Below are 121,896 nucleotides of genomic sequence, written 5' to 3'. Positions count from 1 at the left end.
CAGTTTTCTGAAGCAACCTCTAAAACATCTCCACATCTAATCAGAAGCACCCCTGGGCAAAAGCCGCACCCATCTTCTAAGAACATCTCAAGTTGGGGATCCCGAACTTAAGGTAGAAGTGCAAGCACCAGGTCATTCCTGACCCATGGGGTGACGTTCCACCCCGACATTTACTAGGCCTTCCCCCGTCTATACTTTACCCCCACCAAGCTGGGTACTCATTTTACCCACCTTGGAAGGACAGAAGGCTGAGTCAATCTTGAGTCTGCTACCCGAAACCGACTTCCCTCGGGATCAAACTCAGGTTGTGAGTAACGCTTGGACAGCAACTTATGCCTCTGTGCCATGGGGCTCTTATCCCTACCTTACAGGATCTAATTTCAGGCTCCTTGCCCCAAAGTGTGTTATGGAGCACTGGAACACATGGATATCAAGCCACTTGCTCTTAGGCAGACCGGGGTTCATCTCAGTCCCAGCACTTGTACTAAGAGCCCAAGGTCCAAAATCCATGTTGTAGACCTCACATGAGCAACACGGGGACTTGCGGCAGGAAACCAGCTGCAAGTTCCCTATAGGAACTCAACTCAGAAGTGCCACAGGGGCCTGATTTGGATTGGGGCTGCAGCATGGGTGGGAGGAGAGACTCCTGCATTCTTCCTTGTATAAAGTGTGCTCACGTCGCAGCCAACTAATGGTGACTTTTTGGGGTTTTCATGGCAAGAGACAGTGCCTTCCTCTGCATAGCAACCCTGGTATTCCTTGGTGGTCTCCCATCCAAATACTAACCAGGGATGACCCTGCTTAGCTTCTGAGATCTGACGAGATCAGGCTAGCCTGGGCCACCCAGATCAGGGCGCCTTCTTCCTTACTGCTCTCCTAACCCAGGAAGAGCCTTGAGGATAGTCGATTGCCCTCATGGTGGGGTATAGCAAATGCAGTGAATGCTTGCATGAGACCCCTCCCCCGGCCATTTCAGCAAAACAGCCCTGCTCCCAATCCAAGTCAGGCCCTCATAGTGCTTCTGGATTCATTTCCCACAAGGAACTTCTAACTGGCATCCAGCTGCAGCAGTCACATGGTATACCCCATATATAGTTTAGCCTGAGCTCATATACCTAGAATAGCTATAACATTAGACTTGCTAATACAGGTTGAATATCCCTTATCTGGACAGCCGATATTCGGACTGATCCAAAAACCAGACCTTTTGATCATGAACAGAGGAGCATGCCTATTATCTTAGGTGCTGTGGAACACAGGCAGGATGGTGCTGCTACAGTAGTCTTGTTTGGGGGCTTCCTAGAGGCACCTGGTTGGCCGCTGTGTGAAGAGACTGCTGGACTTGATGGGCCTTGGTCTGATCCAGCAGGGCTTTTCTTATGTTCTTATGAGCCGGCATGCAGGCATTACTCACAGGTCCTCAGCAGTGCCACTGATAGTTTTAAATTACATTCAGGCTACTTGTATAAAATATATATAAAACATAAATGAATTTCGTGTTTAGACTTGTGTCCCATTCCCAAGATCTCATTATGTATATGCAAAAATTCCAAAATATGGAAAGATCTGAAATACAGACCACCTGGTCCCAAGCATTCCGGATAAGGGATACTCAACCTGTACACTGGAGTTCTAAACTGCCTTTCTTCCTTGCAAACCAAGTACCCATCTAGAAAAAAAAAAGGGAGTTTGCCTCACAACCCTTCCCCCCGTCCCCCGCATTGCTTGTGAGTGACTGTGCGGAACCCACTGGGGATGCCTTAGCTCTTAACAAAGCACGAAGCAGTTATTACAAAAAGCTTTATTAAATATAAGAGTGGTTCATATGAATCACTTATACATATAGCTACCCGGTAGCCATTTAACTTTCATTGAAAGATTGACGGCATATCCAACTTGTGCCCTGCAAGAGAAGACAAATAACCACCAAGTTAAAATGTTGAAGACAGCAGCATTGAAGAATATTTTCCCCAGAACACACCACTGCAGTTTTACCAGCAACTTGGAAGTTCACTGACCAACTAGAAACACTGAAACCCTTTGGAGCCCACCCCAGCCCTTATAAGCACTGACCCAAGCTGTCTTGTGACTTCTCCGGTTTGTTTCAGTACGGCTATTTGAATAGCGTCCTTTCACTCTTCCTGAGATGTTGGTTTTACCTTTTTGAAAAAGGGAAGATCCAAAGACATCCCAGTCCCTGCAATGTGCTCGACGCTGACAGCTCCTTTTCCTATAAAAAGGAAGGCCCGTTAATTTTGCGTGACACAAGCTCTCCGCCTTTCAATAGCTGCCTCGCACAAGCCTCCCCGCTCCCACCACGAACATACTGCTGCATTAACAAGCAGCACAGCCAGCGCATTGAAATGCTAGGCTCAGCTGGCATGGCCGCCCACCCAAAGAGGGTGTTCAAATGAGGCGACGCATTCCTTAGGGAAATCTCACCAGCCACGTCACTCAAGGCCAGTGAGCGAATGTTTTTGATCTTCCAATCAGTATTATCGTTATCGTTCTACCCATCTAATGCTTATATATTACAGCACTGGGCAAGTTGAAAAGCAGTAGCTGAACTGACATTTACAAAACAAAACTCTCGGCCTCTGAGGAAGTTTAAGCAGGACAACAAAACTGTATATGACATAAGTAAAATCTGTTCTTACCTACCAGTACAGTAATATAACCTTTCCTTCCTTCTGCGTCTGACTGCTAGTCCTAAGAGCAAGGATCCTTACTCTTGTCTGCCTCCTTCCGGTGGTCACTGAGCACTCCCTTCTAGTCAGCAGAAGCCTGCACCTGGCTTATCTGTCCACTCGACTCAACACACGTGTCTACTCTCAGCTGTGGTAGCGTCTGAGCTGGAAGCCATTCGGAGCTATGCTTGCTAGCCGTTCCTAGTAGCTCAACCATCTGCATTGCCTCCTGGGTCTGCAAAGCTACTTAGTTTTCGGTTCCTGGCGAGCTCTCCTCTGTTGCGGTTACGCTACCATGCCAAAAACGAGCATTGCTCCATGAATCCTGAGGTCTTGTCTCCCTCAATAGAACAAGGGTCCACCTGCTATTGCAAACTCAGCCACATAAAACCCATCAGAGCTAATCATTTTGCAATCTAAATAAAGCCATTTACTAATCAGAAAAAGTTATTACATACACCACTGTAACTTTAAGCAGGTTTTAGCACATTTTAAGCACAAGTTCAAAGGGTCCTTGTTCATGAGAAATTCGATGGGCACTCACATCATACTGAAGGCCAACAGGACTGACAGTCCTCTCCACGCTATTTAAAGTTTTAGTTCTGTCACGGACAGAAGAAATAACTAGAAAAACTTCATTAGATGGAGCCAGAAAATGGCACCCAAAGATCCATTTCTACTGCACACAGGAAACATGAGCAGATTCCATTGTGGCTTTGAGGATTCAAAGAGAACACTAGTCGAGATGCTCTAATTCCTTCCCGCTTGGGAAAAATACAATTGTTGGAAGGAATACAAGCATTTACTGAGTGGCTATGACAGACTGGTGGCGCCAAAGCCCTAAGACTCATTTTATCAGTGCTTTATTACTCCAGTGAGAGGAGTGATAATTTTCCATTTGCTTTGGAATCTTGCTTCCTGGTAGGAAAGCATAATCTAATGCTGACAGTAACGAGCATATTATATAGTCTGTGGTGGCTTTTAAAGCTTTTACCCAATGCATCCATCTAACTCTGCTGCTTTCAGTACAGCCAGTCTCAGTTTTAATTGCTTTACGTTGTTCCCCACACTATACCTTAGTTTGGCTGCTCAATATGACCATTTTAGCAAGTGATGAGTACTTCAGGTCCACCCACAAACCATGCAACTAGAAACGAATGAAAGTTTGCTTTGCCAGAAATTATTCTGCTTCCTTCTTACTAGTTCTAGAAGGGAGATTGTCAGAATAACCCCTCCAAATCTGGCAATAGCTCCCAAAATAATGGAAACCCCACAACGCGTAGCAGACAGACCCTCTATAAAGCTTTAAGTCTTCTTCGGTAAGCCAGTGATATCGATAGAGCAGTTGCAACAATGCAAAAACTGGATTTGATGGCTTAGGGCTGTCTACACTAGCAAGAATAAAATCTGAATTAAGTAGCTATGTACCAGCTAAGAAGCCCTTGAGAACCGCTTCAGCTAAAAGAAATTTGGTAGCAGCCTGTATCTTACCATTCAGCTCACCAATGTTTGAAAATGTCCTCCAACTTAAATGGCACTTCTGAAGTCAATATGGGAGATAGGTCCCCATTTCTGCAGAGCAGAATGGTAGGATACAGGCCAGAGAGCCATACTGGCCGCTGTGCCAGCTTGCGAGTGTGGACAGCCCCTACCATATAGTATTTAACACAGTACATTAAAAGGACCCCACACCCCACCAAGGCATTGGCGCTCTTTCAAGCTAACCCTGCAGGCCAGCCGTGCCGCTAAAACCCACATACGTTAAGCTTACAGTAAACTAACTTTACACAGCATGTTTAAAAAAAGAGACACATTTATTCAGCGTCATGATCAGTCTATTACAGTTAGCAATCAACAGCATGGGTGTGGAAAAAAATAATCTACATAAAAACCCCTCGTTGGAATGCTTTGCACTTTCCACAGAACACAAAAAAAAACTAAAATATCCTGTTGTACAGTTAGTCACAAATACAGTCCTGATGTTTGCCAACAAGCGTTTTTGTCTAACACATGTCTTCATGAGGCAGCTCTACCCTGCCACAACTGTGTTTGGCTGAGTTCACAACTGTGGTAACCTGTAGCTTCCCTGTCACTTCTCTGGCTCTCCTCTCCTGCTAAGCTTTGTTTCCTGTTGAATAATACGGAATAAAGTTGTTAATCTAAACACATTTGAGACTCAAGGCTAACAATCCAATAGAAAGTTTGTTCCCACCGACTGCCAATCCATACATTAGCTTTTAAACAAATTAGTTCAAGTATGCTTAACTACTCAATAGCTTGCTCAGCTACATTAAGCATTACTGTTTACAGTACGTCGGTACTGCATAGTCAACTGGAAAGGGTTAAAGAGAAAATCCTTACCGAGGAATTAAAATCGCCTTCCGCCACCATAGCTACTGCCACTGCCAGAGCCGCCGTAGCCCCCTGAAAGAAAAAGAGGTTTCAGGCAGATGAAATAGGTAATGGGAGTAGCCCAGCAGAATGAGAAAGATACAGCCTTAATGGGGGGGAGGGGGAAGAAATGAATGATTAGAGTGAGATACATATATGGGGGTGGGAGATGTGAAATGATTACCAAAGGAAAGAAAAAAAGCACGATTGACCTGCCAAGTCTTTAACTGGTGGTCTCTAATGTGAAGCTAGATGAATACTAAGGGTATAACGAAGAAGAGTTGGTTTTTATATGCCGACATTCTCTACCACTTAAGGGAGACTCAAACCAGCTTACAATCACTTTCCCTTCCCCACAACAGACACCCTGTGAGGTAGATGGGGCTGAGAGAGCTCCAAGAGAGCTGTGACTAGCCCAAGGTCACCCAGCTGGCTTCGTGTGTAGGAGTGGGGAATCTAACTTGGTTCTCCAGATTAGAGTCCACCACTCCGAACCACTGCTCTTAACCACTACACCAAGCTGGCTTACGCATGCTTACTCAGGAATAACTCCACTGAATTTAGGAAGAACTTCTAAATGACAACGCACTGAGCCAAGCTGTAGATCTACGTCTAGGAATTAAGGAACAAGCCAGAGCGTGGCATAGTTCTCGCTTTTGTTCAGCAGCACTTACCACCACTTCCACCATATGGGCCTGAGCTCCTGCCTCCTCCAAAGTTTCCACCTTTTATGGGTCCAAAGTTTGAAGACTGGCTGTTGTAGCTGCCAAAATCATTATAGCTTCCACCTCCTCCAAAGCTGCTTCCTGAATAGAGGAACATTTTATGCAGTCTTATCACAGAAGAATCTTTTAAGTTTCAGTAATTTGAATCTATCCTTCTCCATTCTGTCCAATTAGCACATACTTATTTAAATCCAACAAGCAACTATCAATTGATCTTGACCCTCACTACATATTGTGCATTACCTCATCGTGGGCTTTTCCTAGGTGGCCGCAACATGTGGCCCAATATCTAGGTAAGGTTTTCATGAGTCAGAACAAGTCACCTCATCAAGATTATGGTTAGGTTTCTATCCTGTTACACCCTAAAACCTTAAAAAGATACGCAGCAAGGACTTTTGCTGGGCATCTGCTTCGAGCAAAGGTAGAAACAATATTCAGCTATGTAATATTTACAAAACATCAATTTGGTTTTTTCCCACACCAATACAGCCTATTCCAAAAGATATAAATATAAGTCTAGTCTTGATCCCTTCATTTAAAAAAATCCTCTGCAATGAGGAACATGTTTTCCAATATGCAAAAAGTGCCTCAGCTTAATAAGGATTCTTTTCCTTACATTTACTGCTCGAGATCCCAGTGGGCATTTGCTGTCCTGGATATGTGACAGTAGTCTCTTGAGACTTAGATCTGATTGTTTCCATATTGTTAAGAAACTGGGTCAGTAAGACAGCGAACTAAAAATCCATGCACTGACTCAACTAATTCTTGCCAATACACCCTGCCATGCCTTTCCTGCTGTGTCACTGTACATACCTCAATAAAGACCCCCCCCAAATTCCCAAAATGGACTCCAGGTCTCAAAAGATTATGCTATAAAATATTTGTTTTACGGTAGACAGAAAACTGGCGATACTTTACCTCCACTGCCACTGCCAAAGCCACCTCCTCCTCCTCCTCCATTGTTATAGCCATCGTAGCTGCCACTACTGCCATAACCCCTGCTTCCTCCAGAGTATCCAGGGCCACTGCCCCCATAACCTGTAGGAAGGTCAGACATGTTCTTGGATCCACTGGAAACTTCTGCTGGTGGAAGGGATTTGTCAGCAGAGGATGGCTTTCTCCTGCCCACCCTGCTGCAGCCCAAACCAGAGCTCCCAGGGACTCCCAAGAAAAGCATAGAAAGGGGGAACTGGCAAAAAAACCGAGCCCCCCCCCGCCATGGATACTCTTTCTTGGAACAAAACCAACAATGGCTTTTCTTCGCTGTCACGTCACAGCTGACTTCCGGCAACCCCGTAGGGTTTTCAAGGCAAGAGACATTCAAATGTGGTTTGCCATTGCCTGCCACTCCCCATATAAACTAAAGGTCCCCTGTGGAAGCACCGGGTCATTCCTAACCCATGGGGTGACGTCGCATCCCAACGTTTTCTAGGCAGACTTTGTTTACAGGGTGGTTTGCCAGTGCCTTCCCCAGTCATCTTCCCTTTACCTCCAGCATATACCCCATATAAACTAGGTGGTTGAAAAGTCATTTGAACTTACCATCGTTGCCAAAGCCATTATAGCCATCTCCGCTGCTTCCATAGCCACCTCCACTGCGACTACTGAAGCCACCTGAGAAGAACAGGTTCAGTCATTATCATCCATAGTCCTAATAGCTAACTGATATATTAGAATTTAAGCTCAGTGCAACAGGCAGAAAAAGAGACCCCCAGGAAGAAAAATCCCATTTTATGCCCCTTCCTATTGCCCCTCCACCCAACCTGACAGTCCCAGCTCACCTCTCCACCCCTTGTAGTCATCCTCTTCTGGTGGCCCCTGCCTTTTCCCATTAGCCATTGCTACGGCAACCTAAAAGCTACCTTGCCTCTGAAGGTTTTCCCCCTGCAGTGCTACACACACTCAGATGTCCCCATTTCACTCGGGGAAGGGGGAAGTTTACACCAGAATTAGCTTCATTCTCCAGCAAAAGCAGCATGGGGGAAAGGTTAGGAACCAGCCTGTAAGTGGTATACTCCTCTACCCTTGTCATGGGAAAGAGCCTTGGTCTGCGGATGCTAGCACTTGACCTCTCAAGTTGAGCAAAAGCATACTGGTGAGACTGCGACCATGACCAGTGAGTCAAGAATTCAAATCCCCAATCTTCCTGAAGCTCAGTAAGTAATCATGGGACACTCAATTGTGCAAAGGTCTAACAAATATGCCTGTCTACCCTTCTGCACACTTATATTAATACACGAAAAATAATTACCACGGCTACCAAAGCTGCTGCTACGGCTGAAGTTGTCACTGCTGCCAAATCCGCCTCCTCGGCCGCCACCAAAACTGCCGGAACTACTACGACCTAAGAACAGCAACAATTAGTGATTCTGAAGGCAACCAATGTCACAGTTTCCCCCAATAAACTGAAACTCACCTCTTTGGCTGGACGATGCACTGGCCATTTCCTGCTTTGACAAAGCTTTCCTGACTTCACAGTTGTGTCCATTCACAGTGTGGTATTTCTGAACTAAACACAAAAGATTAAATAGTGTCAGTTGCCGGCAGATGTTTAGCCAGAAAATGCAAAGTCGCTATGTGTTTATAGTACGCAAGGGGTACACTTACTGACTATTTTATCCACAGAGTCATGATCGTCAAAAGTAACAAACGCAAACCCCCTCTTTTTGCCGCTTCCACGGTCGGTCATTATCTCAATCACTTCAATTTTTCCATACTGTTCAAAGTAGTCCCTCAAGTGGTGTTCTTCTGTATCTTCTTTAATTCCTCCCACAAAGATTTTTTTCACTGTTAGGTGAGCTCCAGGCCTTTGAGAATCCTACAGCAAAGGGAGAACAAATACACTGTCAAGCTCACAACATGGAAGGCAAAAGAAGGCCTCTCTACAAGCAAGTCCCACTGAATTAATGGGAAATTCTAAGTAAAAATGTTTAGGATTAAGCCACAGCTACCCAATCCTAGGCATATTTATTCAGAAGCTGCTCAAATGGTGGATCAAGAAGCCAGATAAATGGGAAGGGTTTTTCAGGCCTTTAGCCTAGGTGAAAGCAGCATAGTAATTTACTCCCATCACATCCAAAATATGTTTTTAGATTTGAAGCAGAAAACAGATCTTACCTCTCTGGATACAGCCCGCTTTGGTTCAACAACTCTACCATCTACTTTGTGCGGCCTGGCATTCATGGCAGCGTCGACCTCTTCTACCGTGGAGTAAGTCACAAATCCAAAGCCCCTGGAACGCTTTGTGTTGGGGTCTCTCATCACCTAAGAGGGACAACAAAACCCATGAAATCACGATCACATGCTCAGTTTACTAGCCTTGAGGCCACATTTGCCACTCCCTTCGGGAAAATAAAGGCTACCAGGCATTTAGCCTGAACGCTTCACTTACCACGCAGTCTGTAAGCGCGCCCCATTGTTCAAAGTGATTACGAAGGCTTTCATCTGTTGTCTCAAAACTTAAGCCGCCAATAAACAGTTTGCGAAGTTGTTCTGGCTCTTTGGGGGACTGAAATAGAAATAGACAAAATGGAATCCGGAAGGCTGCCTATAAAGATATTCCCCACCGCCCATGGGAATTGGCAATATAGGGCAGAGCCAGAAAACTCTGCTGAGAACAAGTGAGTAGGTATCTAATCACGGCATGCTTTTGTTAAGAGCCTAAATAAAAGATTGGATTAAGAGAACTGTATTCTCCCAAGAATAGGAAGGGTATCATTCGGGCAGGAGAGCCTCCCACCCACCCCTACAGCACTTCAAACACCTACGGCCTTCTTTCTAGTTCTGCATTCTGCAAATATGAAGCAGCATTGAACCACCGACCCACTAGCTCTGTATAGTTTAGTTTCAATGACACAGTCTTAGGTAAAGAAAGATAATTCCCAATTGGTGAAGTAACTATATACGATGCACATAGTACAATAATATGATAACTAACCCTTGTTTCTATAACATTTATTATTTTGACTGGAAAGATGAATGCCAGTGAGTAACTAGCAAGCTATCAGAGGCTTGTTTGGTGGTTACTGTATTTCTAACTCTCCTTTCTTATCAAGACTGAAGGCAAATACAATCAATATAAGGAGAAATCGAAGCATTCTTGAGTATAGCCACGGCTATGTTTTGAAACTGTAAAGTCCCCGTTCGCAAAACCGGCATCCTCTGAGCAACAGCCATATTTGAACACCTCCCAAAAATTGTTACAAAGCTTCATGAAGGCTCATGGTTAGAAAAACGGCAGAGAATGGGGACGAAAATTAGTTATTACGTAGCTTCTATGTTCAGGTGCTATTACACACAGAACAACGACTTCATAACAACAATTAGTTTCTAATGCAAGAAGCCTTGAAGTCCTGCGCACACTTACTTGGGAGTGACCCCGCTGCCCCGTGCGTTTCGTTGCCATGCGACTACGCATTGCTCGAGACTCGCAAGAAAAGTCAAGTCGGGCAGAAGCGGCTGAGCGCAGCACGCAATTATTACACAAGAGAACGGGAGCGAAGACGCAAGACAATGCGAGCACGTGGCGCGCCCCAACCCCCACAAGGCTCCACCGGAAGTCAGGCGGAGGAAAGTGCGCAGGCGCCCATTAAACTCTCCCCACCCCCCATCGCGGAGGCGCCAGCGAAAGACGAGCCGGGAACGCCACGCAGTGTAAAGATGGCGCCTGCCCACTAGAAGCCAACGCGCATGCGTGGCCCGAAAATAACGACGGAAGGGCGGAAGAAGGCCCACGCAGCAAGGAAAAAAAGAAACCGGGAAATAAGCCGTTAAAGAGCGAGAAGAATATAAATATCAAGGGGGGGAAAGGGAAAACAGGCGTACTTTTCTATAAGCGGTACACCACACCGGTAACAGGATAATTAGCAAATGACCAAAAACACTGTACAAGCGGGGGGGGGAATTAAAAAGAGACATATAGAACGAGAAAACGACAGGGCCAAGGCCAGGTCCTTACTTCAGACTTCGACATGATGGTGGCAGTGAACAGGCGAGGCCTAGCCTGACTCCGAGACAAACGACGCTACCTCGCGCTACAGCCGGGTTAGAAAGGGAACGAGTCAGCCCGACGCCGTCGCCTCAACATCAACACCCGCCCCTTGCCCACTCGCATTGGCTGTTCGGCTCATCCTCGCCGCTTCTCATTGGACCAAGGCCAAGTAGCCCATCTCTCATTGGACAATAAGGCAGGCGACCGCGCCTGCTCGTCTCATTGTCCCCGCCTCTGTTCGCTTTCCATTGGTTAGTTATTTCTCACGCCCTTCGCCCCGGGGAGGGGTTTTCTGCCCTCTTCTTCTCCCGCTGCCAATCACAAGGCAATATCTTCCTCCGCCACATAGTTTCTCTGTGATTGAGTGGTTGGGCATGCGGGTTTAATTCACGATTGGCTGCCGCTACCACATATGGTCTGGGATTGGCTGATCTTTTCTTTATTAATTTTAGTCGATGCAGAAATGAAGTCCAACGTTTATCAACTTTAATGTATAGTGCTTCATTCACTTTCGAGGTAGCGGAAGTATAGAAGGGCGGAGGGGCAAAATACAACAGTAAAAACATGCTTCAGACCCTATAGAACACGGCGAGGCGTGACCCGCTGCTACGCGCATGCGTGGAAAAGCGTCGCGTGGGCGGGAGACAATTGCGCGCGCCTCACGGCAGCGCAGTGAGCCTGGGAAAGGGCGGAGGGGCTGGCGCGTGCGCACTGGGCGGCTATTTTGGCGGGCGTTGCGCAGAAGCGGCGGCTGCGAGAGGGTCCAACCCAGGGAAGGGGGAGTTGGTTCCGTCTCGAGTCCGTTACTTTCTCCAGGTGAGCGACCACGGGAAACGGTCTGGATGGGTCGCCCGTTACCGAGCGCTTGTAATTCTTGAGCGGAGGGGGCGTGGCCTCGGGGCTGGGACGCTGACCGAGTCGCGGGGAACCGTTGGAAAAGGGGGCGGGGACTGTCGCTGGGGCGGGGCCCTGGGATGTGACTGACGGCGCATCGGGTCGAAGGTTGAGGTAGTTGGAGGCGCGGGGCCACGCGTGGAGTGGCGGGCGTTTTCGCCAATGAAACAACGGCGCTTGCACGGGTGGGCGGTACAAGTCCGTTTGACAGACGCTCGAAGGAGCCAATGAATGAGCTCTCAGCCACTTGAGGCTTGGAGTGTGTAGCATTCCTCTAGGGGTGGAATTGAATGCAATATACTGGGGGGGGGGGCGGGTTGTAGGGTTTCCCGCCATGAGCCCCTGGAGGGACACGCCGCTGTTGTTCTTTTGCGCCTCCCCCTGTAACAAACAGATGCGGCTTGACATTTCTCCCTGTTAGTGGTTGCAAGCCCCTGGGCACTGTGGTCCACGTTACGTCTGTTGGATTTCGCTGGAGTAAAATGTAGTGGGAGCTTTGGGGTCTGCACAGTCGCCTTCGCCAGGGGGAGAGTCTTCATCTGTTACAAGCTTCCAGCCTTAGCACCCCGAGCCTAGTCCCACCTTTGCATGCTCCTCAACCCCCCACTTTTCTCTCTCATCTTTCCCCGCAAATCTCTCTCCCTTGCTGATCCCTTCCCATAAACCGTTTCCAATATGAATTGTATTCTCAGGCAGCCTCATAAAGTCCACCATCATGTACTGGGCGCTTTGGGGTTGCAAATCCAAACCTTAGAAGAGCGTCGGGGACTCTCATTGCCTTCAACTCCAAATGATATTTCCTAGCCTATGGTTGCTTGTCTTGTACGTGCTTACACACAAAGTTTGGTATTAGGCGGCTTTTTAAAAAAAACGAAAGACGCTTGTGTGGTAGAGGAAAGGCCTATTCAGTACAATGTAACACAAAATACATATTTGCACAACTTTGCAAGCTCTGGTATTGGACTTTGTTACTGTTATTACTTTGGTTAGCTATTGTTACAACTTTGGGAAACGGTTGTCCTGAAAACCGGATGAAAACATAAGAAACAATACTTGCAATTTGCTTTTTTATGGTCATATTTGCCCTTGTAACAACTCTGTGAGATAATCAAGCATTTTGTAAAGAGGTCCTTCTATGCTGAGGGAGTAAGGTTGTGGTACATTTTGTTATGGCAGTATCGATTATGGATCTCCTGAAGAAGACTGTCATTGACTTCAATTTTGTGGGAAAGTGTGTTCAAATTTCTCAAAGGTGGTGCTTTGGTTCTTGCATTTGTTCATTTAAAGAAACTTCTTTATTCAGCTGACAGGTTCTTGGATGTACTTAATGCACCTCTACTTTAATGTGTAAAATAGACATAGTGATGCTTCCATACAATTTCCCTTTCTTTTTTTACTTCTGCATTCTTTTGCTATAAGTTCAACAGTATTATCAACAATAGTAAAGGAATGAATGTTTCAGTATAAATAGCTTGCTGTTTTAAAAAGTCACCTTATTTAAAAAGGTAGAGTTTCAATTAAGCTTTGCGAAGTACTTCAAAGGAATGATTTTAGACCCAGCTGCCAATATAAAGTATCTAGTCCAATGATTCTCAATTAGGCTTGCCAACAACCTGGAGGGGGAAAGTGCCTCACCCCTTTAATTGGAGCTTAATGTGTGGAAATAAGCAGCTGAAGTGTGTCCATGGAATGGAGGTAAATAACATAACCTGGTAAATAATTGCCCAAAGCTCTATTAAAGGGAAAAGACAACCCCATTCTCAGCATAGTACTTTCAGAGGTGTTTTTTAGATCCGTTTTGCTTTATGTGTTTTGGGGATAAAATCCAAACGGTCATTCATGGAACATGCTTGTCATGTTTCCCTAGCAGCTGACTAACTAGTAAAATGCTGAGCTTATCTTGGGCAAGTATGTCACATCTGTGCATTCTTTGCTTGAGCATAAACATTCTTCTATCTTTGGCCTTGGAAATATCTCCCTGTGGCTGCACAGTGAGAAAATGTTCCAATTTCTTTGGAAACCAAGCATCCTCTCCTCCCCAAAGGAAAGAACAAGCCTGGATTTACCTCACTTACTTGGAGCAGGAGACTTTGGAAGAGACAAAGAGGAATCGCTGTTGCATCCATGTGGAGTGCCCCCTTTGGAAACCAACCACCTCCATTATAGGAGGACAATTGACTTGAAATCTCCCAACATTTTGATTAACCTTTTAATATTTTGTGATTGCAAGGCCATCCATAGCAGCCATTTTGTGGGCCTCTCACTACCCTCTCTAAAAATTCAGACAACTCCCATGGGCTTAGCAAGAGGGAGGACCATTAATCTAGTCCCATGAAGAAAGAGAGTGAAGAGTTTGTGTTGTGCCTAAAAGTATTTATGATCTGACACAAAGAGGGGGGCTACTACATCCTCCTCCACAGAACACCATGCTTTACCTTTTTACCCCTGGGGAGGAACAAGGGAGACCTGAAGGCATGGTTTGTTTGCACCAGTGTAGAACCAACATTGAGGCTTGCTTGCGCAAGTAGTGAAATAATATAATGCATGCCTTGTGGCATGTGCCTACTGTATTACCAAGAAAATGTGTAGAATTCCAAGATTCTAGCCGTTGGGATACTGAAAAGGTAGTAGCTTGCTCCCAACCACCATTTAGTAGAAGCTGGTTTAAAGGAGATGTTTGGTGCCTAAAAGTGCAGGATTTCATACATCTTGGTATCATACTTTAAAGTTTTTGATTCAGACTGTGCTCTTCTCTAGTGTGGTGTCTGCATGGCAGCTGTCTGGCTCAAATGGGATGGAAATGCTGAGTATATGGGGCTAACACTGTTCTGTTTGGACACTTACACTGGGTGTTTTTCTTGCTCAGTGTCTTACTGAATTAATTTATTCACATAAACCTTTAAAGTGCTTTTCTCTGCAATGTGGATCCAAAGCTGTTGATGGTTGTATGAAACACAAGATATCACTTCAACAGGTGTCAACTCTAGATGCTCCCACCCACCCCCTTTCTGGGTGGCTGGGACAGGATCCCCTCGCCTCCATAGCTACCAGCCCAACCACCAATCTGAGCCCTGAGAAGATAAGGGTTTATAAGGGTGAACAGGGCAATAGGCAATGAGCTACTTCTAAGAATCTTTGACTGGCTCTGGGCTTTCCCAGGTATCTGCAAAGAGGTGGGGCAGATGCTCAGCAGCTCTTTTCTATCTGCCCAACTTTCGAAACAGAATGGGGAAGAACTCCAAACAACAGTCTAGGGAGGGAGAAGTTTACTCGTCCTGATGTTAGGTGACCGTCTTCACAATACAGATGACTGGAAGGAAAAAGGATGTGTAGGCAGGGTATGAGGCCGGCAGGTAAACAGTAAATTGAATGGCAATGTTTACTGGTGGCTAAAAGGTAAGAAGCATTCAAGTCTGAAGGGAAGAGGTGGGGGTGCTGCAGGATCAGTCTTATTTCAAAACATTGATGTTGCTTACCAGGCAGACTTCTAAGAACCGCTGCCTTCAAAGCGGTCATAGGGGCTAGTGGATTCTAGCAGTGTGGAAAGCAGTGACATGGTGTTTGAAATCTAGAAAGCTGCCTGGTAATTAGTTCATACAGAGAAACTTTATTGATTGTTTTGGGACCGGATGGATTGGTTTAAATCAGTGGTTCCCAAACTTTTCGGGCCACCGTCCCCTTGTTTCCCCAAACTCAACCCCAGCACCTCCTACCCTATCCAACAACACAGTTGAAGGGCCCCACCTCTAGCGCCCCCCTGCTGCCCTGTTGCCTCTTAGTGCCCCCCTAGGTAATCCCCCCAGGGGGTGGTACTGCCCACTTTGGGAACCACTGGTTTAAATCATCAAGGAAAAAAGACCATTAAATGCAGTTTTCCATTTTTAAATAAATACATTTCTTGAACAAGCATGCATTTTAATGGTTGCTACACCAAATAAAACACACTAGTTTGCAATTAGAGCATTTACACAACCTAAGAGCATAATCCAAAATCTTCGGTCACGTGAGTTGCATGTTTTTTGCACTGCTGAAGTATTACTTCTTGGTTTTCTGTACACGTGGAAGGATACTAAGCAAGATTATTTGCTTCTTAATATGCAGAAGATTCTCTGACTCAGCCTTAAAGTAAGTTATCAGGACAATATTAGGCAGACACTATCTTTAAATAGGGTCATAGTATTGGATGATTAGCTCTTCCACTTTCGTTCAACTCCTCCCCTCCAAGAATACCCTCAGTAGTTGTGTGCATTGAGAACACAAATTGGGGGGGGGGATTTGGTGATGCTAACTTCAGAGAAAGGCCACATTCAACAAAAAGGAGCACTTTGCACGAACAGCCAAGGATGAGAACAAACATTTTTACAGTGTATTGCTAACACTTGTTTGTTCAGAACACTTGCAGGTATTTCCTCTTGGAACAATCTGGACCTTTACTCCTACAGCTGCAGATGCAAGGATAAAGCACCCTGCACAGGTAAGTAAGGGAGAGGGGTCTCCTGCTTCAAATATTGAGTACTGCAAATGTCTCCTTTTCTGCCCCCAAACATGTACCTACTATGTATTGGATCAGCAATCCTTTTTTTCCTCAAAGTTGCTGGTAGTAAGTGTGCACATTGCAGAAAGCCCTTCCCCTGGGATAGGCTAGCAGTACGTGACCACATTGTTGGTGTGACGTCATACCTGTGTAACTGCTTATGCAAGTGAGGAAAACAGGGAGCACAACTCCCAGCTACTCAGCCACGCTTACAGCTGGCCAAACAATTATAACCTCATTTATCTTACAGAATAAGAGCCCTAAGGAGCAGCCCAGACAAAAACTGCATGCAGAGTTCCAATGCAGTTCCCTGCAAAGAAGTACAGGCCCAGTCTCCCTCAACAAGGGAATCCCATTGGGTCAGAAACCGTGATCTGTCAGAAGAAGGTTCCGATGATTATGGATCTTCCCTGATTTCTCTTTCCTCAGCAGTCCTTTCTGACCCTGGAAATGTTTAGTCCTGGGTTTGTGGGTGAAGAGGCTGCAGTAGGGAAGGGACAGTGGATGAAATCATTCTCTTTGCCTCTTCTGTCAGTGGAGCTCCGCTGTCGGAAGAGGAAGAAGGGAGCAATTCACTTCCTCCTTACTTTGGTCCAATGGTCCATGTGGCTGTTAGTTCATTTGGGTCCTTGAACCCTAGGAATAAACTTTCTTACGGCTGGTAGGAATTGTTGGGGGAGAGGGGGAAGATCTGCTATTCTTGCACTGGATCAAGTCCGAAAGTGTGAGAATGCCACAGAGGTGGGGAGCTGGGAGCTGGAAGAGCACATGTGCAAAGTGCTTGAGCCCGCTGTCCGTTGCTGCTGTGGAACGTTACTGGCCTTTTGTCTCTTAGCTACTTGCAGGCAGCCTTCCAGTGGGGTAGACGCCAGGATCGATCCTGTTCACTTTGCAGTGTCAACCACCTGCTGAGCCAGCAACATGATTGACATCTGAAGTGACAGCTCCTGACTGTCCTGCTGTGGGGTTGACAACTGTCTTGTTCCAGCTTGGCTCCTGCAACAGTAGAAGCTGCTTGACAGGCAATGGATCAATGCGATTATCAATGACAGCATGGGCATACAGTGATAAGGCCAGACTGTGATTCTGCAGTCTGTACAGCTTTTGACGTTATGCTAATTTGGCAACTTCTTTTATTGGACTGACATTCAGAACTGTGTTCCTGATATTGGTCAATGAATTCTTGGTAGTGATCAAATCCTATCCCATGATTAGCCCCAATCTACACCCAGTTCCTTCTTTTAGTAATCTTGGCTACCTTCACCATGAGACTCACAATGATGGAGGGCCAAGAGGTTCCTCTACTACTTGTATGTCTGCACAGTTGTGGTTTGACAAGTCAGAGGCAGGCTTTGTGGGAAGTTGCTGAGCAAAACGGAGTCTGGAGCAGCCTGTCAGTATAGTCTTCCAACTCTCTGTTATGTGTGGCAAAACCACAGACATGCTAAGTCAGCTCACAGTGGTCTGTCTTTCTTGTTAGTATTTCCTGGTTTGGTATATAGTTCTGTTTTTGGTGCTAGGCCAATAGAAGATTCCAAGTGTCTCTTGATTTGTATCTATTGTCTCTGTGTGTTTTTGTTTAGATGATTGATCTGCAGTGTGTGAGGCGTGAGTTCTAGTTCTGCCTTCTTCTGTTTTGCTGCAGGCTAAAGAGTGAGTTTTGCCTTACTGCCATCTTTTCCCTTGGTGGGGTTGAACCCCATTACTCCTGGTTTTCACGTGGATGTTTTTCTCCAGTGAGGTATGGGGGAAATGGCAGAATAATTGTGAATGGTGTAGATGCTCATGTCACTTCTTAGCATCTGTCCTCTTGTCTTGCCAAAGGCTGTTTGCCAGGGCATTCTTCCCTCCTAGGACCGTACCCCTTGAGAGTGGCCACTGCCTTTCTGAGAGGGTTCCCTCTGCAAAGTGAGCAGGAGAGGCAAAATTGGAACTATGCTTCCTTCCCTATGCATCCACTGTTCAAAAGAAAACATGTTTGCGGAGTAGAACTCATTCACCATCTTGCAGAAACCAGAGGGTGTTAGTTACCAGGACTCTTATTGGGCCTGCTATAGTCCTCTTTACAGCAGTGGACATTGTTTCCTACATCACTTCCCAGCTGTGCTCTTTGTGTGCGTGTGGGCAGGGTGATCTAAGGGAGGTGTGCCAGCATTGCCACACATTTGTTCGCCTGCTTCTGTTTGTGGCTGTTATAGAACCATCGTTAGCATTCTGCTCTGTGATTGGTGAGTGTGGGCAGTATCATTGTAGATTTTTATGCAGCTCTGCCTTTTCTGGAGTTGGATCCTTTTGCCATTTCCTTAAAGGATGCTAGCTACCCGTATGGTGCTGGACCAGCATTGGCAATGTGCCGGTGTATGTGGTGTATGTTTACGCTGTAAGTGATCTAATTCCTTAGACAAATCCTATGCTTCAGTGATTCTCTATCTGTGCAGCACAACCGTTGTGAAAATGATCAAACATTTGACTACTACCTAGGCTTTATCTAATTACATTTAATATTTGTTCATACAAACATCCTGATTTTATAATTATGCACATTAAAATAGAAGCCAATTAGACCAGCAAATTGGCAACTATCATTTACCCATGTATTTTTCCTTACATTGCAACTTTTATCTAGTTAATGTATATTGTCTTCCTCAGCATGCTGCGTGAACACTTCCTGAACCAACAGACAGATCTTCTTATTAACTGTCCAGAGCTAATTTGAAATATGTAACAAAATGTTTGTATTCCTGATTTGCTGTGCTAATAAAACCCTTTTCATATCCTAAAAGAAGTATTTCAGTAATTTAAATGACTGAGCTAAAAATGACTAGTGATATTACTATATCTGTCAAAAAAAATGAGTAAGTGTTTAGGAACTTAAGCATTTTCTTGTTTTGTAGGCTAGTTTACATTTTGCTTTTAAGTTGAATGCTTAAATTTTATACAAGGCTTGAACATCAGTGTTGCTTCTCAGCAAGATGGCTGATACTGATTTCAGGATCAGAAATGGCCACGTTTGAATACAATTTTTGGTGCTTGGCATGGTCAGTGAGAGCATACAAAATGTAGACGTTAACTTGCATTCATCGTTTTGAGATAAAAGTATTTGCATCTGTGCTTTTGCAAAAAAAAAAAAAAAAATTACAGGAGATTCCAGGATGGCTGAAACATACAGGAAAAACCGAGAAGGCAGCTTTCTAGAAGACTGTCCTTTGTTCTTGGTGAATATTCAGGTTAATTTGTGGGGGAGGAAATAACTCTATCAACTTGAAATTAATTTTTAATGTGTTCACACGTAATTTGTGAACATCCATGCTATTTCATACACAAATATATATCTGTGGTTGAATACTTGTGTAGGCATTTGCTCATCTATTTGTATAATGGGTGGAATGATCTGTAGTATCTCTCTGACCCAGTAAAGATTTCCCTCTGTTTCTTCCTGAAGAGGCTTTCCATCTTGTTTGAAAATGTGCTAACTAACGTTCATAGTTAAGTAATGCAATAAATCAGAAGCATTTTGATCTACCCAAAAAATTAAATTTTACATAATTGTTTCTGAAAGATAGAGTGTAAACAAACCATCATTTTTCTTGTGACTTGTATATGGCTATTAAAAACAAAGGATACTGTTGTCAAAGCGCCTCTGAAAATCAGGTTTGTTTGTCAAGCTTGAATTGATTTGAAAGCAACCCAGGTAGTTCTGCTACACGTATTTCTCATTTTACTTTGTCTCCAATTAAAAACTTAAAGGAAAATGTAATGGCCTGGGTCTAGACAGCCCCATACATCAGCAGAGTACACTCCTACGTTTAGGGGAAAAGACCACCACTTATGTTACATCTAATTCTGCACAGGAGCAGTTCTGGGAGGCATGAAGGGGAGCTATTGGAAGGGGGAGCTGGAAGAACTTTGCACACATGGAACTTGACATTCGGGGTCTTTTGGATTTTGACCCCCATTTTGATGAACCCTAAAAGAATAACCTCTATGAAAGTATTGTAGAAGAATATTAATAAAATACGTACATAATATTATGCCCTTGAAAACTGCTTTATAGGATTTATTAACCAAAACTACATTCGGCACACCTCACATCTGTAGCATTGCATCTTGTGTTCAAAAATCACACCCAAATACTTAAAAGCCTGCTCAGGTGTTCTTCCTCCTTAGGCATATATTGGGAGGAATAGAGAGCAGAGTGAAGAGTTGTGTGGTATTGAAAATGCAACTTAAATTGTGACTTTTGTCTTGAAAAACTGTGTTTTGCACTGGGAGACCTGTCCTCCCTATGTACTGCGACTGGTATTGTATTCAGGAAATCAAAGGATACAAAAGTACTTGCAAACGAGCCACCATAGGATGAAGATTTTCTACGAGATTCTTAGGTTTCCTTTTGCTCATGACCCTTGCTAGGCTGTGTGATGAGTGAATGTTCTCTTGTACGCTCTGCTGAAGTATAATGTGCATGCCTTTCCTTCAGCGGCTTTTCATCCCAGGTTGGTGTATGTTGGCTGCAGGTTCTAAGGCCTTTGCTTCCTTAGAAGATAGAGAACTTCAGCAGTCAGTGATGACCAGTTCAAGTTGGGCAGGCAAAGAGGGAAGGAGAAGGAGTGTGATAGGGTGACAGGGTTAGAGTGCAGCACATTCCTGTTGTTACAGTGTGAAGAGATCAGTTGAATGGCGCTCATTGTGGTGAGTGGTGCACCCGTCTTTCTCCAGCTAGGGTTCATTCTGCAGAGATGAAAATATACCATTAACACTGGACAGAGAACAATGTGCTGGGGCTGTACTCTTTCTGAGACAGCTGCATTGTGTTCGTAAAACATACACAATATGCTGGTGATAAATTAGAGATGTGAAGATGCAGGAGGACAAACGAGGTTGGGAAAAAGTGTTTTCAGGTTTTTCTTCTTCTGAAGATCCCCCCCCCCCATTTTTCTGACAGGAAATTTAGGGCAGTTCTAAAAAACATCTATGAAATATGTTCTCTGTTGGGATGATTGAAAAGCTTTGTAAGACAAAGTTTTACTCCCTCAGAATGTATAGTATGTAGTGTGACATTTTTGTGTAAAACAGTCCACAATATTTGATAATGATTTCTATGTGTACTGTGGACACATAGTTTCAAAATATAGGTTTAAATGTGAACAAATTTGTTAACAATATGCTATAATGTATTTCATGATGCTACGTTATAAGGAAGTCAGTGTTTTCAATGTTGTAAAATTTAATTTGGTATCCATGTATGCTGGTAGTCCTATTATTGATCGTATGAGACTGTTTCTGTTCAAGCAATACTTGCTTTTGTTCACATTTTCTACTTTCAACGTTTACTTTTTCCTACTTCTCAGGTGGCAAAAGGTAAGGTGCTTGTGCTAAAGGCAGCATAGAGTGTAGCAGTTTGCAGCTATCTTTCAACTATTGGGTAAATTTGCAGTTTTGCTTCTAGAAAAATAACAGGGCTATCATTAGCAGAGTTACTCCTTTCTGAGCCCATTTGCTTCAGTAGACTTAGAAGGGTGTAACTCTGTTTAGGATTGCACTGTAAGGAGCTTCTACATTCTGTAAATAAAGCAAACAGTACAATTTTATATGCTAAATTCTAAATGGTGTATGTTATGTTTGTTAAAGGAGTTACAAGAAAATAGGGGTGGGGTGAGGTCCATGGCCTCAGAATATTCAGAAATTTTACATCTCTGGGATGAATGTTGCCTTTGTGCTTTCTGAAGGATTTTCTGGACGTGTTTCCCACCTGTTCGTTTTAATCTTCCTTCATAAGACCCACATTGGTCTCAGAGAGAACTTTATATTTGAAGCAGTTTCCTCTTTATGTAAACCTGTGCCTGTTCTGAAGACCATAAAATACTTCATGGACTGAAGAACCTGGATTTATTTCTGGAATTGTAGTAATAAGAATGATTTAATCTGTTACAGCCTCAGAATATGAACCTCAACAGCATTTCTGCAACTATATGCTAAGTCACCTTCACATTTTAGAAACTGTGTACTTTTAGTGTGACTATCTAAACTTCACAGGTGTGTCATTTCTTATCTATGCCCTTGGCGGGGGTTAAGCACTTTAAGAAACAATCTACACTATGATCTATGTTATACTATGTATGTTTACTCTAGAAATAAATTCTATTGGCATGTATGCTACCACTTCACTGAATGAAGCTTGGAACCGTCCATAGAAGGAAGAGCCACTTAATGGGGAAACTCCTTAGGCTCAAGGGGAACTATAGGATATGTGCCATTGTGTTCAATGTGACTTGTTTTCAAGTAGACTTGGACAGGATTGCTATGCACAGTGGAGCCTACTCTTACACAATAACGGATCCAAGTGGACTGGGAATGCAGTCAGACATCACAGCAGTCAGGGGGGCAGGTGACAAAAACTGCTGGTAGCTGTGCTTGCATATCCATCTCTCTTTCCCTCCCATTCCTGGGCTTTGGAAGCCGTGTATCATGATCCAGTTCATTGTGGTATCTTGAACGCTGGCTCCTGGCATGTTTGAGATTATCTTTTCTAGTCCCCCCAGTTTTAAACTGGGATTCATTTGATTTAGAATCCTGTAGGAGTTGGATAGCCCAGGCTAGCCTGATCTCATCAGATCTCAGAAGCTAAGCAGGGTCAGCCCTGGTTAGTATTTGGATGGGAGACCACCAAGGAATACCAGGGTTGCTGTGCAGAGGAAGGCACTGGCAAACCACCTCTGTTAGTCTCTTGCCATGAAAACCCCAAAAGGGGTCGCCATAAGTCAGCTGCGACTTGAAGGCACTTTACACACACACACACACACACACACACACACACACACACACACGGGTTGCAAACTCCTTCCTGTCTAGGTGACTGCATTTAGATGTCTGAGTGAACTGGCTGAATTGATTCAAAGCTCCTGAAACCTGGAATCCTTCAGTTGTGTTCCCCACATCGTGGGAGGCAAAGGCCAGAGAAATGACTCAGGTGTGTTTGTGCCTGTCAGGGAAAACCTGCGTTTTAAGTATTTTCCTGACCATTGAAAAGCAAGGCTGTGTTCTGCTTAAATCCTGACACATGTTTCATGGGGAGCCAGCATGGTGTAGTGGTTAAGAGCGGTGGTTTGGAGCGGTGGACTCTGATCCGGAGAATCTGGGTTTGATTCCCCCACTCCTCCACATGAGTGGCAGAGGCTAATCTGGTGAACTGGATTTGTTTCCCCACTCCTACACAGGAAGCCAACTGGGTGACCTTTGGCTAGTCACAGCTCTCTTAGAGCTCTCTCAGTCCATCCTACCTCACAGGGTGTCTGTTGGAGGGAGGGGAAGGGAAGGTGATTGTAAGCCAGTTTGATTCTCCCTTAAGTGGTAGGGAAAGTCGGCATATAAAAACCAACTCTTCTTCTCTTCTAGACTGCTGCATTGGAATCCTGCTAGGTGTTTCACGTAGACTGTAAATTTTTTACTCCTGCAGTGGTAAAAGAAAGGAATTCAGCATGATGAACATGGGGGGGGGGTCCACAACCACTCAGAGAGGTGCTTTGACATGGAGTTAGCAGTTCATGGTCACCCAGGGAACTTCACAACTGGAATTTGAATAGGGGATTCTCAGAATTTGAATAGGGGATTCCTTTACACCACAGTAGTTCTATGGTGGACTTAAAAGGGCCAATATGACTTTCAGCACATTCTAGTGGGAAAGACTATGGAGCTGCTAACACTCATTCTCTGTGCTGCAATGCACTGTTGGTTTTGATTTTATTCAGTGTGAAAACATGGTATTTTAATTGGATATGGCTAGAGAGAAAGGTAGGAGCCCCGTGGCGCAGAGGGGTAAACTGCAGTAGTGCAGTCCAAGCTCTGCTCATGACCTGAGTTCGATCCCAACGGAAGTCGGTTTCAGGTAGCTGGCTCAAGGTTGACTCAGCCTTCCATCCTTCTGAGGTCAGTAAAACGAGTACCCAGTTTACTGTACTGTGTTCAGTGTAGACGACTGGGGAAGGCACTGGCAAACCACCCCGCAAACAAAGTCTGCCTAGTAAACGTCGGGATGTGACATCACCCCATGGGTCAGGAATGACCTGGTGCTTGCACAGGCCTTTATCTTTAGAGAGAAAGGTAATGCCTGTGCTTCAGTATCAGTGAAATGGTCATGTGTTCTTCTAGAGGGGAAACATAACAAGGCCAGAGATAGATCTGAACGACTCCTTGTTTTTATATATTCTGAAAGAAAGTAGCCATTGCATCTTTGCCTCAGTAGCCTTTGGTACAACTTGAGTTCTTTTTTGTGCTTAGCATTCATCCTCTGCTCCATCTTAAAATTGCTACAGTCTGCAGAGTTTGACTTCTGTCATGCTTAACAACATGACCCCTCCAAATACCTAATAAAGGTGATCATGATGACATTACCCCTTTGCTTAACGTCCAGCCTGAAGAAGAGTTTGGTTGAGTTTAGAAGTTTGCTTGCTATTTAGTGCTGTTTTAGTTGGTCTTCCTCGATACCGCCTGACTGTTGCTCTTGGATCTTAAGGCACAGTGTGCAAGTGATCTGCCATTATGCTCCAACTTCAAAACATGTCTGAGGTTGAGTTTTCCCCCATGAATGCTATCTTGCTGTGTTTGAATGTTTTACTGGTTTTGAATTTAAACTTACGGTGTTTAAGGAATAATCTTAACTTGAAATTATGTTTTAGAGGATCTGTGCCAGTAAGCTTAGAAACTGAAGATTACAAAGCAACATGGAAGCTAGCTGCAGATAACCTATAAATGAAGAGTGAAGACTTACATTATTGACACTGAGTCTTCAGCGTTGTCATTAGAGCATGTATTCTGGCCTCTATAAAGAAATGGCTATATCACAAAAAGAAAATGAGGCATAAGGAAAATGCATAATACCTGGCATGCATTCATTAAAACCTGTTGGGGACAGAATTTATTGACCCATTTAAAGGTATGTATTTGATGTTAATAGTGTTTTAAAAAAACAACAAACAAGCCATAATTCATATTGTAGCTCTCTTCATGCATCAAGGTCTGCTTTCACAACTTAAAATTCATCCCCTGGTCCAGTTAAAGGCACAAGCTTGCTGAAGCAGGCTTCTGGGTGCATATCAAAGCACTTGTATGGATTGGTGTTGCACATGTGGTCTTTTGATCCGGCCTCCAGGAACGTGCATGCACATCTCCCTTCAGGTCATTGGTGGGGGCCACTGATTATTTGAGAGGCTGGGAAGCCAGAAACTTGGGGCCATTAAATATAGTGAAAACATAATTTTTGATGCCAAGCTAGGGCAGTTTGCATACACCATATATTAGATCACGTTCTTTTGTTGTGCTTTATATTGAAACAAGTTGCTGTTTGTTTAACCATGGATATATTTTTTAAAGTTTTAGATTTTAAAATGCAGAGCGCATGAAGCTGCCTTATACTGAATCAGACCCTTGGTCCATCAAAGTCAGTATTGTCTACTCAGACTGGCAGCCGCTCTCCAGGGTCTCCAGATGAATGCTAACACAGTACATTGACGACGAATGTTCTGCAGTGAAAAGCAACGTGGAGAGAGGCCTTTGAGAGAAGCATATTTGTTTGAGATGAACACGTAGTCTTTAGTGTATTGTGAAATATGTTAATGCATGATCTCAATAAATGTGTCTTATATTACTGAAAAGAAACTGGATTGGATCTTATGAAGAACAGAGGGCAGGAGTTCACAGAACAGACCTCCTTCCCCCTCCTCATGACAAAACATTTGTCTACAGGTCTGTACATTCCGAACAAATAAGTGGCATTTTCTGTCTAAAAAAGTGGGGATTGTGAAGCCAAAATACATTGTTTACACAAGTTTGTTTATTTATTTATTTATTTTTGCAGGTGATGCTTGTAAGCAAATCAGTCATTGAGGAACCAGAGAGCAGCAGCAACTAACACAGCTTTAGTCAGCTTGGGACATCTGTGGTCAGAATAGCTAGTACCTCGAGAGAATAGGTAATGATCCCATTTTCTCTCAAGGAAGCAACAATTCTTCATCTTCTTGAGAAATCAACTTCACAAGTCTGGCTGACTTTAGATCTGTATCCAATCTTCCTCTTTTTCTTTTTCTCTTTTGCAGAACATTGATACAACCTGTACTGGTAGAGCAGTTCTCAGTATTTCTGAATGATCCCATCCTATCTTGATTCAACCAGTTTGGCTTCTGGCCTATTCATGGTACAGTGATGGCTCCGCTGCTCTGACAGAAGATCTTTTGTCAAGGGATGGGTACAGGGGTAGCACATTTCTTTTTTTTCATTGAATTTGCCGGCAGCTCTTGACACTAAGGACGTCTCTATAACGTATCCAATATTCTTTTGGGGAATTGGCTCTCTGCCAATTTCATTTTCTTTTTGTTAATGTTGATATAGAAGGTGGCTGTTGAGGGTACCACCTTGACCCTTTGGGAGTTGGATGGTGGTGTGACGTTTCTGGGAGAGATATTTTTGGACTGAGGTGCCATTACTATCAGATGATACCCAGCTCTATATTTCTCTTTCTGAAAGTCCAGAAGAGCTGTCATTTCTGCTCTGAACCAGTGCCTGGAGGCTGTGGTTTGATGGATGAAGGAAAGCAAACTGAAACGGAAAGTTTCAAGTCAGAGGTCTTCCAATTCATGCTACTACCTGCGATTGATGGGGTTACAGTTTCTCCATCAGTAGAAGTATGGAATCTGGGAGTTCTGTTTGACCTGGTTCAGCTTTATTTATTTATTCATCTTTATAATAAGCATGTGGCTATCTCAGCGAGAAAATTTTTTTTTATCAGCTCCACCAAAAATACCTCTTGTAGCCATCAGATTTAATATATGGAGTCCACCTCCGCAGGTGATGTGGAAGTTTATTGTAAATGTTTCCTTTGCCACCTTTCTAAAGTTCAAGGTGGCTTGCAAAAATATAACACAGTACTTAAAAAGGTAAAAACAATCAGCACACCCTCAAGAATAGCACTGCTTCTTTCAACAAATAATACAATTAAGAAATTAGCCATAACAAAGTCAGTGATGAAAATATAACCCAGTACTTGAAATCAGTCAACTTGAAAAACAGTACTTGAAAAACAGTCAACACACCCTTCAAGAATAACTTCTTCTTTAAATAGATAATACAGTTAAGAAATTAGACATGACAAACTCGGTGAAAAAGACAGAGCTACACTTCTAAAAAAGAATGAAGAAGATAAACCATAACCTTCACAGTGGAGTGTCCCCCTTTTAATTTGGCTGAACTGTTCAGCAGCTTTTGATACCATCAACCATATGGTATCCTTCTGGATTTGCACTATTTAGCTGAGATATAGGGATCAGGGAACCATGCTCCCGTGGTTCTGGTCCTACCTAGCTGAATATTTCCAGAAGGTGAGGCTTGAGGGAATATTGTTCTGTTACATGGGAGTTGGGTCATGGTGTTCCGCAAGACACTTGTGTTTTTTCTGATGCTATTTACATGAACTACTGTGAGAAATAATCTAGAGTAATGGAGTGAAATGTCCTCAACATGTACATGACACAGCATTTTCTTCTTCCCATCTAATTCAAGAGGATGTTCTGGACCATTGCCTGGATGCTATGATTCAATGATTCATTTACTTTATTCTCCCCGATGGGAACCCAAAGTAGCTCACATCATTCTCCTCTCTTCCGTTTTGTCCTCATAAGAACCCTGTGAAGCAGGTGAGGTTGAATGTGTGACTGGCCCAAGGTCACCCAGCAAACTGCCATGGCAGAGTGGGAGTTGAACCTGGTCTCCCACATCTTAATCGGACACAGTAACCGCTATACCACGCTGGCTGGAAGCTTCAAATGGTCCAGAATGCAGTGCAGAGTTGCTAGCTTGCATGGATTATAGGCAGCATATCATTCCGCTTCACATTTCTGGTCCAGTTCAGTGTGCAGGTTCTTGCCTATAAAGCTCTATAGACCCTAGGGCCTGGGTATTTAAGGGACCACCTGCTCCCATATAGTTCTGCCCAAACACTAAGCCCTTCATCCCTCCTTTGTGACTGCCCCCACTTTCTGGCGTTGACAGCCATGAGGGATGGGGCCTTTGTCTTGGAAATGTATTAATTGTGTAATGTAAAAAAAATGGAAATGATTCTCAGTGAAAGTATTATTAAACATATTGTTTAAACTACTTACAATTATTTTTAATGTTTGAAATAGTCTAATGGAGAATTTTGTATTTGATTTGCCTAATGTTGGGTATTTTGCCTCAGTATGCCTCTGTACCTTGTTCTTCTAGCATGAGCTGTGATCTATGTCTCTCTTTCCTTTGCTCTGATAATGACAAGATCCTCATCAGGCTTAGGTATTGCAAACAACTAAAAAAACCTTCCAACAAATTTGTAGCTACATGTTTGCAATACGTATGAGTTTATGTTCAGAGAAAATTCTGTTAATCACAGTTCAGCCATGTGAAAAAAAACCTGCCATACGTTTTTGCTAGCATGTGGTAGTGGTTAAGAGCGGCAAACTCTAATCTGGAGAACCGGATTTGATTCCCCACTCCTCCACATGAAGGCTGCTGGGTGACCTTGGGCTAGTCACAGTTCTCTCAGAACTCTCTCAGCCCCACCTACTTCGCAAGGTGCCTGTCGTGGGGAGAGGAAGGGAAGGCAATTATAAGCTGCTTTGAGACTCCTTAAAGGTAGAGAAAAGCAGGGTATAAAAAACCAACTCTTCTTCTAAACTAGGAGTTCAATTCAAGGTGTGAAAATCTTGGTGGGGGTTTTCTTCTTGAAAAATTGGGAAATTTGGGGATCACTGGAAAAACTATGAAATAATATTTTTCCTCTAGGAATGTGCTAAAATAGCATAAGGTAAGCCATTTGCAGCAATTTGTTGCTTTAGTATTGGGTATATTTGTAATTTTGCTTCTAGACTTCAAAGACACTCTTTTATTTTTCATAAATATGTCAATTAACACAGTTGTAAATGCTAATTAAATTATGCTTGATCCATTTTATGTTAAAGTAGCAAAATGGGTTTAGAATTGATAGGAAAGTAAGTGTTGTATGTGTTTCATTTTCCCCTTTCTCTCATTTTCTAACAAGATTATATTTTTTGTACAGTAAAGGACAAATGCAGAAGACTTTTTTCTTTAGTCGCAGTTTGATGTGAATATGAAGTGATCCTTTCAGAAATTGGACCACTTATATGAGAGTTTTGTGCCTGCCCTGTTTTTCCGTTCCTTTTTCTGACATGTTCTCTCATTGTATTTTCTCCATTTTTGTATTTTTATTTTTTACTCCCATTGTCATTTTTCCCTTCAATGTACATTAAGTAATTTTCTGCTTCTAACACATAATTATGCATGTTTGCTTTCTTACAAACGTAATACCACATGCACATATACAACAACTGTATGTACTCCTCCTCTGCAGTTTCATCTATTTTCCGACCTACACTATGCGCTCATCCTCTCTTTTGCATGGATTTCTGTGCAAACTTGTTATGTGGGGAGCATTATTAGAGAGCCAAAAGAAATCTGCTATACTATCCAGAGTTCATACACCTGCACACCATGCAAAGGTGTTATGTCACCAACTGGCAGCTGTTCCTGTCTATTTTTTGCATAGAATGGGCTGTTTTTACATAACAAAACGATGAACCGACAGAAGCTGAACCCTAGAATTGGCACTGTGAACCAGCCGGTGGGTGAGCATGGCAATCTTCCTGACTCCAAGGACATGATGCCCGTATGAAAGATATTTAGGAAGCAGCAGAGGGAAGGCTGCTGAACTAGAGTTTGTTGGTAGACTGGTTTGACCTATATTGATAAAATTACTGTAGAATGCTTACAGTGTATTTTTTTTACAGCGTGGTATAGTGGTTAAGAGTGGTCGTTTGGAGTGGTGGACTCATCTGGAGAACTGGGTTTGATTCCCCACTCCTCTACTTGAGCTGCGGAGGCTAATGTGGTGAACTGGATTTGTTTTCCCACTCCTACACATGAAGCCAGCTGGGTGATCTTGGGCCAGTCACACACTCTCAGCCCCACCTACCTCACAAGGTGTCTGTTGTGGGGAAGGGAAGGTGATTGTAAGCCAGTTTGATTCTTAAGTGGTAGAGAAAGTTGGCATAGAATAACCAACTCTTCTAAAAAGATGCAAAAACCAATAAAAATAACAGCACGATAAAACCTACCCAAAAAGTATCTATAGTAAATCCAACGTTACCACACTTCTAATAATTAGAAAAAAATATTGACACAAATTGTCTAAAATAAACATATTGTAAATAAAATTTGGTCAGAACTCTCTCAGTCCCACCTACCTCACAGGGTATCTGTTGTGGGGAGGGGAAGGGAAGGTGATTGTAAGCTGGTTTGAGACTCCCTTAAATGGTAGAGAAAGTCGTCTTATAAAAACTAACTCTTCTTTTCAAAACCATTCCTAACTGGCTTCTCCCATTTTCACAGTTTATACACCATCATCAGCTACTCATTTATATATACACACACACCTTTAACACGCACGCACACACACAGTTCATTCTCTCAACAAATACTGACTGAAAGAAGGTTTTGATGAGCTTTTACATGAAGCCTGCTGGGTGACCTTGGGCCAGTTACAGTTCTCTCAGAACTCTCTTAGCCCACCTACCTCACAAGGTGCTTGTTATGGGGAGGTTAATGGAAGGCAATTGTAAGCCGGTTTGATTCTCCTTAAAAGGTAGAGAAAATCGACATATAAAAAGCAACGCTTCTTTTATGCAACTAGCTGTCTTGTGCACTGGACCGCCCCCGGGCTTGGGCCCACAGGATGGATTCTTCCTGCTTGCTAGCTTCTATTACTAAGGTGTGATTTCTGTCTGCCCAGCTGCTGGAAGAGTATAGAAACAGTGGAGAAACATGGCCATCTCCTTAATAACTCCTGTATTCCTAGATGCAAACATCCACTCCCCCAGAGCAGTGTTAAAAAGGAAGTCAGGCAAGAATTCATTGAGCAACTCTGGTATTCCCAGTATGTTTCCCTTCCCCTCCCCACAACAGACACCTTGTGAGGTAGGTGGGGCTGAGAGAGTCCAGAGAGAACTGCGACTAGCCCAAGGTCACCCAGCTAGCTTCATGTAGCTCATCAAGACCTTTCAATCAGTATTCCCAGTTCCCAATGCGTTTGCTGTCTGATGTGGAGCTACTTCTGGTTATCGCAGACAAGCAGTTCTGTGAAATATAGGGGACTAGGTTGGTTTGGACGAAGCTTCTGGACAAAAAAGATCACCTTTTGTGTCTGGTATTTATAGCTGTATGCATGGAAATTGCATCAAAACCAGGTATAAATTTCCCTTATTTATCTCAATACAGTGTTAATGGGAAGGCCTAGTTGTCACAATTTAAATGCTAATGCTTCTAAGACAGTGGCCCATCTTGAGTCACTAGAATGGGACTGTAAATCATCCGATGCAGACTTTGCTGTGAACTTTTGAAACTGATAGATGTTTAAGCTTAGGGGTGTACATGAAGGTGATATTCCACTGAGGTTCTTGCAGTTCTTGTCTTGTTTGAAAATCACAGGGGTTTGGTCTGAGCTTGATACATTTCCCCCCTCCTCTGGAGTTAAAGCCTGGACTATGTTAGTCCTTATAAAGCAAAACTGCCAAATTAAAGTTAATCTTAAGAGTTCATTCTGTCTTGTGGGCAACCTTTCAGAGTGCCTGTATGGGATGAACGCTAAAACTATATTCTTGTCCATTAATAAGCTTTCCAAGGGCTTGATTTGTTATATAAACACATGCTAGGGGTGTCCATTGTTGAAACTAGTGTGGCACTTGTGTGTGTATGTTTTGTTGAAAATGTGTGGCTATCACTATGGTCTAACTTGTACGACAATGGGAAATTTAAGGGTTCCTCTGTGATTTGTTCACATTAGTTGTAGATAAGATTTCTGTTTATGACAACAGGATATGTTTGAAATGTGTGTGTTGTGTGTGTGTGTGGGGTTTATGGTAGAAGTTCCTCCAAGGTACATGGCTGTTCTCTAAATTGTGAGGTTTGGTTCAATACCACTTATTGAGGTGCCGAACGCTGCAGAAGAATGATTGTGTTTTAACATGAAACTAAAATAGTTTGTAATCAACTGTAAAATGAATTCTATAAATAGACTTATACAATCCATATTACACCGTTTGGAAAGAAACTATAATTCTCAGATCGAGGTCTGTTGGGTTTTGTGTTTGTGAATCAGGTGAACAATACCAGGGAGAGGGGAAAAAACCATTTGTATCAATTCTCTAAATTAAGTAACTGAAATTTCTATTTCAGAGCAGCAAGGTTATAAGAGAGCTTTCTCTTTCTGTAAGTAGTAGCTGCTACTTCTTTGGAGCTGGATTTTTTGGGTGCCATTTAAATAACAATATATCTGCAACACTGAGCACATTTTATGATATTGTGGCACAATAATTCACACTTAAATGTCAATAGAGACACTTGAGAGAACCTACAAGGTTCAATAACTTCTGGTGTGGTTTGTTTCTCCTGTCATCGGCCATTATATTTTTTACAGCTTTTAAATTGCTACAGAGAGAAATTGCTTTGGATTATAATGGATGGTTAAGAGGCTGCCAAGGGTACCCTTGCACGGGGTGGATGAAAGTTCAGTACTATTTTGGTTTTATGTGTCTAAGTTCTAGGCTATATAGCTTAAATATAATTTGTTTGACAAATGCATTGAAGTGATTCGAGAGTGCAATACTATACCGTGCATTAAAAGAGGTGCTGCCAAAACCCTTCATCAATTTTTTGGGGAGAAGATTAAACTTCAGCTGTTATCTTAGTTTTGTGGAAATGTGCTTGGAATGTCTCCAGGCCTTGGCAAATACATGAACGTTCTTACTGGCTTCACTGGAAGAGCCAGGTCCAAGTGGAACTTCTACTAGTTTCTCTGTGCTATGTTGACAATGGTGAATGGTGCAGCCACAATCCCGTTCTGAATTGGGTAGGTTGATAGCCAACACCAAACCCAATGAGTGTATCAGGTTCTTCAAGAGAATTATTAGTTTAACAATCATATAGCATTCGTGTCGTTTATTATTAGAGATGTGAAAGTCTGGGAGAAAAATAAACAAATTGGGGAGGGGAAACATTTTTGATGCCTTTTTCAGTTATTTTCTGGGAAATTTGGGGGAGCATGGGGGGGAACCCTTCGAAATATTTTCTCTTTGTGTGCGACAAACTTTTTCTTACAAATCAATTGCCTCGTTCCAAATGTACAGCATGAAAACTTGGGAAACATAAAAATTTCTGTGATTAAAAAAAACGTAAATAATTTTGACAACAATATGCTATGTGTTTAATAATATCACATAAAGTGCTCATTATTTTAAATGTTTCCAAGTACAGCTGGTGGTCTTACCTACTGTGTCTCCCTGAGAGAGTCTGTCCAGGTAAAAACGTTTATTATTTAGCACAGAATTTTTCTACCTTCAGCTTCCAGTTTTGCCAGGGGAGAGGTCTGAAAAATAAAAGATCCATGTGCTACAGATATAAAGACATACAATGCAATCCTATGAAGAATTACTCCAGTCTAAGCTAAAAATGTAATTCCTGCTCTACGTTAATTCTTGCCAGAAATGGCAAGTCTAAATAGAGAGTACCGCTTCCTCAGATATGTGCAAGCTTCTACCCCTAAAGTCTGCCAAACCCAAGAAGAAAACGGGGACTCCACATTTCTTTCTCTACATTTGTTTAAAGAAATTTTCCCAGGTGCCATGTGGAGGAAAATCTTCAAGACAACATTAGCTTATTAATGCAGTTGAATTAGTATGGGTGGGCTTTTTGACTCAGAGTGATTCGATTACATTCACTTCAGTGCGCTGAATTGTGTACAGTATTTCTGCTTTCGGAGGATGTGTTCCTGTGTCATTTAATTTCACCTTCTAAACAGATTATTCCCCCTCCCACTTCTTGCACGTGTGTTCACCTTTAATATCTATGTCATGCAACTGATGAAGTAGTGTTCTGTGAAAGCTCCTGCTTTATTTATATTTATCTATAAGGTACCGTAGGACCTTTATTTAGATTTATCTATAAGGTACCGTAGGACCTTGTTTTGTTTCAGCTTGATCCTAAGCACAGTAAATTCCTTTGAGTCCAATAGGAATTGTTCTGTAGGAAGCTTGATTAGAATTGCACCTTTAGTTTGTTAAGATTATACATTTATTCTTTTTTTAAGTGTTTTTATTAAACAATCATCACAAATTACAGCTCATGGGGTGGGGGAAATAGTCAACCTTTCATGCTTGTAAAAGAATTCCAGGAGTCAGTCTTTTTCTGTTAAGAATAGACAATTCCTAGATTAAGGATGCAATTTTAAAGGCAGTTTCCTGGGAGCAAGCCCTATTGTTAGCATAAAATTAAAAGTTTAAATTTTAATTTCCACCTTGTTATGTGGAAAGCAACACCTACACAATGCCATCGTATATGAAAGCAGTCTGCACGGTCCATCAAATCACTTTTCATCTAAAAAAAGTGCCTAATTGCGCAACACAGATGTGATTCAAAATGTAGTCTGGTACTAGTAATATGATACAGTCTAGCAATGGATTAGAGGAGTTTAGGCTATAAGAACTTGGTGTTTGGACTACTTGAATGGACTCTCAAGTTGTTGGTGTCCTGTCTAGATCACAGGGCCTGCCAACGGACAGCTTCAGTTGACTGGCTCGCACTCATTCCACAACCTCTCAGAGGTGGAAGCTAAATGCTCTTAAAAATTGCCTTCCTGTGTTAAAGTCACACACAGGACTTCAGAAGCTTAACTTTTCCACTGTTTGATTTTATAGGATGTTGATCATCATACGGGTACAGTGTACTGAAATATTTAATCACTAGGTTTAATAAATATTAGGCGCAGAGTATATTTTGATTATTTTGCATGTGTAGGGTTGCCAACCTCCAGGTACTAGCTGGAGTTCAGGAATCTAGAGGACACGTACTTGCTGGCGTCTGTTTGGGGCACTCATGCACATATCTCTCCTTAGGATTTGTTACCATGGATGAACTTTGGAACATAATACAGGAACTTCAGAACTACGGTCTTTGGTTTGGACCTTGCTATTAGGGCTCAGTTATTTCCTGTTAAAGATGGACTGTCATTATTATTTTCTCACAGGTTGTTATGCAATTTATTTTGATCGTTTGGACTATATGTTCAATATAGGTAAGTGTTGCTGAAAAAAATTACCATGTTATTGAAAATATAGAGCTTACGTGCTGTTTCTTTAAATAGTAACTTGGTTTTTACAGCATAGGGTCTCCATTTTTGGTGTTTAACCTCCAGGTACTAGTGCAGAGGGGTAAACTGCAGTACTGCAGTCCAAGCTCTGCTCATGACCTGAGTTCAATCCCAACGGAAGTTGGTTTCAGGTAGCCGGCTCAAGGTTGACTCAGCCTTCCATTCTTCCGAGGTCGGTAAAATGAGTACTCAGATTGCTGGGGGTAAAGTGTGGACGACTGGGGAAGGCACTAGCAAACCACCCTGTAAACAAAGTCTGCCTAGGAAACATCGGGATGTCACCCCATGGGTCAGGAATGATCCGGTGCTTGCACAGGGGACCTTTACCTTTACTAGCTGGAGATCTCCTGCTATTTCAACTGATCTCCTGCCGATAGGGATCAGTTCACCTGGAGAAAATGGCCACTTTGGCAATTGGATGCTATGGCATTGAAGTCCCTCCCCAAACCCTGCCCTCCTCAGGCTCCACCCCAAAAAACTCCCACCAGTGGCGAAGAGGGACCTGGCAACCCTATACATGTGTATTTCTGATTTTTGAAGTAAGCCTCCTTAAAGATAGATAGTGCTGATTTTTCTTCTTCTGTTCATTATTGCTAGCTTCAGGTGCTGAACAGTGTTTGTTCCTGCACAACTATTCAGCAGGCATAGACTTCTTAAACAAGTTAGTGATTCACACCACAAGGCTAGTTACGTTCAGCTCTCAAGTCCCAAGTGGCTGAGGTGTGTTTTAATAGATGATTTCAGCCATGCCTGTAATATCTGCCCAGCATGATATCTGATGATAAAGTGACTGCGACCCCTTCCCCTAATAATGAAAGTAGCAAAGGCTACTTGCTGTGGGACTCAACAGGTATGTAGGAAAATATAACTTGGTAAATTAATGAAAAATACTCAGAAATGTCCTGGAGGATTGAATATATAACTAAGTCAGTTTGGGTGTAAGTGTGTGTGAGGAATTAGCTTCTCAAGAGGCGGGGACTTTTTAGTACCGTGCAGGTGAAAACCGGGGAGGAGTGGGTTGGAATTTAAAAAGTGTTGTCCCTTCTGTGATTTCTTAGGGGCCCCAGCTATTTATGTCTGGTTTGCAGCATCCGGTCGATTTGGTGGTCAGTCTCTGTAGTTAGTGAGCAGTATTAGAAGAAAAAAGAGGGAAATGAACCCCAACCTAGAAAACAGAAGCTGGGTACCCAAGGTTGGGTGGGATAAATAAAATTTATAGATAATGAAAATATAATTTAGTTAACGCACTATGTCAAGATAAAAATTATTTTAAAAACGTTAAAACAGCACAATGGCATTTCCTAAGGTTGATATCTATAACCACGTGCCAGATGCGTTTCGGCCCGTTTGGCCTTCCTCTGTGGTTAGTTGAAACCCATGTAAAACATATACACATTTACAGATACAGATACAAATACAGACAATCTATCAGACCAGGCATGTATATAGGTTGTATAGTATATTACCAATTATACAAACATCTGCTAAGATTGTCTCAAGTTGTTATGCTGGGCTGTATATGTCTCCCATATAAAATGTGTGCACTTATCAACCTGGTCATACAATCCCCCCCCCATTTGTGTTGGTTCCTTCCTCCAGTTGCAGCCCCCTTTGCCTTATCTCTTCATGCTATCCCAGAGCATGAGCAACTTTGACCCTCAGCAACTTTTGTTTCTTTTTCTGGGGGGGGGGGGTAATTAAGGATGTCCCTGGAAAGAGAAGGCAGGGAAGCTCCACCACACCTGTGGTCCTATAGATGTTTGTCAAGATTCCCCCACCTCTTTAATTTGACCATAGCTTGGTGATCAGATTCCCAGGGGTCCCGTGGTACAGAGTGGTAAGCTGCGGTACTGCAGTCCAAGCTCTGCTCACGACCTGAGTTCAATCCTGACGGAAGTCAATTTTAGGTAGCCGGCTCAAGGTTGACTTAGCCTTCCATCCTTCCAAGGTGGGTAAAATGAGTACCCAGCTTGCTGGGGGTAAAGGGAAGATGACTGGGCAAGGCACTGGCAAACCACCCCGTAAACAAAGTCTGCCTAGAAAATGTCGGGATGTGACATTACCCCATGGGTCTGGAATGACCCGGTGCTTGCACAGGGGACCTTTATTTTATGGTGGCAAGATGTTTTCAGTCAGGAGATTTCCAACAGCAAACAGTACGAAACTCAAAGATTAGTGCTGTACTGCACTGCAACAATGAGGTCGTAAAAGGACTGAGGATCTTTTGTGGCTCGCTTACTGTTCATTTGGACCACCACGTTTAAAGTTTGCTGATTATTAAATAAAAATAGTGATTTAAATGCCATCAGTCCTTTGTCCATCTGTTCCCCTGGCAACATTTAATGGATCATAATCAACTGGAGTTACGCCAGTGGGATCTTTTCGGTGGAGGTGCTTAATCCTTTGGGTTTGCAAGATAATAAAGATCCATTCAAACAAGGTGTAAAGCACAGCCGTGATTGTCTACAACATTATCTCAGTTGGTTTTAACAGTATTTACCACTGTCAAATGCAAATGTTTTCTATTGTAGAGGCACAGAGTGGCTAACAGCGGGTTGTTAACATTGCTGTAAAATGATAGTGTGATCCCATCTGTTGGTGGTGGTTTTGCTTGTGTCAGATGGGGAGGTGACCTCCATTTGTTCCTGCCCTAGAGCTTTAATGCCAGCAAAGCATCATCAGGAACGAGGAGCATAATTCTGCACACTGCATGAGAAGGCTGTGCAAGTAGAAACTTGCTGAGTTTATGCCGCTGTCTTGAACAGAAAAGTGAAACCTCAAAATGTAATAACATTTTTAATGCTGTCTTATCACCTTATGATGATTTTTTTTCTACCTACATCAGATACCAGTTTAGTGGAATAGGTAAATAATGACATCCCTACCAGTGGCATTTGGATCATCCCTTTGCATCAGTGGTAGAGCATCTGCTTGGCATGCAGAATGTCCCAGGTTCAGTTCCCCGTTATCTCCAGCCAAAAGGTTCTGGTAGAAGATGTGCCCGAAAGCCCGGAGAGCTATTGTCAGTCTTAGATAATACTGACCTTGTTGGACCAAGGGTCTGATTAGTATAGATGAGCTACACAGGTTCTTCACATGAATGCTTGCTCGTCCAGGGACAAAGGTGCCCTAAAATGGCACTACTAGCTTCCTCTGTTGCTGAGCAGGCTGTGTTGGTTACTAGGTTGGCTTTTGCCCTGGGACAGGCTACCAGGCTCCTATAAGCAATGTTATAAATGTCTAACATTCTTCAAAAAGCTATCTGACCTAAACTGACACAAGTCACGAAATTCCAGTTAAGAAATAAGAGCTTGCTGAAATGTGGTGTTTCCTGATTTTTTGTCAAAATAACTCTCCTCGTTGTTGTGTTTTTATAATTTCTTTTAAAAATGCAATTAACAGTCTTATAGAAACACTCATTTTCCAGGGAACTTGTAATGTGTCTCCACTTGGGAAATTATTACGAACTCCCATTTATAAGCCTCATACTGCGTTTCATTCAAGTCTGCAACACCCAATTTCACTTGTGCCTGTGGAATGTGCAATTGTGATGGGTGGGGGGGTTAGGTGTGTGTTCCACAATGGCAAAGGTCTCCTGTAAGGGTGGGGGGCAGCAGGGTGCAATCTGTAAATAAAAGCTGAATAAAATTTCTGTGCCAAGTGCAGCTGGACCACACAGTGTTTATGGACTAATGATTTGCCAAATTCTGACTTGTTAAAATTGGAAGCTGTGTAATTTATAAGAGCACAAAGCAACTATAACAACTTTTTTAGTCTTGTAACTCAAATGGCGTAATTGATTTATCTTCCACACGCACATATTCTTTTTTTGGAGGGGAGGGGGTATTAAACTTCACTCAGGGTCTGAGACCTCATAAGCCCGTATTTCAAGCTGCAGTGAATTTTTATGGCCAAGTTATAAATCCCTGAAAAAATATGCCATTTTATAACTAGCTGTGACAGAACTTTAACCACTGATCCATGAATACCAGCAGGGCTAGAGTCCGCTTTATTGCAGTCATAGTAAGTCTGCTGAAAGAATCAATCCATTTTAAATTTCAGCTCTGCTTTTGAGTCAAGCTTTTTTCCGTGTTTGCGTGTGGTTTCTTTTGTGCTTAGATAATATATCAGACTGCTAATAACTCACTTTGCACTTTCCAGTTAAAGACTGCATATTCCAGAAGCAGTTCTGTATGAAACTATCCTGTTGGTGGTAGAAATAAATAATATCTTGATTGGGGGAGGGAGATGCAACTGCTTAGAATAATAGGGTCAGATTTTTTACAAATTCAAAAGTACTACAGCGTCTCAATAAGTAATTTCAACAGAATAAAAAATGAAGGATTCACCTTTGGTTGTGTGGTAAGAGTCTTTCTTGCTTTTTTCACCCATTCCTTTACCCTTCCAAAAGATAGTTGTATTCAGTTTTAAGGAAATTGCTTGCATTTTGGGTTACTGTAAGAACAAAATTAATGAATTTGAATATCCATGGTGGTTTTTGACAAATAATTTGTTAGGGAGCATGGATGCTAGTAGTTGCCCAGTTATAGAGAACAAAATGGAGCATTTTCCTTTATTTGTTTTTTTTTTTTTACAAAGCTGTATCTTTTCTTTTTCAAAGTATTTTAGATATTTTCAAAATATCTAATGCTAATGCCATCAAAACCTCATCTTTGTGATAAACAGCAGATAGGCACCTTCAGCCCCACCAAAACCAACACAAAAAGTTACCACCCCACAAAGTGTTAAAACATGTGAGTTTTTATTTGTCACTTTGGAACTAGTTCACGAAATAGGGCAGGTTTATGTTATCTGTTTCTTCTGGCCCAGGAAACTTTAACCAGACCTTCAGTAGCTTGTCTTTTAAACTGCAGTATGGCCATGCTGATGGTCTCTGCCTTTCTTCCCCTCACATCTGGCGACAGAAAAAGTTAACCGACTGTGCATTCCTTAGGATAGTTACTAAGCCCATTGAAATGAATGGGCTTAGACTGGAGTAACTCTCCTTAGGAATGTACTGCTAATGTCTTCCGAATACTAGGCTGGGCAGGTTCACCTCCTTTTGGTCAAGTTGTAGAGTACAGCTGCTGTTATGCTCCAAGTAAGCATGTTATGCCTGTGGCCTGTTTACTCAAAAGTAAGTGCCATTATATTCAGTGGAACTCGTACTCCACTAGAACAAGTGTCTTTAGGATTTCTGCAAGCCCAACCTGTCCATGTGTATGTTATGTCTGCCTGTGCACATCTGTTAAGAGCGTGGGGTCTACTTTTACTTTCTGCATGTGGTGGGGCTCAACTAGCTTATATTATGAATTATTAGGCGTTGTATAATTTGGAATAACGGAGCTGTTCTTTTCAGTGTCGTATGCAGTATGTCAGATGTTGAGCCTGGGTCCAGATCTTTACTGAGCTCATGTACTTCCTACAGAGCTTCGTTCTGCCTTTTAGACTCCAATCCCAATCTATTGTGAGAAGCTTGAACAACCTTACAGGGGCATTTTAAAGAATTTTGTACATAATTTTCCTTATTAGAAGCACCAGGGTTAACAATAAATTTAAATGTAGGCAAGTAGATGAGCAGCTTCTTTTTCAGAGGTTACTGCCTAAAGTATTGGGGGGTGGGAAATTGCATATCGATGTAATTTCATGTTCATGATAAGCAGCCAGACAATTCTTCAGCCTTGCTGTGCTGGTATTTAAACTGAAAATAATCTTTTCTCCATTCTTCGGTTTTCTCTGCGGTAAATACAGCCCCCCTTTCTTGTGATGCTTGGTAACAATTAGTTCAGATGGGACAGTGCTTAATTGTACAAGCACAGTTCATGTTCAGCTGAATATAGGCACACTGGATCCTGTGTATAGCTTCACGGAGTACCAAATTTGGATCAAGGTCCATTTAAAAAATTGCTGATGGAACCTGGAGTAAAAGGCCTGATGCATATTTCATTTGTATGATTTATAGTTGCCTCTTCTGCCTTCAGACCTCTGTGTTTAGGCTTTGAATGTTAGCAAAGCAGTGAAACCTCTGAGAAGTGACATCTGGGTGGGTGAGATTCTGGGAAGAGGAGCCCATTTCAGTACCACCGATTAACATTTCACTTCCGATTTGCAGGAATTGGGTAGCCTTGGTGCGTTAGGTGCAACTTCCGCGCTATGGGCAAGAGAAACAAGAGGACAGCAGATAGTTCGTCCTCTGAAGAGGAGGAGGAATATGTTGTGGAGAAGGTTCTAGACAGGCGTGTTGTGAAGGGTCAAGTGGAGTATCTTCTCAAGTGGAAAGGATTCTCTGAGTAAGTCCAACTTTCCTTCTGACATGGGCTTTGAGCTTCCTTGTTAACAGAGCTCCAGGCGGCGTTTCAAATTTAACCTCCATTGCCCTCCTCCAAGCTTTCCTAAAAGCCTTCATGGGTGGGAGCTTGCTTTTCCTCACTCCAGACAGAGTGGCGTGCATCCATTTAAATTAGTGGGTCACGAGGCGAGGGCCTGGGACCTTTAAGGGTGTTTTGGAAATACTGGCATCTGCGTTTCCCTCTCTCACTTCACCGAGTTGGTAGTTCCACTTGAGTTATTCACCAGCACTATCGTCTGGATAGTCTTCCTCTTTGTCTGGGTTTCAGGTGCCTTAGGATTTTGGGTTAAATGATACCATGCTTGTGACCCTTTGGATTGTTGTGAACTGCTGCTTGGGGAAAAGGATCTTCATCCTGTTCCCTCCACACAGGGCTGTGTGAACTCTGCAAGCACAGCATTTGGGACTAGATGCTGGATTCAATATCCTGAGAATCTCTGCTTTTATATTGTTTTCATTTTTTAAAAAAGACCCTAGCCCTTAAGGCTGTTGCAGTAAGCTCTGGAAGTAGGCGGGCAGCGCTTGGTTGAAATCTCAGAAGCCAAAAATGGGCTGAATTTCCAGTGACCCAAGATTTGAGGCTGCAGCGGCCTGCACACTTTGCCCTTCCCCACAATTAATAACAGTTTATGCGAGACAGATGCATACAGATTTGCACAGTTTATACAGGATGCAGAATCAGGGTGAACTTGATGCAGTATTTTGATTTTTTTTAAAAAAGCATACCCAGCCCTTTGTCCTCACCTGTCCCAATACAAAAGAGCTGCTCTCAAAGCAGTGCTTCTATGTTTGTCTGTCTCTGTAAGTCTTGCCTTCTGGCAAAGTGCTTTAACAAATCCATAAAGTGTGGCCAGGGGTTTTGTTTTTCATCTATAGGGTTCATATTTGAGGCACAGGTGTTTAAATGGATGCACACTACTTGGTCCAGGAAATGCAGGTTAGCAAGCAAACAATGAACATTGCTTTCATCAGCCCCTCCACAGCGGTGGGGGGGATCTTTCTCCAGTGATTCAGTTAATCAAATGGTTTCCATGTCCCTGCTAATCAGGGAACACTCTCTGTTGGAAACCATTTACTTTTTTTTATTTCTAAAGGGAGAGTACCATTGTTGCTTTCCCCCCAGTCGACCTTGATGCAATGTTTGATGCTTTTGGGCACAAACTAACCTAATTTAGTTTGGTAAAGAGCTTTGGACTGCCTTGAGCCCTAAAGGAAAGGCAGTCTGCAAATTGCAAATGGCTTTAAATGACTGAGCTTTTGAAGCCACGCCCTTAAGACTTTAACATATTGTAGGTGAAGCTTCTGCCAAGCCCTCTATAAGCATCACCTTTGTCTCCCTGAATACCCACCTTTTTTGGGGTGGGGGTTAGCACCAAGCTTGAGAGAACTAAAGTTAGCTCAGTGCTTGGTGATTTTTTTAAAGCTGGTCCAACTCCTAATAAAGGTAACATTTAAAGCGATGTTTTTAATAACATTTCCAAACTCTTGATATATCACTGGGAATACCTAGTGTGGTAACAGCCAAAGTACTGTCGCTATGGAACAATATTTAGTTATTTGTGCACTCTTGTATGTTCAAGGATGTTGTATTGGGGTAGGAGGAAGGGTCCCCTAAACATATGTGAATGTATGATAATTCACTTTATTACTTAATCCGTTATACCTAATGTCCCTTTGGAAAATCCCTCTAGCACAGGGGTCCCCAACGTGGTGCCTGTGGGTACATGGCGCCCGCTGGCACCTTTCCTGGCACCTGCCAAGTGTTTTTAGAAAGTGGGCAGGACCAGCTTCTGATTGTCCATTAAAATTTTTTTGGCTACGCAGATTTTTTTTAAAAAAAAACTTCATATGGGCAGCAGCTGCCATCACATCACAAGGAATTTTGCTGCGTGACTGAAGGTAAGCTTGTGGCAGCCGTTTTGTGGCTGCCCCCACTACGCTGTCAGAATTTCAGAGGTGCCCGCAAGCTCAAAAAGGTTGGGGACCCCTGCTCTAGCATGTATAACACTTCAGTCAGAAATGCATTTTATTACAAGGCCCGGGAAAATGCTTTAAATACAGACTCTCATTTTTAGACGCCAGCTGTGTGCTGGAATTATTTGGGCAGGGGTGTAATTTATCTTAATAATTAGATCTTAAGGCCCCAGGGCAACCATGTGATTTGCATTCTTCTAGCTGGGGCCAGAAACACCCTCAATTTGCAACAGAACCAAGTTTAAATACAAGGAGGTTAATGCAAAATCTTTATTGGATTAATAATCATGAGAACCAAGTCTGCTGTACTGGTTTTCTAAATGTCCAGTAGGAAAGTAGGGGAAACTTCCAGGCACAGGTGTTCACAAATGGTGGTTCTCCCCTCAGTTATCAATTGATGCCTGTTAATTGGATGGGAGCCCTTATGCTTTTCTTCTGTTTTTACCTTTCCTCCTCCCCCACCTTTCCCTTCTTTTTTCCCACGTCAGGGAGCATAATACTTGGGAGCCTGAGAAGAACCTAGACTGCCCTGAACTGATTTCTGAGTTTATGAAAAAATATAAAAAAATGAAAGAAGGTGAAAACAAACCCCGGGAGAAATCGGAGAGTGCCAAGCGAAAATCGAGTCTCGCCAATAATACTGAGGACCTCAAAGCCAAAAAGAAGAGGGAGGTAAGTTGAGTGTTCTCCCCCCCCCCACTGTGGCTTTACTCTGCCACACAGATGTTTCTGTATCCAAGCCTTTTTTTGGACAGTGAATCTATTCTTTGGATCAGTTTGAGTCAAAGGGACGCTGTGTTGGTCTGCAGTTGAGCAGCTAGAAGATGCAAGTCCAGTAGATTCAGATATTTATTAATATGGCAAATGCCATTAAAATCATTCATATCAATTACAGAATTAAAATTGGAGAATATACAGTAACTAAAACTTTAAGATTTACGATTCCTAGACAGTTGATATAATTTAAACAGACCGCGAATTAATAAGACATTCTCCATTTTAAGTTAAGTTACCAAGCCCCAGCTTTGTCTGACGATCTTATACTGCGGCACAGAATTTAGCTACTTGCTTCACCCTCTGGTCTGATCTTTCCCATTGAAGACTCCTCAGTCTCCCTTCCTCAGAGCTGTCCTTTATTAGATTAAGGAGAGGGGAAATTAGCTTGTATTGGACTTCCTGATAGAAAGAGCACCTGAAAAAGGCAAGTCCAGTAACACCTTAGATACCAACAAGATTTTCAGGGTATGGGTTTTTAAGAATCAACGCCTTCTTTGTCAGATGAAGGGAGCTCTGATTCTCAAATGATCATACCCTGAAAATCTCAGCTGCTACTGGACATGTATCTAGCTGCTGTGTTGTTGTTTTTTAATGGCATGGATAAAACTATTGGTTTTTAAGTTCACTACTTGGAGTTGAGAGGGCATCTTTTTTCCCCCAAGCAAAACCTCAGACTGACTGTGTTTCATTGTGCCAGATTTTCACACCACTCCCGGGGAAAACTATCCTGTAAAACAGGATGATCTAATTGCCACCACTCATTGTAAAGAAAAGAACCGCTAAAATAATTACGGCCTTTAAAATATAATAAAGATTAACAATCAAGCAGGGAACCACTCCGTACTCTCTCCAGCAGATTAAGATTCGAGAAATGCAATTTACTGTTTGAAAGCCTGGCTAAAGCAGGATTCCTTTTTAAAGCACTCTTATAATTGTGACAATAAACAAGCCTGTGTCAAGACTAGTATTCCCCATACATTTATACCCCAAGCCACTTTTGTTGGAATTGTTTTTGGCTGTCACCTTTTTTCTGTGTGAGAAGTAGAGCTAAAAGCAATAAGTCTCTGTAGTTCAGAGATCCTCTGCTAAGAATGTACTGCTCAGATACCATATCTCTAGTCCCTTGGTATTGTAATGTCATAATGATTAGAGCAGCGGTGCTATGTCAGGGAGAAAGAGATTAAAAACAGATAAAATGAAGTATGTCTTCACATAATGTATCGTTAAATTGTGGAACTCCCTGCCCCAGGATGTGGTGATGGCTGCCAACTTGGAATACTTTAAAAGGTGACATGTTCATGGAGGACAGGGCTATCCATGGCTACTAGTCAAAATGAATACTAGTCGTGATGCAAACCTATACTCTACCGTATCAGAGGAGCATGCCTGTTATATTAGGTGCTGTGGAACACAGGCAGGATGCTGCTGCAGTCATCTTGTTTGCGGGCTTCCTAGAGGCACCCGGTTGGCCACTGTATGAACAGACTGCTGGACTTGATGGGCCTTGGTCTGATCCAGCATGGCTCTTCCTATGACTTTACGTTCTTATGAGAATGGAGAAAGCTTGATGCTGATAACTTTAGTTGGGGTTCTGAACCCGCATGGCATGAGGTGGCGTGGATTTTTCACGGTGGCTGTGGCCTTCAAGAAGCAAAGCCACCCCTTTCATTTGTGATGACTGCGGAGGAACATTGGACCCTTCTCTAAGAAACTGTTCTCTTCTTTTCCTCCCCTCTGGCTGCATATGCCACAAGTATGCTGAATTCTGGTTTTCATTAATCTGCGGCAGAGATTACTGTGATATAGGTGACTGGAAACTGACTGGCAAGGATATTGTGAATTGAGTGCATGTCTAGATGGTGGGTCAGTATGAAGACTAATGTGCATTCGAGGCAAAACCATCAATCCATGTATGACAGGGCTGTGAGCTTATGATGGTCCCTCGCCCAGTACTTGTCTATTCACAGAGCAGCTGTGAGGAACATGTAAGGCCCATGTAGTTGCAGCAATTGAGGTGGCTCCTGTGAAGACTCAAATAGTGCAAGAAAAGTACTGCTCTTGTTTCTTTGGCAGCTTTAGTTCTAGCTAAGTGTACAGTAGTGAAAGCAGGAAGTCTGGGTTGCTACCATCTGAATGAGCCCTTAAATGGATGTTATAAAGTTCTGTTCAGGAGTATAGTGAGAGAAAACTTTTCTTGAGGTTGGGAAGGGATATTGAGTCTTTTTCCAGGAGTGGGTAACTCCATATGTCAAATAATCGTATACAAGTTTTAGCCAGGTGAGTCATGTCAGATGAAAAAGACCTCATGGTAAATTTTTGTGATTCACTTTGAAAAAGCAGACCACCTCAGTTTTATGATCTTTCCTTTGCTTAGAAAAGTCAGGGCTGTGCCAATAAAAATGAATTTTGTGACCTGTCTGAATGAAAATATTTTTGCATAATTTATTATACTTATTCTGAAAGTTAAAGAGCTATTCAGGGCATTGAAGTTCTGCCCCCCCCCTTGTGAGATTTTGTAAGGAATTTCCCCTCTCTTGCACTAGAAACGTTTAACAAAACATCACCACTAAGTCTTAGGATGCTGAATTTTATGCCCAAGTACAGGTTGGTATAGGAGCCCCGTGGTGCAGAGTGGTAAACTGCAGTACTGCAGTCCAAGCTCTGTTCATTACCTGAGTTTGATCCCAATGGAAGTTGGTTTCAGGTAGCCGGCTCAAGGTTGACTCAGTCTTCCATCCTTCCGAGGTCGGTAAAATGAGTACCCAGCTTGCTGGGGGTAAAGGGAAGATGACTGGGGAAGGCACTGGCAAACCACCCCATAAACAAAGTCTGCCTAGTAAACGTTGGGATGTGACGACACCCTCTCACATAATATTAGAATGCGAGGTCAACTGTTGAAGCTGGAGGGTGACAGATTCAAAACAGATAAAGGAAGTATTTTTTCACACAACGCATAGTTAAATTGTGGAACTCCCTGCCCCAGGATGTGGTGATGGCTGCCAACTTGGAAGGCTTTAAGAGGGGAGTAGACATATTCATGGAGGAAAGGGGTATTCATGGCTATTAGTTAAAATGGATACTAGTCATGCTGCATACCTATTCCCGCTCTGAAGGAAGGGCATCTTGATCTTTGGGTGTTTCTCGCCCATTGCTAGGGGTAGGCAGGACTAAACTAACAACTTCCTGTCTCCTGGCGAGGAACACCTCCCCTTCCAGTTCTTCTCCTGCCTTCATTGGGGTGAGAGCGTTGCAGCCATAGCTGCTGCCTAGGTCTAGTGAAATTAGGTTAGAATAGATTCTTTTTCTTACCTTGCCATATCCAATTGTTTTCCCTCCCTACCCTCCCTCTCGTTTGAGTACGTTTGTTTTTTTAAATTTAAGCTCCCTGCTCTGTCGACCATCAGCTGAGCCGCGGGAGAAACAGCTAAGCCGCGGGAAAGACGCGGCAAACAAAATGGCTGCCGGAGAAGCTGCATCGGGGGACATTGAGCTCCTTTCTGATGCAGATCAAGAATTGGCCTTAAAATCGGCTCCCGCCGTTAGCTGCCCTGGAGAGGGAGACCAGAAAGTCGCCGCCGCCATCTACTTCAGCTGGAAAATCGCTGAAGAAAAACAAGTCTAATGGCGGGGAGAAAGGCGGCAGCCGCAACCGCCAGCTTAAGCAGAGTTTAAGAACTCCCCATTGTTCAAGAACAGCAGCCTCGGCTGTTCTGTTCTGGTGATTTCCAGCCTCTTTTGGTCAAGGCACTTTTTGCTTTAGACCTATCTGATGAAGCTAAAGCTCCTGAGGAATCTAAGCCTAAATCCAGACGTAAAGGTTCCAAGGAATATTTCCCACAATAGCCCAGACTATTAAGGTCCCCTTACCAGAATACTTTGAGAAAGTTATTAGAGCTGAATGGGACAAACCCCTACATAATAAACAGTTCTCTGGCAATGCCTCATATGCAATGGATATGTTGGAATTGCCTGTGGTAGATGCTCCTATCTCTGCCCTTCAATCCTCTGACTTCCTGGTAGAGGATGGAGTGGGTTTTATTAAAGATCAGCTCAATATGAAAATGGCATTTCTTTCCAGAAAGGTGCAGGAGGCAGCTGCAATGTCTATTCAGGCCAATACCACAATAGCACTGATGGCTAGGGCTTCAAATGCCTGGATAAAGAAGCTCACTCAGCTTCTACCCACCGCAGATAAAAAAATAGCTGAGGGCCTGTCTCGAGTGCTAAAGGCGTCCTCCTTTATGGCAGATGCCTCCTTGGACGCAGTGATCTTCGCTACTAGAGTGGTCGCCTCCAATACAGCCATTTGCAGGGCCCTATGGGTAAGGCCATGGTCGGCTGAGTACAGGTCCAAGACCATGTTAATGGGTCACCCATACAAGGGTGGAAAGTTATTTGGAGAGAGACTAGATAAGATGCTCTCCGAAATTAAGGATAAAAATAAGGCGATCATTAAATCCCATTAAAAGGAACTCCGTCCTACCATACCTTATCTAGGTTCAGGCAGGATCAGAGACACCCACACTGGGCCCTCAGAGAGGGTCCTTTTGACGTTTCAACAGATTCAACTGCCCCTCACAACCACAGTCCTTTAGGGTGGACAAACCTGACAAATTCTTCAAAGGAAATAAGCAGTGACGCCAGGGATCCAATGGTGGGGGGAAGGTTACAACTTTTCCTTCCACAGTGGCGCCACTCCCAGACGGATGACTGTGTACTACGAATAATTCAGCAGGGATATCTAATAGAATTTCATCACAAGCCTCTAGATCGCTTTGTCGCATCGCCATGCTACCGCAGTGCTGTAAAACATCAGAGAACGATGGAAGCCATTTCTCACTTGATCTGGATCGGGGCCATAGAGGAAGTACCTATTCAGGAACATCTCCAGGGAGTTTACGCCATATTTTTCACAGTCCCCAAAAAGAATGGGGACTGGAGGGCTATCCTGGATCTCATATTTCTCAATCGATTCGTCCAGGCCAAACATTTTTGCATGGAGACACTGCGAACCATCATAGAGGCACTGCTTCCAAACACCTTCATGACATCCATAGATCTCACAGAGGCTTATATGCATATCCCCATCCATCAGTCCCACCGGCGCTTTTTGAGATTCAACTATGTGAACTTTCATTTTCAGGTCAGGGCACTACCATTTGGGTTGACATCTGCCCCCCGAGTTTTTTCCAAAGTGATGGTGGCTATTGTGGCGATGTTACAGAAGGAAGGAATCCAAGTACATCCCTACCTAGATGACCTACTCATATGCACCCCCTCATACAACCTGGCACTTCAGCACACCACTCGAGTCATCACGACACTTGAAACGCACGGCTTTCTTATAAACAAAGCCAAAAGCTTGCTAAGCTTGTCACAGAGGATCCTACATCTGGTCACAGATTCCACCACCAATTCAATATTCCTCCGAACAGACAAGGCCTGCAAAATTGCGGCGGTGGCCAAGTCCACAGTAAAGTCGTTACGACATCGACTGATGGCTCTGACAAGGCTCCTAGGCCTCATGGTATCATGTCTAGGCCTGATTCCTTGGGCTCACATCCACTCCCAACCACTTCAAGCAGCGCTGCATCCAGCTGTTCATAACACACAAGATAGACAAGACCCTCTCCCTCAGTCTGGTGGCCAGGACGAGCCTCTTATGGTGGACCAAAGTCAACAATTTAACAGTCGGACAACCGTATCTACACGAACAGCCAGTCCAGGTGTTTACAGACGCCAGCCTCGAGGGATGGGGAGCCACGGTGGCAGACTCCTTTGCTCAGGGCGTATGGAGCCAGTCAGAAACATCTCTCCACATCAATCTCCTCGAATTCAGGGCAGTATGCCTAGCTCTCATCAAATTCCACGACCTTGTCAGAAACAAACATGTGCTAATCAGGACCGACAATGTGGCGACCAAGGTCCACATCAACAAGCAGGGTGGGTCTCGCTCCTCTCGCCTGCACCAGGACTCGTCAGCCATCATGATCTGGGCAGAAAAACACCTTTTGTCTCTGAGGGCAGAACATGTACATCCACAACACTCAGGCAGATTGGTTAAGCCTTCAGACCCTCCAGGAAGGGGAACGGATGCTGAATACTCAGGTCTTTCAAGCCATCACCAGCTGGTTTGGAATGTTCACGGTGGATCTGTTCGCCTCAGTCCAGAATCGTCAGGTGGAAAGATTCTTCTCCCAGTTCTACCATCCAGAAGCAGAGCAAATGGACGCTCTTCTGACTCAGTGGCCTCCAGGTCTCCTAGACGCCTTTCCATCACTGCCTATCCTTCCGAAAGTCATCAGGAAGATAAGGGCGGAGAGAGTGGAAGTCATCCTGATCGCTCCCAATTGGCCATGCCGGCCGTGGTTTCCGGCACTCATGGAGCTCTCCACCAGGGCACCTTGGCAGATTCCGACATCCTCGGATCTCTCATCCAGATCCTGGATGGTTTCAATTGACCGCTTGGAGGTTGAAAGGGCAAGGCTCTTAGCCCTTGGGCTTTCAGTGGAGGTGGTGGGGACCATCCTTAAAGCCAGATGTCCTTCTACTACAAGGATATATCAATACACCTGGAAAGCCTTCTCCAGGTGGTATCACTGGAAGACGATCAACCCTATCTCTCTTAAGCTACCTCAGTTACTGGACTTTTTACAGAACGGTGCGCAGCAAGGCCTTAGAGCGGCAACCTTACGAAAGCAAGTGTCTGCTATTGCCTCAGTCTGTCCAGATATTGATGGGATTCCTCTGTCATCACACCCTCAGGTTAAGGCTTTTATTAAAGGAGTAGCTCAATCTACCCCTCCGGTGACTCACCGCTTCCCTACCTGGGGACTGAACACTGTACTTTCTGCTCTAACCATTTTCCATTTATTTTTTTCCATTTATTTACTAGCTCCTTTGACTAAAGGTCTTGAGCTTAACCATAACAATAATACATAATTCTGCTCTAACCCAAAGTCCCTTCGAACGTATGAGAGAAGTTCCCTTACGATTAGTAAGAATGAAGTTGCCATAACCTCTGCCAGTAGGGTTTCAGAATTGGGTGCCCTCTCTATTCGCAAAGACTTATGTATCTTTCACAAAGATAAAGTCGTGCTACGTACTGATCCCTCGTTCACCCCCAAAGTGGGTTCCCGGTTTCATCAGTCTCAGGAACTTCACCTCCCTTCCTTTTGTCCTAATCCTTCTACTCCCAGAGAGCGGAGTTGGCACACCTTGGACCTGCGTAGAGCTATTTATATTTGTATATCTAGAACTGAATCCATTAGGAGAATGGAATTTATGTTTATCTCCATTTCTGCACCCGACAAGGGACTTCGCATGTCCCGACATTCTATCAGCCCATCCATTAGACAATGCATCAGAGAAGCCTACCTAGCCAGTGGTCTCCAAGTTCCGAATGAGATCACAGCCCATTCACTGCGAAGCACAGCCACATCAGCCGCACTTTTCAAACAAGCCTCGACTGAAGAGATCTGTAAAGCGGCTACTTGGTACAACGTGACTACCTTCATTAGACATTATCGAATCAATACTATGGCATCCGCCGAAGCAGACGTATTTTACAGCACATGGTGGAAGATGATGGGGACTGAGTTCCCACCTGTTATTTCATTGCTCTTGGAGATCCCAAAGATCAAGATGCCCTTCCTTCAGAGCGGGAAAGGTACATTGTTTACTCACCAAGAAGGTCCTTTCCGCTCTGAAGTAGAAGGGCATCTTGCCCACCCAGAGGTGGCAACATCATCTTACAAGGGTGGACTGAAGCACACCAGACTGGCCTACGGATTCGATCGGCCTAATAATATTGTAGCAATACATATAGAATGGTTCTGAGTTTATCATTCAGTTTATTGTTGTTTGTACTCCTTGTTTGTGAGTGCCTTTCCCTGTCTCTTGAGCTTGCTGTAGAATAACTGGAAGGGGAGGTGTTCCTCTCCAGGAGACAGGAAGTTGTTAGTTTAGTCCTGCCTACCCCTAGCAATGGGCGAGAAACACCCAAAGATCAAGATGCGCTTCTACTTCAGAGCAGAAAGGACCTTCTTGGTGAGTAAACAATGTACCTTTCTCTCTAGTATCAGAGGAGCATGCCTATTATTTTGGGTGCGGTGGAACACAGGCAGAATGGTGCTGCTGCAGCCGTCTTGTTTGTGGCTTCCTAGAGGCACCTGGTTGGCCACTGTGTGAACAGACTGCTGGACTTGGTGGGCCTTGGTCTGATCCAGCAGGGCCTTTCTTATGTTCACCCCATGGGTCAGGAATGACCCGGTGCTTACACAGGGGACCTTCACCATTACAGGTTGGTATGGTGAATGGAGGAATATAACATGGTCAGAGCTTTGACTAGAGTCAGTGGCAAGGTTCTTACTTATTAGTAAATCATGGTTTGCCTCTTTATAAACAAGCCTTGGGGATCTTTGCCATTTAATTAATGAACTATTTCACTTTTGTGGCAGTAATAGTTTACGGTTCATTTCAAACCACCAAACGATTGCTTGCGCCTTCAAACCAAGATTCCAAGCCATGGTTTAATATTGGTTTAGAATCTGATTTTCGGATACAATACAAATCAAACGTTTGTTTATTTAAACAAGGTGGCAAACAACAAAACATTGTGTGTGTGTGTGTGTGTGTGTGTGAAGTGCTGTCAAGTCGCTTCTGACTCATGGCAACCCTATGAATGAAAGTCCTCCAAAGTGTCCTATCTTTGACAGCCTTAGAACATTAGAAGCATCTTAAAATCATTAAACAATTCAATAACATGTATAAGAAAAACACACACAATACAACCAGGGAGGGAGGGCAAATAGCAGTTTGGTCCCAACATAATCGCAAGCTGTGGTCTGCCTCAAAAGTAGAACTAATTCAGTAGCTTGCTGAGAACAGAGAGGAAAGGCGCACACAAACCCAAGGATTCCCCAGAATTATTCACATAGTGACAAACTGGTTTCCCTGTGGCTCTTGGCAACACAGTTTATGGATGTTGCAAAATACTATGAAGGTCAAATGTATCACCTTGCTTAAGATTTGCCCCCTTTACTTTAAAATTTGCCACATTCACTGGCTAATGTATGAGGAGGTATGAGAACATGGGTTATTAAAACAGATCTTTATGGGGGAATGTGAACATATGAAATTCTGTATAAATGAGGATCTGTTGAGTGGCATTTTATGTCTTGTCTTTCCTTTCCTGGAGGAGAAAAATCTCCTGCAGTTCTATGTGTTCGTTATTTTTTTATAACCTTATTTGAAGAAATGCCCTGCCCTTTACAGCTGTGTCTGTACAAAATTATGGCTAAGTCACTAGAGATTCAAACCTGCACCGCTACTGTCGGCCCTTAATGAAATCATAAGGGGTAATAAGGTCATATATTTCATATCCAGCAGGTTATCCTTAGTGCGTTTGGATTACAGTTTTATAACCCATTATGTATTCTCCTTAAAGTTTTGGAGGTAAAACTGTCCACTGTGAAAATAAGTGGTTTGGTTGCTGTTGAAGCATCCTGTCTTCTCATAGAGCATTTTTACGTGGCATAATTCCCCATGGAGCTGGTGCCTCAGGTTGGTCTGGGCTTGTCCATTAGGGCCTACTGCAGGCATTATATTTAACCGTGTTTGGCAGAAGCTGTGGTTGAGAATCTTAAGTGTGGTGAAAATTTGAAATCTACAGTCAGTTTAACTTGCCAAGCAGGCTCATGTCTTAGAATCATAGAGTTGGAAGGGCTCACCAAAGTCATCTAGTCCAACCCCCTTCACAGTGCAGGAAATTCACAACTACCTCCCCCCCCACACACACCCCCAGTGACCCCTACTCCACACCCAAAAGATAGCCAAGTTGCCCGCCCTCTCATCATCTGCTGAAGGTCATAGAATCAGCATGCTGACAGATGGCCATCTAACCTCTTCTTAAAAACCTCCCTAGAAGGAGAGCTTACCACCTCCCGAGGAAGCCTGTTCCACTGAGGAACCACTCTAACTGTTAGAAAATTCTTCCTAATGTCTAGACGGAAACACTTTTGATTTAATTTCAACCCGTTGGTTCTGGTCCGACCTTCTGGGGCAACAGAAAACAGCTCGGCACCATCCTCTGTATGACAGCCCTTCAAGTACTCGAAGATAGTTATCACATCCCCTCTCAGTCTTCTCCTCTTCAGGCTAAACATACCCAGCTCCTTCAGCCTTTCCTCATATGGTCTCCAGACCCCTCACCATCTTTGTTGCCCGCCTGTTGCCATCTTTATGAGCTTTTGTGCAAATGAGGTTAGATCCTACCAGCTTTTCGGGCATTGTCAGCCGCTTGCCCCTCTCGGGTGGACCAGCTGCCATGATGGTGTTGCTGCGGAAAGAATGGGGAGGGGAAATAGGCCCCGAGTTAGCTGTCCAGCCCAGTTCTGAGGGAGCGGCTGCCCTGCTGCCCTCAAGCAGGCAGCAAATCTTGTTACTACAGCACGGCTCTGACTTCCTTAAGTACTTGAAGCTCTTGATCCTGTAATGGCTTCTAGCCTGGGCTGGCTGTCAGGCTGGTTGCGCCTCAGGGTTCAGCACATCACTTCTCGGCAACCTTTTGACTAGTTTGAATCTCTTGCTATCTTTCCCCCACTGCCAGTTCACATGTCAGTCTCTGGAACTACTGATGCTCACCTCCAGATTTACCTCAATTTCTGCGTTTTTAAACTCCCCTAACCTCAGAGACAGCCACTTGAGCAATGACATTTAGAATTACATATGCCTCAGCTCTGAGGCCCCCCTCCCACTTTTCCTTCACACAACACATGAAGCTGCCTTACACTGAATCAGACCCTTGGTTCATCGAAGACAGAATTGTCTACTCAGACTGGCAGCGGCTCTCCGGGGTCTCAGGCAGGGGTCTTTCACATCACCTACTTGCCCAGTCCCTTTAATTGGAGATGCCTGGGATTGAACCTGGGACCTTCTGCATGCCAAGCAGATGCTCTACCACTGAGCCATAGCCCTAATGTGCTTCCTTTCAGAATGTGCTTCCTTTCAGGAGGAGTTTGGATTCATTTCTAGGATTAGAGAAACAGTTCTTCTGATAAGTTCCCTTTGAAGAGTACCACCTGTGGCCATATCCCTGCATTTGTAGCGGTGCTTCAGTTCTGGAATATTGTGCAAGCCGCAACCAGGCTTCCTGTCCAGTTCCTAAATGAAGGCAGCTGTGCTTTCTAGAAGAGGGAATGTGGTTTTTCTCCCTTTCCTCCCTATCACTGAACCATCTTTTCGACAGCCGACAGTTTGGCCAGCTGTGCTGCTGTTGACCCAGCTGGAAGAAAGCAACCTGCTTAAAAATCCAGGCATTTGTTAAAGGCACAGGGACGCGCTCGGCAACATCATTGGCTATCTCATCCTTCTGGCTGGTGTTGCTGCGTCTTCCCACTGTTCTCTCACCCCCTCCCCACTGAACTCCAGCAAAAGCAGGTTTGCTTCTGGTGCACTTGTACATTCGCCAGCAGTTGTGCAGTGTGTTGGGTTTCTGAAACTTGAGGCTGAACTATACCCTTACCTAAAATTTTTGTGTTCAGAATACCTTCCCTTTCCTCTTGCTGTAAAACCTCTCCTTCTCTGGAGGTTTTAAAGCTCGATGACCATCTGTCAGCAATGCTGATTCTATGACCTTTGGCAGGTAATGAGAGAGAGGGCAGGAAGGTTTACATCAGTGTTTGGCTCTCCTGGCCCTTTCTTGCATGCCCAGGGTAGTGCTGATCGCCACTTTGGGGTCAGGAAGCAATTTTCCTTCAGGCCAGATTGGCCAGGGATGTTGTTGTTGTTGTTGTTGTTGTTGTTTTTGGCCATCTTCTGGGCATGGAGTAGGGGTCACTGGGGATGTGGGGGGGAGGTAATTGTGAATTTCCTTCATTGTGCAGGGGGTTGGACTAGATGACCCTGGAAGTCCCTTCCAACTCTATGATTCCCCATTGTGGTTCATCTCACCTAATATCATGGAGTCAGCTCTAGTGGGGTGTAGGGGGGAGTACCTCCCACAGCCTGAATCTCTGTTAAATGTAGAGCAGTGGTTCCCAAAGTGGGCAGTACCACCCCCTGGGGAGCAGTGGGATTACCTACGGGGCACTAAGAGGCAAAGGGTGCAGCAAGGGGCACTAGAGGTGGGCCCCTTCAACTGTGTTGTTGGATAGGGTAGGGGGCGCTGGGGTTGAGTTTGTGGAACCAAGGGGGCCGTGGTCCGAAACGTTTGGGAACCACTGGTGTAGAGCATGGAGTGGTAGACTTGGGGATTAAGGTGGGGTCTGGAAGGTGAGTCACTGAGGGGCTTGGCTGGAGGCAGGACAGTCCTGAATGGACTGACAGTATTTGGCAGGGCATAGAAATGTAAATGGCTTATCTTGATCTTCTTCAGAGACCCTGCAAACATTCCTTTCCAGGGAGGGTATGGTTCACGTTTTGCTATACTGACCCTGTCATTTCATTTTACAGTCACCTTTCCTTCCCCTCCCCACAACAGACACCCTGTGAGGTAGGTGGGGCCGAGAGCCACGTTCACAATTCCTATCGACCAAAAGAGCCATATTGACTTCTGTCCCATACATGGGGCCTGCATCTCAGAGAGCCAGCATGGTGTAGTGGTTAAGAATGGTGGTTTGGAGCGGTGGACTCTGGAGGAATGTATGTATGTATGTATGTATGTATGTATGTATGTATGTATGTAACAGCCTTGTGATGTTGGTTGGGCTGAGTGTGCAGCTGCAATCCAGTGGCCCTTAGTCCTCGGACAAATGGACTCCTGTCTCTATGCTGTAGTGGCCTTTTGAGCTTTTTTTTTTTTTTTTTTTTTGCTTTCAAGTCACATCTGACTTATGGCAACCCTGTAGGGTATTCAAGGCAAGAGATGTTGGGAAGTAGATTGCCATTGAACACATGAAGCTGCCTTATACTGAATCAGACCCTTGGTCCATCAAAGTCAGTATTGGCTACTCAGACCGGCACCTGCCAAGCAGGTGCTCTACCACTGAGCCATGACCCCTTCCCAAAAGGGGAGGCATTGCCTACCTCCGCGTCATGACCTTGGTATTCCTTGGGAGTCTCCCATCCAAATACTGGTCATGGTCATGGCTGTGTATGTGTGTGACTGTCCCAAGGCCACCCAGCAAGCTTCCATGGCGCGAGTGGGGATTTGAACCTGGGTTTCCCAGGTCCTATACTGGCACCTTATCCACTACACCACACTAGCTCTTTGTTGAGCTAGTTCCACGTATAAAGTTCAGCCCTTCAGAATCAGATGATGCTCAGTTCCTCAATGCTGAGGGAGAGTTCTGCCTCTCTGTGCATGCCTTGAAGGGCAATGGAAAGCATCTTCCTGCTCAGTTCTCTCTGTGTATCGGGGAGGGGCTGTGGTTCGGTGGAAGAGCTTCTGCTTTGCATGCAGAAGGTCCCAGGTTCGATCCAGTTAAAAGGACCAGGCTGTAGGTGATGTGAAAGACCTCTAGCCTGAGACCCTGGAGAGGCGCTGCCGGTCTGAGTAGGCAGTACTGACTTTGATGGACCAAGGGTCTGATACATTATAAGGCAGCTTCATGTATTCTTGTGTACTTTTGCGTTAACAGCAACTCTGTTCAGGGTCCCGTCCCCCCACCCAGAGCATCTCCATCAGCTCTAGCATTCTTTAGTTTCTTAATTGTATCTAGTTAGATCGGGGTTCTCAACTTTTTTGAGGCTGCGAGCACATTTGGAATTCTGACATGGCCTGCTGGGCGCAGCAACAAAATGGCTGCCGCAGGAAGTGGAACCAGCCACAAAATGGCTGCCACAGCTTAACTTCAGTAACATAGCGCAGATCCTTGTACTCCAGTGGCAGTTTCTACCAAAGCAACATTTTTAAAAATCCGCTCAGCCAATCAGAAGCCTGGCTGGGCAAAAGTCCTACCCGATCCCGACTTCCTAAAAACACTTGGGTGCCAGAAAAGGTGTTGGTGGGCACTCACGTTGGGGACCCCTGGGTTAGATTAATATTGTCCTTGTTCTTATTTCTCACAGGTTTTTTTCTTTCCCTTTTGCTCATGCACCCCTGCGGCACAACAGTCAGCGTGGTGTAGTGGATAAGAGCGGTGGTTTGGAGCTGTGGAGTCTGATCTGGAGAATTGGGCTTGATTCCCCACTCCTCCACATGAGTGGTGAAGGCTAATCTGGTGAACTGGATTTGTTTCCCTACTGCTCCACATGAAGACAGCTGGGTGATCTTGGGCTGGTCGCGGCTCTCTTAGAGCTCTCTCAGCCCCACCTACCTCTCAGGGTGTCCGTTGTGAGGAGGGGAAGGGGATTGTAAGCCAGTTTGATTCTTCCTTAAGTGGTAGAGAAAGTCGGCATATAAAAACCAACTCTTCTTCTTAAATATTGCTGTGCTTGCTAATACAAATGTCCTTTCTCTGAAGGGCACAACCTGTGTTGCCTTTGCCTGACTGAGGAATAAGAAGATTAATCGTGGCTTCACATTCTTGTTTGCTGAGGATCACAAACTGTGGTTAGGCAATTTGGACCTGACGTTTTACCATGGATGAAGTATCATTTCTGTACTGGTTCTGGAAGAGGCACTCTTGAGCAATTTCAGTGAGCTTTTCACAGAATGAACAAAGAAAAGGGAGATAAGAGACTTTAATTGGCAGGGCATCCTTGCCGCCCAGATCTAGGCACAATATTTATTTAGCATAGTTATATGCTGCATTTCTCCTTAAACAAGTACTAAGAGCGGCTCACAAACGATAAAGGGATCAAAAATCTAAGATGAGTAATATGATTTAAAAATCTAATATATCAAAGCATATCTTGCGCACACCCCTATAACTACAAAATTCAAAATTGGAGAAAAAAATTGGTGAAAAGGGGGGAAATACTGTACCAGCAAGAAACCGCCTACAGAGACAGAAATCAGTGATGAAATACAAAAATAAAGAATAGGGGGAAACAATAGGGGCAGCCTCTTCCTTCCCTGTCCAGGTCTTTCTATCAACTCTAGGCAGGGGCCAGAGCTGCAGCTCTACAGGTGGATGGGGGGGGGGGGGGGAGGGAATCTGCAGGCTTAAGTGGTCAGCAGCCTCCAGGTTTTTCTGTCAACTCTAGGTAGGGAGCGGAGCTGCAGCTCTGCAGGTGGAATGAGGAGAGGGCAACCTGCAGGCCTCAATGGTCAGCAGCCTCTCCCTTCCCTGGCCAGGTTTTCCTGTCAACCCCTAGGCAGGGGGCGGAGCTGCAGCTCTGCAGGTGGAATTGAGGAGGGGGGCGGAGCTCAAGCTCTGCAGTTGGAATTGAGGAGCTGGCAGCCTGCAGGCCAAGATGGTAAGCAGCTATGGTGTTGTGGATGGGAGTACTTGTACGAACGTGTGAAGCTGCATTACACTGAGTCAGACAGTTTGTCCAACAAGGTTAGTGTTGTCTGCTCTGACCGGCAGCGGCTTTCCAAGGTCTCAGGCAGAGGTATTTCACAAAACCTATTACCTGATTCTTCTGACCGGCGCTGCTGCTGATTGAACCTGGGGCCTTCTGCATGCCAAGCAGGTGTACTACCACTGAACCACAGGAGTACCAGGGTTCACGTTTTCTGCTCAGCCATGAAGCTCACAGGGTAGTCTTGGGTGTGCTGCCAGGTCCAATATGCCTCATAGACTTACTGCGATAGTAACTGGGGTGTGTGTCACTTTTTATATATTGCTTTGAGATACTTGAAGGAAGGGTAGTAATACCAATGAGGGTGATAAATAATAACCAACTGTGATTAAAGGAAAGGGAAATGCTGAGATGCTCCTACCTATAGGTTTGGGGTTGGTGACAGGTAAAACATAGATATACATAAAAGGTTATAAATAAATGTATATTAGTGGGGCGGGGGGGAGAGATTTCCGACCACAACCCTATACCAGCTTGGCTCAGCCACTAAAAGCAAGCTACAATAGAAAGGTATAAATGCCAGTTGCAAGATGTCACAGCCAGTCTTTCTGTGTTCCACGATAATGAAACTATACATTGTATAGGCAGTGTGGTGTAGTGGTTAACTTTGGACTAGGATCTGGGAGACTTTGATTCAGATGCCAACTTTACCACGGAGCTTGTTGTGTGACCTTGAGCCTGTCACACACACACAGCCTAGTGTTGCCTCATGGGTTTATTGTGAGGACAAAATGGTAAGGGAGAACCATGTGTTCCACATGTGGAGGAAGGGCGTGATAAAACCATGCTAGATCGGGCAACAAAATTACCCGGTTTTCCCCTGCGTGTGTTCTTGTTGGCCGTACCTGGTGCAGAGATTGCATTCTTCATTTTCCGGAGGTTACATACGAGCCTGTAGGGCTGTGTTAAGGGAGAAGAACACAGGGAAGCAAAAGGTCTATGAGCAGATGCACATTTGTCTTCTAAGGGACTCGGCATCTCAGGCCAAGGCTGCAATGAGCGGTATACTATACAGCATGTGCAGCATCTGCAGTGTGGGGAAAGCAGTGTGCTGATTGTGCTTGGCAGGGGTCAGGAAAGGAGCTTCGACTTGTGCTGAGTTATTTGCATCTCATTAGGGTCAGCCTTCATCAGCGTTTGAGAAACTGTGGACCCCAAGATTAATCTGCTTATTCTCTTATGGGAAGCTACAATTTTACCTTCCTGAATGCTTGTCAGGCAGGCAGAGGAAGAGGGTACTTTAACTTCCACTCACCTCCATAAGAAAATCCACTCACTTCGGCACACAGTACAGCTTCTGAGGTGGGCTACTTTCTGCCAGTTGGTAGGTGAGCATGAACAGCAGGGGGTAGGTTGGGAGAGGGGACTCTGTAGGGGAAGGTTGCTCTGCACCCCAACTTTCCCTGTCTCACGCATGCATGCGCTCCTGTCTCATGATCCATACTGAGTCTAAGGTAGTTCATTATCTGCCTTGCCCTCTTAGGTGGCTATGCACACATTGTTCATGGTTTCCATGCCTGCGTTGGATTTGGAGCATCCTACATTTTGCGTATGCAGGGGTGGGGGAAAGGAGCAGTTCTTTGCATGGAGCGTACAAACTCATCACCAGTTCATTGCTTCTGGCATCCAGTATGCTCAAACACAGCAAAGAGGTGGAAGTGAGGGAGATTTTTAAATATCTGATACTAACCAAGTATCAGAGAATTGGCTCCTTCTCTTGTGAAGTGTATGAAATTCTCTCCAGCAAGATGGAGACTTAGTAGACAAACACTCAACCCTACTGTCCTCAAATAAATTACTGGGCAGGTGGAGCAAAGTGAGAATGAGTGTTCGTTTTGATTCCAGTGGAAGGGGGAATGACGTTTAGTTGGTTGTGATAACTGTAAGCTGTTTCTTGTGTTTCTTGTGCCCTTAGGGAAAAACTTTTAACGTCTTTAAACAGGGTGTGATGTAAAGCATCTTTTGCCATTTCTTCCCAAGCAAGACCCGTCTTTCACAATAAGAGGCTTACCATGTGGGGGAAATGACTTTTGTGATTGGTTGAGGGGTGGGGATAGGGAATGGCAGACAGGGGATCTGTGCAGGTTTTCACACATGTGAGAGACGTGTTATTTGTGTAACTACTTGAGTAACTCACTTTGTTCCAGAGACTTTCAACCAGGGTTCCATGTGCATTCCCTGTACCTTCCCTGTACCTTTTAGACATTAGGAAGAATTTTCTAACAATTAGAGTGGTTCCTCAGTGGAACAGGCTTCCTCGGGAGGTGGTAAGCTCTCCTTCCCTGGAGGTTTTTAAGCAGAGGCTAGATGGCCATCTGTCAGCAATGCTGATTCTATAACCTTAATCAGATGATGAGAGGGAATGCATCTTGGTCATCTTCTGGGCATGTAATGGGGGTCACTGGGGGTGTGGGGGGGAGGTAGTTTTAAATTTCCTGCATTGTACAGGGGGTTGGACTAGATGACCCTGGTGGTCCCTTCCAACTCTGTGATTCTATGATTCCCCTTTCCTGTGAGTTCCACAACATTTTTGGCTTTCTACCTCAAGCACTTCGCTTTCTCCAAGTTATAATTATTGATAGACAAATTTTTGTCTTTCAATTTTATGACAGATTCCTTGGTATTGGATTTTACTTCTTAAATTTTCTTTTATAAAAAAACTTTTGCATGAAGGGCAGGGAGGAGGGCTTGGGGATTTCCTTGGGTGCTGTGACATGATACAGAGATTTCTCAATCAAAACATTGGTTGGAAAGCTGCTATTTTATTCTCATGAGAGATAGTTTTAGAAATAGCAACAAACACAACAGTTGCTGAAGACGTAATATTTCAAAAAGATAGCTAGTATTTTTGGCTAGCCCATAATTCCATTATTGCACTATATCTCCGAAATCTCTTTTATGCAACAAATCTTTGCTTTAAAACACTGTTATCCTGTTCTAATAGTCTGAAAGGAAACAATAGCTATAGATCTTTGTATGTTATACTTACCCGCCATGAGAACTTCTGGGAGGGAAACATTTAAAATGCCCACCACCCCTCCTGAACTTAATAAATCTCACCGAATAAAGCGGCTGCACTCAGCCAGTAAGTTTTCAGAACCAAGGGCCACTTACTTCATATCTTATGAAAAAGATCAAAATCCATGTGAGACCTTTTATTGGACCAATCAGATTAGCACAAAGCAATGTGAAGTGTGCTAATTTGGTTGTTCCACTATAAGATAATACATGGATTTTGTTCTTGGGGTGTTTTTTGGGGGGGGCGGGGATTTTGGGTGGACTAAATATGGCCGTACAACTTTTTCATATCTTACTGTTTTCCCCAATTATCACTTTGTGGGAAATTGTAACTTAGGAAGTGGTCCAGAGGTGCTGCTCATTCTGGCCGTTTTATGCATTCATTGAAAAATATTTTTGGTTCAAGCCAGAGGTGAAGCTAAGCCTGAGCCACCTTCAACTAGGAGTTTGGGTTGGACGTTAAGAAACGCAAGAGCAAAGTAAAGTATTGTCCTGACTTTCTTTTGTATCGTGTTACATGATTTGTGAATTCACTAATTCCCACTGGATCCCCCCCCCCCCCCCCCGTCACTGAGCCAGCTAGCTCAGTTCTGCTGCAGACTTGTGTTCTCCTAGTTTATCCTTGGCTAAATATATATTCCCCCCTTTCCCCCCCCCTTCTACCTCTTCATTTGGCAGTCGGTTTTAGTGCCTCCAAAAAAGCCAAGCTCTCTGTCTGTGTCTCTCTCAGTCTGTCTCTCTCTGTCTTTTGTTAACCGCTCGGTCCGCATAGCCGCATCTGCTAGTCAGAGTATGTGTAAGCAACAAATGTGTGGGTCTCCAGCAGAATAGCGTGCTGCTGCTGCTTCTCCTGCAGCAAAGCAGGGAGGACGCGCGCTCGCTCCAGGCTTGCGGCGCCTGAAAGCTGTTGCCAGCCTTCAGATGGTACGTGCGGAGGGAGCTGACCGACCCTTGTCTGGGGCCCCGGCGGTTTGAGCTCTCGGTCGCAAATACAAAAAAAAAAAAAGGCCTCCCCACCCCCCAACCAACGCATGAATGGGACACACCCATTGACGGCACACCGGCACAAAGACCTCGAGGACCGCGTGAGCCCGTAGAGGTGGTGCGCTCTGGAGCGGGGGAGGCGTAGCAGGGATGGGGAGCTGTGGAAAGAACGAATGGCTGCTGCTGCTGCCGCAGCCGCAAAGGCAAGATGACTTAATTCCCTTGGTCTGCCCGTTGACGCCTGTCTAGCCCCCTAAATGGCGACTCATAGATGTGATTTTGTTTTTTAAAAAAAGATTTCTTTTTCTTCCTCTTGCTGCTTCCTCTCCCTCCAACGTTTAATAAAGAAGAGGTTTTTGGGGGATGGGGAATAGAACCAAAAATATTAAGGCCTCTTCTGTCCCTCCCCATCTGTTAATTAGCATTAAGCCATGTACAGCATCTGTTTATCACCTGGGTTCTCGCGCCCTTTGAAGCCCCCATGCTTCATGGTTGAGGGAGAGGGACAAATGGCCGAGGGAACAGGAGGCAGGAAGGATTTCTTAACTCTTTCTTTTTCTCTCTCTGTCTCTCTCCCAGAGCACCGATATCGCCAGGGGCTTTGAAAGAGGATTGGAGCCGGAAAAGATCATCGGAGCCACAGACTCCTGTGGCGATTTAATGTTCCTCATGAAATGGTGAGTGCGCTTACACTTTTTAATTTTTTTTAATGGCTGTTTTTATTTTTCGACTGTCTGCTCCTCGGAACAGCCGGAGAACGGACCACGGTGTCGGGTGAGATGGCTGGGCAAAAAAACGGGCCAGGGGCCGTTCATTCTTTCGGTGCCTGCGGCTTTGTTCTCTCCCCGGAGTGGGTGTCCAACCTCTGCTCGGTAAATACAGTTCACGAGGAGCTGGCGCCTTATGCGTGGCTTCCTTGCCCGTCTCCCAAATCCCCCCTTCTCCATGCCCCCAAATGGTGAGAAAGCGCAGGAAATCCTTCTGGAAAGGTTTTTGACTTGTCTCTTGTTTTTGCTTCTGGGCTTATCTCGGCGGGAAGCCTCTCCCAGCGGGCAGCCGTGTGCGCGCTACATATGCAGTGGCTGCCCCTCCCCCACTGAGACAAAGGATCCTGAGCTTATCTGCCTGGCAGAGGTTATAGCACAGCTGTGTTCAAGGGAGTTTGCCTGTGCTTCCCCAATCTCTTCTTCCTCCCCCGCCCCCCGCCCGCCCTGCTCCACCAGGTTTCCTTGCTGGGGGAGGGGGGGAGAGTTCCCTGTGGCAATGCAGCAGAGAATAAGCCTCTTGTCTTGCTTCGCTTTCTCCGACACTGGCTGGGCTGAGATGGATGGGGCCGCTTTGCAGTGCGGCGTGGGGGGAGGGGACCCAGCTGCGCACAGCTCTTTGGGGGAAGGGGGGGAAATGCAGGGACACGAGGATGCTCCACGCCACCCCCACTCATTCGCTGTGCAACCAAACGCCACGGGTAATCAATGAACAGCACGAGGTGTGCTTTCTGGCACATTTTGGCCCCTCAAAATGCACTGTCGTGCACGTGGTCTCAGCCTGGAGCGAACTTCCTTTGTGGTGTCTCACCTGTGCTGCGATTGCTGTTTAAAAAAAGGCTGTGCGTAAGAGGCCTGGTCCCAGGTGATGCATCAGAGGGAGGACGGGTTTGTGCAATGATTGATTGTCTCTCCAGAAACCGGCCTGCCGTTTCCATCTATCCTGGATGCAGAAGGGCAGGGAACCTGCTCCATAAAACCAGTGCTCTTAGGGAGAAAATATTTTATCTGGGTTTTTAGTAATTGCTTATTTTGTATTTATAATGTATATAATGTATATTTGTTTTCTTTTGCTGGCAATCGCTGTAATAAACTGACTGACTGATTCACTAAAACCAGTGCTCTGCAAGTTGCAATGATGATTCAAAAATATATTTTGAGCATGCAGGGTTCTTCACCATATTACCACAGATCGCATTGAAAATTCTGAAGGGGCAAGCCGCTGTTGTCATTTCACAGATGGGAACTGAGGCCAGGAATATGCAGCATGTCCGAGACTGAGAGGATCTGAACCCAGGGCTTGTAGGTTTACTGTCCTTTTGGCCACAATGAGCCTGAGTAAATTAACCACTTCAAAATAATTTATTTCCTTCCTAGATATTGGGGGGGGGGGGGCTGGGAAATAACCCCACCGCAGAAAGATTGGAAAGTTTGCGCTCGTTTTTGATTTGTCTGCATCACGTGTTGCGTCACCTTTTTAATCTTACCTTTGCAGCTGGCAACACACATCATCCGTTTATAAAATATATGACTTTTCTGGCTTTTTAAACCAAATCACTTAAAATTTTGAGGATCCCAGACAAAAGGACAATTGCCTGCCATTTAACGAACGATGGCTTGCCTTGGTGGAAGGAAGAGCCGCCTTTTAAATAGTTTATTTTTCCATTAGTTGTAGGAATACGGAATATTTTCCAATATGCCCAAGCCCTCATGGCTTAAACTCATCTAGCCATCCTGGCTTAAAGGATTTATTTGTGCTGATTTTTCAATCAGCACTATCAGCATCCATTGCCTGTTGTAGTAATGAGTGCAAATAAAATTTCACCCTGGAAAGCAACAGCGGTCTGCTAATGTTGGATATAAACATGGAAGGGGGGTAAATCCGTTTATAAGGTTTCCGTTGTTCAGGATGGAGCCAGCAAGCATGAGGTCTGCAGAGTGGCAAGCCATGGTTGAGTTCTTACTCCAGAAGCCTTACTTGTGGCAGGGTCTCATTAATCGCATGTGCGGAGGGGGCTGTTAATTGACTGTGCCAATTAACGTTTGATGCCCTGGTGTGTTGCGGGGTAGCTGCTATCTGTTATTACTGTGGGGTGGGTCACGTTTTGTGGTAGGGGCTATAGGGGTAGGTAGTTCGCCCACAAATGGACCTTGAGTTTGTTTGGAGGTTCTAGCAGGGGAGCCTAGCTATTGTGTATACCCTTGACTGAAGAGGAGCCCCGTGGCGCAGGGTGGTAAGCGGCAGTACTGCAATCGAAAGCTCTGCTCACGACCTGAGTTAGATCCTGACGGAAGTTGGTTTCAGGTAGCCGGCTCAAGATTGACTCAGCCTTCCTACCTTCCGAGGTTGGTAAAATGAGTATCCAGCTTGCTGGCAGTAAAGGGAAGATGACTGGGGAAGGCACTGGCAAACCACCCCGCAAACAAAGTCTGCCTAATAAACGTTGGGATGTGACATCACCCCATGGGTCAGGAATGACCCAGTGCTTGCACAGGGGACCTTTACCTTTTTGACCAAAGAACGGTACATTCCTATCTGGATGTGAGGGTGATCTGGCTGCAACATCTGTCACTCCATTGATCGCCAGGGTTGATTCGGCTGATCTGGCTGGCTGGGCGGGTGTCCCCTACCTCCCTCAGCGATCCGTGCGCATCCTTCCCAAAGCTGCGCGCTCAGTGGAAGAGGACAGCCATCCCAGATAGAAGGAGTGTATCATTCTTCAATCAAGGGGAAGTAGTTAGATGGGTGGATTGGTCTCCACTGTGTAGGACACACAGACAGAACCGAAGAGGTAGCCAACGGCTTGTCTTCATTAGTAGGATCAGCAGAGGGCTTTGGGGTGTTTTTTAGGTGCGATGTTAATATCAGTAGAAGTACACCTGAAGCAGGGGGAAGGTGTGTGGAGGTGGGACTTAGCCTGGATGTCTGTCTCTGTTCTCTTTGTGCCGCGCTGGCTGAGCTGGTTTGCCATCACACCCATTTTTAACCTCCTCTTATTTTTGGTCACCCCTCTTTTTTGTAACAGAAAAAGGGGGTCTGGTTGTAAGGCTGGATTTTCTTTGCACTTGTGCCTATCTCAGCGTGATTTCTCGATCCGCTGTTTGTGGGTATTTGCAGCTCACCTTAAGATTTAAAGTACGTCTTAAAATGTGGTTCTGCTAGAGAAATGAACAGCCCCCCCCAACCTTTCAGAAGAACGTGGCACGGGGGAAGGGGAGGAAATAGCCAGCATTGTAACCGCTGGGCCTGTTTATATGGCACCGGCCACTTTTTAAAGCAGGTGACCGAGTAAGGAAGGCCGTGCAAGTCCTGTAGAGCCACACTTTACAAGTAGCTCTGCGATCGGTTATAAAGTGGACACTTGGCAGGGGCCCAAAACCTGTGCTGTCAGAGAGCAAGGCAATTTCCCTCGGAGCTCTCTCTGCACAAAGAATGAAGGAACGTGGAGTGTCTCCCCTCTCCCATCTCTCCGGAAATCCCAGGGCTCCTGGGAAGGCTGTGTGGGAGATGCTTCTTTGTGCTCTCTCCCCCCCCCCATTTTTCCTGATCTTCGATGGGAGGAGAAGAGCAGAGAGCCCCTCCCTCTTGCAGTTCATCCTAATCCCGAGACTCCATTTTAGAGATGGAGAGGAGCTGTGCGGAGGGGTGCTTGCTTGCGCTTCACCAGTCAGGGTGTGTATGTGTGTAGTGTGTTCCTTTTTGTATGAGAAGTGCAATCAGGACCCCGTGAATGTAGGACTGGGCATCTTGGGAGGCCCAGGAGCCAGATCAGGTCTCCGGAGAGCTAACGACCTGACCCCAAGGTTGCTAGCCCAGTGGAGAACGAGAGGCCGGGAAAGAGCTAGTCTGGCAAAAACGTCCACCCTAAAACCAACGCTGCTGGCAGGCAGTTTTAGAGGGGATTATTGCACCTAGCCCCCTTGTCACAGTATGTCCCCCCAATTCCAGGATGAGTAATTGCTGATCAGGGTGGTACTAGTGTACCTGCAGCTATCCATCAGTTAAAAATCGATTGATTAATCATTCAACTTTTGACCAGTTAATTGATTTGATATTGGTGGAAATGTAAGATAATTTAATAAGCAACCAAGCCCGGGGAGTCTTGGATACCATAATTATTAAAGCATAAGTGTCCCTGGACCAGAAGCCATTTAATAACCAAATGCTTCTACTCACTCTTAGGAGGAAAGGCTACTTTTTATACTTTCTTTTCCTGATACAGTAACCCTCATACACCGAAACCTAAGTAGCCTTAAATATCGACAAGCTACACTGGCATGGTGTAGTGATTAAGAGCAGTGGTTTGGCGTGGTGGACTCTGATCTGGAGAACTGGCTTTGATTCTCCACTCCTCCACATGAGCGGCGGACACTAATCTGGTGAACTGGATTTGTTTCCCCACTCCTACACATGAAGCCAGCTGGGTGACCTTGGGCTAGTCACAGTTCTCTTAGAGCTCTCAGCCCCACCTACCTCAAAGGGTGTCTGTTGCGGGGAGTGGGAGGGAAGGTGATTGTAAGCTGGTTTGAGTCTTCCTTAAGTGGTAGAGAAAGTCGACATATAAAAACCAACTCTTCTTACTCTTCTTCCTCCTCTTCTTCCTCTTCCTCCTCCATCGCGCTGATCAAAACTGGTCTCTGCAAGTCAATCAGCTAACATTTTGATCTACCACGTAAAGCTCGCCGCCCTAATTCAAAGTCCCGTGGGGTGCAAATTAGCCCATGGTGTCGTCATTTCTCCGCACGCCCCATGCTGTCGGGGTGAGATGCCGCTGCTCAATAACGCTAACAGACGGTTCTTTTGTTCTTGCTCACTTTATCCAGGAAAGACACGGATGAGGCTGACCTGGTCCTTGCCAAAGAAGCCAATGTGAAGTGCCCTCAGATCGTGATAGCGTTTTATGAAGAGAGATTGACCTGGCACGCGTACCCGGAAGACGCCGAGAACAAAGAGCGGGAGGCGGTGAAGAGCTAAAGTGACCGGGGATCTTCTGTCCATCCATAGTTGTACATATTCCACCCCCCTCTCTTCCCCCTCAGCCCAAACGCATCCATGAAAATGTGCTTATTACTGTGCTCCGCAGGCGAAACGTAGATATTGGTTGGTTTAGTCATAACATAAATGGTGTTGTCGCGTTCGTTTTTTGCTCCAAGAGATCGACATGCTGTGTGTGCGCGCGTGTGTGTGTTCCTCCCTCCCATCATGTCGCAATCCAAAACCCGGTTCTCACTTTGAAAGCCCTCTTTAGAGCCTGCAGATCCTTTTTTTCCTGCCTGGTGGTTAACTCCTGCAGCATGTTTTTTCATTGCGGGTCATTCCATACTGTTGCTCTAAGAGAGGGCTATAAAAGTGACGAGAGCTACCTGTATTGGGGAAAGACACCCCCTGACTCCGTACGACGTTTGGATCCTGAGATTATCCCCCCTTCCAAAAAAACCTTTCACCCACCCCATTAGTCAAGGCAGGTCTCCTTGGGGCTGCCTTATGAATGGCTTAAGAACAAGCTGACATCTTGCTGAGTTGAAATCCAGAAGGCTGGATTGCAGTTCTCACCCCAATGCCAGCTTCACTTGCACCAACCCCCCATCCCTTCCTATCTAGTGCCCGTTTTCTGGCTGCTAGGCCGGAATGAGTAACCTGGAAAGGGAATCACCAGAAAACGGTTCACTAAAAAAAGACAACTCTTCTTCCTTCTACCCTCCCCAGCCTTTTCCATCTTCCGTTTCCTCTGACCATGTGCAGCATCCTCGTCTTCCATTTTTCTTTTCATGCGGTAACTGTGTTACGTAGGTGTGAGCGTTATGTGCCATACTTAGATAATCTTTGCTGCCTGTGGCCGTTCCTGCAGGGCCAAATGCTGCATTTCTAAAATTTGATCAGTTTCCTGGGCTTCTGTCACCATGAGAATGGGCCAGAAAATGGGCTCTTTTGAATATTGCAGGCTTTCCCGACATGATAATCTCTGGTTGACAGAGCTGTTTCTGGCTGGGTTCTGAGCCTGCCATTATCTCTCAGAAACAGTTCACCCTGGCTACATTTTCCACATTGTTTTTTTAAAAGCAAAATAACTCAAGAAGGAGAAGCCTCCTGTGAGCACACTGCAGGCGCTTGCCTCATCTAGGGCATCTGTCTAGAAGTGGCTCAGCAGGCACAAGAGCTGTTCAGGCCTGGCGTTTGTTTTCGTTCAGCTGCCATCTGAAACGTGATTCCTCCACACTAGTGCCCTGGCCATTGAACAGTTTCTAGGTTTAGAATTTTGGGACCACTGGCGTTAAGACGTTATTTCTGCAGGTGCTTCCCCCCCCCTCTCTTTCAACAGGGGGAAAGGGCCAGAGGAGCAGGTCACAGAAAGCAGGTAGTTGAATCCCCTCCGTAATTGCCTCTTTCCCATGACAATTCCCATGCATGTTTTTTTTTTAAATTTCACATGACATGTCTGCATTGTGTAGTGTAGGTGGGGCACCGGGGCCCTTCAGAGTTTCAGTAGCTCATTAATAGATTTCAAGTTCGCTTTCCCTCTTTGCAGACAGACTTGCTTTAACTCTCCACAGTAAAAGGCAAAAGTTTGACAGTATTAATTTGGTGCCAGCTTGGGTTGATAACGGCCATGCGTACTGATGATAGACTTCATGGGAGCAAGCAGAAGTGTTGATTTTTTTTTAAGTGGGCTAGATTCTCTGCTGTGGAATAGAAATGTGGCTTGTTCTCCACATTTCCATCAGTTATTTTTCTGGGTCTGACTTCTCGTCCTCTTTTTGCCCACGCCCTTTCCCCAGTCATTTTTTCTTTTTTGTTTTTAGAGTTAGAAGGGCAAAGGGCATTTCTTAAAAAACCTTGCTAGCAAAATCCCTGTTCTGTACAGTTGCTCAGTCCTGTTTTTGTATTATGAAGTTCAGCTTCCTCTGTCTTCCTATCGCTGACAGTCCAGGTGGTTATTCCATTCTGTGCCTCTGAGTCCCGATTCTGTCAGTAATTGCTCCTTATCGGAGGTTTGGATATGTTAACCTCCATAGAGTTTCTGCTCAGGCACCAGCGAAAAACATTCTCCTCCTCAGCATACTTTCCCTGATTTCTACTACATTCATTTCCCAGAGCAAGAACAACTTTTCAAGGTTTTCTTTGTCTTAGTCCCTGGATGTAGCCACCCCATTTACATTGGGAGAGAAAGCAGTTTGTGTTGTCTCTAGATAGATCCTCCAAATTGGCGCTGGGCACGTCATTTGGGAGCACATTAAATTCCACTTGTCAGAGCTTTAGATGAATTTATGCCTGACCCCAGGACATGTGTTACCCAGGGGTCAACGGTAGGTCTGAAAACATAATTGTCTACTGCCTGCTTCCCTAATGCATAAGGAGAATACCCTGGTATCCTTTGGGTGTTTAAACAGGGCGGCTGAGCCAACGCTGGTGGTGATCTTTCTAGTTTGATAGCGGGATTCTGTGGAAGGAGATGGAGGGAAACACAAACCTTGAAGTGTTTCAATTTTGGAGTCCTTTACTGGCACGAATGGTCATCTGTGAAAGAGTCAAATTCCTAGAGATCGTCTGAGGGCCCAAAGGCAGCCCAACACTTTTGGTGCTTGACCGAATGCTGCCGTATGCAGACGGAAGCACAACAGAGAGAAGAGGAAGTGCTGCGCCCTCTGGCTCTCTAAGATTCCCTGCCCCCATTTGCACAGCGTTGGACGCCACACATGAGTCTGTCTCTTCTGGCAGCCCCATTGATGTGTGGATGTGGTGGGCTCTTCTGAACTCTGAGTGAGCTATTCCTTCCGCGCTAATATCTTTCCCCCCACTTTCTCTCCCTGTGCACACCGACTGAGCTGGGAGACTGCACTGAACAGGATTTGTGAGGCAAGGTGATTTAATATTCTCAAATGGTGTCATTCAGTCATTTTAAGGGGTTTGGAGCTCTGGTTTTTACATGTAGCCCTCTTAAAGGGAGAAGTCCCCCATCCCATTCTGCCCCTGAAACAAACAAACACACATGCACTCACACTTTGGGTTCTTATCTGGAAAGAGCAAATGTCTAGGGTCTCTTAGAGTTTTCCCCACCCATCCTCGTTTTCCTTTCATTAGCCACCTATTTGGGGAGAAGAAACCAGGAAGAGAAAATAAAGCCCTGGGATTCTCCCGAGGCTCTTGAGACTTCATTCATTCCACTGGGCAATAGGGAGAAGAGGTGGTAACTCATCATCGCTTCTGGTCATAAAACAACGGGGCGTTTTCCATTGTCTTCTATTTTAGCTAGTAGGGGGTGGGTTTTTTTGGGGGGGGGGAGACCCAGATTTTGTAGTGTAGGATGCAGAAAATACAGCCTGTGAAACAGGGAAAGGCAAGAAGATGGAGAGGATTCTGCCCTCCAGAGGCAAGCCCCAGCCTGAGCCTGTCTTTCATGTCTGCCTCTGCCTGGCCTTGAAGTCTTAGAAATGCGCTGGGGGCTTCCCTTTGTTTGCCCTGAGTCCTCTCTAATCTCAGTATTGTCTGGAATGTGGGGGAAGCAGGAAGCGAAGGCCCAGAGGGCGCGTGGGAGTCTGCCGCAAGGTCTGTGGGGCTTTGGATGATTAGCGGCCTGCCCTAGGAAGCCTCTTGCCTGTGTTCTGGCCCCGCAGAATGAAGCCTGGCTTAGACTTGGTTGTTTCCCTGTCGCCACCAGCTTGTTTCTCTTGCCGGCTCAGCAGCAGCGGACGAACAAAAGCAAAAAAACAGCACGATGGCTCAATATCAAGGATACAATAATACAAATGCCAGAGTAACCAATTGCTAACAAAAATACAATACTAATATCCCGCAGATGGATCATCTGCGGGATATTAGTATTGTGTTTTTGTTAGCAATTGGCTACTTTGGCATTTGTATTATTGTATTCTTGATATTGAGCCATCGTTCTGTTTTTTGCTTGTTCATTACCTATCACTCAGCACAGGTCATTTTTGTTTTTTTCATTAGGCGCAGCAGCAGCAGCAGCAGCAAGCATTGCCTCCAGGGCAGACCAGGGTCAGGTTGATACCTGGCGTGGGGGAGGCTTGGTGATGTTCCTAAAAGAGACCGTTTCCTTCCTCGCATCAGTGAGGAACTAACTCCCAGACCCTCTCTGTAAAAAAACAACAACAGAAAACAACCAGTCCTTATGAGCTCTAACCATCCTCTGGTGCTGTTACTGTAAGTTAAGTAGGGTTAGGAGAACAGAGGGCCGAGTGCACGTTTTCTCCTTTTTATTCCCTCCCCATCCTGTTCCCGGCTCAAACGCTATCTGTCTCGCAAGCTGCCGATAATACCGTTGCACCTTTCGAGCGCTGGGCAGGATGGATTCCTGTGCTCAAAAGCAGTTGCGTGTCTGCTTAAAACACGGCCCAGGCGAAAGCGATCAGAAAGGAGTAGATTGTTTGGTAACACTGCTGTCCAAGGTGAGAGAGGCTTTTAAAATCATCCTTGGCAAAGCTCACTGGCAATTTCCTTCCTCTGCAAGTATTTGTGCTATCATTTCTTGGAGGGGGGGTATGCATGTGTTTTTAACCTGTCCACTAATAATCTGCTCGCGTCCTGTCCAGGTCTCCCTTGCGCGCTCATGTGTGTAAGTGTGTGATACTTCACCAGGCAGAGGAAATTGTTAGGATAGCTAGCAAGTCATATCCACCCCACCCACCTTTAAAAAAAAAATTTGGGAGGGGAGGGATGCCCCATGAGTCTGAAATGTCCCACACAGCCCTTCTCAGCTGGTCAAGTTTGACAGAAGCCTGGAGGTGCTCAGAGCTCTTTGCCAAGCTGAACGCACCCGCAAAAACACATCAGCCGGGCACCCGAAAGGGCCGCTTACCTGGCCAAGTTGGAGAAATGGAAAATGCCTTTCCAATAAGCAAAATGTAGGGAAATAAAAAGCACTGAGCAAGTTTCTCACAAGGTTACTTGATAGTGTTCATGCAGGGCCTGCTGCCCCCTCCCATTGCAGAAAGACTGTTTCTAAGAGAGGACTTGTTCTCTTAAGGCTATCCAAATGGCCAGATGCCTGTGTACCAGAAAAGGGGAAATCTTTTTCTTTGCTTCTCTCTCCCCTCCCCCCAAGTTTCCTCCCTTCAGCCGAAGGACCCCCTAAATTGTGTGGTTTCTTAGCGCAGTAGAACTAGCCAGCTGATTCAAAACATCCAGGATTTCTAAGCCATTCATGCTGCATTTAGGTGGCTTCTGAACGGATCCCACCTCCTCACCCTTTGGCTCCTGGTCTCAGTGTTTCAATGGCAAGCCAGAAACATATAGGTGTTTTAGCTTTTTTGATGTCTTATATTTTGAGGCTGTGGGCTGTATGTGTTTGGGGAGAGGTTTGAATCTCAGATTCGGAGTATTCGCCAGAGGTTTGTAACTTGGGTGGGAATTTTTTTTTACAAAAAATTGTTTAGGTCTCTTTCCCTCCCCTCCCGAGTACCAGTTTTCTTTTTAATTGAGTACTTCCTCTCTGAATTCATCACGGACCAAGTTCATGGTGAGACATTCAATTTGCAGGTGCAGCCTTCTGATGCCGCCCGTTCATAGCACGCTGTCAAAAAAAATGAATTGTTGCCCGGTGTCGCCTAGGAGAAATAAAATACAGAGAGGAAGAATTAATTTTGTTTTAATTAAACTCATTAATTTTTTGATTAACGGTCTGCTTTTTACCTGGGGTGGCATCTAAATCTTTTCTCGGCTGTATGAACTGTAACGGCACTCTGTCTCCTCCCATCAATTGGAACAGTGGGAAAGGGGAGGGGAGGGGAGGAAGGGGAGACAGTGGATCCATCCAACAGAATTTGAATTTTCTGAGATCCTATCTGTTAAGATGCCTTTTGTGGGAAGCACACCCTCACCACAGCTGTAGGGTTCCCACCTAAAACTGAACATTAGGCCGCGTTATGGGTGTCAGGATTCTCGTTCTCCAATTTTTGTTTTTAAGGAGTTGTTTAAAATGGCACCATAACCCTTTTGGAGGCAGATTAACATTGGGAGCTGTTTGATCTTGTGTTTCGAAGAGGCAAAAAGACACAGTTCACCAGTAGTGTCTCAGCTTAAGTAAATTTGAGCCACGCAACACCCCCCTCCCTCAAAAGAAAAAAGAAAAGATGAGCTGTCTTTCTCTATCACTCGGAAAGCAAAAGCCCAGATTTTGTACCTTCTGAGAGCTGGTCATGGCCAGGTGCTTTGTTTTTTTCTCCCTGCCCGGAAACCAGCTGTGCTTTGTCCAGACAGCTAAACCGATCTGTCTCTAACATACCGAAGTCGCCCTTCTCCAGGCCGAAGGGTCGCAGCAGCATCTAACACTGCTTTTTGCTTATGCCGAACAGTTCAGACAACCCACGAGCGCTTGGCTGGATCCGGGCAAGAGGGCAAACCACGAGAAGCAGCTCTGAGAGAGACAGCAGCTGAGATCCTGGGGATGGGCAGGGGAGACAGGTGCAGGTTCAATTTCAGCAGCTTTAAAACACTGTCTTGCGTGAAAAGGGACTTTTCTTGGGAGGGGGGATGTGTCTGCTCCCCCCCCCAAAGATGCTGCCATCCACAGCAGATTGCCAGTTATCATGTCAGTTTATCATACGTGTGTGTGTGAGAGAGAGAGTGAGCATGAGACTTCCTTTTTGGTGACATTTTAGCCAAGACCTCTGACCCCCCACCCCCCTTAGCTATATTATGCTGATTTTTAAAACGTGTACAATGTTTTTAAAACAAGAAGCTGTTTGTCGTACAGTTTGACATGTTACAAACAAACCTCTCTCCTCTTCCCTGTATCCCTCGTCCCACACTTTCATACTTCTTGTATTGGTTCTAATAAATGGTTACTTTTCAATATGGGGTCTTGTCCTTTTTTCCCTTCTGTGTATGCGTTTGAGTCACATTAGCTGCACAGTCCAGGAATTTGCCAGTGGCAGAAGCAAAAAACCAACTTCCTCCATCTCAGCCCACACATTGCAATTTCAGCTTTTCCAGAGCTGGAATCATCTTGATCACCAAACCTGTATTTTTTAACCTTTTCACTCTTACTACAATACTGTGCTGCTTCCATCTTGTAGCCTATCTAAGATTTTTTCATTTATCTGCCTAGCACCTTTTTATGCTGCCCTTCCTCTAAGGAGCTCAGAGCAGCATATGCAATTATCCCATACTCATTTTGTCTACAACAATCCTGCAAGGTGGGGTGTTCGTTTAGAAAATGTGTATCTGTGTATAAACAGGTAGGCTAGGCTGAGAGAGTTGTGAGGGGGATGAACATGCAATGAACTCCCCCCACCAATAAAAAGGTTGAGGGAAAACAATCCTATTTAGAAACCAGTAAGATCTAAACTAAGGGAGAGCGAGCATGGTGTGGTTGTTAAGAGCGGTGGACTCCAGTCTGGAGAACTGGGTTGGTTCCCCCACTGTTCCACATGAAACCCGCTGGGTGACCTTGGGCTAGTCACAGTTCTCTCTGAACTCTCTCAGCCCCACCTACCTCACAAGGTGTTCTTTTTTTAATCTCAAGAAAAATATTACCCAAGTTAAAAGGTATCCTGTCTATAGCATAATCAGTCTTCTTAGATGGTCAGGGTATTATCACAGGACACCAAAAAAGGCAAAATCTCTTCGCAAAAGGTATTTGCCATTATGTTAAAAGCCTAATAATGTTTCTGCTGTAAAAGTGTATGTGCTCAGATACTTGGATCCTGTCGATAACCCAGAGTTAAATTCTGTGCATTTGAAAGCAGAAAAGCCTTTGACAAGCAGAGCCTGTAACTTCCCAGCCCTTACATAGCACTTAGGTTTGCAAATCCTGGCCTTTATAGCTCAGAGGGGTAGCCATGATAAGTCTACTTAAGCAAAATTAAAATCCAGGGGCACCTTAAAGAAGAAAACACATGTCCCAGCATGAGCTTTTGTGAGTAAGAGTGCACTTCTTCAGATGCTGTAAAGAAGGCATATTCCACATTTTTATAGAAAATTACCAAAGCAGGGAAGAGGGGCTTGGTACAAATCCCACCATCAATCAGGGGTGATTCTCTTGCCATACCAACATCCTTTTAGTTTGCCAGGACATTGTACAGCATACATGACCCCCTTGGTTCTGCAGTTCACAATAAGCTTGAGACAAAGATCTTGTCTTCATGGAGCAACTTGATTTCTTCAGCCCACAAAGAGCTTAGTCGCTGTTCATCACTGTGGTTGCCGCAGTCCTCCATGGGAACTGCACCTGTGCAGGCCAAACGGAAAATTCTAGAAATGAAAGGTGGGAGGGTGGGGGAGACTTGAGCGATTCTTAATGGCCAGGATTGTCAGGGCACTGGGCAAGGACTGCCTCCTTGATGGCATCCTCGAGGCTTTTCTCCCATCCTAGTATTTGTCATTCCTAAGAGGAAAAAACGGTGCTGCATTTGGAGAAGCATTGAAAGCAAAACCTGCCCCCCTCCTGTGGCAGGGAGAGACCTCATCCACAACGACAGGCCCTCAATGATGGGAGGTCAATCTGCAGGTTGTGTGCCAATGCCAACAGCCAGCATCTTTTGCAAGATACAAATTTGCCTACCTATGCACCAGGCGGTGTAGTGGTTAGCGTGTCAAACTGGCATCTCATAGAATAGAACCATAGAATCCTAGAGCTGGAAGGGACCACCAGGGTCATCTAGTCCAACTCCCTGCACAATGCAGGAAATTAACAACTACTTCCCCCCACACACACACCCAGTGACCCCTACTCCATGCCCAGAAGATGGCCAAGATGCCCTCCCTCTCATGATCTGCCTAAGGTCATAGAATCAGCATTGCTGACAGATGGCCATCTAGCCTCTGCTTTAAACCTCCAGGGAAGGAGAGCCCACCACCTCCTGAGGAAGCCTGTTCCACTGGGGAACTGCTCTGTTAGAAAGTTCTTCCTAATGTTTAGACGGAAACTCTTTTGATTTAATTTAATCTGGGAGGCCTGTGTTTGAAGGAAGCTCACTGAGTCCTGGAACCTTGCCGAGTGACCTTGGAATCAGTCAGTCTCAGCCTAGTATATCTCACAGGGCTCTTGTCATGAGGATGAAATGGATGTGTAAGCCACTTTGGGTCCCCATTGGGGAGAAAAGTGGGATATAAATATAAAAAGAAAAGAAAGCATTTCCTAAATAGCATTTGTACATAGAGTGCCCACAGGTGTGGAGAAAAAAATGGCCTGCTCCTTTAACAGAAGCCTAATGGCATGTTATTTTGCCTCCACATCTTGAAGAGCTTCAGCTACCCATTTCCCCATATTATGCCTCTGTCAAAGGGACATGACATTTTGCTCCAGGCTTGTAGCAATCCTATTTGTAACGTAGATTGGCAGGATCACCTTGTTGCAAGAGGGGGACTGATGCTGAAAGGCAGTAGCTTTTCTGGGGAAACTAACTGAAATTTGACCGGATTTCCTGGATCAGCTCTCTCTCTCTCTCTCTCTCTTAGATCAGAATGAAGGAGGCAAAGCCCCAGAGGTAAAGACGGTCTGTGCAGCTGCGTCAGTTTTGGTGACCATCGCTTTCTGTTGCTCTGTTTCCTGTACCACCTTAACTCAATGCATTGGTAATGTCTATCTCGGTGGGTTTTTTTTGCTTTTTGCTTTGGTTCTTATAAAGAATTGGGAGCAAGCCCCAGAAGGCTTTGTATTCCAGGAGCCAGGCATGGGTACCATCCTCTGTACCAGGTGGTTCTTTGAGCTTTTCCTTTACTGCCACCTGGTGGCCGAAGTGCTATTCTGCAATGCAGATACATAATTGGCCATGGCAGTAGCCAGTTCTAGAAAAGCAATTTATGCTTAGGGTTGCCAGCTCTGGGTTGGGAAATACCTGGAGATTTGGGGGGGGGGGTGGAGCCTGAGTAGGGCAGGGTTTGGGGAGGGGAGGGACTTCAAAAAGGATATAATGCCACAGAGGCCACCTTCCAAAGCAGCCATTTTCTCCAGGGGAACTGATCTCTATCGGCTGGAGATCAGTTGCAATAGCGGGAGATCTCCAGCCACCACCTGGAGGTTGGCAGCCCTGTTAGCACTACTGCAATCATGAAGAGAGGTGTTATGCAATATAAAGATGCTTTTTGCAAGGATACAGTTGGATACTTGCACTGTGTCCTAAAACATTTTTGTAAGATTTATATCCTGTTCTTCGCAAAACTTACAATGGTAATAAAAGAACATAAAATAAACAAAAATAATAATCAATTAATTATTAAATTACTAAAGCAATACAAACTGGAATGAAATGGCAGCCATTAAAATCCCTTTCACAGCACATCCAAGGCTAGCATTATATCTATAGAACCACCAGCAGCCATAAAAAGATGCAAAAACCATTAAAAAACAGCACTGATAAAACCTACCAAAAACGTATATATAGTAAATCTAACGTTATCACATCTCGAATAATTAGAAGAAAAATATTGGCACAAATTGTCTGAAATAAACATATCGTAAATAAAACTTGGCAGGATTTTTATGATTAATAGGTGAATAGTTGTGAAGTCTGAAATTCAATGGTAGAGAATTTGATTTGTCTGTTTGGTGACTCGTATCTAGAATCTCCAGTTAAAGGACCTTGGAACAAGAGGCTTGGAAACCATGAGAGGGGCTGTGGCTCAGTGGTAGAGCATCTGCTTGGCATGCAGAAAGTCCCAGGTTCAATCCTTGGCACCTTCAGTTAAAGTAGGTGATGTGAAAGACCTCTGCCTGAGACCCTGGAGAGCTGCTGCTGGTCTGAGTAGATAATACTGACTTGGATGGACCAAGGGTCAGATTCAGTAGAAGGCAGCTTCATGTGTTCATCTTGCTGAGACTGGCAATACTCACTTGGGTAACAAATGCATATTTGATAGGGTTGCCAGCTCTGGGTTGGGAAATACCTGGAGATTTTGGGGGTGAGGGCTGGGTTTGGTGAAGCGTGGGACTTAAGTGGGGTATAATGCCATAGATTCCACCTTCCAAAGTGGCCATTTTCTCCAGGTGAACTGATCTCTCACCTGGAGATGAGTTGTGCCAGAGTGGTGTAGTGGTTAAGAGCAGTGGTGTGGAGCAGCGGACTCTGATCTGGAGAACTGGGTTTGATTCCCCACTCCTCCACATGCCCTCTTCAAGTGGTCTTTGGGGTTCTCTTCTTTTTGACGGCTGGGAGACCCACGCGTTCTGACAATTCACGATGTCCTGAAACGGATGCCATTTGTAGGACGCAGAAGCAGTGCTGGGAAACGCTGCATCGGTGGCATTTCCGCCTGTGTCAAACTGCTGTTAAAGCATTAAGCAGTGGTCTCAGTAGGATAACCCTCCCGTGGCTATTAGTTAAAATGGATACTAGTCATGATGCACACCTATTCTCTCCAGGATCAGAGGAGCATACCCATTATATTAGGTGCTGTGGAACACAGGCAGGACAGTGCTGCTGCAGTCGTCTTGTTTGCGGGCTTCCTAAAGGCACCTGGTTGGCCACTTTGTAGACAGACCACTGGACTTGATGGGCCTTGGTCTGATCCAGCAGGGCCTTTCTTATGTTCTTATGTTATGTTCTTATGCTTCTGTCTCAAGGCAGGAGTCCTGAGGACCATTAAAGAATAACTGGACTCCTATTTTGCTTTGCGCTTCCCCGCATTTTGCCTGCTTTTTCAAATTCAAGATAAAACGTGGGCGAAACACATGGAAATGCAGGGGGAGCCGCGAGGCGACCTCTGACAGTCGGAAACGGCATGCATAATCAACACAAAGACCCGAAGTTGTCGGAGGGGTGACAGCAAGGGAAACAGCCAGGCATAAAAGACCAAACAAAAGTGGTTTGCCATTTCCTGATTATGCATAGGATTGCCAACTTCCAGGTGGTAGCTGGAGATCTCCTGCTATTACAACTGATCTCCAGCCGATTGAAATCAGTTCACCTGGAGAAAATGGCTGCTTTGGCAATTGGACTCTATGGTATCGAAGTCCCTCCCCTCACTAAACCCCACCCTCCTCAGGCTCCACCCCAAAAACCTCCCACCAGTGGCAAAGAGGGACCTGGCAACCCTAATTATGCATCACATCCCCAAACAGGCTTACCAGGTCTCTTTGCTCCACCGGCGGGAGCTCCTCAGCAGCACACGACCTGCGCAATGTGCACATGTGACCTGCGAGACGCGCCTACATCACTTCTGGTTTTACTCGGAAGCAACGCGGATGCTCTATCAATCTCAGCTGAAACTCTATGGTTTCCATAGAGTTTCGGTGGAGGCTGCTAGAGCACCCGCGTCACTTCCCGCGCATGCCCGTGTTGCCCGCCGGCTCTCAGGTGGTCAGCAGGCAGCTCGGTGGATTGGCGGGATTTTACCCGCCACCACTGGGCACTTGGCAACCAGAGGATCTCTCATCCAAATACTAACCAAGGTCGATCCTGCTTACCTTCCAAAACCCAACAAGATCCGGCTAGCCTGGGCCACCAAGGTCAGATTGAATATAACTACCCATTTAGAATTATATTCTACAATAGTGTCTTGTCTTTTGTGTTTAACCTCTGGGACCTTGTAAACAGACCCCCCAACAAACCGATCTGGAAGCCAGCGATGGCCTAGGGCTGCAAATCTGCAATCCTGTGTGCCCTTACTCAGACGTAAATTGCACTGAACACAATGGGACTTGCTTCCAAGGAAGCAGACCCAGCAGCATTAAGCTGCAACTGTCACATTCTTTCATTTGCTTTGAGGTTGGAATGATTTTATTAATTTTAAAAAAACAAGTATTAATCTTCATTTAAAAAAAAAACCCATAAAGGCATTCAACGTTACTCAGATCTCTTGGAAGCTGGGTGTAATTCACTCTATTCAGTTATACAACAGAATAAAAAAATAATGTGATGAAAAAAGAAAGCAGGAAATATAATTAGACTATAACGAACTCTTTTATTATCGGTGATACTTTATACTCTCTGTTTTTATATGCTATTAATCTACCCCATAGATGCCTGGAATTTACTGCTATTTTATAGCACCCGGCAAACTTTATGAATTTACCGTGCATATTTATTAATCGTCAGAGATTAATCAATCTGACGTGGCTTTGTAAACACATTGTGCTTGCTGCGCTCCAAATGGCCACCAGGTGGCGAGTCTGCCTGCCTGGAAGACACCGAAGGGGTTTCCCAAGTGCCGGGTGGCGCTGGATGCTTTGCTCTGCCCCCCTAGGGAAAAAGGGTCTCTCATTAGAGCTTTTCAGCCTCATCCCTTGTGAAGCTGTCAGTCAAAACCGCACCTAGCTAACCCTGTTGTCTCTCCACCGTTGGGACACTCTGAGAAAGAAGCAGCCCAGACCAGAGAGGGCACAAGCAAGACCAATTGTATACTCAACAGATCAATCCCAGAAGCTGGACAGGGAAACAAGGGGGTCTGCTATCTTAGACTTGATTCTCACCAACAGGGAAGAACTGGTCGATGAGGTTAAAGTAGTAGGCACCCTGGGTAGTAGTGACCACGTACTCTTGGAATTTACAATCTTGGGGAAAGGAAAACCTGTACGTAGTCAGACATGTAGGTTGGACTTTAAAAGAGCAAATTTTAACAAATTTAACCTTATGCTAGGTAGAATCCCACGGTCGGAAAGGAGAAGGAGAAGGGAGTTCAAGAAGGGTGGGCGTTTCTTAAAAATGAAATACTGAAGGCGCAATCCCAAACCATTCCTATGAGAAAGAAAAATGGGAGGAGCCTAAAGAGGCCAGGGTGGCTCCATAAACAGCTTTTTAAAGAGTTGAGGAATAAAAAAGACTCATTTAGGAAGTGGAAGGAGGGCCTTATAACCAAAGAGGAATATAAGCAAATAACTAGTGCTTGTAGGGAGAGTGTTAGGAAAGCTAAAGCTCAGTATGAACTTAGGCTAGCGAGAGATGCTAAACGCAACAAAAAAGGGTTCTTTTCCTATGTACAGAGTAGGAGTAAGAACAAGATATGCCCATTGCATGGACCAGAAAGTGAAATTGTAACAGGAGATGAAGAGAGGGCAGAATTTCTCAGTTCCTACTTTTCCTCAGTCTTTTCTCGTGAGGGAAGTGGTACTCAACATGGCATAAACAGAACATGTGATGAGGGAAGGGATTTGCAGCCTAGCATTGGCATTGGGGTAGTGTACAAACACCTGGTTTCTTTAAATGAAACAAAATCCTCTGGGCCAGATGAATTGCACTCAAGGGTACTCAAAGAACTTGCAGATGTAATTTCTGAACCTCTGTCCATTATTTTTGAAAAGTCTTGGCAAACTGGTGAGGTGCCAGAAGATTGGAGGTGGGCAAATGTTGTCCCCATCTTCAAGAAGGGGAAAAAGGAGGATCCGGGTAACTACCGACCCATCAGCTTGACTTCTATACCAGGAAAAGTGTTCGAACAAATCATCAAACAGTCAATCCTTGAGCATTTAGAAAGGATGGATCTGATCACTAAGAACCAGCACGGGTTTCTCAAGAATAAGTCATGTCAGACTAATCTTATGTCCTTTTTTGAGAAAGTTACTACCTTGCTAGATCAGGGGAATGCTGTAGACAGTTTATCTAGATTTCAGTAAGGCTTTTGATAAGGTTCCACATAGTATTCTAGTTGACAAATTGGGAAAATGTGGTTTAGATCCTATTATTGTTAGGTGGAACTGCAACCGGTTGACAGATCGTACCCAAAGAGTGCTAGTTAATGGTTCCTCGTCCACTTGGAGAGAAGTGACTAGTGGATTTCCTCAGGGATCTGTGCTGGGCCCTGTGTTGTTCAACATCTTTATAAATGATTTGGATGAAGCAATAGAGGGGATGCTTATTAAATTTGCAGATGATACTAAATTGGGAGGAGCAGCAAATACGGTAGAAGAGAGAGCCAATATGCAGGATGATCTTGACAGGCTGGAGAAGTGGGCTAGAACTAATAAAATGCACTTCAACAAAGACAAATGTAAAGTTCTGCATTTAGGTAGGAAAAATCCAATGCATAATTATAGGATGGGGAAGACTTGTGTGAGCAGTAGTGTGTGTGAAAAGGATCTTGGGGTCTTAGTAGACCAAACACTGAACATGAGTCAGCAGTGTGATGCGGTAGCTAAACAGGCAAATGCAATCTTGGGCTGCGTCAACAGAAGTATAGTGTCCAGATCACGCGAAGTGATGATATTGCTTTACTCCGCTCTGGTTAGACCTCAACTAGAGTACTGTGTTCAGTTTTGGGCACCACAATTTAAGAAAGATGTAGACAAGCTGGAACGTGTCCAGAGGAGGGCAACAAAGATGGTGAGGGGTCTGGAGACCAAGTCCTATGAGGAAAGGTTGAAGGAGCTGGGTATGTTTAGCCTGCAGAGAAGACTGAGAGGGGATATGATAACCATGTTCAAGTACTTGAGGGGCTGTAATATTGAGGAGGGTGTTTTCTGTTGCCCAAGAAGGTCGGACCAGAACCAACGGGTTGAAATTAAATCAAAAGAGTTTCCGTCTAGATATTAGGAAGAATTTTCTAACAGAGCGGTTCCTCAGTGGAACAGGCTTCCTTGGGAGGTGAAAAGCTCTCCTTCCCTGGAGGTTTTAAAGAAGAGGTTAGATGGCCATCTGTCAGCAATGCTGATTCTGTGGCCTTAGGCAGATGATGAGAGGGAGGGCATCTTGGCCATCTTCTGGCCACTAGGTGTGGGGGGGAGGTAGTTGTGAATTTCCTGCATTGTGCAGGGGGTTGGACTTGATGACCCTGGTGGTCCCTTCCAACTCTATGATTCTATTATTCTACTTCCACAAATACCCATTTTTTTAAAAAAAAAACCTCATCTGATAACAGTATTTGTTTATGCCTTTACTTTAAATAGGTATTGGTTACTATTCCAGCATCCAAAGCAGTGGACACTTCTTAATAATGAGCTCATAAAACAAAACAACATATAATAGTGATAATTAGGGTTGCCAACCTCCAGGTGGTTATAGCAAAAATAACACAATTCAGGCTAACATTCACATCAAACAGGAAAATTATATTCACATCAAAGATATTATGTTCACATCAAAGAATCCAGTCATTGTATATTACAACATGTATTTCTCTTAACTTTGTCATTCAAATTAAATCTATATATACCTATCTAATGCTCTATAACCAATACGGTTATACTGTATAGTTATACACACACACACACACATATATACACACACATACTGTATAGTTTTATATATATAGTTATATATACAGTTATACTGTATAGTATACATACCTATAGTTATATATACCTATAGATAGTTATATATACCTATCTAATGCTCTATCTATAACCAATACAGGCAACCAGGCAACAGAGATCCGTTCCCCTGGAGAAAATGGCCGCTGTGGCAATTGGACTCTATGGCACTGAAGTCTCTCCCCTCCCCAAACCCTGCCCTCCTCAGGCTTCACTCCCGAAATCTCCAGATGTTTCCCAACCCAGAGCTGGCAACCCTGAAAATGGTTCTTCAACCAATGTCTGCCAGGCCTAGGGTTGCCAGCTCCAGGTTGGGGAATACCTGGAGATTTGGGGGGCAGAGCCCGAGGAGGCCAGGGTTTGGGGAGGGACTTCAATGGTTGGCAACCCTAGTCAGGCCCCACCAGCAGTTTGGCAACCCTAAAGCAGGTCAGTTCTTTCCTGTCCAAGGAGGCCACTGTAATAAAGGTCCTGCATCTTCTAAGCTCACGATAAGGGCATATGAAGCAAGGAGCCTGAATATTCTCCGTGCAACCAGCATATAGGCTGATCTTGGCACATGTGGCTGTGAGTATAGCTTGAAGTGAGCCCTCAAGAACTGGTTCCTGTTTCCCTCAGGTTGCCAACCTCCAGGTGGTAGCTGGAGATCTCCTGCTATTACAACTAATCTCCAGCTGATACAGATGAGTTCACCTGGAGAAAATGGCCCCTTTGGCAATTGGACTCTATGGCATTGAAGTCCCTCCCCTCCCCAAACCCCAGCCTCCTCAGGCTCCACTCCCAAAATCTCCAGGTATTTCCCAACTTGGAGCTGGCAACCCTATGTGTCCCCCTCAAGTCCTGTGTAGGAGGGGCCTCACATAGGCCTTGCGTTTTGGAGTTGTGATTGTAGTTTCTTGGTGGCGTCCATTAGTAAGTGTTCTCACCCATTTGAAAAGAATGAAGCGACCAGTTGATGAAGTTACCGCTAGAGCAGAGCTGAACCCTGAACTGGAAGCAGAAGAGATAAAGTAGGGTTACCAATCTCCAGGTAGAGCCTGGAATATAGATATCAGTCCCCCTGAAGGAAACTGCAGCTTCAGAGAGTGGACTCTACGGTATTCCATAAAGTTGAAGAGAAGTAGATGGCCTAGAGGGGCATTATATAACCACAGAGCTCCCTTCTCCCCCTAAACTGTGTCCTCCCCTGGCACCTCCCCCAAGTCTCCAGGAATTTCCCAAGCCAGAGCTGGCAGCCCTCAATTAAGCTCACCACCATACCTCGGAGGATACTGCTACAGACAAGAGGAAAAGCCAAATGTGTGTCTCAGGGTTAAGAAAGCAACGCTATTATTTCTTGAGGCCCTAACCACCATTCCCATCCCCAACCAAAACTGGAAAAAAGGGTTCTTCTTCTGCTAGGGTTTCCAGCCTCCAGGTGGGACCTGGGGATCCCCTGGAATTCTCATCTCCAGACAACAGAGATCAGTTCCTTTGGAGAAAACGGATGCCTTGGAGGATGGACTCTGTGGCATTGTAACCCACTGAGGTCCCTGTCCTCCTCAGGCTCCATCCCCAAATCGCTAGGGGTTTCCCAATCTGGATCTGGCAACCCGACATCCCCCCATCCCCCGCTGGTGGCCAGGCGGGAGGCGGCAACCTTAGCTCCTGCTAAGATGTTTGAATCAGGAGTACCCCAACATTTGACATTTCAAATATGAGTTTTATATCCCCCCCTTTTTTTGCCATCAAGTCATAGCGGAGTTATGGCGACCCTGCTTTCAAGGAAAAGACATCCAGAGGTGGTTTGCCATTGCCTGCCTCTGCGTCACGACCCTGGTATTCCTTGGAGGTCTCCCATCCAAATACTAGTCAGTGCTGAGAGTGTGTGGCTGGCCCAAGGTCCCTCAGCAAGCTTCCATGGTGCGAGTGGGGATTTGAACCTGGGTTTCCCAGATCATAGTCCAACACCTTAACCACTACACAGTGCTGGCTATATCCTATAACACATCCAAAGCGGCCATTTTCTCCAGGTGAACTTTTCTGTCGCCTGGAGATCAATTGTAATGGCAGGAGGTCTCAAGGCCTCACCTGAAGGCTGGCAACCCTACCTTAGGCAGATCTATTCCCCTGAGATCCTTCAACCTGGGGGCTTTATTTTGCAAGCATGCTGCACTCCACCCCTGAGCTGTGGGCTGTTTCTTGTAGTGGTTAAGAGCGGCGGTTTGGAGCGCTGGACTCTGATCTGCAGAACCGGGTTTGATTCCTCACTCCTCCACATGAGAAGCGGAGGCTAATCTGTTGAACTGGATTTGTTTCCCAACTCCTACACATGAAGCTAGTTGGGTGACCTTGGGCTAGTCACACTTTCTCAGCCTCACCTACCTCACAGGGTGTCTGTTGTGGGGAGGGGAAGGGAAGGGGATTGTAGGCCGGTTTGATTCTTTCTTAAGTGGTAGAGAAAGTCGGCATGTAAAAACCAACTCTTCTTCTTCTTCTCTTCATCCCACACCTGCCAGTTGGTATCACAGGCGGCGGGAGCCAAACCTGGGAGGCAAACACCAGGACAGCCTGCGCCATCTAAGCAGAAATCATGCTTCGAAAGGGACCGCTTCATGCGGGTCTCGATCTGCAGACTTGTGAGAAATGGCTGCAGGTGAGAGTCAATGTTGGAAGGGAGAGCTGAGGTGTCGGGAAGCGGCAACTGGATGCCCCCCCTTTCTCCAGGCTCCCTAAAACCTGGCCTTTCTCTCCTTCCAGCTGTAGGCTCCCCCCTCAAACTTCGGCTCCCGCTTGCCATCCCCCTGCCTTCTTGCCGCTCTCATGCTCCCAGTTGAATTATGGGTAACGCCGCGCATGGCCTCGTAAAATATTATGAAGACATCTGTAGCACTGCCTGGGTTTATGATACGTGACCCTTGGTTGCTCGCTGTAAACGCGCCGGCTGTGGTGGGGCGGCGGCATCTGGGAGCTGTCAGCTGGGTGGCTTCAGGCGAATTCCTCAGGTGTTGGTCAGAAAGGCAGAGATTTCCTTTTTTTTTTTAGTGTAATTTTTCTTATTTTTATAATATCAAACAAAACAAACAAATACAATAATAACAAAAAACAAAAAAAAGAAAATACAAAAGAGTATCAATTATAATTATACAAAGTTATAAAGTTCAACAAAGCAAAAATACCCTTTTGACCCTCCACCCACCTTAAAAAAGTGACCCATCACCTGACTTCTGCAGAAGTGTCTAAACAGTTTTGAAAATTATTAATAGTAATAATGGAAAAGTAAATACACTTGTTTCTATAACTCACTAACTAAAATAGTAAAACAAATTTTTGCCAGTTTGGCCCAAGAAAGGCAGAGATTTCCCCACCTCCAGGGATTGTTCGATTTAGGGGAGAAAATGCTGGCACAGCCATTTTGGCCACCTGTCTGTCATTTGAATCGTTTTGTTTCTTCGTAGGTGATCAGAACTCAACCGGAGAGGGAGAGATTTGCTCAGATATGACTGTGGCAAGCTTACTTGTACCAAGAGGCGGTGTGGTGTAGTGGTTAGAGGGTTGGGCTAGGACCTGGGACAACTATGTTTGACTCCCCACTCTGCCAGAGAAGTTCGCTGGGTAGGGTTGCCAACCTCCAGGTACTAGCTGGAGATCTCCCGCTATTACAACTGATCTCCAGCCGATAGAGATCAGTCCACCTGGAGAAAATGGCTGCTTTGGCTATCGGACTCTATGGCATTGAAGTCCCTCCCCTCCCCAAACCCCGCCCTCCTCAGGCTCTGCCCCCAAAATCTCCCGCCGGTGGAGAAGAGGGACCTGGCAACCTTATCGCTGCGTGACCCTGGGCCTGCCACAATCTCTCAGCCTAACCTACCTCACAAGGTGGTTGTTGTGGGGATTGAGTGGAGGAGGGAAGAACGAGGTGATAGGCTTTGGGTCTTGACTAGGGAGAAAAGCGGGATATGAATAAAATAAGCCCCAGGAATGATCCACCAGGCTTGTTTTCCATGCCAGCATTCAGCTCTGGAACACTGAACAGAACAATAGAGCATGTGCAGAATGCCTTTCCCAACCTCAGCCTGCAGCAAGGGACCGTGGTTCAGAGGTAGTACACCCACTTTGTTCAGCTTTTATAGCCAGTTACAGTGGAAGGGTCTTTTCTGTGCTTGCCCCAGGCTCTAGAATGATCGTCCCTGTAAGTTTTAGAACTGCTCTTTCCCTCTGGCATGCTGCAAGGGGTGAAGAAGGCAGCTGTTCCAGAGGGAGCTTGGGTCTTGGCTGACTTTTATGCTGATTTTTTTGTACCAGAGACTTATATAGTTTTACTTTGTTTGGCTTTTAGTTCTTTGTTTTTTTTTAAATATCCCACTCTTCCTCCAAGCCCTTAAGGGCAGCATACATGGTCTCCCCCATCCATTTCTACCCTTACAACAACCTTATGGGATAGGTTAGAATAAAAAAGGGAAGAGTTGGTTTTTATATGCCGACTTTATCTACCACTTAAGGAAGAATCAAACCATATATATGGATTGTTGCAAACCAAGGAGGGAGGGAGGGACTGAGAGAGTGACTCTCCCATGGCCACCAAGACTTACTTATCTGAGTAAGATTCGAATCCAGCAGCACCTCAAAGGCCAACAAGATTTCCAAGGTATAAGCTGTTGAGAGTCAAAACTCCCTCCATCAGATATCTGATGCAGGGAGCTTTGCCTCTGGAAAGCTTATACCTTGGAAATCTTGTTGGCCTGTGAGGCGCGGCTGGATTCGAATCTTGCTCTTCTAACTGCAGACAACATGGCTGGCTACCCACCTGAAATTATCCGAGGAATATTTCGTTTTTAACCCCCCCAATTCTTGTTAGAAAAGGAATTCCATACAAATATCAGAAGAGGGGAACCCAATATTGTGTTCACCAAGCTACACTGCTGTGGCCGGCTTGGCCTCTGGTCAGGACAAAAGGAATGGTAATGTGTGCGAATGAGTGCAGATAGTTACAGAGGGTTGGTCTGCAGTAGAACAGTTGGATTTGAGTACTTAGAACCCACCAAGAGTTTCAGGTAGGGATGCCAGATCCCTCTTCCCCACCGGCGGGAGGTTTTGGGGCGGAGCCTGAGGAGGGCGGGGTTTGGGAATTTTCTCCAGGTGAACTGATCTCTATCAGCTGGAGATCAGTTGTATCAGCAGGAAATCTTCTGCCAGTACCTGGAGGTTGTGCAACCGAAACAAAAGCTAGTGCCCTAAAAGTGACTACTGGAATACTCAAGCACTTATGGCAAAACAGACAGAATTATGCTGATTAGTCAATCACTATATTGTGCATACAAACACAAAATGCAAAACAGTGTTATACACAAATCAATTCCAAAGAAGAAAGTTCAACAGCCCGTATAATTTAAGGTCCTTGCAGCTTGTAAAGGAGTCCTTGCAGCTGTGTAGGTGAACTCCAAGTTTGTAAAGGAGTCCTTGCAGCTGTGTAGGTGAACGCCAAAACAGGTTTCCGGTAAAAGTCCTTTTTCGCAAAACTGCTTTTTCATCATTGGCAGTCCACTATAACATTATCCACAGAACGTATGTTCTGGCTGAACAAGCTCTTAGCTCATTTGTAAGGTGGATGGCTAATCAGCATAATTCTGTCTGTTTTGCCATAAGTGCTTGAGTATTCCAGTAGTACCTGGAGGTTGGCAACCCTAGTTTCAGGGTATAAGCTTTTTAAGAGTCGAAGCTCCCTTCGTCAGACATGAGCAGGAATGGAGATCTCCGAGACTTTATATCCCAGTCGGAAGGTGGGAGGGGTATTGTAAAGAATGCTTGTTAAGGATGCAAAGGTACCATAGCTATTGTAATCTGCTTGATGAGAACAGATGGGAAATGCTTGGGGGAGTGGGGGGGCTGGTTTGTACGCAATAAGGTGTCTGGCCGGTCTCCTGGTGGCCACAAGATGGCGCTGCTCATTGAAGTGGAAAGCTCAGGAAGGACAAAGAGATGATTTTTTTTTTGCAGCTGGACAGTTTATGGAGCAGCCAGAAAGAGGATATAGTGGGGTTTAGACAATAATTCCAACTTACGGTCTCTCAGTGCCTGGAATACAGCAAGCGTTAAGCAGCCTTTTAATGGAGCCAAAGTCTTGCAAGTGGGGCTCAGTCTGAGAATCTGTTATCAGTGTGAAGGGCGTAATCACCGAACCCTTAAAAGCACAGTATAGGACAGAGTATCTCTGAGCATACGGAGGATGCATTCCCCACACCACCAAATAACAATCAGAGGTGCACCTCTGGATCCATATAATCTAGCTCAGCATTCTGTTTTCAGCTAGACAACATCTGTGGCAGGGCAGCTCACCAAAAGGACTGCTACATGACAACTTTTCTTTCTTTCTCTCTCTCTCCAGCATCTGGTAATTCAGAGGTATACTGCTACTGTACAGGGAGGTTCTATTGGCTATGATAATCAATGGACCCATGAGTTTGTGCAGTCCTTTTTTAAAAAAGCCTTGATCTAGAGACCCTCACCCTCCTTGTAGCAGTGAATTTCATATGACGCACTGGGGACTTCTTTTTTGGCAGCTTGGACCTACAGCTAATTGATTTCAGTGGCTAACAGGTCTGTGATCCTAGTACAATGAGAATAGAAGTAAAGTCAAGCTGCTCCCGGCCCCCAGTATTTGGTATTAGGTTTTACAAGTTTGAACTGCAGAGTCTCTCTTTTGAAATGGAGATCAGGAACAAGATCTAATTTATACATAACACGAACCACATGGGCAGAAGAAGACTTGGTTTTTATAGCCTGATTTTCTCTCCCTTTTAAGGAGTCTCAGAGCTGCTTGCAATTGCTTCCCCTGCCCCTCCCCACACCAGACACCATGTGAGGTAGGTGAGGCTGAGAGAGTTTGGAGAGAACTGTGACTAGCCCAAGGTCACCCAGCAGGCTTCATGTGTAGGAGTGAGGAATCAAAACCAGTTCTCCAGATCAGAGTCCACTGCTCTTAACCACTACACCACACTGGGTAACATTCGTAACCCAGGTAAGCATTCCGCAGGTTGAATGTTATGGTTGAATGGGCACATGGACTCCTTTGCATTAGCTTTCCAGGCGCACACTTCCCTATAACTGGTGTGTTGCTGCATGAAAATGGACCAGCACACACGACAGATGCGTTTCACTGCAATGGGATCTACGTGGAACATTGGAAAGGGTAAGCAATTTACCCGTGGCCCGTCTCACACGTCTTAGGTCATCTGAGGGAATTCCATGTGCAGTATTGCTGCTACCAACCTAGTTCTGTGAACCGTTCAAAATCTGCTGGCCAGCTTTTTCTCCCCTTCCCCCACAACGAGGAATCTGCTGAGTCATCTTATCCCTCAACACATGGATACATCGCTGCCCCCCATCCCCATCTGTTGGTTGCTTAATGCAAATCTGTTGGTTGCTTAATTGCACCCAAGGGTACTCAGTTGGTGCTGAGTTGTTTTCTGTTGCCCCAGAAGGTCGGACCAGAACCAACGGGTTGAAATTAAATCAAAAGAGTTTCCGTCTAGACATTAGGAAGAATTTTCTAACAGTTAGAGCGGTTCCTCAGTGGAACAGGCTTCCTCGGAGGGGGTGGTGGTGGTAAGCTCTCCTTCCCTGGAGGTTTTTAAGAAGAGTTTAGATGGCCATCTGTCAGCAATGCTGATTCTGTGACCTTAGGCAGATGATGAGAGGGAGGGCATGTTGGCCATCTTCTGGTCACTTGGGGTGTGTGGGGGGGATGTAGTTGTGAATTTCCTGCATTGTGCAGGGGGTTGGACTTGATGGCCCTGGTGGTCCCTTCCAACTCTATGATTCTATGAAATTTGCTTGGGAGCATGTCAGATTGCAGGATGCTAAATTCTGTATCCCAGTACCAAATCTTGCACGGAGGGAGGTGGGAGCTAATAGGCAGACTGTTCGATAGAGTACTTACATGCCGCTGCATTCAGGGGCTTAAATGTTGTGCAAAAACTCACTCAGAGAAGGGAGAGCAAGCCAGGGCTATATACTGTCATATACTGTAGCCTGGTCAAGGTTTTTGCCATGCTCTAATGTCACATCAAGGTGCAGTTCTCTTACAAAGGGATTTCAAAGGGAGATTAGAAAGAGAGACTGCTGAATGACAACTAATAATGAAGCTCAAGACAATGCATTCTCCTGGATTGAATAGAGATCTGGAATTCCAGTCTTATTACCAATGCTAATTTCTCCCTCTGCATATCACTCCTAATCCAGTCATGCCTGCTGATGTCATTTACTTGCTTTTGACATTTACATTGCCATCGTGAGTCTAATTCATTCTTCTCTCCTTAAGGATAGATGGAATCACATTCTAGCTGTATCTGAAGAAGTGAGCTGTGGCTCACGAAAGCTCATACCCTGCCAGAAATTGTGTTAGTCTTTAAGGTGCTAATGGACTCTTGCTCTTTTCTACTGCTATTAACAGACTAACACGGCTACTCATCACAATACATCAAGATGCAGTATCCAAGCAGTGGGGGTCGTACATAGGGCTGGCTCAGTTCTCAGTGACCTCCCTATAAGGATTTGGATGCACATTATTCTTGGCAGGTGCAAAGTAGCCACATTCTGGAGTCCTAAAGACAGAGAAAGCGGAGAGGGGTCAGAGGCAAACATCCAAGGAAAGGGAGCTGCTGCCCTTTCTTTCTGGTTCTCTCTCTCTGCTTGATGGCTAATTTCCCCTGCTCTGTTCCCTCCCAGCTCTGGGGGAAAATGAGCTGTCAGACAGCATCAGAGATAAACAAGAGTGGGAGGTATGCACTGACTCCAGGTTGCTTGTGTTTTTACCTGTGATCTCCTCCAGCTTTCTCTGCCTAAGGGACTCTTGATAATCTACGACAGGCTGCCCTGGTGACTTATGATCCAATAAGCAGGATGGGTTGCATCCCAGCATCGTTTCTCACTAGGGTTGCCAAGCTCCAGGTGGGGGCTGGAGATCTCCTGCTATTACAACTGATCTCCAGACAACAGAGATCAGTTCCCCTGGAGAAAACGTCTGCTTTGACAACTGGACTCTACGGCATTAAAGTCCTCACTCTCCAAACCCCGCCCTTTTCAGACTCCACCCCCCAAATCTCCAGGTATTTCTGAACCTGGAGCTGGCAACTCTATTTCCCACTAATGAAAGGCACTTCTGTCAGTTGAACGAAACTTTCTTGCCTCTCCCCTCCTGCTGAGCTCCCTCAAATGCTAGTCTTGGTTGACAGGAGACCCTCAGGAATGACATGAAGGACAAGGCAGGGATCTGCAGTGGGAAACAGGGCTGCCAGCTCCAGGTTCAGAAATACCTGGAGATTTGGGGGGTGGATCCTGAGGAGGGCGGGGTTTGGGGAGGGGAGTGACTTCAATGGGGTATAAAACCATAGAGTCCACCTTCCAAAGCAGCCATTTTCTTCAGGTGAACTGATCTCTGTGGCCTGGAGATCAGTTGTGTTCTGACTGTGAAATGGTTTTAAGTTCCAATGACCATAACACAGGAAGAGGTTGATAATTTAAAACAGTTTGTTTATTAAGCTTAATAATACATACCCGGTGGGAGCTTCCCAAAAGCGGAGGACAGCTCGCACCCCGAACAAAGGATTGCAACCCCAATTATAACTTCTGGTTAGGGATGTTCCAATTACGTAGACTTACTAGACGTTGGTTATCTATCTTACTTTAATTAACATAGTGTATAGAGATTGGTAGAAGCTGTCTCTAAGCAAACACTTGGTCTTGTGATTCACATTCCTAACGGTGAAGGTAAGACACTGTTTGTCTCTACAGGGGAAAGCCTGTACCAGGCAACGTGTTCTATTGGCCTCTTATAGTTATGGATGCCAACGTTCCCAAAGTTTCCATGTGTGCGGTATGAATACACAGTATTCCAAACCTGCTTTTATACTTTAGGCCTAGCTTTTCCAGAAGAGCAATTATGCAAACTGAACACATAAGCATACGATAATGATTACAGACATTACAGTTGCAATAGCTGGAGATCTCCAGCCACCACCTGGAGGTTATAGCAAAACAATTCACAGTGCGATACTAGTTGGCTATGCAAAAATAATCAACACTAGGCTCAGTTCTACACATATATTCAAAAGGAGACAGTCAATACAAAAAGTAGTGCAAGCAATATCTACAAGCGAGCAATAGTCAAACAAGGGAACACAGTACAAGTATCAAAGAACAAAGTCAAAGAACAGTATATACAAGAAATCTATGTCTAATGTTTCCCTTTGAGTCCTTAAGACTTTCCCATTATGATATCAGTCTTTGTAAGAGGTGGTCCAGGAAGTGGAAAAAATTCCTGTAGATTTTTATAGGGTCCGTGTCGGGAATCAGATTCTTTAATCCGCTGGCCGTGTGCTGCGGGAAATTCAAACAAGGACCAAGTTGGCCCTTAATGTCAAATGGAAACGTCTTCCAGGAAACAGACGCTTTCACCAATAATGGCTTCTTCAGTCTTGTTACTTTGTTAATGCTACATAGTAGTTTGCGAGTTGATTCTTGCCTGTGTAATGGTCGCTTGCGCATTCATAGAGTCCACCTTCCATAGTGGCCATTTTCTTCAGGTGAACTGATCGCTGTAATAGTTGGAGATCTCCAGCCACCACCTGGAGGTTGGCAACCCTAAGAAGGAGGGGGAATCGGCCAAAATGCCCCCCCATTACATGGGTAGAAAGTTCCATCACAATCCAAACCATAGCGCAATATGGAACAAAATGAATGGGTTACAACTTGGGTGTCCTTCCATTGAGGTACACTTGTTCTTTGCTGCAGCCCACTGGACTGCATTCAGTCTTATGATAAAAAAATAATGTGCACTTGGGGGTGTTGTGTTATAGGGGGAGCAAAACTTGCCTATCATCCCAGAGAGCGGGTGCCCTGGCCTCCATTGACAGAGAAACCCTGTTTGTACTGCACATGCACCAGGGGTGCTATACTATGTAGCGTTTCCTTCTATTCACACCCTGCTGGTCTTAAAAGACCAACCTTTTCCTAGAATAATATAACTGTGTGTGTTAAGTGCTGTCAAATTGCAGCTGACTTATGGCAACCCAGTAGGGTTTTCGAGGCAAGGGACTAAGAAGAAGAGTTAGTTTTTATATGCCGACTTTCTCTCCCTTTTAAGGAGAGTCAAACCGGCTTACAATCTCCTTCCCTTCCTCTCCCTATAACAGACACCTTGTGAGGTAGGTGGGGCTGAGATAGCTTTAAGAGAACGGTGACTAGCCCACAGTCACCCAGCTGGCTTCATGTGGAGGAGTGGGGAAATCAACCCGGTCCACCAGATTAGAGTCTGCTGCTCTTAACCACTACACCACACTGGTTCTCAGAAGTGGCTTGCCATTGCCTTCCTCTGCATAGAGACCCTGGTACTCCTTAGTGGTTCAAGTACTAGCCATGTGTTCAGTGCCATGGTTAGGGTTGCCAACCTCCAGGTAGTAGCTGGAGATCTCCTGCTATTACAACGGATCTCCAGCCAATAGAGATCAGTTCCCCTGGAGAAAATGGCCACTGTGGCAATTGGACTCTATGGCATCGAAGTCCCTCCCCACCCCAAACCCCGCCCTCCTCAGGCTCTGCCCAAAAAATCTCCAGGTATTTCCCAACCCAGAGCTGGCAACCCTACTCTTAATTAATATACTTCAAGGAATGCCCATCTGTGCCTGTGGGCACCCTTGGAATTTTTACACAGTGTGGTGGGCTTTGCCACAAAATGGCTACAGCATGGCTGCCACAGCTTAACTTCAGTCACACCGTGAAGATGGTTGTGATGTGCTGTGGTGGCAGCTGCTGCCCAAACAATTTTTTAAAAAAGCAGCACAGGCAATCAAATCTCCAATGACCACTCAGAAGCCTTGCTGGGCAAAACCCCTCCTGGCACCGCCGACTTTCTAAGAACACTTGGCGAGTGCCAAGGGGCATCATGGTGCCCAAGGTGGTGGAAAGCGCTGCCGAGTCACAGCTGACTGTTGGAGCTAGATTGCGTGGAATCATAATCAAAATAAAGTACCTCTGAGCATGAACAGAGTACATAATCTAGACACATCTGTGGTTAGGGGCCAGAGTTTGTGAGTTAGTGGGAATAATTTAGTGAGTTAGTGCAGCTATTTTATACCTCTCCTTTCTGAAATCAAAATCGCCCACCATCCGAACTTAATTCCCTTCTGGAAGGGTGCATAATGGGCTGGGTTAGCGTTGCCGACTTTTGATTTTAGAAATACTGACAACACCCCCCTAACCCTGACAGAAGGACCTACGGCACAGCCACAATATCCGTGACTTAACACAATTCCACTGATTGAGCTAGCAAAATATTGGCAGGCTGGCAACCCTGCTCGAAAATCTGGACCTCTGCTGAAGCGCTCAAAAGACCGACTCCATTAAGGAGCTGACCTGTGTCAGCTTCCCAAAGAAACAGCGGTGTGAAGTGGTTCTGGTTCCCAGGCGCCGGCGGAAAGCAAGTGGCGGGGGGCGTCCCTCTGTCAGGCATCTGTCGCATCCCGTGTTGCCTTTGGACAGGCAGGCAAGAAGCCGGCAGGGCCCCCGCCTTGTTTACGAGATGCCGCTCTTTTAAAGGGCCTGTTTAAAGCCTTGGGATGTCTTGGGGCAGGGTGCCGGCCAAAGACACCAGGGAGCTTTAACTGGACGCAGCAAAGAGATCGGCTTGGGGTGGGGGGAAGCTGTGGCAGTGGAGCTTAGACCACTCATAGTTTCCTCGGCAACACCCATTTGGGTTAAAAAGCGATAGGAGGTTCCTGAACGAACACCGCTGCAGCTTCCTTTGGGGACTGGCGCATGAACAACAACCAGCCCAGATGGAGGGAGATAGACACATGAGCGTAGGGTTGTCAGGTTCCCCCTAGCCACCGGCGGGGGATGGGGGTAGGGTTACCAGATCAAGGTTGGGAAACTCCTGGAGATTTGGGGATGGACCCTGGGGAGGTCAGGGACCTCAGTGGGGTACAATGCCATAGAGTCCACCCTCCAAAGTATTAATTTTCTCCAGGAAAACTGATCTCTATGGTCTGGAGATGAGCTGTAATTCCAGGGGATCCCCAGTTCCCACCTGGAGGCTGGCATCCCTAGGTGAGCAGATGGGCATTTTTTTTTGATGGCCCTGTTCTTGTGTCTTTCACGACCACCCGACACAAAGACATTTTTGCTGGCGAGGCTGTTCCCAGTATCTCCAGGAAAAGCTTCTCTCTTTGATTTCTACCTGTTACATTGCTGCAAGTCTATGGAAAGGCTTTGGGGGGGGGGGCTGCCAACTAGCCAGGAGAAAAATACCCTGTCCTTTTAAATAGAGGCTTTGGGCCCATCACGCACTGTCAGCCTGACCTTGTTGTGATGATAAATCAGAGGGGAGGTTAGTGATAGAAGCTGCATTGGTAGGGTTGCCAACCTCCAGGTTGTAGCTGGAGATCTCCCTCTATTACAACTGATCTCCAGGCGACAGAGATCATTTCCCCTGGAGAAAACGGCCGCTTTGGCAATTGGACTCTATGGCATTGAAGTCCCTCCCCTCCCCAAACCCCGCCCTCTTCAGGCTCCACCCCCAAAATCTCCAGGTATTTCCCAACCTGGAGCTGGCAATCCTAGTCTGACTGTCTGCATGGGGACCATTTCGCTATGGCTTAATTAGGTTATCTCAAACCAGGAGCGAAAGTTGGTTGTGTGTATTAAGTGCCGTCAAGTCGCTTCCGACTCATGGCGACCCTATGAATCAAAGTCCTCCAAAATGTCCTATCTTTGACAGCCTTGCTCAGATCTTGCAAACTGAGGGCTGTGGCTTCCTTTATTGAGTCAATCCATCTCTTGTTGGGTCTTCCTCTTTTCCGGCTGCCCTCCACTTTTCCTAGCATGACTGTCTTTTCCAGTGACTCTTGTCGTCTCATGACATGACCAAAATACGATAGCCTCAGTTTAGTCATTTTAGCTTCTAGGGTCAGTTCAGGCTTGATTTGATCTAGAACCCACTGATTTGGTTTTTTTTTGGCAGTCCATGGAATCCGTAACACTCTCCTCCAACAAAAGTTGGTTAATGAACTGTTAGTCCCAGATATGGTTTTGTATGTTGTATGAATGCAGGCATCCTTGCTTGATCCTGGCTGGTTCCTTGTGATCCTGTAACATTTTTAGTCAGCCAGCGAATGCGCCTTTCAATTGTGTATGTCTAAGCATGGGTGTGTCCAGCTAGCTGTTTCTCTTTCCCTGATGCTCCATCTTTGCCTATTTCACGTTACCCTTTCGCATCAGTAGCTTAGATTTGTTGGGGAGTCAGGGAGCAAGTTGCAGCCTATAGAATTTGTTGGGGTTTGTGCTTCAGGCCTGTCTCTGGGGCTCGCCAGCTAAAAAGCCCGGTGATATTTTTTTTAGGATGGCAGATGTTGCCATGGCAACACTGTGGGTATGGTGCTTCGGAAGTGTGCCCACAAATCCTCGTCCTTTCATCACTAAGTCTTTCAAGACTGCCTATCCCAGAGCACATTAGGATGGGAGAGGACTTCTCTGGCTTGCACTGTGCCTGGAGCTGGAAAGTTTAGCTGATATTATGCTCCTTCCTACATTGGCAGACAGTTACTTTGCAAGACCCTTCATGCTCTTTTTCTTATTCACTATCAGGATACTAGAAGGGTATCCACCAACCTTTCAGGCCTGAAAAAGGGATATTTGTAATAGGGTTGCCAGGTCCCTCTTCGCCCCGGTGGGAGGTTTTGGGGGCAGAGCCTAAGAAGGGCGGGGTTTGGGGAGGGGAGGGACTTCAATGCCATAGAGTCCAATTGCCAAAGCGGCCGTTTTCTCCAGGGGAACTGATCTCTCTTGGCTGGAGATCAGTTGTAATAGCAGGAAATCTCCAGCTAGTACCTGGAGGTTGGCAACCCTGATTTGTAATATCCCTAGGCTGTCATCCCAGCAGCTTTTCCACTAGTGAAAAAAAGAGGAGGGGGTCCCCTTTGACCACCCAAAAAGGCTTTGCTGGGTACCATTGTGGTACCTTTGCAGAAAAAGCCATGTGGGATAGAGGCTGTAGTAGGGTGGAGAACTGGGCAAGGCTGACCGAAAAAGCTGCCTGGATCCCACCCCAATTCCCATACCCAAGACCACCTCTGCCGTCAGAAATCTACAGTGCCAACGGCTATTCTCCACCTGCTGTTCATTTACTCTGCGCTTTTCTCTTTTGTGCATCAACTTCTGAAGCAGGTCTACTAATAAAATGACCATAACAGTTCCTTTTAAAATTTATTTTTATTTATTACTTTTTTTTTAAAATGGATGCCAGGCTTTTTTTAATGTTTAGCACTATGTGTTCAGTTTTCAGCTCAACAATGTTTAATCTCAAAATGGAACTGGATCGGATTAAAGATTATAGAATAGCCAGTGTCTCAACATTTCGACAACATTTACTATACCTGGATAGCCAGTTATGGTAGGGCTAGAAGGGAAGTGAAAGTACTCCAGCTAGGGTTGCCAGGTCCCTCTTCGCCACCGGCGGGAGATTTTGGGGGCAGAGCTTGAGGAGGGCGGAGTTTGGGGAGGGAAGGGACTTCAATGCCATAGAGTCCAATGGCCAAAGCGGCCGTTTTCTCCAGGGGAACTGATCTCTATCGGCTGGAGATCAGTTGTCATAGCAGGAGAGCTTCCAAGGCACGAGTGGGGATTCAAACCTGGGTCCCCCAGATACTAGTCTCTCTTAATCACTACATCACACTGGCTTCTTCTCTCTTTATGAGGATACAATGGAGGAGAGGAGAACAATGCTGTAAACTGCTTTAGGGTTGCCAGGTCCATCTTTGCTACTGGCAGGAGATTTTTTTGGGGGGGCGGAGCCATAGAGTCCAATTGGCAAAGCGGTCATTTTCTCCAAGGGAACTGATCTCTATTGGCTGGAGATCAGTTGTAACAGCAGGAGATCTCCTGCCACCACCTGGAGGTTTTATTCAAAAAAATGTAAATTCAACTGTAAATTGGTATCATTTCAACAATAGTCCCCTGAAGTCAAAATAGGGGCAACAAATAGACTGTAATTTATGAGATACTAGAGAACAAGGAGAACCTGAGAAAGAGCCAGCATGGTGTAGTGGTTAGAGGGTCAGGCTGGGAGACCTGGGTTCAAATTTTCCCTTGCCATTAAACTTCCTAGGTGACCTTGGGCCAGTTGTTTTCTCTCAGGCAACCCTACCTTGCTGCGAGGACAAAAATGGAGGAGACAGCCACGTACAATGCCGAAAACCCGCTGGAGGAAGGGAGAGATAAAAATGCGCTAAATAAATAAATGTCCTGCAGCTTGGCATTGTGGGTAAAATGTGGCAGACCCATAGTTTCATTTATCCTTTTCTCTCAAATAGAGACCCAAAGCAGCTTAGAGCATCATTCTCCCCTCCTCCATTTTCTCACAACAACCACCCTGCGGGGTAAATGAGGCTGAGAGTTTGTGGCTGGCCCATTTAAGTCACCCAACGAGCTTCCTTGGTAGAATGGGGATTTGAACCTGGGTCTCCCAGGATCCCAGTAGGACACACTGCCCACTACATCATCCTGCCTCTCAATAATGAAACTATGGGAGAAGCACTGGCTTATCAGTAGGGTTGCCAGGTCCCTCTTCACCAACCGGCGGGAGGTTTTGGGGGGCAGAGCCTGAGGAGGACGGGGTTTGGGGAGGGGAGGGACTTCAATGCCATAGAGTCCAATTGCCAAACTGGCCATTTTCTCCAGGTTCCCCTACAGGGAACCTCTGAATTCCTATTGACTTGACTAGCCTATCTAGGCAGAAGGACTAGTTTCTACCCATGGGGAGTTTATATTTATAACTAATATGTTAAAGGAAATATACAACAACTGATGAAATTAAGGTAGAGGAACTGATGAAGAAGAGAAACGGCCGTCTTCCTCGCCTGTCTGACATCTGATGAATCTTGAGCCTGTTATGAAAGGAAAAAAAATATTACTAGACACCTATAGATTAGATTTGGATATTTACGGTATATACTTAACTGTATTTACATTGTTGTGAATTTTGATGTGAAACCACTATTTTGTATGTGACTATGTTGGTTGTATTTTCTACTATATTGTAGACTTAGATACTATATTGTAGACTTAGGTATTGGAATATAATTGTGATATTCTTGATAATATGATTTCTGTGTGAATTTGAATTTGAACTGAGTACACAGACGTGTTTATTTTTTGCCATTACCTGGAGGTTGGCAAGCCTACTTATCAGAAGTGGTGGAGACAATGGGGGACATCAGGAGGTTCCAGCCAGCGGGGAAGTAGACATTTGCAATAGCCGCAGGAGATATGAAAATGACCAAGAACAGAATGTGATGGGAACTTTAGTCTTTTCAGCAAGAACTGTTTGCAAAAGGCTTCCCCCTCCCCGCTCCAGCATTTGTTGGAAAGACATTTTACTCCAAACCTCTCCTCTTTTTGGGAACCCTCTTCACGTCACGTTATAGTCCCCTTCGGAGCCCAGCACTGTGTGCCGCCAGCACGTCCCCAGCCGGCCTGTGCTGTCGGTGCCCATTTGCCCGTTTGTTTGCCAGCCATTCATCCTCGCGGGCACTAAACACCAGTGTGCAGTTTTTAATAAGCAATTGGTATTTAACTGGCTAAAAGGTACTAAATGTCAGATCGGGGAACTCCAAATCTGTTTGTGGTTTAATGGACTAGGAATGCAATCCATTAATTGCTTCTGCTTTATGTTAATTACACCGTGGCAGGATTGATGGCCTGCCCTAGCCACGCTGGAAAACTTTGTGGCGGAGGGAGGTTGGGGATAAGCTGGCTATCTCAAGAAAACCTCTCTATTCCCCCCCCCCATTAGAGGACTATGAGGGGTTATTTATAGGGCACTGTGTTCCTTCTCTTTCCTAGAAAGTTTCAGAAGACATCCTACTACCAAATCGGTTTCCGTGGGAGGAGAGAGAATGTGTACGTGGGGGGTCTTATTTCATTTTGCTGCAGGTTGGTTTCCAAATTCACAAGTCGAGCACAGAGGAGCAGGCAAGGACTCTATTAGCATTTGTCTTCAAAGTGGCATTCAAAGTGGGGAGGGGCTGTGGCTGGGTGGTAGAGCCTCTGCTTGGTATGTAGAAGGTCCTAGGTTCAATCCCAAGCATCTCCAGTTAAAAGGACTAGGCAAGGAGGTGTTGTGAAAGACCTCTGCCTGAGACCCCGGAGAGCCGCTGCCGGTCAGAGTAGACAATGCTGACTTTGATGGACCGAGGGTCTGATTCAGTATAAGGCAGCTTCATGTGTTCATGTGACCCTCCGAAAACAAGCCAGAAAGATCCATGGAGCCCCCCCACCAGCTGTTTCTTCCCAGCCAGATGCCAGGCTTCTGCCTCCGTCATGGTTTATTCCAGTTCTCTCTGAAGCTGATGCCTCCATCTGAGTAAAAGGGATGTGCCACTAGCTAGTAGCCACTAGCCATCAAAAGTCATCGATGATCATAGGAGCAAGTATTCTCTGGGGGTAAAGAGCATCCTTCAGCTAATGACTGTACAGAAGATTTGAGACAGCTGACACCCAAAACAGCCTTGCTGTTGTACTGTGATTCTTTTATCCTGAAATAGTGTGTGTCTGTGTATGGAAAGTGACACCAAGTCGCAGCCGATTTACAGAGATCCCAGCAAGGGGCTTTCAAGGCAAGCGAGAAAGCAGCGTTGGTTTGCCATTGCCTCCCTCTGTAGAGTCTTCCTTGGTAGTCTCCCTTCCAAATTGTGACCCTGTTTTGCTTCTGAGATCTGACAAGATTGGGCTATACCAATGCTGTCTTCCCTCCCTCCCTGAAACAGTACAGGAACTTCATTAGGCATTTGGTACAGGCACTAAACACTCTAAAATACTACATAGCCGGTCAACACAAGATCACCCTGAAATAAAGTCGGCACTGTAATTCACCGGGATGGTCCAGCCTTTAAGGTTGCCAACAACCTGGAGGGAAAAAAATGTCCTGCCCCTTTAACAGAGGCTTAATGTGTGGGAATGGGCAGATGAAGATTTTCAAATCACCTGGAACATCCCATTAAGACTCTATTAAGGGGGGCAGGTCACCTTTTCTCCAGGTTGTTGGCAATCCTGCCAACTGCTCGATAAGCTGGATAATTTAATTGTAGTGTCCCCTGGAGAGATAGGTGTGCTGTGTGCCATCTGAAAAGAGGGTTTCTGTTCCTTTAGAAACTGAATGCTGGCCGAATCAGCATAATGCAAAGCTTCTGCTAATACAGTGTTGTGGCTGTGCCTTGAACAGCTGTATGACAAGCAGAAATTTTAACAGGTCAACTGTTTGGCATCACTGCAGCTGTATGGCATCACTGCAGCTGTATGCCAGAACAAGCACCATCTGCTGAATTTTGTGGTCACTCAGCAGCTCAGACATATTAGAACTGTGATGGGGAAAGTGCCACTGAGCATATGTGGAGTGCTGATCAGCTCGGCTCCATTAGTAGGGTTGCCAGGTCCCTCTTCGCCATTGGCGGGAAATTTTTGGGGTGGAGCCTGAGGAAGGCAGGGTTTGGGGAGGGAAGGGACTTCAATGCCATAGAGTCCAATGGCCAAAGCGGCCGTTTTCTCCAGGGGAACTGATCTCTATCGGCTGGAGATCAGTTGTCATAGCAGGAGAGCTTCCAAGGCACGAGTGGGGATTCAAACCTGGGTCCCCCAGATACTAGTCTCTCTTAATCACTACACCACACTGGCTTCTTCTCTCTTTATGAGGATACAATGGAGGAGAGGAGAACAATGCTGTAAACTGCTTTAGGGTTGCCAGGTCCCTCTTTGCTACTGGCAGGAGATTTTTTTTGGGGGGCGGAGCCTAAAGAGGGCAGGGGAGGGACTTCATTGCCATAGAGTCCAATTGCCAAAGCGGCCATTTTCTCCAAGTGAACTGATCTCTATCGGCTGGAGATCAGTTGTCATAGCACACATGAACACACAAAGCTGCCTTACACAGAACCAGACCCCTGGTCCATCAAAGTCAGTATTGTCTACTCAGATAGGCAGCGGCTCTCCATAACACACTTCTCCAAGACCACATTTCAAAGGAATCCACTTTCTTCCTATCGGCTTTCTTCATTGTCCAGCTCTCACATGCATACATAGTTATAGGGAATACGATGGCATGAATTAACTTGATCTTGGTGGCCAGTGACACATCCTTACACTTCAAAACCTTTTCCAGCTCCTTCATGGTTGCCCTTCCCAGTCTCAATCTCTTTTCTGATTTCTTGGCTGCATTCTCCCTTTTGGTTGATGGTGGAGCCAAGGAAACTAGGAGATGTGAATAAGGAACTGGGAACCAACTGGGAACCAACTTCAGCCTCCTGGGCTTTGGCCGGTCAGGTAGCAGCAGGTGGAGAAGGGCAACCCAAACACCTGCTTCATCCCCCAAATTCCTGTGTTCTAAAGGGGGGGGGGCTGACCTGGATGGCCCAGGCCAGCCTGACCTCGGCAGATCTCAGAAGCTAAGCAGGGTCAGCCCTGGTTAGTATTGGGATGGGAGACCGCCAAGGAAGGCCAGGGTCGCTGTGCAGAGGAAGGCACTGGCAAACCGCCTCTGTTAGCCTCTTGCCTTGAAAACCCCATAAGGGGTGGCCGTAAGTTGGCTGCAGCTTGATGGCACTTTATGCACACAAAGTAGTGGGGGGCTTGGGGGCTGGCAAACCACAGCTCCTAAAATGAGCCCTGGTACCAAGACTAGATTAATTCATGCCATGGTATTCCCTATTACCATGTATGGGTGTGAAAGCTGGACAGTGAAGAAAGCTGATAGGAAGAAAATAGATTCCTTTGAAATGTGGTGTTGGAGGAGAGTGTTGTGGGCCGGACACCATGTGGACTGCCAAAAAAACAAATCAGTGGGTTCTAGATCAAATCAAGCCTGAACTGACCCTAGAAGCTAAAATGACTAAACTGAGGCTGTCGTATTTTGGTCACGTCATGAGACGACAAGAGTCACTGGAAAAGACAGTCATGCTAGGAAAAGTGGAGGGCAGCAGGAAAAGAGGAAGACCCAACAAGAGATGGATGGACTCAATAAAGGAAGCCACAGCCTTCAATTTGCAAGATCTGAGCAAGGCTGTCCAAGACAGGACATTTGGGAGGACTTTCATTCATAGGGTCGCCATGAGTCGGAAGCGACTTGACGGCACTTAACACACACACACACCGTGCATTTTGGAAACTCATCATTCTCTCTCTCTCGCTTCCTCTCTCCCCCCCACCCTTGCTTTTTTCCTCGCCTTCGGTCTCCCTTTGTTCCCGCCAGCTGGGCTCCCCTCCCTTCCCCTCCCCTCCCCTAATCGCCGCGCAGGCGAGCTCTACATATTTAACTCCCTTAATCTGCCTCCATAACTCAGTCCCCCCAGCCTCCTCCATCATTTTTGTAGCCGTTCTCCCAACTGCTTCCAGTTTGTCAATATCTTTCGGGTAATGAGCTGCCTCTGCAGGGGGGAGGAGGCGCAGGAGGAGGGGGGGGGAGACGCCCGGTGGGGCGAAGAAAAGGACAGAGAAAGGATGCGGCGCCTTCGCGACGGGAACAATGCCCTTGGGGGGGGGGGCTGCCCACGATCGGGGACACGTGTCTTGCGGTTTGGACCATCTCCCCCGCACGCTGAGCTGGTGCCAAGGGTCGTGTTTTTTCATGGCTGGAGGCATGACAAAGCGCAGGTGGCGTAGCGTTGGTCCCTGAGGAAGGCTTCTAAGCCGAAACAGAGATTTACCTGGGACTCTGTAAAGAAGTACACCTCTGGAACAGACCGGAACCACAAGATGCTGAATTAATATGAATTAAGTTTATTCATGTTGTCATTGTACATACATTTCAGCAATTGTGTCCTAATTGGACTTGTATGCCTAAGTTGTGCATTGTCTTATACACTGTATAGAATTTGTTGCATTCATTTATTTTGAGTGGTTAAGATGTAAATACCACCGTTGTTATATGCACTACACTGCTGACTTTCTTCACTAATTAACTTAAAGCAGGCTAACCTTAGTTTGCCAAACCTCCAGATAGTGGCTGGAGATCTGCTGTTACAACTGATCTCCAGCTGATAGAGATCCGTTCCCCTGGAGAAAATGGCCGCTTTGGTCATTGGAGTCTATGGCATTGAAGTCCCTCCCCTCCCTAAACTCCGCCCCAAAAACTTCCCACCGGTGGCGAAGAGGGACCTGGCAACCTTACTCTGTAATTGCCGGAGGTAGGACACAAAGTGAAATCGAGTGTTGCCCCACAGCGTATGCAGAGTGCAGCTGCCTACCTACACATTGCTGGAGATAAGACACAAAGTAGGGTTGCCAACTTCCATGTACTAGCTGGAGATCTGCTATTAAAGCTGATCTCCAGCCGACAGAGATCAGTTCACCTGGAGAAAATGGCCACTTTGCCAATGGACTCTATGGCATTGAAGTCCCTCCTCTCTCCAAGTCCTGCCCTCCTCAGGCTCCGCCCCAAAAATCACTTGTCGGTGGCAAAGAGGGACTTGGCAACCCTAACACAAAGCGAGAGTGTGTGTTGCCCCAGAGCATATGCAGAGTGGACCATGTTGCCCTACTTGAGTGAATCCACACACAGCGGGGTGGAAAGGGTTTTCAAGAGGAGGTGTTACTGGTGGGTAACTCAGCTTTGGAAATTAAGCACACCCACCCACAAGGGTAGACTGGCCCTTTAACTTACCTGGCAAGTTCTCCATGGGGGTAGTCCCTGGAGGGCAGGAGCAACCTGAACCAAAGGGCCCTGGGCAATGCTGGCAATGATGTGGGGTATGCTCTGTCCCAGGTGATGGTGACCATAGGTGTAGTGAAGGATCATCCTCCTCTCATAGGCAAGCCTGCATTTCTTTTGTTGCCCAGATCTGAGCTGGGCAGTGCCGGTTCCACAGGGCTGGGAATCATCACAGGCCTAATGCAGACCCAGCCTGTTTAATGTTGGGTTGGATCCTCCCCCCTCCAGCTAAATGCCCCCCCCCCCACTGAGGGGCATTTGAGGCTTCAGAAGGAGGAGGAAGTCACATTCTACAGGTGGAAATCCGCTAGGGTTGCCAGGTAGTAGCTGGAGATCTCCTGCTATTACAACTGATCCCCACCTGATAGAGATCAGTTCCCCTAGAGAAAATGGCTGCTTTGGCAATTGGACTCTATGGCACTGCAATCCCTCCCCTCCCCAAACCCCGCCTTCCTCAGGCTTTGCCCCAAAAACTTCCCGCTGGCAGCGAAAAGGGACCTGGCGACCCTAAAATCCGCAGAAATACTCTGTTATCTCAGGGTCTCATTTTAACCTTGTGTTTAGGTTAACAGCAAACAGTTGGAAAGGTTATCAAAATGTAACCCAAATCACTTGTTTTGTGCTTGTGCATTGTACGATTCTGGGGTTGTGATAGTTTGATAAGGATGGCTTCGGGGTGGGGGGAGCTGCCTTCTTCCTGAGTTACAATAGCTCCCATGCCCACGGCCTAAAGGACGGGTTGCCATGTGCAGGTCCTTGATACACACTCACTGTGGCAAATGGGCAGCAGGGGATCATGGCCACAAATAGGGCATAGCAGCTAAGAGACCAACCCGGCCAGATTTCATTTCTGCCATGCGCTCTGGCTTGCTGGCCTCAGGCAGTTCTCCCCACCCCGTCCTTCAGCATCACCCCCCCTCCTTTGTCTATATTATGAGAATAATAAATATTGACCTACCACATTACAAGGTAGCTGTAAGCATTATTGCGGTAATGTATGGGAAACATTTGAACACCATAAAGTCCAAAGTACATGTTATGGGGAGACGCATGGGCTCCGCTGACCCATGTCTTCTCAGTAAAATGTAATTGAAAGAAACGTGTGTTGTGATGTCATTGTGTTAGCTTCCTTCTCTCTCTCTCCCCCCCCCATTTTATTGACTACCGATTGGAGGAGGCAAGGAAACATTAACGCAATGACATTATGTCACACTGTTTTGTCAATTACACATTATCGGGGAGTTGTGGGTTGAGAACACACACACATCTCCCGGGAACGTGCCGTTTGGACCTAAAGCTCTATACTATGCTAAGGGATATTAGGATCGCCACTGTCTGTGAGGGGCCTCATTCTCACAGATGAGGTGCATCTGAGGGAAATGAGGTTTAATCCATGACGGATTGTGAATTAAAATTGGATAAGTCTTTACGGTGCTATAAAATGCATCCTGTTCAGTCTTTATTGTTTCTCAAACTGTACCACGCCAGATTGCAGGAGGGGTCTCAAATGGCTGACCTTACCTCTGTACAGGGGGAAAAATCCAGGCAAGTAGAAAACTAGATGTCAAGGACTCTAGCCCTCCTCCCTGAAAAGCTGGTTTTCTATGGGCAGGGAACTTTTTTGTATGGTGGAGCTTTCAAAAACATGAGCATCCCACTTGCAAGTCTCACCTCACCAGCTATTTCTGAAAACAGGCTGGTTTGTTCAACAAACTCTAGTTAGTCCATCAGACGGAAGTGATATATCCCATTTAAAGCACCAACCCTGGTTTTTCTGCTGCATGTCTCTGCTCCCTACCGGGAGATATACTTCCTACAGGGAAATAATTCTGCCCTATACAACCAATTTTTTGGGCCAAGCATCCACATTGTGCTGCTCGAAAAACTGTTGTTTTTGACTTCGTATGTTTTGTGGACTGTTTGCATTCAGATGTCACTGGTAACCAGGGTTAAAGCAAACCATGGTTTATCGTGATGTCTGAATGCAAACTAGGCCATAATCATTAAGTGTTGGTTCTTCCTGGTGAGGAGACTCTCTAAACCAAGGCACCTGTTTTTAGTAGTCACTGGAGCTGGTGTGGAAATAATCCACACCGTGTGTTTGCTGATGATTGCCTCTTCCTCTTTAGTTTGTGCTTTAGTTTGCTTGTAATCACAAGACTCAGGTAGATCAATGGATCTGGAGTTTCCTTGGAGAAATCTCTGGAGAATCTCTCTGCAGTAAGATTCTCTCTTGTGACACTCTGCAGTCCTGACCGGATCTACACCCTTCTAAGCCCATTGAAGTCGATGGAGTTAGAAGGGTGTAGCTCTTCTTAAGACTACACTGCAAGGGACGAATTGAATAAGATGAACTGGGTAGGCATTTGTGGCAGGTTGTTCTTGCCTTGAGGCAGGGAATTAAACTTCTGTTCCATTCCTGTTCTGTTTATGGCCAAGTGGACATTGTTTTAATTGGTTTGTTGAGCACAGAACATCTTCCATAGATATATCAGAATGAGGATTGGTGTGCATGTTCAGGACACAATTCTACATTTCAGTGTTAGACTCCAGATTGATCCTCATGCCCCGTTTTCAAAGCAGCCACAGATACATAATACATTGTAAGTCAGTATCTCCCTTGAGGATTGTGACATGTTCACAGTGACATATTTATGATGTATTCTCTTTGAAGTTCAAAACCTAACATCTGTTTTTAAAGGCAGAAGGGTGGAAAAGAAGCCGAACATGTTGAAGGAATATATGTGAAGCCAGGACATTGTGACTATTTTCATTCCATTTGTATGTTGCCCCCCCCCGCCCAATTTCTTTTGCATAAGTAACAGTTTGAAAGTAAAGCAGATTGTAATACAAATAAAACAGTTGCATTAAAGTTACCCCCCCCCCCCCCACACACACACACACTGTTATACCCTGGACAATGAATGCCAGCTCTAAGAGAAAGTGTTACAGCTATTCCAAAAAGTATGCATACCTAGACTTTGATTGACGGTTAAGGGATTCCCCCATAGTTGTGGGGAAAACCACCAATAATACCTTTTTTAATATGCTTTTGTTCTCCAAACTCTGTGCTTGGTTGGCATAATTGATTTCTTAATGGTTAATAACATAAGAAGAGCTTTGCTCCACTGGAACAGCGGTCCATCTCAGCCAGTATCCATTTCCCTACATATAGCCTAAATACTCTCTCTCCAACTAGGATGAAGAGGCTAAAGCCTTCTCCATCATGTGACATTCAGAGGCCTCTGAATATGGAGGTTCCATTTAGCCATACGTTGGATAATGCATCCTTCATGAATTTATCTAATTAGATTCTAATCTAATTTAAAAGGTAATCCAGTGGCTGTCATTCACCACATCCTGTAGCAGGGAGCTTCTCAGGTTAATCATGCATTGTCCAACAAAATGCTTTTCGTCTGTCCTGAATCCACTGCCTCCTGAATTCTAGTGTTGTGGGAAAAGGTAAAGAAAAGTCTCTCTCCCGTTCCCACACCATGTGTAATTTTATAAACCTTTATCATACCTTTTCCCTCCCGAACACCCTTAGCTGTCATTTTTCTAAACTGAAAAGACCATCCTTTCCTTGTTGAGAAGATGAAAAGCAACCATGACAGTATAAATGTTTGATGCGGGGACATTGCCCCGTGGTCAGCCCCGCCGACTGCTTTGGGGCTTCCTTTTGATTATGCAAACCTTATCCATCCTCAGAGGTCACCTCGCTCTCCCCGCACATCTTGCCTGCATTTCCAGATTCTGGCTAAAACAGCATCTGGAAAACACAGGCAAAACGTGGGGAGAGCAAGGCAACCTCTGATGGGCGGAAAACGCATGCATAATCAAAAGGAAGCCCCGAAGCAGTTGGCGGGGGTGACTACGGGGAAACATCCCTGCATAAAAGACTGCTGTTTTAGCCAGATTCTGGAAAATGTGGGCAAAACATGTGGGGAGAGTGGAGCAACCTCTGACGAGGCGGTGGGGGGGAGGCATGCATAATCAAAAGGAAGCCCCGAAGCAGTCGGCAGGGGTAACCGTGGGGAAATGTCCCTGCATAAAAGGCCACTGTTTTAGCCAGAATCTGGAAAATGTGGGCAAAACCCATGGGGAGAGCGGGACGACCTCTGACGGGTGGAAAAGGCATGCATAATCAAAAGGAAGCCCGCAAGCAGTCAGTGGGGGTAACCGCGGGGAAACGTCCCTGCATAAAAGGCCTATGTGGACCTTGGGCAGAGAGAAAGAAAATGGGGAAAGAGAGAACAGGGAAAGAGAAAGCTAAAAACAAAGGAAAAGAAAGAAAACAGAAAGGGAGAGAAATCGAAAGAAGGAAAACGAAAGAAGTAAAGAGAAAGAAAAGCAGAAATGGAAACAGAAACAGTGAGAATGAAAACAGAGAGAGAACAGAGGGGGGGGGGAAAGAAAGAAAGAAAGAAAGAAAGAAAGAAAGAAAGAAAGAAAGAAAGAAAGAAAGAAAGATGTCGCTTCCAGGAGGTCACCGCTCTGGGCGTTCTCTAGGAAGGAATCTCTCCGCCAGTTTTATAGCGTGTTGCATCTCTGTGAGAAACTTCTCTCCCGGTAATCTCCTTGCCCTTCTTAATGTTTGCTTTGCCTTCACTCTCTTTAATAAATGGCTTCTCTGCCAGCACCCGAGCTGCGGTTTATGGCGCCGTCACCTGCGCCTGAACTCGCTGCTGTAATAAAGCAGCATTAAAGGGGGAAAGCGGGTGGCATGAGGCCGTTTGTTATTCCCCTCCTGCACTGTACTCTCAGTAACTAATGCAGCCTGGCGCGAAATGGGAAGGAGCGGGCAAGCCAGCCGGGAGAGGGGTGGCTGAGCGGGCAGCGGCTTCAGTGTCTTGCCCTGCAGCCTGGGCATCCGGGAAGCCTGGACTCAATTTCTGGAAGACGTCCCCTGCTTGCGTGCCAGGGATACGGGGTGGGGCGGTCTTAGCAGCGGGGTATCCAGGGCAGCTGCCTTGGCGAGTGGGCATTTGGGGCCCCAAGTGGTACGGAACCCCTTGGTCGCCTGATAGCAGGCAGAAGAAGAATAACAGAATCATAGAGTTGGGATGGACCACCAGGGTCATCTAGTCCAATCCCCTGCACAATGCATGAAGTTCACAACTACCTCCCCCCCACACCCCCAGTGACCCATACTCCATGCCCAGAAGATGGTCAAGATGCCCTCCCTCTCATGAACTGCCTAAGGTCATAGAACCAGCATTGCTGACAGATGGCCATCTAGCCTCTTCTTAAAAACCTCCAGGAAAGGAGAGCTTACCACCTCCCGAGGAAGCCTGTTCCACTGAGGAACCGCTCAAACTGTTAGAAAGTTCATCCTAATGTCTAGACGGAAACACTTTTGATTTAATTTCAACCTGTTGGTTCTGGTCTGACCTCCTGGGGCAACAGAAAACAACTTGGCACCCTCCTCAATATTACAGCCCCTCAAGTACTTGAAGATGGTTATCATATCCCCTCTCACTAGTCTTCTCCTCTGCAGGCTAAGCATACCCAGCTCCTTCAACCTTTCCTCATAGGACTTGGTCTCCAGACCCCTCCTTCTCCAGAAGAAGAATTGGTTTTTTATACGCCAACTTTCTCTACCACTTAAGGAAGAATCAAACTGGCTTACAATCACCTTCCCTTCCCCTCCCCACAACAGACACCCTGTGAGGTAGCTGGGGCTGAGAGAGTGTGACTAGCCCAAGGTCACCCAGCTGGCTTCGTGTGGAGGAGTGGGAGAAACCAACCCAGTTCACCAAATTAGCCTCCGCTGCTCATGTGGAGGAGTGGGGAAACAAACCCAGTTCTCCAGATCAGAGTCCACTGCTCCAAACCACCGCTCTTAACCACTACACCACGCTGGCTCTGCTGGGATGTCACCGCTGTGTTGCCAGCCAGAAGCTTGCGACTACAATGCGGTATTATCTGGATGTTTTCGAGATGTGTCATTTTTGTTCAGGGCAATGCTTAGGGTCGCCAACTTCAGGTTGGGAAAATCTTGGAGATTTGGGGGTACAGCCTGAAAAGGGCAGGATTTGGGGAGGGGAGGGACCTTGGCAGAGTATAATTCCATAGAATACAATTCCTCCAAAGTGGCCGTTTTCTCCAGAGGAATTGGCATCTGCAGTCTGGAGATCAGTTGTAATTTCGGGAGGTCTCCAGGACCCACCTGGAGGTGGCAACCCTACTTGTGCTGCGTAATTCTCAGTCCTTGCCTTTTTTGCCACATTGAGTGTAGATTGCTACCCACTGCAGTTTCACTTTCATTGAATCCTCTGATTAAAACGTTATTGCAACGGAAGCTGAAACGACCCCCCCCCCTACCACCACCACAACCGCCACAACCCGTTAAAACCCTCCTCCACAAATTTGGTCAGTGCCTATTCTACTGGTGTGCAAACACCCAGCAGTTGTTTCACGTTCGGCTCCAGCATTTGGCTTGCTTTGATGATGCGGTAGCAATCGATCAATATTTGACGATATCTATTCTGACAGGTGACATGCAGCCACGCTCAGCGTTTTGCAGCGTCGCAGAGGTGAAACCGTTGATATCGGAGCGTCCTTTCCTCATAATCCCTAGAACGGAATGAGCCTCTTTCGTGGCCCCTGCATACAAAGTGGACCTTCTCCCTGAACTATTCCCCGTGACCCCAAGATCCCTTTTCTGAACAGTCAGCATATATTTTCTGAACAGTCGATGTATATTATGTGAAACTGAGAGGCTGTGCTGTAGAATGCGTAGGGTTGCCAACTTCCTGGTGCTGCAAGAGAAGAAGGCTCAGTGCTGTAAGGATAATTGGAGCAACCCAAAACAGCACTATCACAATTCAAAGCAAATAAAAGTGAATTTTATAAAGTGCAATAGTGAAAAAATATATATACACAAAAATATGTACAAAATGCAAGTACAACAAGATACAAAATTTACAAAATGCAATCCAATAAATATATATATAATTCTTCAAAGGATATCACAAATCCTCAAGCCAGGTAAGTCAAAATATATAACCCATAGGGGCATCATGTGATATGAAAGTCTTTGATCTTTCAAAATTATTCCAAGTATTGGAGCAAAGCCACAGGAAAAAGATGTCAGACGTGTCGTCTAGATCGGGACCACGTTTCGCATATGGCTTCTTCAGTGAACTGTATCTGTGTACCACAATTAAATAATGTCATCCATAATAAATCAAACACAATAATAATTGCTAAAGCTATAATAAATTCATTAATATATATATATTCACTTTTATTTGCTTTGAATTGTGATAGTGCTGTTTTGGGTTGCTCCAACTTCCTGGTACTAGCTGGAGATCTCCCGCTGTTACAACTGATCTCCAGCCGATAGAGATCAGTTCACCTGGAGAAAATGGCTGCTTTGGCAATCGGACTCTATGGCGTTGACGTCCTTCCCCTCCCCAAACCCCGCCCTCCTCAGGCTCCACCCCGAAAATCTCTAGGTATTTCCCAGCCCGGAGCTGGAACCCCTATTTATATGCCCAAATACACATGATATCAGAATTCTGTGACTGATATCCAAATTCTCCAGAAAATTCACAGAATTCTCCACCATGATATCAGAATTCTCTACAAAAAATGTTCTTTGGACCTCCGAAAAACAGTCCCAATATAGACAGGGGCCATGGTGCTGTGGAAGAGTTATGGCATTCCTGCGCTTGATGCCATTTCTCCCAATGAAATTTTCCCCCTTACACATCTCACAAGCAACCCACTGTTTGTCCAGAAAATCCTCTTGAGGGACTCTGTGAACAAAATGCAGCACAGTGCAAGAGGCTGTACTGAGCAGGGGGGTAGTGGTTAAGAGCGGTGGTCTCTAAATCGGGAGAACCGGGTTCGATTCCCCACTCCTCCGCATTAGTGGCGGACTCTAATCTGCAAAACCGGGTTCGATTCCCCACTCCTCCACATGAAGCCAGCTGGGTGACCTTGGGCTAGTCACAGCTCTCTCCGAACTCTCTCAGCCCCACCTACCTCACAAGGTGTCTGTTGTGGGGAGAGGAAGGGAAAGCAACTGTAGCCGGTTTAAGTCTCCTTGAAAAGTAGAGAAAACCAGGGTATAAAAACAACTCTTCATTGGGTGGAACGACCTTAGGTTCTGGTGGCAGAAAACTTGCCAGTGAAAGAGTGAGGGGGAGAAGACAGTTTCCTGATTCTTCCTCCTTACTGCCGCCCCCTGAATTGTGATGCATTTTGCCCATGAGGGCTCCCAACCCTCAAGAGTGGATTTTAGGGAGAAGCAGCAATCTGCCAGGGGAAAGGGGAGGGGGATATCTGCCTTACCAATTCCTTTTGTGAGCCGTTTCGAGGATGCAGCCTCCTGGCTTCTTCCAAAGACCCTTGGGAATGGTTGGTTTGTCAAAATGCAGAAAGGTTTTTTTGGGGGGGTTATCTCCATTGCAACTCTCTACTTATACAGGAATTACCAGGAAGTTATGTCTTTCTTCCCCAAGAATCCTTGGAAGTGTAGTTTGGTGAGCGTGCAGAATAAATTCTGTCGGAAATCCCTCACCTCCTTAAAGAATTACAGCTGGCGAGATGGAATTACTGTTCACCAGTTCAAGGTTTGTGCTGTATTTTCTAGGAAACCCCCTCTCCTCTGGTCAGAACTATATCTCCCAGCTTCCCTTAGGTGGGAACCATGACAAGATTGAAACATTAGTTCTGTAGGATACAAATTTTAGATGACCGGAGAGGTGCGTGAGTCCAGGATTGCATGTTTATTTGGTCGGAAGCCTTCCAGAACACGGCTGATATGCTTCACTGGAGACTGGCTTCCAGAGGGTGCGTGCGCCTTGCAGGGGGAACTCTAGCCCATTCTTTCTCGAGGGTTGCGTGCACCCTTCACACTAGATTCTGGCTTCCATGGGCCACCACGTGTCTCTCCTCTCCTCGCAATGTGTTCAGCTGAAGTCTGCCCTGCAACCTATTGCAAAATAAGCACCGTCAGACCACCTCCTTTGGACAGTAACCTCCTTCCCTTCGGGGTCCTGTCACCTCCCCACATACACGATGGTGACATGGTCTCCAGGTGTGACAAGCAGCAAGTGATGGAAGGGCCAGACGACAGGACTGGGAGAAGGGATCAAACAGAACAGTCATGGCTGCCACAACATGACGTGGTATCGCTAGTAAGCACCGTCTCCTTAGATTTATTGCTACCATCTGATAGGTCAGACAGTTCTCTCCGAACTCTCTCAGCCCCATTTACCTCACAAGGTGTCTGTTGTGGGAGGGGAAGGGAAGGTGATTGTAAGCCAGTTTGATTCTGCCTGAAGTGGTAGAGAAAGTCGGCATATAAAAACCAACTCTTCTTCTTCCACACGCTGGAGATTCAACATGTTCCTTTCTCCACCACTGAATGCGGAAGCATGCGCATTGACAACAGAACTCCCATGTGGAAGTTTTCTGCACTTTCTCCTCCGTCAGCCCTTTGTCACTCTAGTTTGCTCCTGCCATGGCACCGGATGGCTTTTTGAGGTATTTGAAAAATTAAAATCACTAGTTGCTATAGTGTTACAATGTTGTGGTGTTATAGCCCTGTAGCAATCCCCAATTTTTATTTTAAAAAAAGCCCTCTGGTGGCATGGCAGGGGAAATGGCAGCCGTGAGGGGCTTACATAAGGAAAAAAGGCATTGAGGTGGGCGAGGCCTTTGCAAATGCACACCTTGCAAATGCAGAGTGTGATAACACTCTGGGACTGCACTCTTTCCAAAAACTCTGGACCAGAGTAGGTTTGGGGGAGAGTGTACTGAGGATGGGGAATGGATGATCAGAGCATGTTGTTACGGGAATGCTCCCTTCCCCCCATAAAGAGCTCCAGTTTGAAAACCCAAGAGGGGGAAACCTCTGTATGGAAGCAGCTCCTTTTATTGAATATGGAGGCTACATTTCCAGCTTTCGATCTGCCCGTCCCTCTGCTACATACCTCCTTTGTTATTTGCCTGACACTTCTTAAAAAAACCACTCACACGTGAAGCGATTACGCCAGCCTGCGGCAGAACATTCTGCAGGTTAATTATGCGTCGCGTGGAGCCCTTCCTTCCTTCGAAGGCGTCCAAAAAACCTGCCATCCATCAGTTCCAGTGGATAACCCCAAGTTTTTAATTTTGAGAGCGTGGGTAACAGTTTCCCTTTTCATTACAGGCCTTATCCGGCCAAAGTGGAGTGTTTTAAAGTCTTACTGGGTTTAATAGGGAGAGATTTAAACGTGTACTTAACACTCCCATGGAAATCAATCAGGCTTCAAGGTTTTTAACTTTGGCCAAATTGTGCCCGATTTCATTAAATGCCTGCCGTGCTCCCTATTCAGTTGCAGGAATTGTGTTGTCTGTTAGTGGATTGATAGAGAGGATGGTGTTGGGGCAGGTAAGTAATAGACATTTAGGTCTTTTAACACCAGGAAGGTTTCCTGCCTGGGGTTGTAAAAACAAGATGAGAAGCATTTAGCAAGCCCAAATGGACGGGCCTGTAACAGTGTCCCTCTTATTTAAGGTGATCATGACATCTGGATCCCCTCGTAAGCATTAGGAATGGGATCTAGGTGTCCATCAGAATATGGGATGAAGGTTGGAACATGAAGCCCAAAGATGGTGTAGAGCTGCCTGTGACACCTACTGGGTAGATTTTGAAAAGATCCTGTTTCTCAACCGTGGCCCCTTTTCCCCTCCAATCTGTCGGCCTACACTTGGTCTTAGCCACCAGGCTGAGAAGCCCACATTGTTTTAGCTTGTTTCCAAAATAATATTGCATGAAATAAATATATCACTCCCTGGATAAAACAGCTAATGACACTTTCTAAGAAGCGGATACAGTGTTATCTGCTATCACGTAGATCTGTGAATTGCGTAAGAGATGTGGCAACTTCTCTCTTCATAGTGTCAAGAAAAAAACTAATCTTAATTTCCCCCCCTTTTAAAAGTGTGAAATGGCAGATGAATAGCCAATGGCTGTTAAATCCAGGGAAAGGAAATCTGTTGGGCTACTTTAAAGCGTAGTTTCAATGGTTACTGAGACAATATATGAGAAATGCTTTGAACTCTCTGCTAAACATTATTATTATGCAGTTTGATTCCCTTCACTGGTACAAATTTTATCCCCAGAGCTCTGCCCATTTATGGTGCAGATGGGAGCTTTGGTTCTATAGGGGAGAAACCAATAAAGATCAGGCAGGGCATCTACCTCTCTGCAAACAAGAAGAAATCACTGATGTCCTGGTATTTGAGCAGCTGCTTCCGGTTCTGGATCAGGACAGCAATACAAAGCAGCACTTCGAATGTGATCTCATCCCGCTCCACTGATGGAAAAGGATCTGGTGCCTCCTCACCTGTGGGCAGAAAGGTTATTTTGTTTTGGTTTTTTTGTTTCCCAAGGCCATCTTTTGAGACATAGCCCTAACAAAATTAAGTTATTGGGGAGTTTGGAAGAGAGGATCTAGGATGGGGATCCTCAACCTTTTTAAGCCTGCAGGCACCTTTGGAATCCTAAGATTGGGTGGTGGGCGCAGCCACAAAATGGCTGCCACAATAGGTGGAGCCAGCCACAAAATGGCTGCCATGTAGGGTTGCCAACCTCCAGGTAATAGCAGATCTCCTGCTATTACAACTGATCTCCAGCCGATAGAGATCAGTTCACCTGGAGAAAATGGCCGCTTTGGCAATGGGACTCTAGAGTCTATATGGCATTGATGTCCTTCCCCTCCCCAAACCCCGACCTCCTCAGGCTCCACCCCAAAAACCTCCCGCAGGTGGCAAAGAGGGACCTGGCAACCCTAATTCTATGGCATTGTACTCCGTTGTACTCCCTCACCTCCTCAAACCCCACCCTCCTCAGGCTCCACCTCCACAATTTCCCAGGTATTTTCCAACCTGGAGCTGGCAACCCTAGCCAAACAGGAAAGTCTGAGACCTTCCAGCCTCAGAATAATGCCATTTTCTGACCCTCCCATGACTTATGTCCCTGGGGAATCTTACTTAACAAAGAGCACCGGGCTTACCTTCCCTGCGTGTCAACCATATCCAGCCTGCAAAATGGATCTTCTCAGCTTCCAAGGCACTGATCTCCAGGACCCTGAGGGCATCTGGGGTGTTCAGGTCCTTCTGGAAACGCAGCATCAGCCACCTGGCGAAGGGGCACGGAGGGAGGTTTATGAGGGAGGACCAACATGCAAAGACCTTCAGACTCTTCCCCAAAGCTGACACAAACCCAGTTTTAAGAGTCCTAGCTCCAAACTACATGTTTGAGTGCTTAACAAGTTGGGTCCCCAGACCCTACTTGGGTTCCCCTCAGCCACACAGCTGCAGAGAATGGCTAGCCAGCGTGGTGTAGTGGTTAAGAGTGGTGGACGGTCATCTGGAGAACTGGGTTCAATTCCCCACTCCTCCACATGAAGCCTGCTGGGCGACCTTGAGCTAGTCACAGTTCTCTCCGAGCTCTCTCAGGCCCCACCTACCTTACAAGGTGTCTGTTGTGGGAAGAGGAAAGGAAGGAGATTGTAAGCCCATTTGATTCTCCTTAGAAGGTAGAGAAAATCGGCATATAAAAACCAACTCTTTTTCTTTTTCTTCTTTTTAATCATCATTATTCTCAACATACCTTATTTAAATATTTATACTCTGCTTTTCTCCCTGACAGGGACCCCAAATGGCTCATAATTCTCCCCTCCTACATTTTATCCTCCCAACAACAACCCTGTGATGTGAGTTAGGCTGAGAAAGAGAGAGTGATGGGCCCAAGGTCACCCAGCAAGGTGGCAGAGTGAGGATTCGAACCTGGGTCTCCCAGTTCCTAGTCTGACGTGCTATCCACAATACCAGACTGTTTTGTTTTCATTTGTAACCTGAGGCAAAAGATCAGCTTCTCCTTCGTCACGCTCTCTATGTGGTTGTACAGCTCTGGGTCCACGTGCTTCAGGATCTCCTCACAGATTTCTGCATGGGACAGAAGGACAGGGTAAGACCTTCACACCCACACCGCACAGGCCCATCTCCGGCTGTCGGGTCCACCCTCAGCAAATTGCGTTTTTTTTCTGAGATGGAGCAAAACTGGGACTCGTGGTTGTTGACAAATACCCTATGACCCTCATGCCCGTATGTTAAAAGGCAGATGTCCCTGGAAGCAAATCAAAGTGTCACGAAAAATCACACGTGCCCAATGCCTAGTGACCTATCCAGTGCCACAGAGGGCTTGTTAGGCTTTTTGGTGGTCATTAGGTGGATCTTTGGCATTTTGCATGACCCTTTCTTTCCCCATGGCTAGCAGAAGCCAAAGAAAT

At 45.5% G+C, this 121,896-nt stretch overlaps 2 protein-coding genes across 3 annotated transcripts; one reads left to right on the top strand and one right to left on the bottom strand.

Moving 5' to 3' along the window:
* Positions 1–4,482: 4,482 nt before the first annotated feature.
* Positions 4,483–10,874, bottom strand: HNRNPA1 (heterogeneous nuclear ribonucleoprotein A1). Of its 2 annotated transcripts, none has more exons than XM_056867089.1 (11): positions 10,761–10,874; positions 9,195–9,311; positions 8,921–9,067; positions 8,411–8,621; positions 8,220–8,312; positions 8,055–8,147; positions 7,346–7,417; positions 6,722–6,883; positions 5,753–5,884; positions 5,049–5,111; positions 4,483–4,815 (listed from the first exon to the last, which is right to left on the bottom strand). In XM_056867089.1, the coding sequence occupies exons 1-10, from the start codon at positions 10,773–10,775 to the stop codon at positions 5,056–5,058; spliced, it is 1,098 nt and encodes a 365-aa protein (XP_056723067.1). In that variant the 5' UTR covers positions 10,776–10,874; the 3' UTR covers positions 4,483–4,815; positions 5,049–5,055. The 2 variants fall into 2 exon arrangements, with proteins under 2 accessions (XP_056723067.1, XP_056723068.1); XM_056867090.1 differs by having other exon boundaries at positions 6,722–6,841.
* A 615-nt stretch (positions 10,875–11,489) lies between these two features.
* On the top strand, positions 11,490–69,859 carry CBX5 (chromobox 5). The gene is made up of 5 exons (XM_056854572.1): positions 11,490–11,609; positions 41,571–41,748; positions 44,270–44,453; positions 64,551–64,648; positions 69,560–69,859. Exons 2-5 carry the CDS (start codon positions 41,612–41,614, stop codon positions 69,708–69,710), a joined length of 570 nt encoding a protein of 189 aa, XP_056710550.1. The 5' UTR covers positions 11,490–11,609; positions 41,571–41,611; the 3' UTR covers positions 69,711–69,859.
* The last annotated feature ends 52,037 nt before the right edge of the window (positions 69,860–121,896 follow it).

Source organism: Euleptes europaea, chromosome 1 (genome assembly GCF_029931775.1).
Source record: "Euleptes europaea isolate rEulEur1 chromosome 1, rEulEur1.hap1, whole genome shotgun sequence".
Taxonomy (NCBI): domain Eukaryota; kingdom Metazoa; phylum Chordata; class Lepidosauria; order Squamata; family Sphaerodactylidae; genus Euleptes; species Euleptes europaea.
Note: the sequence above shows the minus strand (reverse complement) of the source record. Positions and strands in the feature narration are given on the sequence as shown.

Excerpts from the sequence above, each read along its gene's own strand:
- HNRNPA1 (XM_056867089.1), bottom strand. Across the intron at positions 9,068-9,194 it reads GCGCGCTTACAGACTGCGTG|GTGATGAGAGACCCCAACAC; the intron begins GTAAGTGAAGCG and ends TGTCCCTCTTAG. Across the intron at positions 6,884-7,345 it reads TAATGGCTTTGGCAACGATG|AAGTTTCCAGTGGATCCAAG; the intron begins GTAAGTTCAAAT and ends TTCCACCAGCAG.
- CBX5 (XM_056854572.1), top strand. The coding sequence starts at position 41,612 with ATGGGCAAGAGAAACAAGAGGACAGCAGATAGTTCGTCCTCTGAAGAG. Across the intron at positions 41,749-44,269 it reads AAGTGGAAAGGATTCTCTGA|GGAGCATAATACTTGGGAGC; the intron begins GTAAGTCCAACT and ends TTCCCACGTCAG. Across the intron at positions 44,454-64,550 it reads AAGCCAAAAAGAAGAGGGAG|AGCACCGATATCGCCAGGGG; the intron begins GTAAGTTGAGTG and ends TCTCTCTCCCAG.